The following is a 123,586-nucleotide window of genomic DNA, read 5'->3' as shown; positions in this document are numbered from 1 at the left end:
CATTTATATCATTATGCATGGCAAGGAGAAAATGGGTAGAGACAAGGGCAGTGGCGTAGGAAGGGGGGCAGAGGGGGCGGGCCACCCTGGGTGTCACTCTGGGAGGGTGAGAAGATGGCCCCTGCCTCCCCCCAGCTATAGAGTGGCCGAGGGTGCCTGCAGTCTGCATGGGTGCCACCCTTGCCTTGTATGTGAGCTTTAGATAGGGCCATGCATCTGTTAGAGCAGGGCTCCCCAACTTTTTGGGATGCGTCTGGAAATCTAACAGTATGTTTTGGGCACTACAAAATGCCCATTTCGCAGAAGGAAAAGTGGTGAGGCTCAGACTCCTCTCCTCCAAACAGGCATACGCCCCCAAACAAATAAAATGCAGAACATAAAGTAGAAGCAGGGAACCCCAACCCCCCCAAGCAGGCACCCTCAACCTAACAGCCCCACCAAGGGCCAATCTAGCTCAGTATTGCCTACACTGGCTGGCAGCAGCTCATAATTCACACTTGGAGGTGTCACAGATTGAACTTCAAACCTTCTGCATGCAAAGCAGATTTTCTGCCATGGAGCCACAGCCCTTCTACACAACTATTAAAAATTGTGGTAGCCATATTAGTCTTTGTGGTGGACTGTGCATGTGCGGCATCCCATACGGACTGCACCACCCTGGGTGCCAGAGAGGGTTCCTCCGCCACTGGACAAGGGTTGTTGTTGTTTTCTTTCTTTCTCACGACGCTAGAATTTATGGGCACCCATAAGTTGGATGATTCAGGACAGAGAAAGGAAAGGACTTCTCCATGCAGTTGCACAGTTAAACTGTGGAACTCACCGCCACAGGAGGCAGCGATGACCACCAACCTGGATGGCTTTAAAGGAGGACCGGTGAAATTTAGGGAGGAGAAGTCTATCAATGGCCAGGAAGGCTATGCTCTGCCTCCATAGTCAGAGGCAGGAATGCTTCTGAACGCCAGTGGCTGTGAATCGCAGGTGGGGACAGTGCTCTTGCACAGAGGTCCTGCTTGTGGGTTTCCTACAGGCCTCTGGTTGGCCACTGTGAGACCAGGATGCTGAGCTGGACGGGCCTTTGGTCTGATCCAGCAGGCTCTACTTACATCCTTATTTTTTCAAAGTTGGTAGTGAGCACTTGTCAGCTCTTTATTTGGACAGCTCAATCACGGTAAGCGAAGCGAAGGCAGCAGCGTCGAGAGACGTCTTGGCTCAGGGAAGTGACCCCGACGGCATCTGTCGCCAGGGCAGGGAGGACTTTGCAAAGCAACGGAGCATAAATATTTAGGAAGGTAAAAGCATTGCCATCCCTTTCGTCATGCCAACATGCGCCTTTGGGTTGGCGTCTCTGTTTTGTTTTCTATTCCTGGACTCAAAGCAGGGCTCCTCTTGGCTTGGATCGGGGCATGTGTTTTGCATGCAGAAGGTCCCAGGTTCAGTCCCCAAGAGCTCCAGTTAGAACTTGTCAGGCTAGTAGAGAGCTCAGTCTTTCAGAGAGATGCTTCTTGTCTGCGTGGGCAGAAGCAGCTCAAGGCTTGGCGAACTAACAGAGGATGGGGACTCCCATCCTCCCCAACCACCATTGGAGTCAGGGAAGATGGGAATTGCAGAATCAGAGAATTGTAGAGTTGGAAGGGACCCTGAGGGTCATCTAGTCCAACCCCCTGCAATGCAGGAATCTTTTGCCCAACATGGGGCTCAAACCCGTAACCCTGAGATTAAGAGTCTCATGCTCTACAGACTGAGCTATCCCAGGTATCCTTCCTATTCCAGCAATATCTGGAAGGAGCTGCGTACGCTGGCTATGCCTGGACTAATGGTCTGTTTTGCTGGCAGCTCTGCTGACTAGAGTGTCCCCTGAGGACAGTTGCAAGTCATGGGAGAGGTCAAGGCTTGCTTGCAAGTGGAAACTGTGGATGTTCAGTGTGCAGCAACATCGCAGGGAGCATGCTCAGTGGATTGCTCGACATAGATGGCAAAGCGCTTGCCTTGTATGTGAGTCATAAGTAAAATGGTATTAAAGTAGTACTAGTAAAGTAGTAGAAAAGTATTGTGGTAGTAGTAGTATAGGATGCCCCTATTTTCATCAGAGAAATGTTGTAGGGTATGCACTCCTGTCAGTGGTCTCAGTCATGCTTTGACAGGATGCAATTGGGGGGGGGGGACACTGCAAACAAGGGCAACACGGATAAGACTGGAGTGCTTTGCAGTGACATCACATGGATTCTCCATAAGGAATGACCAAGCAAATGATGTCCTAAACGACTAGCGTGGAATCAGACAAAGAAGAGGAGAGGAGGGAAAGGGGCGCTCTATCACACTTTGCTGCTCACGAATTCTGGCAGACACCCTCCTCCTTCTGACACGGCAGGCTAAACACTGGAAGATTTACTTGAGTGCGTGTGTGATCTAATTGCAGCCATAAAACCTCCTGGAATGAAAAAGAGGAAACTGGGACACTTAATCTTCTTCCCTGCAAGGAGAAGGGAGATTCACTCTCAGGGAAGGCAGCAGTGGAAAGCAGAAAACCCAGCTGCCGGTAGCAGAGCTGAGCCAAAATTTCTCAAAAGACATTTTTCCTGAGAATTGCTTCCTCCCACCTTCAACATTAATATTTACTAAATTTATACAACACCCTTCAGCCATAGATCACAGTTTACAACACAGAAACACAAAATGCATAAAATAATAATAATAATATTACCAATGCCCACCACAGTTTAAAAGGCTGTAGAATCTTTAAAAGCCTTGTTGAAGAGGAATGTTTTTGCTTGCTGGCTAAAGATGTGTACAGCTGAGTCTCCCTGGAGAGAACATTCCACAAATGCAAAAATGGGGGGCCACAGGATGAGCCTAGAGGGCCACAGAGGAAAGTGAGAAGTGAAGAAAATAATAATTGTTTAAAATCCTGATTGGCTGGCTATCCACTTGGTCAACCACAAGGGGTAAGGGGGAAGTCCACCAGGGCCTAGTGCTCCTTTTTGCCATGTGTGTTTTCTTAGAGCAGTCCTGGTTTCTTTCCAGCGGGAGAGGGCAATCGCTGAGGCTCCCATTTTGACCAGGTCAGGTAAGTGCAGTGGTGGGATAGCAATGGGTAGGGCTGGGCGAGCCGGAGCTGCCTGTTGCAGCCACCAGTTCTGTGCCTGTTGGCAGCCTGGGCCTGACTCTGCAAAGTGCACCTCAGTGCCTAGAGGATCAGGGCCTTCAGATGTTGCCAAGAGGCACAGGGCCTGTTGGCAGCATCGGCCCGGTTCTGCAAGGTATGGGGTGAAATCCGCCCCAGTGCCTAGCCGAGCGGGGTCATTTGGTGCTGCTGACTTGCATCTAGTAAATCACTAAGTGTCTACTACTCAGAAGAAAGCCACACTGATTTCAGTGGGCCCTACTCCCAGGTAAGGGTGTGGGGGGGCTATAGTGGTTTATCTAGGCAGCCAGGGCTTCTCTGGATGACAAGATCTTTTTGCACCAGGTCATTGAGGACCACTTGCTTTTTAAAAATTCTCCCATATATACAGAACTCCCTGAGGACTATTATCTGTAGGTTTGGACTGTATCTGTAGGTTTCCCCCTCTGGGTCAAATAACTTCGGTCTAATAAGTGTTGTTTCCTACATTGCAGGGGGTTGCACTCAAAAGATGACCTTTGGGGTCCCTTCCTGCTCCACGAGTCTATGTTGTTGTTTTTTTCTGCTTCAACAATATTTCATTATGTTGCCATAACTGTATTCTGTATAAATTTTAAAAATTATAAACACGTTCTATTTACATGCAAAACATTTAAATACAGTGGTACCTTGGGCTAAGAACTTAATTCGTACCGGAGGTCTGTTCTTAACCTGAAACTGTTCTTAACCTGAGATACCACTTTAGCTAATGGGGCCTCCTGCTGCTGCTGTGGCACCGCCACGCAATTTCTGCTCTCATCCTGAAGCAAAGTTTGTAACCTGAAGCACTATTTCTGGGTTAGCGGAGTCTGTAACCTGAAGCGTCTGTAACCTGAAGCATCTGTAACCCGAGGTACCACTGTAGCTACCTTTCTGCCGGTAGGATGTGGGGGCATGGACGTAGCCAAGAAAGCCAAGTTAGGGGGCAGGCTTTCATTAGGGGGGGTAGAACCTCCAATTTGTATTGATTTTTACTTATGGGGGGGCAGCTGCCCCCCTGCCCCCTCTTGGCTATGCCCATGGTGGCACCACAGGAAGGAATCAAGGTCGGAAGGGGCCCACAGTCGGAAAAAGGTTGGGAAACACTGGTCTTGGAATTTCAGTGACAGTTAGTGGCTCTCCAGAGTTTCAGGCAGAAGCCTTCCCAGTCCAGGTCAACTTGGAGGTTTTCTCCCACTGTGCCCTGGAACAGTGTTAGCTTTGGGGCTTCTTGCACTGAGTGATGGATTGCTTCTACCTGCCCATGGTGCAATGGGTATCTGCATACTCAGTCCTAGCTGGAGAAGCTAGGGATTGGAACTGCGACCTTCTGCATGCAAAGAGGTTGTTCTGCCATGGCGCTCTGGCCGTTTCCAAAGAGCTGCATGTCCATCTTTCCTCGCTGAGCCAATATTTTGCACTCGGCCCTCGATGTTGAACTCTGAAGTGAGGGGTGAATGAATTGGTTTCGTTTTTTCCCCAGTATTAAATTCAGTTCTGCTCATTCCCCCAGTGATTTGCATTTTTTTAAAAAAATGCTCATGAAAATTCATTGGCCTTGAATTTTTAATAATTAAGCACATTTTTGCATGCATTTCTGCCTAGATCAATGCATTTTTCTGTATGTTATCTTTCACTGATATGTGCATTTTATGCATACTTTCCCTTAGTTTTTTTGCACACATTGCTTCGCTGGAGAGCAGCATTGCAAAATTCGGAGAAACAAGATGTTTGAAGGATGGCTTTGAAACAGCCAATGCATTGTTTCAGAAAATGTGAATTAGGCTGGTTTGCCTCTTAATGCGAATGTAATTGAACTTCTCCCTACAACCCTACTTAGCGTTCTCATTAACCCCCCACTTTCTATCCAGGGCTTTCTAAAAGCCTAATGTCTGCCTTCTCTAGACCCTGTGAATGCCACCTCCCTTCAGACTGCATTCACCTTGAATTGGAAGTGACCTCCAGTGATCTGTGTAGTCTCAGCACCTCTCCCTCCCCCCCAAAAGCCACTCCTTTGCATTGGAGTGGAGCAAATGTTGTAGACCTTACTTTGGAAAGACCTGGGGGGGTCCTCATGTTGCTGGCAGCCTCGGTCACATGAACCACAGCTATCTTTAGAAGAGGGTATTTATATGACAGAGTTTGCAGCTTCTTAGCTACTCAGACAGATACAGGAAGATAGAAATCACACCCACCGTGACATATATGAAGAGCCCTCTGATCTCTGCAGAGCACTTGCCGACAATGGACTAGGCAGTGCAAGAGCTCCCGTGACGACACGGGCGTCCGCCTTGGCTGGGCCATGCAGCCCTCGCTGGATGAAAGGGTGCGGATCCAGGTGGAAGAGGAGTTTTTCTCGGTGGACAAGGCTCTCCTGGTGGAGAACAGCGAATACTTCCGGGCGCTCTTTCAATCTGGCATGAGAGAGAGCACCCAGAAGGAGATCCAGATCAGAGATCTGAGCGCCACAGGCTTCGCTGTCATGCTGAAGGTCCTGGAAGGGGAGCACCCGATCCTGAGCTGCGAGGAGAACCTCAGGGCAGTGGAATGTGCCTCATTCCTGCAGGTCAAGACCCTGGCCAAGTACTTGATGTCCTCCATCAATACAGACAATTGCATTCTGCTCTACCAGGCAGCTGCCATCTTTGGCCTCTTGGATCTCTTCCATTGTGCCGCACTGTACATACGAGACAGTTACTCGGACCTGGAGGAGTACCTCGACTGCCTCTCTCCAGACCTTCTGGATTATGTGGAGTCCATCATCCCCAGCACCTTTGTGGCAGTAGGGGCTCACACGCCCACCTTTGAGTTCTTGGAGGACCTGTCAAGAACTGTTTGCTACCTGGATGAGGAAGGTAACACCTGGAGGACACTTTCCTGCTTACCACTGACGGCCAGCACGTTCCTAGCCGGCATAGCCACCTTGGATAACAAGATTTACATTGTGGGCGGGGTCTATGGTTACAACAAAGACATTGTGAACCGGAGTTTTTGCTACGACCCGATGGCCAACGTCTGGAGCGAGTTCCCCGGGCCCCAGCAGCTGCGCTATGACTTCACGTTGACAGCCCAAGAGAACAGCCTCTACGCCATAGGTGGGGAGTTTGAGAAGGCTGCCCTGAAGTCGGTGGAGAAGTTTGACATCTCCACCAACACCTGGAGATTTGTTTCTGACCTCCCCCAGCCAACCACAGCGGTGCCCTGCGCCCAAGCGATGGGGCGCATCTTCGTCTGCTTGTGGAAGCCTCTCGACACCACCATGATCTACGAGTACAAGCCTCAGAAAGACGAGTGGCATCCCATCTCCACCCTCAACAGGCCTCAGAGCTACGGCCACTGCATGGTGGCTCACCGGGACAACCTCTACATTGTGCGGAATGGGCCTTTCGACGACTTCCTGCGCTGCATGATGGATTGCTTCAACCTGACCACGATGCAGTGGACATCTCTACCGGGGCAGTACGTGAACAGCAAAGGGGCCCTTTTCACGGCTGTCATCAAAGGGGACACAGTCTACACGGTCAACAAGATGCTCACTCTGATGTATACCATAGAGGGGAACACATGGAAATCCAAAAAGCAGAAAGCTGGTTTTCCAAGGGCTGGTTCTTTGCAAACCTTCCTCCTCAGGCTTCCAAAGAAAGACCACAGCATCGCAACTTAGAGAGCCGGTCTCTGCTACATGAATTTCTCAGGGACCCACGTTGCCTTCCTTCTATGCCAGACGTCCCGCAACGCCACCAAATTTAAATCCAAAGGTTGTGACATCACCCCAACTTTCAGTCGACACTCTCTGCACCTCCTGGGCCAGCAACATTTCAAGGCAGGAACCTCAGGGCTAGCTTGCACCAGAAGCAACTGTAATGCAGCTCTCTGCTCTTCCAACGGCAGCTGGGCTTGTGGTTTCGTGGGCCTTGAGCAATATGGTTTCTGCAGACTTATTTGTCATACCAAACTGGGCCAAGTAGAAAGGGGGCAGCAAGTGGCAACCAGCAAGCAGGAGGAGCCAGTCACTGGCAGGAAGCCAGCGGCACTAGGAGGAGATTTATGCACTGAGGGGGTCATGTTCATTTTGGCCCACGCCCAGCTGAGTGGCGGAATCTACCTCTCACAGAGCAAGCTGGCAGTACATCACACCATTCAAAGTTGGAATTAGCAATTTATTAGCACAAACCCGACTGAGTGTCAGGCCTAATAAGCAGAGCAGCTTATCTCCGGTAGGTCTTTACCCCATGAATCAGTTGCTGAGACTGAAAGTTCCCCGCCTCCCCAGAGCCATCTAAGTCGCTTTCTATCCAGGGCTTTCCCCAAGCAATCGGAGACGGCACCTGCGTGCAGCCAATCTCTCACTTGCCCTATTAATGCCTCTCCTGGTTTTCGGAGCTTGTTGCAGCAGGAAGGGAAGACACCCATGACACTTCACTAGCTTGACTTATCTCTGCCTCTTGGCCTCCCTCCTCCCACCCTCCTGCTTCATCTTCCGCCTTTGATTCTCTCTGCCACAGACTCTCCCAGCTCACTAAACCCTGTTACCTCTTCAGCTTCTGACACTTCCTCCTCCCAGGCTTCTCCCTCTTCTCCCTCTGACCACTCATCATTGTCCCACCAACACTCCCCAGTCTCTGAGCCTTCTTGCCTTGGTGTGTGTCTGTGTGTTTCCCCAGTTGGTTCCTCCATTCGTCTGCGCCAACCAGTCCATGGCACTACCATTGTTTTTGTCCATCTTGATGAGTCTCATAAGAAGTCAGGCCATTGCCTATGTGATTCAGCATTGTCTACACTGCTTGGGAGCCGCTCTCCAGGGTTCTAGAATGGAGGTTTTTCCAAGCCCTACCTGAAGATACCAGGGATTGAACCGAGGACCTCCTGCATGCAAAGCAGGTGGTTGACCACTGAGCTGTAGCCTCACCGTCCCCCCCGGACATAGGAAGCTGCCTTATACAGACCATTGGACCATCTACCTCAGTATTACTGGCACCTCTCCAGGGTTCCAGAATGCTCTTCAGTCTTTCCCAGCCCTGCCTGGAGATACTGCTGGAGAATGAAGCTGGGACTTCCTGCATGCAAAGCAGGTGCTCTGTCACGGAGCCACAGGCCTTCCCCTTCTCTTCTGCTGAAGGTGAAAAAGGATTAGGTGGTGCTCTCTAATTCTCAGAGTGAAAAGCTGCTGACATTAACAGGCACAGCTTTTAGAAGAAGGGTGTTTCAGGCATCCCAAACTGGAGCACTGGAAATGTAGACGTTAAAGGTCAGTAACTGAACTACATTTTGAGAATGTATTTTTTTTAATTGACCACAATCAGAGACAGTTAAACATGCTTAGGTCCCATTGGTACTTAAGACAAGACCCATCTCTGATAACTTTCAAGAATACAGAGCATTGTTTTGGTTTGACTTTTAACCTGAGATGGAAGCCATTGATCCCAATTGTCTTTCTTTTTCTTTGAAAGAGCTCTGGTTTTAAATTTGTTAATTGTTCAGATTTGCTTGGTGTTTTTATTTTGCATACCACTTTGAAGGCACTTTGTCAGGGCCCAAAGGCGGTTTCTAAACCTCTTTTTATAAAGAAATACAAAAATAGTTCAACCCCGAATGAAGTATTGCCCTGTGCAGAGTGTTGTGTTTTTTCCCAGGGTTATGCCAGTAATATATATACCCTGCGATGAAGTTGTGTTTCTAAGTTTTATATGCCCCACAATTCAGTCTGCAGCAGGCTTTAAGTGGTTAGGAAATTAATAGCTTCATAATAAAGCACAGACTGACTCAGATTCAGGGTTGAGCATACGGAGAAAACCTTTTCCGTTTCCATCCAAAAGTTTTGGACTCAATCCAGAGAGTGCCATTTTAACAAGCATCATTAATTATGCCCAGCCCCCAAAGACGCAGTTAAGCTCAGACCATCAAGCCTTTGCAAACATCTCCCTGCTGATATGCATCTCTTCAAATAAGAGGAGGAAGGATAGTTTGAGCTGAGCCACAGCTATGGAGCACCAGGCATTTTCCTTGATGGACTGTGATTGAAGCCAGACTTGCTGTAAAAAAGAAAAGAAAAAAAGCCCCACATGCAACTCATGACTGTTTTTGGTAACGGCTGCTGATCTGACTCCAGCTTGCCAGTGTTGTTCATGTTATGTTCTGTATGTTTATAGAAGCCTTCAGGCCCTTGACTAGGCTAACTTTAAGGTCATATTATTTATGCCACAAAAATGAACAGGCTTGATTGACAGCAGAAGTGGCTCACCAGGTGGGGCGGAGCCGCTAAGCTAGCCTGGCGGCAGGTGGGTTGCTCTTGCTGACGGTTAGGAAAAGCAGAAGGCAGCAGGGAGGGCAGGGAGGTACAAACTCAGTGGCTGGATAAACTCTGCTGGTGTGTTTCCACCCCACCAACCTTCCCACCGTCTCCCCTACTCTCTCGTCATAGCAACAGTGACCCACCAGCAGGGAGGCTAGTGGAGCAGCTCCACCCCACCCAACGAGCTGCTTCTGATCATCACTGTACGGTAGTGATTAGAGTGTTGGGCGAAGGCCTGGGGTACACCTGGGTTCAAATCCCCACTCAGCCACAACATCTCTCACCCTTACTTACCTCAGCGGGTTGTTTGTGAGGATACGATGCCAAGAGGAAGAACCATGTACACTGCCTTAAGCTCCTTGGAAGAAAGATGGGATAGAAATGTAGCAAACAAATGATTCCGTGTCTGCCTGGCCACCCTGGGAATTCGTAGTTCCGCAGCAGGGAGACAGAGGTGAACAGAGCATTCTCTACATTCTCATGGGAAACTGCTTTAGACTGCCCTTGTTTTAACTACTAAATACTGAAGGTGTGTCTCTACCCCCTTAGTTCAGCCCGGACACTGAGGTCCAGCTCCAAGGGACTTCTGGCAGTTCCCTCACTGCCAGAAGTAAAGTTACAGGGAATCAGGCACAGAGCCTTCTCGGTAGTGGCACCTGCCCTGTGGAATGCCCTCCCATCAGGGTGTCAAGGAGATAAACAACTGCTTGGCTTTCCGAAGACATCCCAAGGCAGCCTTGTACAGGGAAGGTTTTTTTATGTTTGATTATATTTTTATATGTGTTGGGGCAACCCAGTTAGATGGGTGGGGTACAAATAATAAAATTATTTCTTCTTCTTCTTCTTCTTCTTCTTCTTCTTCTTCTTCTTCTTCTTCTTCTTCTCCTCTTCCTCCTCCTCCTCCTCCTCCTCCTCCTCCTCCTCCTTCTCCTTCTCCTTCTCCTTCTCCTTCTCCTTCTCCTTCTCCTTCTGTGCTGCAGTATGAAAACCTGGCAAAAACTCTAGCTCTGAACCATAGATTGGTAGGTCGGAAGGCAGGGAGGCCAACAGTAGGTGGAGCCAGAGTCAATGAGAGGCAAGGCCAACTTATTCCCATCCTCTCTCCCTGCTGAGTTCTACAAGGGCAAAACTGGGGCAATGGAGGAAGCTGACAGGCAGGTGGGGTTGGCTGAGAACAGACTGCATAGTGGGGCAGGGCCCCCATTTGCCACAGAGGAGAAATCTCCGCTGCTCTGAACATTGTCAGCCTTGTAATACAGCTTGTAAGCAAGGGGACGGCAACATGTCAGGAAGGAGGTTGGTAAATATTAAGTATTGCCCTGGGCTTTCATCCATCTCTCCCTGAAATAAGAGCACAAACACACCAGCTGTTGGGAACGTGCCATTTTATTTGAGAGAAATGTGCTGTACCTATGAACCTCAAAGGATGTTTATTTTCTTCTGTTACATTCAGCTGAATATCATATTTGTTTCCCCTTTCTCCTTTAATAAGAGACACAAATACTTTTTTTATTATTTGGCCAAAAGACAAACAGGTATCACTTCGCTGTACCTCAAGGAAAGACAATTGGGCATTCACGGTGGCAGGAAAAAATAAAGAATTACTTGATTGGAAACAGTCTTGGTTTCTTATTTCAAATAAGGAGTTGACGCTCAGCCATAATAAGCTGAAGACTCTGAGCCCCGCAGTAAATTATGAAGTTGCATTCCCTACCCTGGAAATGCAGGTATTGTGGTTTGGGATGCGTGTGTGTGTTGGAGGATTGTACAGTGGGAAGCTCTCAGCTTCGCTCAGCCCACTTTTCAGAAAACTCTTATGTCTGTACAGTCTTTGATGGAGTCCATTAAAAATCCAGTGCATCGTTGAAATAAGTCAGGGCATTGGCCAGGAAATGGGAGCATGGGTATGCCCCAAAGACTTGTTTATTGAACATTTACCCTGATTTGCTGGCACAAAGCTTACACAGGCTACACTCGGCCTTTATTAAGCATTTGTTCTTACTTGTTTCCAGGTTGGTTTTGTGGCAATGAACATTCATCCTGAATCCATGCTGAATTGCTTACAGGGTATTTATGCACCTTCCCATTTATCATTCACCTATCTTGCACTTTTCAATGCATCTCTCTCTCCCGCAGCCCCATTTTCCTAACTGCAGTTTCTTTTCTTTCTTTTTAAGTGGGTTTGTTGTTCCGGGTTGACACATGAGAATCCATTTTCATTGCACAAATCTAAACCTCCCAAAGTGCACTGCAAAATATTGGCAATCTGGAGGCACTCTTAGGCTACAGAAACATCTTAAGTTGCGCTGTGGACCTGTTTGCAGACAGGTGCAGGTTATGCAGAAGAAGTTTGTGTTAAAATGTTGGTCTTTCACGAGCCTGAGCAGAGCGTGTGATGCAACTAGAAGTGATTCCCTTGCAGTGACTTATAGACACTCCGCCTCTTGACTAGCATTTGCTACCACAACATGGAGTGGGGTGGTCACTAACTTAAATGCCTTTTGAAAAGAGAGGCTTAGAAGAATTCAGAGGTGGCTATTAAAGATGACGGCATATAGAGCCTCACTGTCCAGAGGCAGTATACGTCACAGTACCAGCTGCCAGTAAAAAGCAATGGGTGAGCCCTGCTTGTGCACTTCCCAGAGGCAGGTGGCTTGATCCAATGGGATTTTGGCTGTTCCAGCTGGGTTCTGACATTCAAAGCTTGCTCTGAATCACATGCCGTGGGGCTGTGGCATGTTCTGCCCTTTCTCAGTATGGAAAAAGGCCCTCTTGCCGCTCACTGGGTCCTTGTCATGAGCTCCTCAAGCGCCTTGTCTCTGTGGTTCTCGCACAGCAAGAGGACTTCTTTGATGTCTGCTTGCTGGAAGCCCATGTCGTTGAACTGGACCAGGAGGTGAAGGAATTCCGCTGCCTGCAAAGAGAAGCAGAGTGAAAAGTCAGGGATCGGGGGTGGGGGTGGGAGGAAGGGACACACAGTGCACATCCCACAACTGAAGCAACTGAAGATAAACAGGCCTGGTGAAGGGGCTTCAATGTTCAGATGGATACTTGAACAAGGCAAGCAACCCCCCTTTGCCCCTGCAATTGAGGGGGCTGGGACCGTGCCATGTCAGCACACCCTGCGGTGTGTGACATCAGCATTCCGTGGGGCGTGCTTGCACACCCATTGTGGAATTTTGAGGGGGCTCTGCCTCCTTGAAAATGTGGGGGGGGGGCCTTGCCCCTCCAGACACCTCCTCCAGGTGTATATGCCTGCAGAGGTCCAGCCCCATACATTTTGGAACCTGAGGGGAACCAAAAAACAGCATATCCCCTTCTGTGGAAGAAGGGGTGAGTAGAGATCTACATCGGGGGAAATGTTGAGGGGATAAAGATCTACATTGGGAACAATGGGGTTTCTTCTTCTTCTTCTTGATTTCACTGTTTTACCTTTCTTAAACAGCTTTGAGGTTTTTTGGGGGGGGGTTGCTATCAAGCGGTGTAAAAAGAAATAAAATAGATTTTTGCTTATTTTTAGCTTATGCAGCCCCAAGCAGCTCAATGCCAGGGCTATGAGAGGAAAGTGCCAAGCCATTTATACCCCCTACTCAGTCTCTGCACGCAGCAGGAGACCCTGCGGCTGAAGTGCAAAAAAAAAGGGTGGGCGTTCTAACCTTTTCTGAGTTCTGGAACATCTCCATGGCTTCTTCGACCTGAGCCTCCTCGTAACCCTGCTTCAGAAGTTTGTCGCAGGCACTGAGGTAACTGAGGAACTGTTGAGGGAAGGCAAAGGGGAAGTTAGCTAGCTAGCACACCATTCGGAATCAGGGCTATTACTTATTGTATTTGTATCCCACCTAAGTTGCTCGAGGTGGCATACATAGTTCTCCCCCTCCTCATTTAATCCGCCCTGTGAGGTAGGTTAGGCTGAGAGGCAGCGACTGGCCCAAGGTCACCTAGTGAGTTGCATGGCCGAGTGGAGGATTTGAACTCTGACCTCCCAGGTCCTTGTCTGACACTCTAACCCAGGCTTCCTCAAACTCGGCCCTCCAGATGTTTTGAGACTACAATTCCCATCGTCCCTGACTATTGGTCCTGCTAGCTAGGGATCATGGGAGTTGTAGGCCAAAAACATCTTGAGGGCCAAGTTTGAGGAAGCTTGCTCTAAGCACTACACCACATGGTCTCTCTGTCTACCCACTCACCCTTCCTTGTAGATAGGGATGGGTGAACCTGTCAGTTTTGTTTTCTCTCTGTTTCTCATTTTCCCAGTCTTAAGTTCCGTTCCCTCCAAGGAAGGAGAGTACCACATTCCTATTCTCTCACTTTTTTAAAAACAAACCTCTGGCTTCTGCTATTCTCTCCCACTCACTACAACCCTGGTCACAATCGGTTGCATCCAATGCTAGCACTACTCGAGGTAGACCCACTGAAATTAATAAACAAGACCAGCTTAGGCCTATCAATTTCATTGGGTCTGCAATGAGTAGAAATGAGCTGCATGCAACCCTGTGTTCCCCCCGCTCCCTATCTTCTAAAATGGGTTATTAGTCTGATTCAGAAATAACTCTGGCAAGAAAAATAATGCAGCTGCCCATGTGTTAAGTTACGATTAACTAAAGATGGAAGATGAAAGTAATAATAACAACAACAATAATAATAATATACCGCCTTATACCCAGGGGCAGTGCTTTTTTTCTTAAAAAATATTTAGGGGGACTCTCATTTTGTCTGAGACTCAGGAAACACAGTGACAGGAAATGAAGCCGCCATCGGGGGTAGCAACAGATCTGATGATTCACCGTGCTAGAGAAGAAACTATTTTTTAAAAAAACAATGGTTAGTTTCTTCTGTTAGATTCACAAAATGTTTAGGGGTATGCACCCCCCCAGAAAATAAGCACTCAGGATGGTTCACAGAATAAAATCAAGATATAAAACCAAAAAATACATAATAAAAACAAAAATAACAAACGTACAAATGAAAGAAGAAACCTTTCCAAGATAGAAGAAACCTGGAGAAATCTACATCATCAACCTTGCAAGAATTCTCTCATCCTATCCTGAAATGCATGAAGACCACATTGAATCAGACCCTCTGATCTTTTCATTTCAAGGATCCCGTCCAGATGATCTAGATCCACTGATGGACATCAGGTAATGCCGTTCCTGACCCATTCAGATCTGGGGCAGCCTCAAACATCCTGCATGCTAGGAGGTTATGCAAGGATGGGGCCAGAGATCTGCCTGGGACATTCTGAGAAGGGCACTCCGACACTCCAAAGGGACGATCTATTTTTGGCTTCCCCTATTGTTCTTGGAGTGCTGACAGGACAATTCCCAGTGGCACCCCTCCTAAATGCCTCACATGCTATTCATTCCCAGTGCACAAACACACACAGGGGGGAATCAGCAATCCCTGGAAAAAAGGCTAACACCCAGCATTGGCTTGCAACAACCACAACACCCCCCCCCCCAATTCATCTGCAGGCAAACAGCATCTGTAGGCCTGAAGATGGCACAGATGGCTAGAGGACTGAGTGATAGGCATGAAAGGCTGGGATTCAAAATCCGTCCTTAGCCACAGACTCACTGAGAGGGCCTTGGCAACGCCACAGAGCTTCACTGTGGCAAAATGGAAAGAACCACACCTCTTTCTCAGGAGATTAGGTAAAGGTAAAGGTACCCCTGCCCGTACGGGCCAGTCGTGTCCAACTCTAGGGTTGTGCGCTCATCTCACTCTAGAGGCCGGGGGCCAGCACTGTCCAGAGACACTTCCGGGTCACGTGGCCAGCATGACAAGCTGCATCTGGCGAGCCAGCACCAGCGCAGCACACGGAAACGCCATTTACCTTCCCTCTATAAAGCGGTACCTATTTATCTACTTGCACTTAGGGGTGCTTTCGAACTGCTAGGTGGGCAGGAGCTGGGAGTTTCTCCTCACTGCAAGAAGCAAAGTTGCAGGGAAACAGGCAGAGGGCCTTCTCATTAGTGGCGCCCTCCCTGTGGAACATCTTCTCCTCGGATGCCAAGGAAATTAAGAACTACACAACTTTTAGAAGACATATGAAGGCAGCCCTGTATCAGGAAGTTTTTAATGCTTTATGTTTTTACTATGTTTTTATATATGCCGTGGATTATGCATTTCCTGTAGGAAGGCAATGTGTGGTTTCATGGCGTTTATGTACGAGGTGATGCCTTTTCTTTTGATAGGCTTTCCCAATCCCCTCACATTTAGTGCAATGGCTCTTAAGCTAGCCATTTTGCATGTCTATTTTATAAGATGATTCCCTTCCAACCCGTCTGTGTTGCCCTGTGTCCCTCCCCTTATATTGTCTATCCAACCTAGTGCGTTGTATTTCTGCTGACCTTAACACTCAAGTGAGTCTGTAGGGAAGAAGGTGGCATTTGGGGCCTAAGTCATGTCCATGAGCTGTGCTCCTGAGCTGTGGACTCATGATTTGCGCTCACTGCATTCACAAACAACGTGTTCCCTGGTGTTCAAGAGAAAGGAAGCAGCCTCCACTGACCTGACCCAAGCTTTGTCTCCCAGTCTTCTGCAGAGCAAGGATCGCCCGGCGGATCGGATAACCCAAAGCTAAAACGGGCTCAATGAGGTCGCGCTCCTCTTGGCTGAGCGCTGAGAGCAGGTCAGCTGTTGAGTCAGGGTGAGTTCTGTGGGAACCACAAAGCTGCTGCACTCCAGGAGGGGGTGGAAGGCAGGAATAAGGGCTCAGGGACTGGGGGGGGGGGGAGAGAATAAAAATAAACATAGATCATAATGCTGGTTCATTTACAGACTTCATTCTGAGAAATTCTGTACTCTTCAAGGCTTTAAAAAGGGTTTTTTTCCCTGCCCCCTGGAAGATGTACAGGGTTTGTGGGTGCTCAAAAACATGGCCTGGAGTCATTAAATTAAATTTAGTCAGACCACAGAAGATGCCCGGAAAATTCCCCTACTTGGAACAACCCCCCTTTTGGTTTTCTGACTTTAGACATCCTGTTTTAATCATCTGAAGTTTATTTCAAAATGTGAGTGACCCTTCCTTGGATGTGAACTATTATTATGTTTCCAGGGAGATGACAAAGGTTGATTTGACAACAATGGAGACTGGATATGTGTTTACATTCGAAAGCAAAAAATTAAACCTGCATCTGAAATGGATGTGCTCAGTGCTTTGTCGAGACACTTCTGCCCAGTTTTTAAACTGGAGTCAAAACACTGGTGAGGTTGTTTCATGCTGGGACCAGTTCAAAGATTGGTGTTTTTTTCCAACACTTCTCCAGACATGGTAGCCTGAGCGGTGCTGAAGTTGAGCAGCTCTACCACCAGGGCTGAGAAACCATTTTGGGCCTGAGGGAGCAGCCTTCTGAGGGCCACATATGAAAGGTGGGTGGTGCCAGAGGCAAAAGTGGGCAGAGCAATGGATGAGATTCTTACCTCTCTACAGTAGGCTGTATTCCAGCCACACAAAAGCCATAGTTTTCTACACCATCTCTCCATCTCCCAACCAAGTAAGTTGGAAAGTGCATCGCAGTTCAATGCAATGGTTCAGTTCTGTGAAGTTCCTCTACATCTGAGATGACTGATTCAGACCAGTTTAACTCTCAAAGCTATCTCCTGAAGGAATGTGAAAAGTCATGCCAATCCCAATTAAAACTGGGAACACCGAAAGAGAGGGGGGGGGAGAGGGAGAGCACATCCTATAGACAAGAGTGTAGTTCCCAGGGTCCCAAAGCCATGGCAGTTCTACTGATGGTTAATGCAGCTGGGAGTCCAAATTAAAACCCAGCATAAGAACTTAAGAAAAGTCCTACTGAATCAGGCCAAGGGCCCACCTAGTCCAGCATCCTGCTCTCACAGTGGCCACCCAGTTGCCTCTGGGAAACCAGAAACAGGATCCAGGTGCCACAGCAATTCTCCCCACTCGTGACTCACAGCAACAGGCATTCAGAGGCCTTACTTGCCATATGTCTGGGTTTCCCTGGACATTTTGCCGATTCAGCAAAAACCTGCCCAGACAGCCCAATTCCCGGATGTGTCTGGGAAAACCGGATGTATGACAGCCCTATCCTTTACAGCAGCTGGTCACTAAGCAGGGAGCCATTCTCAAGGGTTGCCTGCCACCACTGCTGCTTCCTTCTAAGAAGTATTTTCTGAGAAACAATCCCTTACGCGTAGGTTGAATTGGGCCAGGCACGCAAGGACAGCAAGGTCAATGGGGAAAGAAGGCGGGTGGCTGCTCACAGCCTGATCTTCTTTCCAAGAGGCAGTCGCTGAAAGACGTCAGCAAGGCTGGAGCCTCCTTGCAGCCTCGGGGCTTATCTCCTTTGATGGATTTAGGGACAGCTAGGTGACACGCTGAGAGAGAAGGACAACAGCTCAGCAGGAGAGACTCAACAGGTGTTCTGGTGAAGAAATGCACGTCCTCACTTAGGGTGTCAACCGGCCCCTTGCTAGTGACGTTAAGAACCAGGCAGCTGCATGAAAGACCACTGCCTTCTCTACAGTGCTCAGATTGGCAGAGGGGGCCCTCTTTGAAGTTCCACTGCCCCCAGAAGCTTGGGGGGGTGACCTGGAAGAGGGCATTGTCTATGGCAGGTCCTCACTTGGGGATCTCCCCCCCACCCCAAAGTGCAACTGGAACCTTCATTATACAGCTTCCAATGAATGCTGAAGACACTTCTTTTTATCCTGGCTTCTGACACTTGAGATGTATATTTTTAGGACCACCTTGAGGCCACTTGAGGAAGGTGCCATCCCCTCACCTCGCTGAAGCCTCCCTTATCTGGGGCTTTCAGCAGCACCCACAAATCAGCAACGTTGGTGGGTCCTGGTGATATCTTTCTAGATCTCGTAGAACTCTTGCAAGATCTCGTGGAGTGCAAAAGATCTGGCAAGGTCTCACCAGAAGAGGATACTGAGTCCATGCTTGCTTTGTGTTTTGGGCAGACAAGGTCTGGAGAATCTTTTTCATCCCAGGGGCCTTGTTCCATTCTAGGCAACCTTTTGAGGGCCACATGCATGTGGAGGCCGGGGCTAGAGGCAAAAATTAGCAGACCGACAAATGTAAACTTTACTTTTTGTACAATAGGTTGGCTTCTACACACCCTGTTGAGGTTCCTGCTCTAAACTTTTTTCAAATATGGACTCTGCCTCTAGCCCAAACATGCATTTTGGGACCTACCTTCAGTCAAGCTGCAACTCACCAGTGAGTCCTGACTCAAGGAAGCCATATCTGGGGGCTGGATCCTTTATGCATGACCATCATTTAATGACTGCAAACCTGAGTGGCAACTGGGTGTCAAGTAAACCACAACAGATAACAATTCCAGAGAGGCTTTCCTTAGGTTCTTGCACCACCTCGGAAGCAAAGCTTTGCAATGGGGTTACTCTGCTGCCAGGAAAATAAATATTCGTGCATTTTAGGCTTCACACTGGCCAATTTGCAAATATTTTCTTTTTCGTGTACATAATTTGATTGTCACAGAAAAGGGGAGCTGCCAGTGTCCTGTACAAGAGCTTCCCACTTTGCCATCACGTACTTGTGCCCAGAATTTGCCACCTGCAGCAAGACCTTTTTAGCCCAGCTGGGTAAGTAAGCCAGCTGATTTTCAACACGTTTCCATTTTACATTTTTTTAAACTCAAAAAGTCTAAAATCCTGGAATTAGGGATTGGAGAGAAATATGTTTTGGCTGATATTTAAACATGAATGTATCAAATTCATACTTCCTGTCAAAATCTGAGGACCAAAACACAGTCATCTACGAAAATTTGCATTTATCTGAATTTTGCAAAGTAGTTATCCAATCATCAGTGTTTACAAAAATACATATTTTGTGGGGAGGGGGATAAAAATGAACATGCTAGTGAAAAGGAAGGATAAAAAATATTACCAAAAAGTGCTTGCAAAAATGTGTATATCAGTCAAAACTGCAAACAAAAATGTGTTTTTTTTAAAGAGAAATTCACACTAAAATTATGATGAATTTTCAGGATGATTTTTCTTTAAAATTAGGATATTGCTACAGAAATGTGGATAACAGAATTTAGGGCTGGGAAAGTGAGAAATTGACAGAACTGAAATTATCTGATCCTTCTGTCCCTACCTGCAATTTTAAATTGTGAAATGGAGAGGGAGAGGGAAAAGAAGCAGAGAAAAGTGATTTCTTACTGCAGTTGTGGGCTTGTGCTTTTGGTTAGGAGGGACAAGCACCGCAACAGTCAGTGGCCTTGGATTGCAGCACGGCTGAGAAACTAAGAGAACCAAACTAACAGATCCTTCCATCCTTACCTGCAATTTTAAGAATGTAAAATGGAAAGGGGGGGGGAGAGAGAGAGAGAGAGAGAGAAGAATGATATCTTACTGCAACGGTGGGCTTGTGCTTTTGGATAGGAGGGACAAGCCCCGCTACAGTCAGTGGCCTTGGGCTACAGCAAGGAGTCGTCGGTGGCGTTGGGGCGAGAGTTCCCACCAGAGACACATCAGAGGTAGGTCCATATCTCAGGTTCCGGCTGCTCCGGGAGCGCTGATGGAGGGAGAAAGCTCTGGACGCCAAGGTGGGTTCCGCTGCCGTCTGGTTCCCCGGGAGCATGAAAGCTGTGAGCTTCTTCCTGGCTCCTTCAAACTCATGCTTCACGTTGTTAAATAAAAGCATAGATTGCCTCTGCTTGACTAGAGGAGGCTTTTGGCTGATGCTCCCCGAAGGGGTGGCCAACAGCACCGGGGAGGTCTTTGGTCTACATTGGGGAAGACTCAGGAAACGAGGCAAAGTGCCGGGAACACGCTTGGAGTCAGAGAAGGGCTTTTCTTCACCGTCGCTTTCGATAGAGGAAGACAAGGGAGACTCCTCACCTTCGGAGCACCCTTGCTCTTCCAAGCACCCATCCTTGCTCACCTTCTTAGCCAGCCTGCTCTTGTTCACAGTGCAGCTGAACTTCTCCGCCGCAGCACACAGGTTGGCACACCGTCGGATGGGTACCGCAGCCGTCAGTTTGCGGCCTGCTGCCTCTGGGAAGCTTTCTTTCGAGTCCAGCAGCAGCAGCCAGCAAGGAGGAGCCGTTGGGACGGCGCCAGTGGTCACTTCGTACCAGGGGGTGTCTTGCCGAGAGGCAGAGTCTACCCAATACAGCACCTTCTTCTCCAGCGAGAAATCGTGCTGTGGAAACAGAAGGAGGAGAGTCAGCATCTTCTTGGACGTGGGCTGTAGCTGGAGTAACCAAATGAGTGAAGTTTGTGAGGCAGGACTTGAGAGCTAAATCACAAACCAGATGAGGTCACCTGAACCCAACAGGACCACCCACTTCCAAGATCTGACTTTGCTAAGAACTTCAAAAAGAACTCTGCTGAGGCAAATCAAAGCCCTTCTAGTCCAGGGATGCAGAACTTGTGGCCCAGCAAATGTTCCTGGACTCCACCTCACATCACCCCAGTCATCATGGCCCAGTGGTCAAGGATGATGGGAGCTGTGGTCCAACAATATTTGAAAGGCCACCGGCTCCCCATCCCTGACCCAGTCCAACATTTTATTTTCAACAATGGCTAGCTGGAGGTTTAAGAGCCTTACAGGAAGGCCATGGAGGAACTATAGTCAAATGAAATTGTGAGCAGGGTCTAAATATTTTAATGTTTCAATATTTTAATGTTGTATTTTAATCTTGTTTTTAAGTTGTATTCATTCAACTTGTTTTTATTATTGCTTGTTAGCTGCCCTGAGCCCGGCCTTGGCTGGGGAGGGCGGGGTATAAATAAAAATTATTATTATTATTATTATTATTATTATTATTATTATTATTATTATATAACAGGCAAGGGAAGGAGAATACATAAATGATTGTAATCTAAGTTATAATACAATAGAAAATAAATGTAGATACTGTAAAGGAATACAACATGAACATTACAGGTGTAAGGGTGCGAAGTCAAAGTGCAAGACATTATTATACTGAAAGTGAATTGAGTAATGTCAAATTTTGTGTAAAAAAAACTAATAGAAATTCATATATATTAAAAAAGGAAGGCCAAGGAAGCAACATCTGTACTTTTTTCAGCACCTTCTAAGGAAAACATTTTTGTTTGGGCAACTATCCAGATACGTAGAATGTTGACATGTATTTTAATTTGTTTTTTAAGTTCATCCTTGATTTTAATTATTTTTTCAATGCTTTAGAGAATTATTTTTAGCTGTTTCTTACTGATTAGTTCATTGTTTTATTCTTTTTGTAAACTGCTCTGAGGTGTTTTGTTTTTTACAGTCAAGTGGCACATAAATTTTGTGAAATAAATAAATAAAACAAGAATGCGTGCAGCCTTAGGACGAAAGTTGTTTCTCAACATATTTGTGTGTTTCAAAATACAACTTGTGTGAAAGCAGACGCGTGTTGAGGTGGTTTCTTAGAACTGTTTCATCCTCTCCTCAAAACCCTGAATATAATAGCAGAAGATCCACTAAGACTACTCCCAAAAACACAAATCTTCCGGAGCACACTGATGCTCCCTACTGGCAGGTATAAACTGGACACAGGGCTTGAAAGGCGGCAGAGGAAGATTGCTTTAGCTTTTCAAACCCAAGTTTCCAGGCGACTAAAAGGTAATCTCCATACAATGTTTAAAAACCCCTGGCAATATTTGTAACCTAGGAGATATTGTAAACATTGCATTCTGGGTCTATGCTACAAAGACTGTTATGAAAATACACTTCAAAAAAGCCTGTGGAAAGTTAATTTGTCACGGATTTGATTTGCATATATTGCAAGGGAGCTGGAGAGATGCGCTTCACTGACACTCATTAGGCAATTTCTTTTTTTCCAGCTAGCTAATGTACTTCAAGGACTAATTCAGATGTAACACTGAACCATGACTTGGTCTTCTAAGAACAAACCTTTAATGGCATTGCCAGGGCCGGATTTAGGTTTGATGAGGCCCTAAGCTACTGAAGGTAATGGGGCCCTTTTTATGTCCAGCTGTCCTTTGTCAACAACAAATTGTCGCTGTTTTTTTGTGTTGAATATGTGCTATATAGTAATTTATGGATGTAATAAGTATCTAAAGCCATATGCCCATGTTGCCATGCAACCAGTCCATGCAGAATGTAGGCACCCTATATACAGAAATGAGCAAACCAGTGATATTTTAGGGAGCAGGTTAGCAGGCGGGGCCCATTACTTACATCATAGGATCCTACACAACACAAAACACTGTTGCTGTATGTAGGTTTTATTTTATTTCTTTTTCATCTATATTTTGGAAATGTACCTCCAGGTTTTTTTCCTTTATTTTTTTGGGGGGACCCCCAAGAAAGTGGGGCCCTAAGCTATAGCTTGTTTAGCTTATACGTAAATCCGGCACTGGGCATTGCTGTTCCTCCACTTTTGGAATTAGGGTGCCCTGCATACCAGCTGCTGGAAATCATAAGTGGAGAGGCATTGCTGTGAGAACAGAGTGCTGGACTCGATGGGTTCCTCTGGGCCTGATCCAGCAGCCAGCCTCTTCTTATAATGTTAAAGGGAGCCCATGGACACTCCTTCTTCCACCTCCTCCCCCCGCCTTGATTTGAGGCAGCCCATCATTTGTGGCTTTGTCCAAACTATGGCTTGTGTTTGCCCTGCAAATGACAAACTGGAAACCAGCCCCAAACTGTGAGTCCTAATCCTGGTTGGATTAGGGCAGGCGTAAGCCCCGTGTTCGCCAGGTTTGGGCAAAAAGGTGAATCACACTTTGTTTCAGAGCAGCAAAAATGAGGAAACAGTGATAAGAGAAGGAGGAATGTGCTGCTCAGAAGGTCTTTGAATGCTTATTATTGTGGTGTGATTCTGGCATTATATGAGCCTATAAAGCTGCCTTTTACCAGCTTGGACTATCAATCCATTGAGCTGTGTATTATGAACATTTTCTGGCAGCAACTCTCCAGGAGTCCTCAAAGAGAAGTCCCTCCCAGACATACCTGGAAATGCTGGGGATTGAACTGGAGTTCCCTGAACTATGGTGTCAGGTTAAAGGCTTTCAACATCAGCAAAATGTTCCTCCCAGGAATGTACATATATAAAGCCTGTGGAGCCTAGGCTCTAATTAATAAATTTCTAGACTTTAAGAATACTAAACTAGAAAATGGAAATGGCTAAAGATTCAGTAACATGAACGAATCAACTTTCCCCCAAAAAACAAAACATAAGAAATCCCCTGTAATATCCACGTTTGGAAGAGATTTATTTATTTACCATTGCACACATCAGGACCTCCGTGCAATCGGGAATCTCAAACTCAGGTGCTGATACAAAGTTTGCCTCTTCTGTGGAGTCGTCTGCAACGCTTACGGTCACTCTGAAAGGTACATCTTGCAGGCAATTCATGGCTCCCCTTGTTGCATTACACTCTAGTAAAAAATAAGAAGATTGATTGGACTTAGTTACTTCTTCTGCTTCAGCTCCTCCTCAGTGCCTGGGGCTGATCACAGAAGTGGGGAACCTCCAGCTTACAGACCTAAGCCCAACATGTGTCCATTTGGCTAGTGAGACCATTGCTTCCAAGCCACACATATAGGATGTCATGGCTTTGTGTGTCAGGTGTGAGGCAGGCAAAGACATGGCTCCAAAGAAAGAATCAGAAGCTTAAAATAAGCTCCCAATTGGTCCTTTGCAAGTGAGGCTTGCGGACACTGATTGGCACTGACAGTGAGCCCCAATGGAATCAGCCGCACTGGGGAGTCCTGCATCAGGAACATCCTCCTGCAGCCAATGAGAAACATTGGCTATGCAAGTACCAATGGTCAGCTGATCACAGGTGCTTACAAAGCCCTGTGCTTTTGATTTCAAACCATGGGGGCAAAGGAAAATAGGTCATTGTGACGTCAGGGGGTTGCCGAGTGTCTGAGCTGTTGCACTTCAGATTGCAGGTCACGTTTTACATGACGGAAGGCTCCTCCACAGCAAATAAAATAGAGATCCCTGCAATAAGAAAACTAGGATGTTGGGGGGGAAAGTGCAAGACTACCCTTTTACCTAACAGGCTACTTTTCAACATGGAAGGAACACATTTCAGTACAGAGCATTTCATTATGAGTGTTCATCCGCAGTTTGAAGCAGCATAGCCCTGCTGCAGGTGAGGTCAGTTTGTTCCTATTTAACTGACTTTCTTATTTATCTAAAATGTTATGTCCTTCCCTTTGCAAAAACAACTTAATTTAATAAATGGTGGTTTCTGCGAGTGGTCCCAAAAGGAAGTAGAGTGGGCAATATTCTTGCTTTTTTATATCAAAAGCCTTTATGGCAGAAGTTCGGAACTTCTTCCCATTGAGTGCTGTGTTATGTCAAATAAGATATACCAGTACTCTGTGGGGCAGGGCAGGGAGACACAGGCTGGAAGCAGGTGAGGCAAGAGCAGCCAGCCTCCTGTTCTCAAGATCCTCACCATCTCAACACACTTTAAAAGGACTGATGCCTTTTGAAAGCCAGATCTGCAGCTTCAAAAGCTCCTCCTTGCTCTCTGGGACACATTTTGAAAACTGCACTATGTCCACCTCTCACGAAGAACAGCTCAAGATTGAATAGCAGCATAAAATGCACAAAGTCTCCTGCTTGATAGGATTGGCTTTGCATAGGCAGCAGGAAGCTTGGATTTTGCAGAACTCCTCATCAGCCAGTGTCGGCAACTTTTGATCAATGACCTACAAAATTTAGAAGCCTGTGTACACCCAATAAACAATGTTATTTTACCCACTTTGTACCTTCCATTTCTTAACTGATCCTGGTGAAGATTTGTTAGCAATCCCCTTTGCCTCCTCCTAATTTCTATGTGCTCCTTCAAAAGAGTGAAGCTCCTCTATGGACTTTTTTTTTTTTAATGCCACTCAGCTATAAATTGGTGTTTCTAATCTCAACAGGATTTATTGCTGGGTGGCTAATGCAAAGTCTGTGTCTCCTGGTGCTGGAGTGGAGAAGCCAGATGGGCACTTCCTAGCTCTGCCATGCTGCACATGTCTTTTTGCTAATACATTCCACATGCAGCATATCTGGAAGCCAACCCAGGGCTCAGACCATCTGCTGAGATAATGCGAATGACGCTTTTCACATAAGCCACAACGTACACAAATGTCACAGAGGCAGGTGGGCGGGGGGAAGATGCAAGGAGTGAACGCGATCAATGGCGAGAATGATTTATCGTTCCGATTTCCTCTGCTGGCTCTGTGACTTATTCCTAGTTTTAGCTACATGTTTTATATCATTTAGGTAGCTTAATTATATTATTATTTACCATGAGCTGGCACTGGAGGTTATGGCTCTGGATCAGACAGTTGGGATGGTTAATTAGAAGAAATAATGGCAAATTAGAGACTTAGGCCACCCATTTTCTATGCTTTCATAAGATACACAAACAAGCTAGCAGTGCATCACTGCTCCTGTGCATTAAGAACAGCCATTGTAGCCGCAATTTCACCTGACCTCATCTGTCTTCATCCTGGATAAAGGAGCAGGTGGTCCTGGTCTAATCACAGGGCCCCAGTATAACATACTGTTATGGTTTGAGGGGGGGTCAGTCTGGGTAAGACCCTGAATTCCTTCCAAACTTCAAATCTTGTGTATGTGGGGTACATACGATAAGATGAAACCTGACAAACTAGTTCTTCTGGCTTTGGCTACCCAGTTAAGTTCCACTAGTTACACATCAAAAGAAGTTGCTATAAAGACAACCCAGTGGGGGTCTATCCCTACCCCACCTGGCTGGATGTCACCTCGTCCAAGGTGAACTATAAGCCAAGGGGAGGCTGCGTATGAGAGAGCTGTATGAGTTTCTTGGCTGATGCTGGAAGCTGGAGACACAAAGATACAGTGGTACCTCGGGTTACATACGCTTAAGGTTACATACGCTTCAGGTTACAGACTCCGCTAACCCAGAAATAGTACCTTGGGTTAAGAACTTTGCTTCAGGATGAGAACAGAAATCATGCTCCAGCGGCGCAGCAGCAGCAGGAGGCCCCATTAGCTAAAATGGTGCTTCAGGTTAAGAACAGTGTCAGGTTAAGAACAGAACTCTGGAACGAATTAAGTACTTAACCAGAGGTACCACTGTATGTCTGACTCTGTGCTGGACTTGGGGTTCCCCTGCAAAAGCTAATGGGGAAGCAAGGTCTGTTGGGGCATTCATATTGTGAACCACTCTATCCTGGGCTCAGGCTGTATATATCTGTAAATAAAGCCATATATCCTAAATACAAGAGTCCCTGGATAAGCACAGGAACCCTTGGAGTCTCTCACCGCTCAGGGACTGTAGTACGCAACAATACTATTCTGTTTCCAATTATTTCCACTGCCACCGAGTTGTTGATCTTAAGGGGAAAGACACTTTACAACTGTACCTGTAGCAATTCAAGGAACAAAGGCATATAGCCCAAACCAGGTTCCCAGATGCCTAGAGGCATGTCAAATCATATGACTGCAAGTGATTGAGGGAGAGAATATACTTGGGGTTGTGTCCAATGCTCTGCTCACACAACAGGATTTCCCCTTATCCTTCTCTCCTGATTAGAGGATCATAAGGGAGAAGAGGGGGGAGTTCCGTGGTGCAAGTGGAAGTTTGTTATGCAAGCAGAATGATAGTGCTGGATAAAACTCTTAGGCACAGTGCCCCTTTTAGAAACAAACAAGTGGCATTTCGCTTAATGCGGAAACTAGCAACCACCCTATAAGATACCTAGAGAGGCAGTGCTTTTTTTCTGGGGGGGGATACATACCCCTAAACATTTTGTGAATCTTTGTACTTTTGTCCATTTACTGTATATATTTTTCACGATTTGAACTATAAAATGGTGATTTTCTTGAGTCAAAATGAGAGTACCCCTAAATATTTTTTAAAGAAAAAAAGAACTGCCTAGAGGGTACTAGAATAGAGCAAGTTGGTATTAAACAAGTGGAAACTATTAGATAGGGACTCAACAAGGCATCCTCTTTTCTGTGCCAATTTAAATTAAGAACTAAACATTATGACAGCGTTATAAAAACACCACCATGATCTGGGGGTAGAGAGAGAGGACTAAGAAACTTGCAACTAGGGATCACTAGTTTACGTCAAAATCCACCAGGCAAGAGACGTTAACATGCACTCCAGCACTATCTAGCAAGACCGTAACAGATAACAAAATGGTAGAAAAATAGCAAAGAATTTATAGGGAGAATACTAGGCCACTGAAATTTATCAAGCAGGTGTAGCAAAAAGCTTTTCACCAAGTAAAACATATTGTATCTCATAGCGAGGTATGAGCAAGCAGTTGTGAAGAAACAAATCATACCTACAAGAAAGTAAGGCCATAGCTTTAGATAAATTCATTTTTCTACATCTTGAGGGATATCTTTCCATTTCGTACCATTCAGTGCCTGCATTTCCTTTGCAATTTTAAGCTTACCTTAAGAAGAAACCAACTAGCTGCTTGTGATTCAGGATAGAGGCACCTTGTCAGCTCTCTGTCCCATACTTGGAAACTTAAGTGCCTACAAAGGAGGTCAGGTGAATGCCTGGCTCCCTTTTCTAAAGCTACTGATTAGAGCAGCTTAAGGGGTTAGCTTGCATCATCAAGTCTTCCAAAAGAGTAAGAAGCCTAGCCACTCGTGTGAAAGCAGCGCCAATTTTTATGAATCGGTTTGAGGTCTTACTAGTCTCAAGATACTAATTCAATGGAGTTGCTTTAGAACACACATGCATGTTACTCTGTCTGGTAAATAAAATAAAAAATATGGCAGAGATAATGTTAATAAAAGGGCGAGTTTTTATCTTTAGCAAAATGGTATTTCCTAGTAGTTATTGCGCTGTGTTCAAGGTGCTGGAACTGGTGTAAAAAACCACTATTGCTTGGGACCAGGATACATGAAAGACCATCTCAATCCCTACATAGCCAACTAGTCAGTGTTCTGCAAGACAGGAGGTCCATTCTGCATGATGGTGGCACCTATCCTTTGGAATTCCCTACCACTGCATATCAAGACAGGCACCTTGTCTCTTGGCTTTTTGGCACTTGCTAAAGACGTGCTCTTTCAACAAGCCTTCTAAATTCTTTATCCTAGTTGGTATCTGTTCTGGATCTTAACTGATTTTAGGCATGTTCGTGTTTCAAACTTTTCTTTTTAAATTCCCTATATATGCAATTGTTGTAAGTGTGTGTGTGTGTGTATGAGAATGACATTATACTGCAAGTTGCTTTGCGAAGCAATTCCTAAATGAAAATAGCAATAGTAGTCAGTCTTCTTACACCAGCCACCGTTGCCTGACAGTATCAAACTCCAAAAGCTTGCATTGACCTTTTAAGTTGGGAAGAAAACCATTTATTTAAAAATGACAGCTAGAAAGAGTTTGAAATGTTCTTTATTTTTTTAAAGTACAAATAAAATTCAACTGAGTTTTTATTACTTTCTACTACAAATAATTACTGACAATGTTTCACATTGCATTAGGGTCTTCCCTCCCCTAATCACAGGCACTTATGCAACTTTGTTTTAAAGCACAAAAGAATAAGGAAAAATGTCCCTCAAATTTTATGTAACATTTTGGTAGATATTTTTGTAACAAGCTGCTAATTTTAGTATCGGAGGTCAAGTTACAATGAAATGTTTGGAAAAGGCTGTTTTCATTCCCCTGAACTAAAGATTCAATTGATACAGAATATGATAGCCTATCAACATATCATCAGCTATATTGTGTCCACAGCATATATATTTTTTTGTCAATGACAGTCCCACAATGTTCTGCAACCTTCAAGTAACAGGGGCCATGGAGAATATGTTACCATGCTAATGAAGTTTATTTTACAAGGTTTGTAAACATTAGATGTTCAGGTTTTTTGGTTCACATGCACAGGAATTGTTTATGCAACACCAAACCAATATTTGACATTCTATTTAACAAAAATACCCTAACCTGTATCGCATCTCTAGTGTTCTTACTTTAAGAGATGATAGAAAAAATGCTTTCCTGAGTATGTACATCTTATATGCACATTTTTTAAAAAATTAAGGTGCAAGTTGCACAAAAAAACAGCAATGATACTATTAATTCTCTCCACGTTGTTTCATCTTAGTGTTTTAGCTTTTAAAACCACTACACCAAACTTGCAAGGAGGCGATAATTGACCACATCTGTCAATTCACTTAAGTAACAGCACATAAGACCAAGATAAACACGGAGGCAATTTTTAAAATGAGAGTTCAAAAAAGAGCTGAAACTTGAGAACCAGGATATGGCTCTAAAGAGTTCAATGACAGTCTTTGATGTTGTTTCAGGATTATTACCTGATTTCCCATGAAATATCAGAACATTAAAAACACATGCAACAATATTTAGCAGCTGCATTAAGTTATATGGCCCTGGGATTGTATTTCGCCTCAGCAGGATGCAGTTAATGACACAGGTTCTCAAGTTAGGTTTTGTTGCTACACATGCCCATGACAAATTAATTTCTCTGCTATAGATGCCGTTGTCCAGAAATAATACATTTAAAAATTCTAAGGAAAAATGTCCTGCTTTTAAAGTTCGCAGGAGCAGATAATGTGCAATGCTGTTGTAATTAAATCCCTCCAAACAGTGTTTTAAAAAACAAGATCTGAAGCAAATCTCTGCCAGTGCAACTAAGCAGAGATTCACATTTCCGGAATACAACATTTTTGGGGGGCAGTATTTGTCTTCTGAATCAACTGTTGCATATTCATCTTATGTATTCTGTGCCCCAGCTTTACAAGAAAAAGATTCAGAGTTTTTCAAGTCCAAAGGAATTAATGAAGTACGCTTTATCACTTGTGTTGCTATTGTTTTAGACTCTGAACACATCATCCAACAGCTGTAGCCCAGATGTCACTAGACGGTTGACAGGGAATGACCCATCCTGGTGGTATAAAGTTTCCTTCAGGATGATCTGTAGGCACCAGGTATCGATCCCATTCATGCCTTAAACATAAAAAGTTAGTTATGCAGCATATTGAGTACTGTGTTCAATCCTCCTGAAATCTTAATTTCCCACCATTAATTTTACAACTTAAGTGTTGATGTGAGTTGGGGAGATGAGTGCAAAGCACTGTAGCCACCCAACGGATCCTTGTCAGTGGACAGCATTAGAGACATGTTTTGCACTGTCCGCTACTACAGTATCTCCAAGTACCTCATAGGGGTACACGGCATCCCATAACTTGTAGGGAAGTAAAGGCATGGCTCTTGGGAGACCCAGTAAAGCAGTCTCTTATTGGTAATCTTATTGGTAATGCTGCTATCTGGCTCCAGAGGGAAGTTTTAGCAGCAACAACAGTTTTGCTGACTGCAACTTGAACAGTAACTGCTACAACAAATATCCGATAGGAATTAATACTACACCACAACGTAAAAAAGCAGGTAAGTTTCAAGATTTGACAAAATTGTTACAGCTTTATTTTTACTACAACACTGCTTAAACTTACCTGATCTGGATAAGAGATGGCACAGAATACTCAGCCTGCAAATAATACTGTGTGAAGGGCTCCAAAAGGCGGGCAAGGGGAAATTCCTCTGTAAAACAGGATAATAATTAAGAAAAACAAGTGCCATGAAAAACTACCAGACACAGAAGCATATCCCAAGAATGTAAGCCATACATCATTTGCTACAGAGAATACTAAAACTGACTGTTATAATACCATTACATAAAATCCTAACTGAACATGTTGATAGAAACATAGGGATTGCATAAATATATTAAAAATAAGGAAGTAGCTCCCATCATTTTATTCTATGACTCTCTGCAATCAAATATTGCCTATTGAGATTAAGAAGGTGCCTTCAATATACTATTTTTGGTGCCTGCTAAAAACATTCTTGTTTAGACAAATCTACCCAGCTGCTTGAAGTAATTTTAATCTGTTTTAGTATTTTAACTTTTGTATGTTTTAAAATATGGTTGTGAATTTTTCTCGATTTTATCATTGTGGCTTTTTGTAAACCACTTTTGAGAATTTCTACAATCAAGAAGTGCATAAACTTTATGAAATAAAATTTATAATTAAGATTTAAACATAAACTATCTCTGGTGTGGGTTGATAGCTGGAGAATACGCCTGCATTGTAAAACAAGCACTTGGGACTTATCCAACATTTTCTGTCAGCTACTGTGAGCGGATGGGTGAGTTTTAATGTTATGCAACAGAGGAATCCAACACAAGTGTTTCACTAGCAGAAACACACTGTGCAACAGACTGCACAATTTGATAGCAAACTGCTTATGTATTCTCTTGCACAACAATGATCTGTTGGTGCAAAACATTACACCAGTAGGACAAGTACAGTGGTACCTCAGGTTACAGACACTTCAGGTTACAGACTCCGCTAACCCAGAAATAGTACTTTGGGTTAAGAAATTTGCTTCAGGATAAGAACAGAAATCGCACAGCGGCAGCAATGGGAGGCTCCATTAGCTAAAGTGGTGCTTCAGGTTAAGAACAGTTTCAGGTTAAGAACGGACCTCAGGAATGAATTAAGTTCTTAACCCGAGGTACCACTGTATAACCTTAACTTAGCACTACACTGAATACAACCCCTGAGCAACAATACGCTGAAGGTTACCTTGATCCCCAAACAGTTTTGAATCCATTTCCCGTTTCTGCTGCAGAAGTTTCTCCTTTTCCCGCTTCAGCTTCTTTTCCATTTCTCTTTTCCTCTCCTCTTCCTGTTCTCCTTCCAGCATAACCCGCAGAGCTCGTTCTTCAGCTTCATAGAGTTCAGTGCGTGTTTTTATCAATGCTCTTAAGCTCTGGACTTCATTCTCAAAGGCTTCATCTGCAGCTGGGGGTGGACAAACACCTGCAGCAAAAAACAGAACAGAAACCACAACCCACACCAGATTAATTACTTGACTTTTCCTCCACATTCTGATCCAGAACAGTGAAATGCATGTAAACAAGAGAATCAAAGCATCCCCATTGGTGAGTAATCTTGCTCTGAGGTGGCATCCTCACCCTATCTCACTTGCTTTTAACAGGGTGGTCAGTTGCTTGGGTGCGTATTATTTTTCTCTTCCTCCTCTCCCCAATTGCATGTTTTTTCACTGTTCAAGGACAGAGGAGGAACCAGGTGCGACAGCTTACTCCACTAAAATATGGTATTTAGGAATTTTACATTTTATTATATAGCCCCGAAGAAAAATGAACACTTAACACAACAACATGGAACATAAAAAACAAACCTGTAGAAGCACCTGTGTTTGAGTTAAAAAAAAACAGATAAGCAAATGCATATGTTGCACAGTAAAATACAAACTACGTTGAAGAGAAACTGGACACTTGTGTTTATTAACTGGTTTCTTCACTGCCACCTAAGTAGACCATCTGTGAATTCCACAAGTGGACATATTGATCTGGCACTTGTATGTCAGCTTCTTCATTGTCAATGAAGGAAATAGCCTTGGGTCTCTTGAAGTTCTCAAATAGCTTGCTAACTTTTCCATTATTGCCGTATTCTACAGCTCTTCATACCAGAGTTGAAGAATTAGTCCAGCTGCATCTTTTCAATGCTGGGTAATAACAAGGTGTGTTGACATTAGCATACAGCATAATAGGTCACTGGAAGAGGCATCCCTTATGTTGGGTATTTATAACAAATATTTGCAAAAAAACAAATGCTTCAGAAGTTCTAATGGTTTCAGTGCCTTACAGATGCTTTGAGTGCACTTCGTCTGGGGCAGGATGCTATGCTTTTAACCAAATATTTGTTTTAACAATACAAGTCTTCCAGGACCTAATTTATATATTGAACCGTATTTTATAAACAATACATAAGCAATACAAGCCCGACTGAAATGTTGGCGCCATTATACAAATAGCTTTCCAGCTATGTTTCAGCATATATGTAAGTAAGGAATATAAAAAGCACATGCAATTCTGAGTCATGTTTACCTTTCCTCGCTGCTGCTTCTTTTCTTAGTTTCCTAAGCTTTTCTAAGCCACGCAGGATTTCTGCCATACGCTTCGTGTCTGCTTGTTTTTTCCTTACTTCAGATAACACACTGTCTGCAGCAGCTTTAAGTTCTTGTTCCTATATGGGCAAAAATATGAATAAAGGAATTAAGAACACGTGTAAGAATGTAAGAGAACAATGGCAGACCTAGGTAGGTTCATCTAGTCCAACACCCTATGTTCACTGGCTAGCCAGATCCTTCAAAGCCCACAAATAGGGCAATAAGCAAAAGAGCCCCTCATCACTGTTTGTCTCAGCAACTCCTATGGGGTAAACACAGCTCATGGCAGACAGCTGTCAACAGATCCACCCTCCTTGAGTTTGCCTTCTCACTTACATTGACAGACCTATTAGTTAACACCTGGCATTAAAAAACAGATGCTAGGGCTCAATTTGCTGCAAGCTGGGGGCAGCACTCAAAGGTTTCTTTTCTAGAACAGGATACTGCCTATAAACTGAGATTGTCATGAAACTACTTATATCTACTAGACTCAAAAACAGTTACCAACGATGATTAGGCAACCTTCACAAGACACCTGCTTGCTATGCTTCAGGTTTTGTCCCCAAGTTTCAGGGTCCCACATGTCTTCTTGGGGTTTGTAGGGAAAGGATAAGAATCTCATTGTGAAAGCCCCCAAAAAGGGAGAAGCCTATTGTCTTCAGCACCCATCACTGTTACTGTTTGAATGAATGCAAAAACAAGTACACATTTGTGCACCAAGAATGCTATACAATATGTAAATAGTACTGACTGGCTCCAGTTTTCCCCTTGGATCCATTTTATTGTTCAGCAAGCTTCACTTCTTACCTACTAGACTCTACCCGGTGATTCACTAGGGGCTGCTCTTTGTTCCTGTCCTACAAACCTCCATCCCCTGATATAACCAGCACTAACCCTCAACTCCCAAGCTCCGCCCCTCTGTCTCAGGAGACCTGACAATCCTTACTCTGTGTGTGTGTCTCAACTACAAAGCACAACTGCTCATCAAAATGAACTGTAATCCACTTGTCACTGGAGTGCAGTCTTTGTTAAAAATACATTTGGAGCAAACATGTAGATCAGGGGTCTATAGCATGTAGCCCACCAGTACATTCTGTGCATCCCTTACAGGGTTCATAGTAATCCCAGGCACTTGCCAACCCCTGGCTTCCCTGAATCACTTGCTCCATGCTAAGCACAAACATGGAGTGAACCAGCAGTGAAGAGATGGTGCTGAAACTGTGCTTTGTGTTTATGCTGTTTGCCAACTGGGACTGGCGATTCCAGCTCACTGCCCAGTGTACAAAGAAGAGCCTGGGAGGGTTTGAGTGTGACACATGCACACTGGTGTAGAGAATAACAATATTTTCTCTAGAGAGTACAGATTCAGCAGGCAGCTTGTTTCACCCTTTAAACACCAGCTTAAAACTTTTGGGCTTATTCAGTCAGTGAAGAATATATCTTTCCAAAATAGCTGATTTGAAACTTTTTTTGATAACTTTTATTGAATGGTTTTATGTATAATTGCTGTTAACCATGCTGCTATTTTTAATTAGCAGCATATATTTTATAAATAAAATAATTATTTAGCATTATTAATGCGGCTAATAAAACGTGTTTAGTGTTCAAAACAATTCAGTTTACTATTCCCTGCAACAACCCAGTAACGTAGGGTCCTATCTCAACACTGTAGGTGGATGTGAACAGAGGTTTGCCTAAAGCAGAGATCCTGGCGCTGGACTACAACTCCCATCAGCCCCTGCCAGCACGGCCAACGCAGCCAATAAACCCCAAAGCACCGACTACCCTGCGGGGAATTCGTGGGCATCCCTTAAAGCGCAACCCACCCGGTGCCTCTCCTCGACTTCCAGGGCGCGCCTGGCCCGCCAGCTCTCGATCCGCGCCTCCCTCTCGGCTTCGCGGGCCGCCTCCTCCTCGCGAGCGGCCCGCGCCTCCTGCCTCCGCGCTTGGCGCCGCAGCCTCTTCTTGCGGCTCTTCTCCGCGTGGCGGCGCAGCTGGGCCAGGGGATCCTCCGCCGCTGCCTCGACCCGTAGGGGCCGCACCACCTCCCGCAGCTCCGCCAGCCGGGCCTCGGCCTCGGCCACCTCCTCGGCCTCGGCGTGGTCGTCCCGCAGCCGCCAGGCTCCGCACAGCGCTGTCACCTGCGCCACCAGCCGCAGCGCCTCCGCCGCCAAAGGGCCCGCCTGGCTGGGCTTCAAGCCGCGCGGCTTCGGGGGAGAGGCGGCGGCGGCGGTTCCTTCGGTGCGGCGGCAAGCCAAGAAACGGCTTAGCCATTGCTCGCTCTCGTCGCCGCCGTCGCCTCGCCTCAGGCCGCCGGCTGAGGCAGCAGCGTCAGGCCCGAGCGGGAGCCTTGGATTCTCCCCGGCCACGAACGGCAGCGCCTCGGGCCTCCATTGAGGCGAGGGCCGCTCCGGAGGCGGGAACCTTGGCTTCTCCCCGGCTATGTAAGGCGGCGCCTCGGGCCTCCATTGAGGCGAGGGCAGCTCCGGAGGTTTCTGCTGCTGCTGCTGCCACGGAGGAGGGGGCAGCGGCGGCCGGAATGGCGGCGGGTAAGCGGGGGTAGGAAGGCCTCGACCATCCGCCGAAAAAGGCGGGAACGGGGAAAGAGGAAACTGAGGGTGGTGAGGCGGCGGCGGCCCGCCAAAAACACCCTGCGGAGGAGCCCCCGTCGGCGGGAAGTAGTGGGGCTGAGGGGGCCTCGCGAAGGATGAGGGGAACGGCGGCGGCTGTTGCGACATCTCGGCCCCCTCACGCATCAAGAGGCCTAGTTAACTGAATGAGAAGCTGTCTCTCTCGCCCTCGGACACCGCTTCCGGTTTGAAGCGGAAGTGACGGCGAGAAGAGCAGCGCCCCCTGTAGTTTAGGAGGAATCCGACACCTGTCGGATACTGATTTTAGACTGCAGCTCCCATCAGCCGCACCGGGACCGGAATGTACTAGCACAGGGGTCTGCAACCTTTAAGACAAAAAGAGCCACTTGGACCCGTTTCCGAAGAAAAAAAAACTGGGAGCCGCAAAACTCGTCATTATAAAAATAATTTTTTTGTCACTTTTTAAATTATTTCTTTGTTTGACCCCTCAGAATTACTCCTCCTCATAGAAATAAACGTTAAATTAACAAGTTACCTTTTTTGTGTGTGTGTTCTTCACTCCCCTTCAAAACAGTTACCAGCGTACATGCCCCCTTTCAATGCAATGACCAGCGTACATGCCCCTTACAATGTAGCGGGCAGGAAGGTGACGTTGGGACGGTGCGTGACTAACGCACGCACCGCCCCCATGCGACTCACAGCCAGTACAGTGCCCGCCACAGTGGGGAGTGTCGGGGCGCACAATGCACCTCCTCCCCTCACTAGTATCTGCCCCAGAGCCGCGGCAAAGGTGTAAAAGAGCCACATGCGGCTCCGGAGCCGCGGGTTGCGGACCCCTGTACTAGCAGCCTTTTAGGTGCATGGCAAGTTATGCTGCTTTGCCCCCAAGCACCACACATACCCCGTCTCCTTAGTGCACTCCTTACCCCCCAAACCTTAAAGCATTTTACCTATGCTGTATTCCTAGCCTAGAATGGTATGCTCAGTTGCAATTCCTTCAATAATGGACAACCTAAAGCCCCTCATTTCTGTGAGATTTAACATTCTGTGAAACGCACAGGAGAAGCACTACTAGAAATCTGGGAGGAACAGGAAGTAATAATAATAATAATAATAATAATAATAATAATAATAGTAATTTATTATTTATAATAATTTCCCCAGCCACTCTCGGCAGTTTCCAACAGAACACTAAATTACAGTAATAGATATGGGACGCTGCAATTATTTTTAAACCACGGGACACCGAGTTTGCTTCTCTTGCTTCAAACCACATGGGTTTTAAGAAACCATTAATGTCTGTGAGCTCTTGGAGGCATTACACCAGTTTCTAGTCTCATTGCCTAGCAGCCTGCAACTTCAGAATTAAGAAGAATCTTTCATAACAAGCTTGGAAAGGCTTAAGAATCAAGCAGCCCAGTTGCTACACCCACCCAACGCACTTGGTGGCCAGTGTCAAGTTTTAAAAATATTCTATCAGTGTGTAAATGGAACCTAGTTCAGCAAAACTTTTATAAGCGCACCTCAACATGAAGGAAGGACATCAAGCTTTTAGGTACAGATTTTAATTTCAGAAATGAATCAAAAACATACACGTCCTTTTGTGTTTTTACAAATACTTTACTAAAGGATCAAGTTAACTTTTAAAACAAAGCAATCTCTGCTTTGCTAAAAGATTTAAAATAACAAGATGCAGACCGGCGTTTTAAGCTTATAACTTAAATAAGAATTTTGTGCAAACAGTGACTACTGATTACATGAAAAATATTATACAATTATATGCTACTTTCTTGTGCCTCTTAATGTTATAAGAAGGTAGGCTGGGAAAAATACCTGGCACCAAAAAACTGATGCATGATGGTTCCAGTACGTTCAATAAAAAGTACTATATTAAAATATTGGCATAGAATTTTCTATATTCTATGGTCTATTTCTTCCTGTAAACCTTTGTTCTGTCAAAAAAAGGTATAGCAAGTTCCTGGTTCATCTGTTCTCGTAATATCCATTTTTGTCTCCAAAACCTACATGTGATATTTAATCAAGGTAAGTAAAAATGAATGAACCCTTTGGTATTATATCCAATTATTTTTAACACATTACATTAAGTTTTTAGTAAAGTGGTGCAGTTTGCTCTAAAATAAGGTCAATCCACAACCTGTTTATTCTAGAGCAATCCCGCTGGTTTGACTAATATGGAGTTTTGGGACCAGAAAGTACTGTCCTAAATCTTTCATATCCAGTTTTTAAGGGCAGTTTTCATCATAAATGAAACAAGTACCTCTAGCACCCACTGCATTTAAAGCAGAAAAGATATTTAGTGCATACTGAATGGTCTTTCAAACAAAAGTAGATTCAAAATATTTGTGTGTTATGTTTCCCTGCTCAAATTGTGTAGTATAATTATTGTAAAATTCCTCAACTATTGGCAATACCTGCATTGCACTCTAGAACTGAAAAAGCTAGGGCTGAGCTGAAAGTTCTTCAGGAAATGCATTCAGTAGAAAAAAGGAGCATTTGAGGGGGGCTGATGTTTCCTCAAAATTTTTCTTTTTTTTGTACTGGTTCACAGTTTGAAAAATAACCTTCCCATTGATCCTAGTAACAATGACGTTGCCATGCAGCCAGATTGTTGTCGTATGATGGGGAAAAGCTATTTCAATGTATTAGCATTGTTTGACCACAGTGACTGTTGTCACACAGGCTTGTAGTTGATCAGATCTGGCTATGTCATTGCTACTAAGATGAAATCTAAATTGGAACAAAAAATGGCACCAGCTGCAGCTGACTGAAGTTGAGAAAAGAGGGTTGCAATGGTGCACTGCTGCCTTCATCAAACTGTTAGGATACAGTGCAGGTTTTTTGTGTGTGTGTATGTTTTGGAGGGGGTGCATTAACTCTTCAGTGCTCCCAGTGGTAATAAATGGCCAAAAAAGTGCTCCAAAGGAGAAAGGGATGAATTTTACAAGGGGAGTCCACCTTTTCAGCTCAGCACTAAAAAAGATAGCATTTTTTTTAACTGAACAAAATATAATATACATTTCATTTCTGAACATTATGTCACTGAAGTCCAAGTGTCCACCAAAAAAAAATAAATCAGTGTGATGTTACGCAAAATACTTGATCTAATTTCCATTAGCGCTGCCAACATTTTCTGAACATGTATCATATTCAGGAGAGATCCAATGTTATCAAATAGGCTAAAAAGCCGGATGTGGTCTTAAAAACAAAATCCCCATTAAGTGCATTTTCTGCAGAGCATTCTGACAGCATTTAATTGTTTGCAGCATCTGCTTGGCGAGCCCAGTTTTCTTCTTCTACTCCTGAATCGTATTCTTCTTCAGAAGCATCTTTAGCTGGAGCCCTGCAATTAAACACAAGTAGGATCAAATACAGTGGTACCTCTGGTTGCGAACGGGATCCGTTCCGGAGGCCCGTTCGCAACATGAAAAGCCCGCAACCTGAAGCGCCGTATCTGTGCAGGTGCACAGCATGATTTGGCGCTTGTGCACCTGCGTTAAGCGCGATGTAGCGCTGCTGTGCATGCGCAAGCAGCGAAACCTGAAAGTAACCCTTTCCGGTACTTCCGGGTTGCTGCGGGGAGCAACCTGAAAAAACGTAACATGAAGCAAATGTAACATGAGGTATGACTCTACTTCCATGTAATGTCTAGAACAGGGAGCCATTTCAGCCCAGTTGAACTTTTGATACTGATCCCCAGGACCACAATGCATCTTTACCTCCCAAATTATATTCTATATTAGGGACGTTGTAAACTGTCATGTACTGAATCAGATTGTTGGTTCACTGACTAGCAGCAAAGGAAAAAGGGAGTCTGCATGCAGAAACAATGGCTCTTTCTTCTGAATACAGTGGTACCTCGGGTTAAGTACTTAATTCGTTCCGGAGGTCTGTTCTTAACCTGAAACTGTTCTTAACCTGAAGCACCACTTTAGCTAATGGGGCCTCCTGCTGCGCCGCCGGAGCACGATTTCTGTTCTCACTCTGAAGCAAAGTTCTTAACCTGAAGCACTACTTCTGGGTTAGCGGAGTCTGTAACCTGAAGCGTATGTAACCCGAGGTACCACTGTACTTTTAGCAGAACAGCAGCAAATAAAGAACTATTAAAAGAAAAGTGCTACAAAGTATGTGGAATTGCTATTCAAGAAGAATCGATCTACTGGTCCCTTGGATCAAGGAGAGAATCATGAGTTCTGTGGACCGTTGCCTTGAAAGTCCATTAGAAAATGAAAAATGAAATGGCAACTTAAGTCTGCACTTCTTGTAATCTTTTTATCCTAGCAACGCACACCAGAAATAGACTCAAACTGAAGAAGGAGGCCTGACTGGGTGGTCACCTATGGTTACTTCCTACTCTAAATATAAAGTATGTCCACCACTGGAGCTAAAGTATGCTGCTCTTTGAAGGCTTATTGCTTTTTTTAAAAAAACACCCCACATTATTATTAAAATTAGTGCCCTTTCAAAAAGACAGCTTTCAGTAAGATTCCTGCTTCCAATTGGCCTAATGAAGCCTCTTTCAAATGCATAAATCTGGCCTTTGACTTGAAAATACAAAAATGTGAATGTTTATTAGCCATTTTGTTCAGCCAGTTTATGTTAAATGCTAAGCAGCCATCTACTGTAAAAGGTAGCTTAAAAATATAACTGGAATTTTAAAAAGTATCTAAAACTGTGAAAAAACGTAATTGCGAAAAGGTGTTTTTGTTTATTTTTGCATCAAACCCAATCTAGTGTTGGAAACCTGACATTACCTGACGTATCCTGGGTCCTTCTTTCCTTCCACAACATCTTTGTCAACCTCCACACATACAATGTCAGAATTGGGGACTTCAAACATGGGTTCCAGCAGTAACTTTTCCTAAAGGGTAGCAGGATAAGCATCAAGATTTTGCTCACACAATCCCTCTTCCAATGAACACCTAGCAATAGACACTTTGCTACAACCATTTCTCTGCCTGAAAGAGGCTTAGGCCAGTAGCCAACCAAGTTACTATAGTAAACCTATTGAAATTAATGGACAGTATAATGTTCATTCATGTCAACATCTCTACTTAGTAGCTGAGTAAGTTGAGAACTTAGTTGACAGACATTTGTCAGGAATCCTATCACAATGCTACTTGCCAAGGCTGCCATCAGCATAGCTACTTTCTTCTAACTCCACCTTAAAAACAAGGTGGAAGGGCTGTAGCTCAGTGGCAGAGCACATGGTTTGTATGCAGGTCTCATGCAGGTTCCCTAGCATCTTCAGGTAGGCATGAGAAAAGACAAGAGACCTGATGCCAGTCTGTATTAGCAATGCTGAGCTGGATGGACCAATGGTCTGACTTGGTGTTGAGCAGCTTCTTAAGAAATGGCCCTACCACAAGGCAAGGTAAAACAAGTGCTTCAAAGTGGTAGATTTTGAAATCAGCATGGGTGACGGAATAGAAGACAGACATAAATGACCTACGGGCAGGATCTACTGGTAATGTTCTGTGCAAAACCCACTCAAGAGCTGCACAGGACCGTAGAGCTGTTGTGCAACTCATTTAAATGATGCATGTGCGGGAAGCTGTCTAAGATGCAATTACGCTTCCAGATTCCACTCTAGCCATTCCAGGCCAGCCCTGCTTCAAAGCCACTTCTTATGCAACCTTCAGTTCTCTGCTTTGGGCCAAACATTAATTCCCTTGCCAATCTTGCTCTTCCTCCAAATCAATCTTTGTTTTTGCTTTTTCTGCCTCTTTGACTTGATTACACATTTATACCTTTCCCCCTTTAATTTAAAATAAGAAGTACTTAGTCAACAAAATAAAGATCCAGAATACAGTAAATGAGAAAAGCAACTTCTACCACGATGGGAATAGAATTAGCACCACCATTAATATACTTTTGATTTCACTACTGCATAGGAAGACTCCATTTATTTGCAAAAAGATTGCAAAAGATATGAACTTCCTCATAATGCCCATAGTCATTTTCCAAGAACATTTTTGTTCAATACTAATCTTATAATTTTGGCATTTAAGAACCCCAGCATTAGGTGAATACATACTGCTGTCATCATAATAAAGCAGCCGCTCTATAGCTTCAGACACCACTCCTTTTAATACTGTTAACAAATATTTTAGTTTCTAAACTCAGTCTTTCTTCCAGAACATGTAGAACTATCACATGGCATGGTCTCTTTACTGAATCACTTTAGATTGCTAGGAAGGCTTTGCAAGTTGGAAAGTCTTTAGGTAGCATGGGCTAGGCTAAAAATGTTCTCCCCAAGACAAAATTTCAAGCTGTAGGGAAGGTTGTTTTTGTTTTTAACAAGGGTAACTGAGCCACTAATGATCTAAAAATCTCTCTGTGATTCACCTCCCAGGGCAGACAGTGGGATTTCAATAAACACAACTAATGGTTATGTCCTAGATCATTGATACCAGTGAAGAGAAATCAGCCTTACCATTATAGATCGAAGACCTCTTGCGCCAGTCTTGCGGTCTAAGGCCAACCTGGCTATAGCCTTTAGGGCATCCTCAGTAACATTCAATTCACACTGGAAAATGCAAGACAAAAATTACACTCGGTAGTTCCCACCTCCCTCCCTATGAAAACTCTAATTGCATTTGGACAAGCATAAATTAAATTTGGAGTCATTTTTCCTTTTGTTTTTCAGCAGGTAATACAGTCATCATTTAATAGATCTGCATATTAATCACAATTTTTCTAAAAATCAATCTAATGTTTTAATGTGTCCAAGAGAGAGCCCTGCTCTTTTGGAAACAAAACTCTGGTAACAAGAAAGAGCCCTGAACAAGTCTCAAGTAGCAAGAGAAAATCCAAACCTTGTCCATGCTGAATAATGCCTGGTATTGGGGAATCACTGCATTCCGAGGCTCGGTAAGAATCCGTACAAGGGTTTTCTCATCAAGGCTGTGCAGGGGAACCACCACTGGCAAACGCCCCACAAACTCAGGGATCATGCCAAATTCAATAAGATCTCGTGCCTCCACGTGCCGAAGCAAGCGATCTTTTTCTTCCATATCCTGCTGAGTGCTGGAATCGCCACCTACATTAGCCAGATCTGCAGCTGCTGCAGCCCTTCGGCCCTTCCCCAGATTTGATGGAGTTCCAAAGCCAAGATACTGCAAAGACCAAAAAAAGAGAGAGAAATATAGATTGCATTTAAGAAGAAAGTCCCAATTACATTATGTATATTTATCTTGTATTTGACTAGACACATCACTATGTGGTGGAACACTTGACACCTTAGTTGGTCTCTTAAGGTGCTACTGGACAGTTTTTTATTTTTATTTATTTATTTCGACTTGAGCACCTTGAACAGCATTTGAAAAATGTGAAGCTGGCGGTACTATGCATGACTAAGCTGCTTCTGGCGAACCAGAGCAGTACATGGAAACGCCGTTTACCTTCCCGTCGGAGTGGTACCTATTTATCTACTTGCACTTTGACGTGCTTTCGAACTGCTAAGTTGGCAGGAGCAGGGACCAAGCAACGGGCGCTCACCCCGTCGCGGGGATTCGAACCGCCGACCTTCTGATTGGCAAGTCCTAGGCTCTGGTTTAACCCACAGCGCCACCAGCGTCCCTTTTACCTTGCATGATTAAACTGTACATTTTTAATTCCACGTCTCCTTACCTTTTCATTTTTCCTCCGGCTGATGATTCTGTCAAGACCATTAAAAGCACCAGAAGCCACAAAGAGGATGTTGGTTGTGTCAACCTGCACAGTTTCGCCACGTAATTTACGGGAGTTCTTCTCTGGAACATTCACAATTGTCCCTTCCAGTAACTTTAACAAGCCCTAATTAAAAGCAAGAGAGGGCTGAGCAATGTATTCACAATGACATGGCAACCTTGTGCTCAGGGGTGATCGAGTCAACAACCTGAGCCATTTGGATGTTTCCACAAGTCAGCCAGGGCTTTGAAAGAAGCGCCAGTCATATCAGCTGGAAAATCCCCAAAGCTGTCTGGAAACCCATTGGATCTATCAGCCTCTGAGGGTAGACCATCCTAATAAGTCCCCTGCTTCTACAGAGGGGAGAAGGCGGTGAGGAACTAAATCTCAACAGGAAGTGACCTGAGCATGGCAAGGGACTGATGTCAATACCTCCCACCCTCTTCCTGCCCAGCTGAGAAAACAATGTCCAAAGTGTGGTCTGCCAATGATATGTTGAGACAGCTCCATGCTTGTCATGGCAGCCATGAAGTCCTAAGCCACCCCAGAGCCAATTGCCTCAGCCTGGATGTCGAAATGCCCCCAAACCGGCAGGTGTTTGAATGCCTCAAGCAATGGGGTGGGAGTATGCCTTCAAACACTACCCCTGGAGCTTCCCCTTCAAACTCCTTGGTGAGGAGTGAGTGGGCATGGCTTCCTGATAGCCTGGCCAAATTGGAAGGCCTGGAGGGCCACATTTCGTCTGCAGATTGGAGGCTTTCCACTCTTGAAATAAAGCATGGCTTAATGTTACATGCAAACTAGGACAGTCTATCTAGAGCTTGATAGTTCCTGAAAGAGCAGCAGCAAAGCTCTCGATACTCACTTGCTGAACGCCTTCTCCTCCCACATCACGCAACTGATGAATGCCTGGCACGCTGCCAATCTTATCCACTTCATCCAAGAAAACAATTCCTGTAAATTAGAGGCAATTAATGTGAAGAGCATTTGGGTTGTGCAAGAAGGACAATCTGTACACAGTGAAGGCCATCTTTTTTAAAAATAGAACAATATGCCGTGGCAGTGTTATGAAATGCTGCCTATTGCATAAGAACAACAACCCAAACGTTAAAAGAACAAATTAAAAATGTATGTGAGGCTTTACTGGCACCTCCAGTGGGAAGAAGGGCCCAATTTTACCTTGCTGAGCTTTTTCTACATTGTAGTTTGCATCCTGCAGTAGTTTTGCAATAACAGACTCAATATCTTCTCCCACGTAGCCTGCTTGAGTCAAAGTGGTACAATCACAGATTGCAAAAGGGACGTCCAGGCATTTCGCCAGAGTCTGAGCCAGCAGGGTTTTACCTAGGTTAATATATATATGTTATTAACATTCACTTGACGGCTTATTTTATAAAATTTAATTATTTTCCAGCAGGAGTCAACTACCAGTGAGATTTGCTTTTGTACTAGCAGATCTAGAAATTCAGGTAACCTGGCATGCCAACCATTTTATGTCTACAAGGTTTATTATACAACTAGCAGGCACTTAAGGAATACCATTATTCTAATCCAATAAAGTCGTGCATATTTATTTCATTTTTGCAAAAATGACTACAATGCTACAACTTTTTATTTAAAAAACACACACACACATTTATAGTCCAAAGGAAGGCTTACAAGATTAAATAAAGAGACAATTTTCTTGCTAATATGTAGGGTACAATACCAAGTCCATTATTTACATTTTCCTTGAAATAAATAAAAGCAACTTATGATATTATCAGCACCTAGTTTACAATATGTTTATAACACTAGATGCGGTGGTATGTGTATTATTGAATTTAAAACTTTGCCTTTAAGCTATTACAGGCATGTTGCTATTTGGAGCAATCTCTGCAGCTTCTCTTGACTGCCATATTGGACAGATGGAATCTAAATGTTAATGAAATATTAGACTCAGAAAAACTGTCAGCGTGATCGCTACTTCTGTAAGATGTGAAGGACACTTCTTCAGGAAGAAACTGCCTTCTCTCTATTCTTCCCTAAAAAGGAACTCAGTCAACTTAAAGGGTAGCTAGTCTTTACATGGTTCCCATTAGAAGGATGCATGTGGCATCTCTAGCTCCTTCCTAGAATTTTGCTCAAAATTGATGTAATTTACATAACAATCTACCTAACAACCTGAACGTTATAGCAAGGTACAACACGCCCTTACAAACCTGATCCAGTTGGTCCAAGCAGCAAAATATTACTTTTTTCAAGCTTGATGTCATCATGAGTTGAATCTAACACTTCGCCCCCTCGCTTTTCCTGGGGCATCTGTTGGTTCACCTGCTGCTGCATTGACGCTCCCAAAGCATTGCCATGGGGGCTAATACCAGCAATCTGGAGAAGTTCTGAAATGTACAAGTCAAATTAACTGAGAATCAAATTGACTCAATCTAGATTTATTTGAGACAGCCTGCAGAACATGCACATATTTTTCTAGACAACTCCAAGTATTGTTCCATCTACCTGAAAATCAAGAGAGACCATAGCATCTGAAAACCAGATTGCAACACACATCATCATGGGAGGATTTAGATTCTAACAAATATTTTGGAATAAAGAGATCAGAAATATTCTAGTTGAAGTGGAAGTTTTTCATTTCCCATTTCCATACAAATTATTTTGTAGGCAAATTTTCTTCTGAAGGTAATCAGAAGTCCTTCAGATGCCACAGTAATGGGAAAAATGTTAAATGTTAAATGGATAATAGAGATCCATGATAGTGACTCTGCAAAAAGTTACCCAATAAAAATATTGCAGGCAAGAATTTCTTTAAATTCAGGCCCATCAAGAAAGGAAAGAATTTGACATTTAGACATACCTCACTAGATACTTCTTTAGTTTTGTAATTTAAATTAAGTGACTCTATGCTGGAACTGTACAATAATCTAAGTCCTAAACTTCACATCACAGCCATTGTTAGTATCAGATCCACAGGAAGTTTAAGTTTCACTCACATATCAAGTATTAAAATTATTTCTAAAAGTTCTGAGGAGGTTTTACCTGCCTTCAACAGGTAAAGCCAAATCATCCTCATTTTGAAGTAAAGCCAAATCATCCTCATTTTGAAGTAAAGCCAAATCATCCTCATTTTAAGACACTCCCTAAATCACAGAAGAGGAACCCATTGATCTCCAGATTCTGTTGGGACTCCAACTTCCATCAGCCACAGCCAATATGGCCAATCATCAGAGATGATAGGATTTGTAGTAATCCCACTACATCTGTAGGTTAACAGGTAACTCACTCCTGGTGGAAACACATAGGTATTGTTCTCACAGCCAACCTGTGTCTGGACTGTACTACTGCAGATTGCAGGTGAAGGCTCACATGTCTGGATCATACTACATCAAAAAAATAAATTCTGCACTCCTAGAAAGCAATCCACCAGTACCCTTCTCCCTGACATGGTAGTTTTCTGTATGTAGGTATCCTGACCCCATAATGTTGGAGCTTTCTATCACATGGGCTTCTCTCCCACAACCCAACCTGAAGTAATACAGCTATAGCACAATGCTGACCATTTCTACTAAGCAGCAAGTCCTGCAGAATTCAATCAGGCTTAGTCCTGGGTAAAACTGCAGCTCTAGACACAGGTTTTCTACCTCAGTGAGAACTAGGCCTGAGCGGCTATTTAGAAAACGAATGCAGTCTGGATTTGCTGTATTATTTTTACAGAGTCACAATTAAAATACTGCTCATGGTTCAATTCAGGCAAGGAGATATTGCAGAGGAGGACATGAGGAGAGCCCACTTACTTGTAAATCTGTACTCATCCTCCCGTCTTCTGATTTCTAATTCTAAGAGAGAGGATGAAAACAGTAATACGATACATATATTTATATATGTATAAATGAAAATAAAAGCATGACACTTTCTTCACCTCTTGCCCTCTTCTGAATACAGGTTTATGGAACAATTGATTTAATTTATATTGCAAGAAAACTCCTCCGCAAACATTCAGAATTTTAACAGCCTCCCTAATTTTTTATCTTAAAAAAAAAAAGGAATGGAAGTCAGTATTAAAATAGTTATGCTAAAGAGTTGATATTAGTATTTGTAATTTTAAAATGGAGTTGGGATTAAGAAAAGCAAAAGATACAAAAAATGAACACACAAAAAAACTCTACACTTGCAGTGCAAATCTTATACATATGTAATCAGAAGGTGTATTATAGAAAAAGAAAGAAAAAGAAACCTTGCTAAAATTTAACAGCATTAAATGGGTCAGACACTTCTCTTATGAGCCAGTTGGACGTTTGACTTTTTCTGGGAACAGCAGACATATTTGTCATTTTGAAACCTTGCTCAATTTCAGAAAAAGGAGCATCCATAAGAGATCACACTCTCCAGCTGCCATCTATCTCCAGGTGTAAATTTGTCTGCTCCAACATGATAAGAACCCTTAATATATTTTTAGCATTCAATTACTATTTCTGGGTAGCAAGCAATGCTGGTCCTTATCAGAGTAGACTCACTGAAACCAACAGACTTAATTTACTTAAGTTCATTCATTTAAATGAGTTTACCATATGACCATCGCCTGCTGTCATATGTAATTTTAAAAGTGAACTAGGGTCCACTCTGTGATGCTGGATTAAAGTGACTTTGCCCCCTAAGCACAGGAGAGTTAAATTAGTTTTTTTGTTCCATGCATACTACCCACCATTATATTCTGGACTGTCTTTCCATGTATCTGAAATAACATTACTTTTGTTCTACATCAGGGGTGATAGTCTATATGCAAATAAATCTAGTTGTCCATTAAGAATATTCTTGCCCCAATATTCCTTTAACGAAGGCAACTTATTCAAACCTATTACTTAAAAGGATTCTACCTTTTGATTCTCATGTGTTGAAAAAATTGAGGGAAGAATATAGTGTATGATAAGCACGTAAGTAAAAGTCAGCTTTCAAAAAGGTTCTAAGAAAGAAAAACTCTCTGTTAAACTGCAACAGTGCAAAAATTGAGGCAGAAACAATCAAATAATTTGGGTTGCCAATAATCTGTCTATCCTGTGGACAAATCACCAACACTGAAACGATAACAGAATGTGTACTGTTTAACTGCCACTTGGCACCAAGATCACACAAGGAGGAGACAGCATGACTGATGGTGCCAGACATATCTGCACATACAATGTAATATGAAAAACAAACCTCTTGGTGTTAAGGAAGTTTGCTTTTCAACTTCAGCTTGCTGCCTCAGGTTGGCAGGGATATTGTTGTAGATTCTCTTATAATGATTGTACACTGCGACCGAAAGCACCTTCTTGGCAAAACACTGGCCAACAACATACTTGTCGAGGTAGTTATAAATCTGGCCGAAAAAAGAGAAAAGAAACAGTCAACGGATCCCCTCAAGGCCAGAAGATGTTTAGTTAATAATACTGATCACTTTAAACTCACTTCCAGTGGGGTGATGGAAAATCCCACACTTAAATTCCCAATACAGTGGTACCTTGGGTTAATTACTTAATTCGTTCCGGAGGTCCGTTCTTAACCTGAAACTGTTCTTAACCTGAAGCACCACTTTAGCTAATGGGGCCTCCTGCTGCTGCCGCGCCACTGGAGCACGATTTCTGTTCTCATCCTGAAGCAAAGTTCTTAACCTGAGGTACTATTTATGGGTTAGCAGAGTCTGTAACCTGAAGCGTATGTAACCTGAAGCGTATATAATCCAAGGTACCACTGTATATATTTTGCAGGAAAATTTCTCCTTTGAAGGTAACCAAGGTCTTTGGTTTCCTCCCCAAATCCTGGGAGCACACAAACTAGGGATTTTTTATTTTATTTTTTAAAATAGTGGTGGTGGGCTTATATTGTTGAACTGCATCAAGAGCCCTGTTTTTCTTCCCAAACCCTTTAAGCAAATTTGAAGGGACAAATGAAGCTTATGGGTGATACCCAATGTAAGCCATACTTAAGAATAGTCTCCCTGAAGTCCGGTGACTTCATTAGGTCTAATACAGAGTACGACTAACCTTGGATATCACACCATGAAAGCAGAATAAAGCAGAATTTTGTTTGGCTTTGTGAAAAAACATGTCACAAAACTTCAAGGTAAGATAATCAAAGTCCAGTCAAAGAAAGAAGGCTCTACTTTTTTTGGTGGAGGTGGCGGCTTCTGTTGGAAGGCCAACTTCACAGCTTCGGCTGCAGATTCCGGTTCTTTAATGATGCTCTTCTTGGAATCCGCTTCTGACAACACGACGAAGAAGTGGTGGCATTTTTCACATTTCACAAAGCGGGTAGAAGCTGAAAAGGGCATAAACACAAACAAGGCAATAGTTATTTAGTAACAACTGATTTATCCAGCAGTTAAGAGTGGATTAACACAAGTAAAAACTTATGGGACAATTGGAATGCTTGAGAATGTGGGTGGAAGACTGGCCCATGGTTTGGCTGCTCCTTCTGGCTTAAAGCCTCCCCTCCCCACTCCATTTGCAGCAATTAGGAGCTTGAAAACAACCTACCGATGGAGCAAATGGGAGGCTGTTTTTAAGCAAAACCACTGCGCAGGGAGGCACTTGAGGGGATCACTGGATACCCCTCTCCCCCCTCTATGTGCTGCACCTCCCCTTCTAAAAATCTCTAGCCCACCTCATGGCTATTGAGCATGAAGATTACCTTCCAAGAAGCCCCACACCCAGCTGCAATCTTCATGAAAATCACCTGCTTCCCACTGGAAATTAGATTTTTCAAGTCTCATTACTGGGGAAGGGAGATAACAGTGACACACACACAGAGACAGACAGATGTGTGAGAGAGCGCAAATATGAAAATGTGCATGGTGTGCTTGCATATGTGAGTGTGCAAGGGTGTGTGCGGCCTAGTCCTACCTCTTGACAGATCTGACCCTACCTGCTTTTGCTTTGGGCCACAGCCATCATTGGCATGTGGCCCATGGAAGGTTGTTCATAAAGGAATGTGGCTCCAAGCTTGAAAAGATTCCTCACCCTGGTTTATAAATTCCTTTGTGTTTTTCAGTTTATCTTCCAAAGCATAGCACCAACGAGCCATTTCATGCACAACAAAAAACCCCTTCAATATTAAAAAATTTAACCAAGGTTCTATTTTAAACTCAAATCTTATAAGTGATTTCCAAACAACTGGCTCTGCCAGTGGGCCTGCGTTGCTCCACTTTTACCCTGCCCCACCCTGGTAAGAGGAAGTGCTACCGAGGCCAGCAAGCCACTATTATACATTGAAAAAATTACACAGTTCACTGTCTCAAAAGAATCAAAGAACATCACCTCAGTTTTCTGCATCCAAGGAACCTTTAGCTTGGAAAACACAATACAAGACATCAGGTTCTTATTCTATGTGTCTGAGGGGGCTTTTGTAAAGCACCGTCTGGATGGAAAACTGTTAAGCAAATACAATAAACTAAGCTCTAAACTTGGTCTCTTCATTAGTGGGTGCTGCACTCTCAACCCAAGAAGGAAAATCTCCCCACTCGCAACTGCTCAGTCATACTAACTGTGCAGTAAACACCGCGATCCTGTGTCCAGCATGTAGAATGGGGCCCAAACAGACTCCCAAGGCACTTATATACTGGAGGACGTTTTGGACAGGTGAAGTGTAACTAGAGCTAAGAGCCCAAGGCCTGAAATAGGAGGTCAGCAAATTCTTTCTACTTTCCAGGAAGAAATCTTACACCAGTCATTCCTGATGTAAAACTAACTTTGTGAAGCACTAGGGACATTCTCTGAGGACAAGAGGCTTATTATTCAGCAACACAGTTTCAAGTTGTGTTGTTTTCCCAACTGGTCTTTTCTTGACATTTTTAGTGACTTAATTACTAGGATTGTTTTAACTATGTTTCCCAAAACAGACAACACTCAAGCAGGACCTGAAGCTTCCAGTTTTGTTGGGATGCAAAGCGGTTTATATTTGATAAACATTTTTGTGTTCCAAAGTAAATGGGGAAGAGCAACAACTGCAAAGAGTTACTGGATTTTTCTTTCAAGAAGCAATGGTTACTTCCTCAAAAATGACACTTTGTTTAATGTTATGGGAGGGGTAAACATGGATATCTTATAGGAGAGGTTCCTGGACTGTGGGCTGCAAGCTTTAGTCAACATGTCTGGATTTGTAACTGAACATAGGATATAGCACATCCACCACATTAAACATTTGAACCGATCTAAATGTATTGTTATTGCTTCTTTTATCTCTTATATTTTACAATATATAGGAAATAAAAGAAGCAATCAATTTAAATCAATTTAAATCATACAATATTTAGCACAGTGCATTAAATTGCTACAGAAGGCAGAAAAATCATAAAGTGGTCTGTCTCCCAAGACCCTCAGCAATTTTCAGGAGGTCTGTGGGAAAAATTTGGGAACCAATATGTTAAGATCTGGTTCTAAGTAGCAACAGTTTAGCTGAAAGATGAGATAATTGATTCAGAGCAGGAAAAAAGGAGTACCTTAATACTGGGGGTCTGACCTTCAGAATAAGAAATGTAGAGCAAGTGAAGCGATATATTTGATTGCATCTGCAAATATGTGATCTCATATGTACAAATGCCACGTTTAAGTAGCTCTCTCTATATCACAAAGATAGGTACTGGAATTCCACAGGGTTGTAATATGATCAGGGGAAGCCAGTTCGGGCCAAGCTACACAAGATGTGGGCAACATTATTGGCTGCTCATGTGTCTGCCCTATTCACAAGCAAATTAATCACTGGTGTGCTGCCAAGCTTTCTGTGGCTGCTATGTGCATTGTTTTATCTGTTTTAATATTCTAATATATTGCTTATATGTATATTTTTAATGCTCTGTAAGTCATTTGGAGACGTTCAGGTAAGAAACAACTAACAAGTCAGGTAAAAAAATAAATAGAAGCGGGGCAAAGGGGTCTAATTTTGACAACCAAGTTTGCACAGAGCTGAATCTTTCCCTGCCTGCTTGCTTCCAGCTTTAATGTGCCTGGTTCCAATTCCAAAGTGACTTGGACTTTGGGGGGGGGGGAGCACCTGAAGCAGTGAGGTACAGTGAGGTAAGGCAGGAGGTGGTGCAGGGTTCAGCTTCTGTCATCTCTGTGCCTTTTGATGTAGAACACAGACACACCCACACTTTATACACAAATGAGAAGAATGCAAGAAGGGATATAGGCACCCCAGGCATGCCCAGTTTGTTTCCTGAATTATATTAATCCAATCAATCAATCAATCAATCAATCAATATCTGTGATAGAGTCACAGAGCACAGAATTGATGGGAGTTTCTATTTTCCCAGATACTAGACAGACAGGGACCTTGGGTCACTGCCCAAATCTCCTGTCCCTATATTTTCAACTACATAACTTTCCTCTGCTTCTTTCTTGAAGACCCATTATGAGCCTAACACGCTGCCAGAGCGCTAGAAACGGAGGGGGCACCTCTCCATGATCCTTTTCTTTCTGTGTAGGATAATCCTATTTGTGTGTCCAAGAGCACAAGTGCACAGCCATGCAAACAACAAGAGTTTTGTCATTAGGGTTGTATTTCCCATTTATGTATGCTATCACTCTGTGATCCAGAAAATAAGCACGTCCGTGTTCCACTGATGAGGAAGATTTCTCCACAGCAGAGAACAAAGCAGCATGAGGATGCAGCGGACACTGCGTTAATTAGATTGCAATTAGTCGGGCCCTGCTGAGAAGATTTGTGTTCCAAAAGTCCCAGCAGGGATAAAGCCATAAATGACGAAACAAACAAAACTGTCTACTAAAGCCAATGCCTCTCTCCTCTGTATATTCTACAGAGCTCTAGCAATGCACAACCTAAGCTCCACCCAGATTCCACCTGTGGTCCTCAAATGCCCTCAAGCCCAGGAAGAGCAGCATGACCGCCTCTGCGTCTAAGACCAGTCACATGAAAAATGCAGTTTCAGACCTTTGTACCTTTAAAGGCCTTTTGATAACTGAGATCACATAGTCCAGTACCACAGCAAACTTGTTTTTGACCTATTGAAACCCACACAATATTTGTTGACAATGTATTTATGCTTGCTGGACTCTAAGTCAATGAGATGATGCTATATATTTATATTTGCATAAACAAGGGGGGGAGGAGAAAATGTAGAGAAGGTAGAAGTCAAAGGAAAATGAAATGCAAAAAGAATTTTGAGTGAAGCAGAACTGAAAGCAGCAACAGCAGGCCCAATCAGGCCTTCCCACAGCAGTGACAGCCCTGTTGGTCCATCTCCTGCTGTATGATGTCACACACGTGTGCCGCCCCCCCACCCCCCCACGTTGGGTGGAACCTGGCACCTGTGTTTCTGTTAGCTGTGTGGCTCCACTATTTTGCATATATGAACTGTAGGGGTTGGTGGTGAAGTATACCTGATCCCCAGAATCAGGGCTATCTGCAGCTTTATAAAATCTAGAAGTCAAAAAGGAATTAGACACAACAATAACAACCATGTTCATTTTTGTCTGCAATGGCAGGATGGTAACAGTAATAATTTAGGGTAGAAGTTTAAATTGATTCTCTCTCTGCCCCCAACCTCAAGGCCCCTTTGCTGAGCAGTGAGAGGTTCAGCCAGCTAGCTTTTTGCACTACTTATCTTGCAATCCTGGGAGGTTTCCTTGCCTTGAGTAGCAGGAGGGAAGCGAGGTGGAGAGGATGGTGTAAAAGACTCTAGCAGCAGAAACATGCTATCAACAGAGAGCAAAATCATCCTAATGTGTCAAATGCCTGGGAGAAGACGTAAGTTGTTACCTGGCACCAAAAGGACGTTACTGATAGTACCAGATGGACTTCACTGCGGAACAGCATTCAACAAGCAGAAAGTCACAACTGAAAAGGCCCTTTCCTTTGTTGCAACCCTCTGAGCCTGCCTCAGATGGGGCTCCTGGATTAAGGTCTCAAGTGAAGAGAGATTTGTATTAGGAGAGATGCTCTGAAATATATTGTTTCATAGTGGAAACACTTGTGATTTGACATGCTTTCACATTATAAACAAACAAAATAAGGAATAGTTCTGTTGGGTGAAAATACTTCTTGGCTTTGGTATACTAATTAACATATGTAATGTGTGGTAACAAAACCGTAATTTCAGTTCAAGCCACAAGTGACTGAATTGCCAGAAAAAATTGTAATCCAGCTGGAAGGAGAACAAGACTTTCCACAGCTCCACATTCAAGGGAAGGTAAAAGGTAGACTACTGAATCACACTGAAAGATCTCAGATAAAATCTAGAGTGGAGGGAATCTTCCAATTAGATGGCTTTTTGTACTACAACCGCTAACTGTTCTTACTACTAGAACTTGTGCAGAGTCAAGAGACCATGAAAGCTCAGGCTTGTTCTGCTGCAACATTTGTCTCAACTGACACAGCGCTGGAATGACTTCTAAGGAGGCATGCACAGCTGAATAGATACTTCCACATCCTGTACTGGTTTGTAAAAATACTAAACTTCTTAATTTCCTGTTTCTATTCCCCAGCTCCAAACAATGGGCCTCGGTGCATACTTTTCTAGCCCTGAATATTAAATGTTATTTTAACTTCTCTACCCACTTGAGTTTTCAGGCAATATCACACAGGGAGGAGGCAGCAGAAAACAAGAAATCTGCTGACAGATCACGCTTGCAAAGTTCACATTTCAGTTCCAGATCCCTATTCCAAGGAAATGATAGGCAGACAGGCCTATCTAACAACAACAACAACAACATTGCTTTTGGATGCTATAAGCCAGCATAAAGTAGTGGATACTGTCTCACCATTCAGTCATAAACTTCAATATTCCTTAGAATGGCTTCGAAACAGCAGGCCAAATTAGCCCTTGTCCTGAGGGAAAGGGTTGCAGATCAGTGGTACAGCATCCAGGTTAAAACCTTGGCATCTCCAGGCAGCGCTGGGAGAGACTCACTGGAGAGATGCTTCCAATCAGTGCAGACAACACTAGATGGACAAAGGTCTGACTCTGTATAAAGGCAGCTCCCTGGGGGCCATTAGGAGGCTCTGACTAGTGCCTTTTCTTGTTTCTTCTGCTGTGATCATTGCTGCTTGTAACTAATATTAATTAATTAGCAAATTAAATATTTGTTATGTTTTTATATAGGTCTTAACATACTTTCCTAGTCACCTGGAAGCCTTTTAGTAAAAAAAATAAACAAACAGGCTACTAATATTCTAAACAAACTGAATAATTTTGGGTCACACACAGTCACTTACATACCAGTCAACTTCACTAGATTGTTGTGAAGTAAAATGGGATAGCCCCCGCTCCACCCCATTTACCGTTCTGAACTTCAGTCAGGAAAGACAAAAAAGACATGTGAGAAATTCAACTGTCACATGGAAACTTATCCCTTAAATCCTCCTAAAAGAAACTCGCTCCTCAAGTGAGCTTAAGGGTGTCAACACAAAAATAATCTTGTCTACTTCCAACCATCTTGACTACTAGGGGGAAGCCCATTTATATTTCTGATGCAACATTAGCTAGAAAAAAAGAAAATTCATTCTGACTCTGCTTTCTGGGCATGTTGAAAGCTGTTAGTTGCAAGAAAAAGGACTGCGTCAGTGTTTGCAGTGATAAGGTGCAACTCTCCTCTCTCAAAACCCTGGAATGCCTTTTATCACGCCCCACCCCTTCGGTGGAGGAAAACCTGTCTATCTATCAACTGCTGCAGACCCAAGATGATGCCAAGGAGGAAAACCCTGGGAAGCCATTAATCTTCTTGCAATTATGCCTAACAAAATCCTGCTTCTTACAACTCCACCTCACAAACATGGACCTGACACATGAGGAGAGGCACAGGCAGCAAGCAGCAGGTCCAACAGGATTCCTGTGAAGTTAGTAGGAAAGTAGGAACAGGTCAGGTGCCCAACTTAAGAGGTTTTTTGGATCCAGTGCTTTTTTTTCTTTAAAAGATGTTTAGGGGGTACTCTCATTTTGACTCAAGAAAATCACCATCTTATAATTCAAATTGGGAAAAATAATTACAGTAAATGGACATAAGTACAAAGATTCACAAAATGTTTAGGGGTATGTATCCCCCTGCATCCCCTCCGAAAAAAGCACTGCCTGGATTCCATTTTTTAACACACTGGGAACCAGAAAATGTAGAATCAGGTTGCTGGAGAATATGAGCAGCAATTATTATCATCATTATTATTTTAAGATGCATACTTTGCTGTTTGCTCACCATTAAGACTCTCTATTCAGAACTGAGGTGAACCAGCGGAACAGAAGAAACACAATACCAAGGGGCAAAGTTTATATTGGCCATACTGTACATGGCTATAAGATATTTATTCCAACTCCTGGGATGTCACCTTCAAGAATCAGCTCTTACACACAGTTAAACACACACACGTGCAACTTATCATTCAGAAGGAATAATTTAAAAATCCTAAGTTATAATTTTCACAAAAAATGCGAAAGTCAATCTACAGAGCCCCAAAAAGCCCTGCTACAACTTACACACAAAGGTCTCCACATGTGTGCATAAGTCACCACACTTTGGGCAACGCAGCTGGTTTCCGCCTTTGCCGGAGCCTCCAGAACTTGACTTCTTGCTGTTGCCTTCACTAACAGTTTTCTAATGGAAGTAAATAAAACAGGATTTGGACTGTTAGAGCCAGGCAACAGATTTACAAACTTGTTGCACTTCACATTATTCCTCCTCGCCCCTGCCTCCATCAGCATGTTCACCCACTAGAAACAAGGTCTCTGGTTTTACCTTATCCACCCACCCATCCCTGCCTGCCTGCCCGTTTCACTCCAAAATTTCCCTGCTGTTTTCTACACAAACATGGCATCCATGTTCACCCTGTGAAGGTGTTGTGTATTCTCATATATTTCTGAGAAGCTTCTTAGCTCACTAAAATATTAATCATTCATGTGAAGAGGTTTCTCATTAATATCGATGAAAAAAATATAGATAAAAAAACTAAAGGAGTCTGGAACAGCAATTTGTGCAACTATAAACAGTGCCAATTCTTGATTTAGGAGAGTAGGAGGGGCTCCATGCCAGTCTCATGGCTACCCTTCTGCTTGCCCCCTCCCCCTAGGCCCAATCCTGAAACTTCCCAGAGGGGAAGCGCAAGTCACTGCTCTGTCTCCTCATTCCTGTCACTACTTACATGAACAGAGAATGCAGGTCAACTTGAAGCGACAGCAAGGAGGAGTAGGAACAGGGCCAGGAGGCTCTGGGGGTAGGCAGTGGGGCCTCAGAAGGGTGCAAGCTTTGGCAGGTGCCTGACAATAATGATCCCTGATGTAAGGTTTGTGTTTCAAAGCTAAAGAAATCTCTCTCTCTCTCTCTCTCTCAAAAAGGCCCTCCACAATTTAAACATGTTTTGTCAGGAAAGAAACAAAACACATACCCCAAAGTATTGAATTTAAAGAGGAAGCAATTTTTATGATTTTATAACTAAGCTTCCTTGGCTCAACTCAGACATCATGTCAAACTATATATCATAGTCTAGAATCCAAATCAGGATTTGAGCGTTCACATGCACAAGCAACTTGGATTCATTCATAAGGCTATCTGTAGTGCAGCAGGGTCTTTATCCATGGTCTGGAGTTTTATGTCATCACTACACAGTCATTCCCAATTTAGTGTTATCCAGTTGCTATACAATATATTCACTTAAATAGCAAAAGCATGGATTCAAATTGTGGCCAGAAATCATGCTGAATAATTTCTTTTCAAGTTTTTAGGAAGCTTCTAAATTTTGGTTTATTAAAAAGAGAAAAACCTAAGTACTGTGAACACTTTTTTGGGAAGAACAAGGTCTACGGAAAATGCTTGCATACCTTACTCCCATCTCCTGAGCCATCTTTGCTTGCACCATCCTTTGAAGCAAAATATGCCGGTGTTTCAGAGAAAGTTCTCAAGGGAATACTTCTTAGTGACCGTGCTTCAAAAGTCCCAATTATTCCTAAAACAGGAAGGCAAGAACGGCCACATGTAATACCTGCAAAAGAAACAAATTCTTTTGTTTTGCAAAACAAACTCAGCCCACATTGTAGACAATCTACCATCAATCCAGCTAAAGTCACTTATTAGGAACTTTGCTCCAATGAAGTCACTGCATCTCATTTCCACCAAAGGTTGTGACCAAAGTCCCACAAAGGACTCTTTCACCTTCCACAGCTATCAAAGAGCAAGTGTTCACCATATGGAGTGTGTCCTCATTCAATGTGCAAATTGTTTTAGGATCAGAGTGATTGCTGAGGTAGTGGGACTGGAGCAGATGTGTTGCCATATTGATAAGACCTGCTGCAGGCTCACCTATTGGTTGGAGAATAACGTTGTCATGGTGCTCCTAAATCAGATGTAAGGACATCAGTGAGACACTCCAATATGGATATGTATGCAGTTGGGTCATTATGCAGAAGATTCGCAAAGAATAGAGATTCACTGCCTTTGACTATGAACAGAAAACTAGCAGCCCCAGTCAGTATGACAAATGGCCTAGGCAGGCATGTCCAAAGTCCGTTTCGGGGGCTTAATCTGGCCCGTCAGTTAGTTTAATCCTGTGGCAGTTCTAAAAAAAGGTTGACAATTTTGGTCAGCCCTCATGCATGCTCACTTTATCAAAACTGGACCTCTTTGAAAAAAGTTTGGACACCCTTGGATGGGAGCTAGAGTCCAACATCTGGAGGGCCACTGATTAATCAGTGACAGTAAAGTTTAGTCAGTAGGCTGAAAGTTAAGAGGTGATTAATGAAAAATAAAACCTTTTCTATTAACAATGTATGGTAACCTTTCTTTGAGAGATTCTAAGTTTACCCATTTTTCCAAATCTGAAAGAAATCATCAACATATGTACTGCACAGAATGAGTTGATTCATAGCAACTTAAAACAGTCTTCCCATGTGTTAGACAGCCCTCTTGTATAAACATAACATGTTGCTCAGACATTTATATGTCCTACCTTTTTAAATGTTAAAAATCAAACCAAGGAATCTTACAAAAAATAAAAAACCACAACAAAATTAAACAAACTCTTAGTACAGTCAACTTGCATGTGGGTTATGTTTCAGGGATAGTCTGTAAAAACACGTATAATCAAGCCACCCCCTTGGAACCGCCCCAAGCAAGCAATCTTACCTTCTAGAGCCTGTGTACCAAACAGGTATTTCACCCCAAACAAGGCAGAGCACTTTTAAGCTCTCCACCTTGCTTACTGGGCTCTGTTGTGAGAACCTCCCAGAGCCCAGTAAGCAAGGTGGAGAGCTTAAAAGCTCTTTCCAAACCAGGAAAACACAGTGCAGAAAGAGCTTGTAAGCTCTTTGCCTTCCGTAAGTTTAATTTGTGTGATTTCAGCTGGTTGGCCTTCAACAGCACAGATAAATGCTTAACAAAAAATAAACTGCAGGGGGAAAGCAGCCTCACAAAAGGTGTATAAGCAACAAAGGCTAACAGTGCAATCCAAAGTACCGTACATCTACTCAGAAGCAAGTGCCACTGTATTAAGTGGCACTTAAACACGGGTAACTCTGCATGGAATTGTAGGTGTAAGGCTGCAAATACTAAATATACTTTGAAACCAATGGGAATGATGTCTGTATAAATACAGCCAGAATTCTCCTTTAATTCATTTAAGGAGTTGAAAGCACTTCACAGAGGTTACCTTCAGTACTCTTAACAACTCCTCTGCTACGCAGATCAGTATTATCACCCCTCTTATTTCAATTTACAAAGGGGGATGGGGGGGATGAAGCATTTGTTGCTACTTTTTTAAAGGAAATATATTGTTGGACCCCACCTTTGGATGGTGTTTATTTTCCCTGCCTGAAAAGATACATAGACACTTTACAGGGTTACAACATATACCGAAGGCCAGCAATTAGGTAATAAATAAACTATGGACCCAGCCTAAAAGCCTCCTAGAGAATTTGTGGCAAATTTCAACCAAAATTTGAGCTTTTAATTTATTCCAGAATTTATAAACTACATTCAGGGAATACCTGAGCAGGGTATATGGAGCATAAAACAGAATAAAAATGTAAACAAGAAATAAAAATGGCAGGATGAAAATAAACAGATTTGGGAAGGCCTGGGAGAAATGTTTTCAACAAACACCAAAAACAAAATGTTGGAGCTTGCTTCGCTTCTAATGCAAGAGAATTCTAGAGAACTAATGATACACCCCAACCCTTGCAAGGAAAGGCTCTCCTATTGTTTTTTATAAAGTTGCTTTGAATCTATTTTATGGTTATATTTATTTTCTCACAACCAGTTTTGGTCTTATTTCGTACACTGACTCAACGTATAATTAATGAATTATGTTTTTTAAAAACAGCTAATACACAATTTATATAGATTTAATCAACATTCTGGCACACTAGGCTTCAGTTCCATGAAAGCTTATGCCATAACAAATGTGTTAAAACTGCAAATCCGAACATCACTTTTCCTAGGATAAAGCCCCACTAAACTCAGAAGGACATACTTGTTGAGCAAAGATACATGGTTAGGATAGCACTGAAGGTGTCACACAATACAATCCTTGGATTGTACCCAACATTAAGTTATACCCAGAGTAGACCCACTGAGGTCAGCGGACCGGAATTAATCGTGTCCATTAACGTCAACGGGCCTACTTATGAGTGGGATTTGGATACAAACCTTGTTGTTTTGCTGCAAGACATTATTAGGACAGGTTACCCCTCTAAAAGCTGACAGATAATAATTAAATTGCATCCATCTGGAAGCCTGATGGGATATAATAAACAAACCCTACTCCTCTGGAAACTGCTGGATACTAACAAATTAAACCTGACGCAGAAGCTGACTAAAAAAAATAACCGTAAATAAATGGTGTGGGGAATATTTTCGGGGGTGGGCAGGCCTAGCTTGTAAAGGGCGGGGCCAGGGCCTACCTGAGGGAACGGGAGGGGGCCGGCTCTAGGCCGCGACCAGGGTGAGCTGGGTTGGGGTGGGGGGAGAAGGGGAAAGGGCTGCCCCACCCCCGTTACCTCTGCGCGCGGACGGCAGCGAGGAGCTGAGGAGCCGCGCGGCCGCTGCGCAGGTGTTACAGGCGGCCATATCCGTGGCCCCGCTCCTCCTCCTCCTTCCAGCCGGGAGAGAGCTCCTGGCGTAAACAGCTCGGCCTTCTCCACGACCCCACCGACAGCCTCCTTCTCGACGACCTGTGTGGCGTCACAGGCCCCTGAGGAACTGCGGCTCCCGGCATTCGCGGCGCCCGACCCCGGGGCGCTGGGGGCGGAAGGGAGCGCGCGGTGCTTCCTGGGACTAGTAGTCCAGAGAGCGGGGAGGCGGATACATAGGCGGGAAGTGCGGCGGGGAGAGAGCTAGTGCATGATGGGAGTTGAAGTGCGCGGGGCGCCGTAGCCTTCGACTGGGCAGTGTATCAATGGCAGAGTAGAGCGGAGTTTTCCCCAATCTCATATAAAGAGTGCTCCGCCCCCCAAAAAATGTTTAGGGGTACTCTTATTTTGACTCAAGAAAATCACCATTTTATAGTTCAAATCGGGGAAAATAAATACAGCAAATTGACAAAAGCACAAAGATTCACAAAAAGTTTAGGGTATGCGTACCCCTGCGTACCCCCAGAAAAAAGCACTGCATATAAAACATCATTAACCAACAGTAGTCAGGTTCAATCTGATCTGGACAGTGTACATCCATGGCTGCATTAGCCCATCCAATGAATAAAACACAAGCAACAAATAATTTATAAACTAAACATTTGTGTAGGGATTGCTCCTTAGTTTTTCCTCTCCTGAAGATATCTTGCAAGGCAAAGCTCCACTAATGTGGGGAAAGAAGAGAAGGAGGGGTCAGTTGATAGGCCCTCTGTTGGTTTTGCAATGTACTTTCCTGCTCTTAATACAGGCACCAATTTCAACTGATGTGTGATTGCCGACACACGGGTCCTTCTGGACCTGGAAGAAGACAAAACGGGCAGAACAGAGTGGGGCGGAGCAGAATGGGGGCCGCGAAATGGTCACCATCTGTAGTGAGAAAAACAGCCTGGTTTAAACTGGGTGTATCCAGATGTTTTGGGTTGCAGCTCCTTTTAACACCAACCATTGCCCTTCTAACAGTTTCACGTAGTGTGGGATTATTGTTGTAAGTAGCATTCAGTTCCTTTTGTAAAAAAGAGCAACTAATAGATTTAATTAATGATGATGATGATACCAATGGTTAGTGTCCGAGTAGGACCTGGGAGAACAGATTTCAAATCCTCACTTGGCCATGGAACCCACTGGGTGACGTTGGGCCAGTTACTGCCTCTCAGCCCAACTTCACAGAGTTGTTGTCAAGATTAATTGAGGAGTGGGAAAACCATGTCTGTCACCTTGAGCGCCTTAAAGAAAAAAGGTGGGCTATAAATGCAATAAATAAATACATAATTATAGGCATACCAATTTAGGCACAGCAGTTGCTGCAGCACCAGGACCTTATGGATCCTGACAAGGATAAGGAGGCTTGTGTAAGCATCTCTTTTCCAGACTGGAGCTTGTATCTCATTATAATAGAGTTAACAGAGTTATAACAGAGGGACCAAATACATAGAGCATGGGTGGGCCAACTAAGGCCCAGGGGCCGGATCAGGCCCAAACGCCTTCTAAATCTGGCCCGCAGACAGTCCAGGAATCAGCGTGTTTTTACATGAGTAGAATGTGTCCTTTTATTTAAAATGCATCTCTGGGTTATTTGTGGGGCATAGGAATTTGTTCATCCCCCCCCCCCAAAAAAATAGTCCGGCCCCCCACAAGGTCTGAGGGACAGTGGACTGGCCCCCTGCTGAAAAAGTTTGCTGACCCCTAACATAGAGTAATGATTAACACGAGGATGAATTTTATTTATTTGTGTCAACTGGGATGATTCATAGGAAGAGTAGAAATTAAATTTCTCAGAGAGCATATGTTAATCTTCACCTCTGGGTGGCAGGCACCATCCAGTTTTTAGGTTAGGTGAAGCTGGAATATTTCAATTACAACTTCCCTTGTCTACAGTGAACTTCACACAGTCCATTTTGTAACAACAATATCCCCACAAAAATCAACAGGCCAGTTCTGTAAAAGTGCCACCCTGGAATAAGTAATTTAAAGGATTGCAGCCATAGTTATAAAACTAGGGCCCATAACAGAGTATATAAATACTCTTCAAGTATTCCAGAAGGTTATTCATATTAATCTGTTATAGCAAAAACAATAGAAAGTATTGTAGCACTTTAAAGTGGTTTTCTGCACAGATGTTTTGGATTATAACTTCCAAAACCCCCAGCCACCATGACCAATGGTTAGGGATTATCATCTAAAAGATCTGGAAGGCACCAGGTTGGGGAAGGTTGCCTTAAAGACTTTAGCATTTTATTATGACATAAACTTTCATTGACCACAAGGCGCTTCATCAAATGTAGAAAGCATAATCCTAAATTGGCAAGCATGTATACACATGGAAAGCAAATACAAGTGCAGTACAGGTGTCAATAGTTAGATAATCACACATTATGACCGCAGTCTAAAACTCACATAAAGCCCTGGATTGTGGAATATATTATCTATGCTGCATTAATGTACTGAACTCTCTTATAGTTTTGGACTACGGCTAGCAAGAGCCATGTTCAAACTCCCACTCAGCTTCACTATCTCCCCCAGCCTAACCGGCCTCACAGGGTTTTTGCGAGGAAAAAATGATTCAAGCATAACTGAGCCATAACGCCTACTGGGAGCCCCTGGGCCATATACTATAATCTTACCCCAACATACCTCACAGGACTGTTGTGCAGATTTTAAAATAAAGGGGTGGGTGTGCGAATACCCTGGAGAAAAGTCAGGATATAAATGCAATAAAACAAACAAACAAACAAACAAATAAATAAATAACATATATTCGGCATTTTAAATTGGAGTGAGGGTGGAGGTGAGAGAATACCCTGTGGGCCTGTTGCTGGACTCCAGTTCCCATCGTTTCTGCCTTAGTGGTTGGGGCTCATGGGAGTTGTAGTTCCTTCTGCCACAACGCCAGACGTTTGCGCCCTCCCCCGCCCCGTGTGCGCTTGCGCGTAAGGTGATTTCCCACGTTCCACTCATTTCTTCAAATCACGTGACAGGAGCCCTTCCGCCTCGGTAGCTATGGAGCCTGTCGAGCTCAGGTTCCTTCCATCGGGACCTTGCCCCTTTTAGGGGGTGTGTGTGACGTCGAGTGATTGGCGTGCGCCGTTGGCCCGCGCCCCGCCCGCTTGGGCGGCGGGGGCGGGAGAGCAGCGGGGTTGGCTGCTTGAGGGCGCCGCGGGACGAGGAAGAGGCGACGGCGGCGGAGGGGGTTGGGAAGATACCACTGACGTGAGAAGACGAGGGGGGGAATACGATATTCGGCTACCCCCCCACTCCACCCTGTGGAAGATCCGGTAAGAAATGGAGGGGAGCAAAGGCTCGGGACCTCAGTGAGGTCGATGGGGTACAGTGAGGAGGTGCGTGTATTGCTGTTGTTACCTCGTCCTGTAGATGAGGGAAGTAAGTTTCCAAGGGTTATGGCGAATAAGGGGCTGTTAATTAACTAACTGCTGTTGAGAGTGCGCGTGGTGGAAGCGGTTAAGAGCGCGCAGGAACCACGACGGGTCCAGAAATCCCTCACCGAGCCACGAAACTCGCCGCCTCATTCTGGACTACCTCGCAGGGTTGTTGTGAGCGTGCAGGCGAAGGGAGGTGGGAGAGGGAAGTTCTCTTGAGGGAAGGGGGTGTGCACATTTGCCCAAACAGTGAGTCTCAAGTGTTCTGTGGTGGGTAGCTTGTTGCAGATAGTTGATGTGGAAATGATAATATTTATATTTTTCAGGAAGGGGAGGTTGGGAAAAGGGCTAAGCTGTGGAGGGGGGAGGTCCTTTGCAAAAAGGCCGTAGTGGGAAATGGGGGGATGCATTTAACTTTGCAATGTGCCTTGTAATGCCTTGTAAACATGGTTGCTTTACACTCATAAAGTTTATGATTTTTTTACCTAGCACTTTGTTGTTGGTGTGCAGATGTAATTTATTGTGCTTTCTTTAATCAGGTGACAGCTCTTAACTCTTAACATGTATTTGGAGTGCCTGTGCACTCTTTATACCAGCAGGTATCCATAATGTTTATAACAGGATAATGTAAGGAAAAACACAGGCCTCTGCCCCGAGCAGCATACAGTCTAGGACTTTGAAAGAAAGGGAAGGCAGTGGATAGAGAGAAGGGGAGGAAAAGTGAAGAATATTGAGGAGACCTATTATTGCTGCTCTGGCTTACTTCCAGTATGGGTTGAGGACTGTGTGTTCAATCCAAACCACACCTGCTCTGATGTAAATACCGTATTTTTCGCTCTATAAGACACACCAGACCACAAGACGCACCTAGTTTTTGGAGGAGGAAAACAAGGAAAAAAATATTCTGAATCTCAGAAGCCAGAACAGCAAGAGGGATCACTGTGCAGTGAAAGTAGCAATTCCTCTTGCTGTTCTGGCTTCTGTGATAGCTGCACAGCCTGCATTCGCTCCATAAGACGCATACACATTTCCCCTTACTTTTTAGGAGGGGAAAAGTGAGTCTTATAGAGCAAAAAATACGGTACATTTGAATTCATTGGGGCCCACTCTCGGACAAGCGGGGTTAGCATTGCAACCCAATGGATTAAGCCAAAGACTTGGTGGGAAAGCTATAATTGTATGTTTATGCAGAAAAGTAGGAGGTAAATGTTGTTTTGCCTTATACATTTATGGAAAGCAAAATCATATAACCAAGAAAACAAAAACTGGTTTTCAGTGGGAGAGTGAAAGCGCCATTGAATTCTGCAAGATTTGATCCTGTGTTGCATAAATTTCTGCTTTAAAATTCATCCAAACATTACTTGCACACCAAGCTCCCTGCACACACACAACAGTGCTACGTGTATATATGGTAAAGCACACGTGCCGTGGCAGGTTTCTGGAAGAGGCCTTCTCTTTTATATGTGTGAGAATGCCTCTCCAAAGATTGTGCTGTTTTTTTGAAGTTTGATTTATTTTTAAGTGCTCTTACTCGAAATAAACTTAAAAGTTGAAATCTGCTGCCTGGACAATCTAGGGGTGTCTTTGTTATTGTTTTTTAGTTGTTGTTTTTCCACAAAAGCTACTTAGAGCAACTTACAGAAACGAACATCAAAAACAATCTTTTTAGAGCAAACCTGAGCCAGGCAGCAGCAGTTAAAGTAGCTACTGCATCAGAAGCCCTGCTGGCTTGTGCTGGCCAAGGCGGGAGAAAAGTGTTCCTCCCTTCCCCCCCCCCCCCCCCCCGGTCAAAGTTTGACCTAAAAGTATTGGTCCCCTCAGAGGATCTGTGGGGCTTTGCGTCCAAAGCTGCCAACACCCCATTTCAGGTCTTTCTGTAGGCTGCTGCCGATGGTATGGTACTTTCCTGCCTGCATCAGGGGCTGCACCAGCAGTACAGCCACTCCCACTCCACCAGCTGTGGTTGACAGAGGATCACCTTCGCTATGTCCTACCCCCTCTGGCATCAATGATCAGGGTGTTAGGACTGTGGTGTAAGGCTGCAAACCTAAATGCACCAGAGACAGTTCCACCGAACTCGGTGAGATTTACTTCTGAGTAAATATGCGTAGGATTGTACTGTGATCAAATGAATATTTGAAGCCCAGTAAGAATGAAAAGGGGACGCGGGTGGCGCTGTGGGTAAAACCTCAGTGCCTAGGACTTGCTGATCGCATGGTCGGCAGTTCGAATCCCCGCGGTGGGGTGCGCTCCCGTCGTTCGGTCCCAGCGCCTGCCAACATAGCAGTTCGAAAGCACCCCCGGGTGCAAGTAGATAAATAGGGCCCGCTTACCAGCGAGAAGGTAAACGGCGTTCCGTGTGCTGCGCTGGCTCGCCAGATGCAGTTTGTCACGCTGTCCACATGACCCGGATGTGTCTGCGGACAGCGCTGGCTCCCGCCTATAGAGTGAGTTGAGCGCACAACCCTAGAGTCTGTCAAGACTGGCCCGTACGGGCAGGGGTACCTTTACCTTTACCTTTAAGAATGAAAAGTAAGAAGGGACGCGGGTGGCGCTGTGGGTTAAACCACAGAGCCTAGGACTTGCCGATCAGAAGGTCGGCGGCTCGAATCCCCGTGACGGGGTGAGCTCCCGTTGCTCGGTCCCTGCTCCTGCCAACCTAGCAGTTCGAAAGCACGTCAAACTGCAAGTAGATGAATAGGTACCGCTCCGGCGGGAAGGTAAACGGCGTTTCCGTGTGCTGCTCTGGTTCGCCAGAAGTGGCTTTGTTATTCTGGCCGCATGACCCGGAAGCTATCTGCGGACAAACGTCGGCTCCCTCGGCCAATAAAGCGAGATGAGCGCTGCAACCCCAGTCATGACTGGACCTAATGGTCAGGGGTCCCTTTACCTTTACCTAAGAATGAAAAGAGCTCACAGAGCCCAGTGATGGGAGTTCAGGGCCCAAGAAGAAGTGAGCCAGGTGTAATACCAAGGACTTTTACAAAACAAACTCTGGACTTCCAAATGAAATGAATTGGTTTATTACATTTACGCTGTGCTTTTCAAAATTGGTGCATGATGGAAATCTATCTCATAACTTCAGTGTTATACAAAATATGTATATACCCAATACATACATGACATATTCTAGGGCCTTTCTTGGGATGAATCGGAAGGAAATATTCCCTCTGTGCTGGAGGCAGGATGCCTCTGAATGCCAGCTGCTGAAACTCACAAGTGAGGAGAGTGCTGTAGTGATGGTGGTGAAATTTTGGTTCTTTATTCCTGGATTCCAACGTAGCTGTTGAGTTTGTTCAGGGCGATGTGATGATGCTGGAGAAGGCTATGATGGGTGGGAAACCTTTCTCAGGTCCTGCATTCCTTTCTGGGTAACTTTTGGGGTGGGGGGAAGCATGCCAGTTGTGGGGCAGAACAAAAGATAAAAAGTAGGTACAGCAATACATGTAAATTTTACGTTTGCACTTTCTAAACATACACCCCCAGCCCCATTCATCTTCTGTCAAGGCAAGCAATGGGCATTACCTTTGTTAATAGATACCTTCCAGCCAGGCAGAAACACGTGGGGTGTGAAGCAGGGTCAATGAGGGGTATGACATGGGGAGACTTCCAAGAACCAAATGGAGAGGTCTGGAGGGCAGCATTTGGCCACGAGCCTGGGTTATGGGGTGGAAGTGGGAGGTTATTGCCATGTACCCACGGAGTTGTCTAGCTGCACCCAATGCTGTAAATCTCTGTGTTAGAGTCTGTTCCATGCATCCCCCAGCAACAAATCAATATTTTGGTGCTATATTTGTTCAAAGCCATGTACAAAGTCTGGTGTCTTTGCACACTATAGAGCACGTTAATGTTCTGAAGCATCTAAAATCTAATATTGGAAATCTTTCTGGTTTCTACCTTTGACTTGAGAGTATGGAATGCACGAGTAAACGAATAAAAATCCTTTGGGTCTATCCTATGATCTGGATTACAAGTCTATGCAGAGGGTTGCAGTACTTGGAGCTTAATTAGTTGTTGATGGAAGTTGGAAATAATCCCTTTAAAACTTGGGTCAGAAACCATTCTTGAGTTGTAAAGATGAAGAGCTGTACAGTATAAGTTATAACCAGGAAGAATAGCTGACTGTGCTTCACTCCATACTTAAGTGATCAACAGAAGATTTATGGCTAAAACAGAGGAATAAAACAGCAGCACATCCTTTTAATTGTACTGCATGCATGAAATGTTTTTCCACATAAGTATTTTCCAGTTTAGGTTTGGTACATCTGGCTTTTATAGAAAGAGATGTTTTGAATTTTACTGCTGGTTTTAATTGAGATGTTATCTAACTTCCTAAATGGTAAGGAGCAGGTGGTTTTGAGGGCTTGGTTTTGTGAATTGTCTGACATAATATTGTCTGCACCTGTAGAAGTCTCAAGGCCCCGGGTAGCACTGAATGTTGGTGAGTTAGTTCAAGGCATATTGGTAGAGAAGAATTAAAAGTGGAGGAACTATTTGCTACGTTGTGTTCCAAGATGTCATCGGTAGTATTAAATCATAGGTGACAAAAAGAGAAACTGGGGGGTGGTTGTAGCTACAAAGTAAGGCAGTGTTCACAGCATACATTTAAAGCACATGGTTTCCCCCGAAGTCCCACGGAGCTACGATTCCCAACACCCTTAACAAACTACAGTTCCCAAAGTTCTTTGGGGGAAGCCGTGTGCTTTAAATGTATGGTGTGTATGCTGCCAACTTCTAACCACTGTGCAGATTCATTTTTATTGTGCCCTTAGATTGGGTAAGCAGATGCTTCCTCTTAGGCATTTTCTTGGGCCCTAGGTTTTGCCCAGGGCATATTACATGGCTGTAATACAGATATGTTCAAGGTCAGTCGTATTCATGCCTGGAAAACTTTGACCAACCAAAGAGGCTGTGCAAGTCAACACAGCCTGTGAACAGTATTTTGCAATGTTTTGCTGAATTCACATTCTGGATTTGACGGTCGAATGTTTGCAGAATTTGGAGAGTTTGGAAAGGGGAGTGTGAGGAGGAAGTGACCTAGAGGCTGTGAGAGAGGTGCTTGGAAGCACCATCTTCTGAAACCCTGGAGAGTTTTGCAATACTGCCTGTGCATTTTTAAGCACACTTTCATAATACAAAATGCTAGTTGTGTCCTGGGAGGAGTGCTTGAGTTTGATTCTTAGGAATGTGGAATTGTGCAAGGTGCACAACTCTATTTACAATGTATAGCCAAAATACCGATTTCATGCCAAAACAAACAAGATGAATTTTAACAGGGAGAAATGTAAAGTATTGCACTTGGGCAAAAAAAATGACAGGCACAAATACAAGATGGGTGACACCTGGCTTGAGAGCAGTACATGTGAAAAGGATCTAGGAGTCTTGGTTGACCACAAACTTGACATGAGCCAACAGTGTGACGCGGCAGCTAAAAAAGCCAATGCAATTCTGGGCTGCATCAATAGGAGTATAGCATCTAGATCAAGGGAAGTAATAGTGCCACTGTATTCTGCTCTGGTCAGACCTCACCTGGAGTACTGTGTCCAGTTCTGGGCACCACAGTTCAAGAAGGACACTGACAAACTGGAATGTGTCCAGAGGAGGGCAACCAAAATGGTCAAAGGCCTAGAAACGATACCTTATGAGGAACGGCTAAGGGAGCTGGGCATGTTTAGCCTGGAGAAGAGAAGGTTAAGGTGTGATATGATAGTCATGTTCAAATATATAAAAGGATGTCACATAGAGGAGGGAGAAAGGTTGTTTTCTGCTGCTCCAGAGAAGAAGAAGAAGAAGAAGAGTTTGGATTTGATATCCCGCCTTTCACTCCCTTTCAGGAGTCTCAGAGCGGCTAACATTCTCCTTTCCCTTCCTCCCCCACAACAAACACTCTGTGAGGTGAGTGGGGCTGAGAGACTGTGACTGGCCCAAGGTCACCCAGCAGCTGCATGTGGAGGAGCGGACACGGAGCAATGGATCCAAACTACAAGAAAGAAGATTCCACCTAAACATTAGGAAGAACTTCCTGACAGTAAGAGCTGTTCGACAGTGGAATTTGCTGCCAAGGAATGTGGTGGAATCTCCTTCTTTGGAGGTCTTTAAGCAGAGGCTTGACAACCATATGTCAGGAGTGCTCTGATGGTGTTTCCTGCTTGGCAGGGGGTTGGACTTGATGGCCCTTGTGGTCTCTTCCAACTCTTATGATTCTATGATTCTATGTTAAGGTTTCTGCTGTGCCATTTTGCTTGTTAACACTCTGAAAGGCTTTGACCCATAATCCTCACCAAAATGTGCTTCATTTCCCATACTGTTTGGCCTACATGGAGCTACAACAGTGGTTCATCTTCTGTTATGCACAGTTGGTCCTTCAGCAGCAGTTGTATTTTATTTTTAGGAAGAGGCAGTTGGTCTCTCAGCTCCCTTGTGCCATCTAACTAGAAAACATGTATTAAATTGCTTCTAATTTGAACTTCCTTATGTTTTCCAGCCTTTCCAGTTCCAGAATTTTTCTTGGTGGTTTCCAGTTGTGCACAAGTAAATAAGTAAATCTAAGGGAAGAATAATAAATTGATGGGGCCTGAAAGCAGGTTTACCCTGAAGAAATTCCCTCAAGTATATAAGTGATCCTACATTTTATTTACTTTGTCTGAAACATTTCCCCTGTTGTGTTTTCAGGTTTTTCTTTACCTTGGGTTCGTTACCACCATGGGAGAGATTAAAATCTCTCCTGACTATAACTGGTTCAGAAGTACAGTTCCTCTAAAAAAGGTAGGTCCAGTTTTTAATTCTTGCTGCCCTGGGCCTGTGCTCATTTGGGAGGAAGGATGGAATATATGATTGATTGATTGATTTTCCCTCTGATCCCAAGGACATGTATATGAGGGATCTTCTGGTGCTGTTTACTTGATCCTTAATTGCAAACTCAGGGGCATAATTAGCAGGACCCTAGAACTCAAAATGTATATCAGGTCCATAGACACCTATGTTCTGTATGTCCATATTACATGTGTGGAATTTTCTGCAATGTTTGCGTATAATTCGTAGTATGTGGGCAAGCCCATAAATCCTGACCTTGCTGGGTTGACTTGCCATACAGAAAATTATTGTTGCCTTCTGGGGATTAAGAGCAGCAATTCCAGGATCGAAGCATCAACAAAATTGCATTTTTCCTTATTCCAGAAGAATCATACCATACAGAGGTAAAGAGGTCTAAGAAATATGTGTGTGTGTGTTTGTGTGTGTGTGTGTGTGTGTGTGTGTATAGCCCCCCCCCTTAGAAACCAAAGATGGAGAAATTTGGTTTGTTTTGTATTTTTTTACTGTGAATCTACCCAGTTTGCCCTTCCTTTGAAATCCACATTTTGCCATACAAGTTCTCCAATCAAAAAAAAAAATGTACAGTTGCATGGATTAGACTAGAGGGAAGTGTGTAAAAATACAGATATTAACAAAAAAAATTGCATACAATGCATATTGTTTGTAGCAATAGGTCTGTTGTGCATAACTTCATATAAAAAAGTGTTTGCCAAGGACAAATGTACATTAAATTGCTGAAAAAAATTACTGAGGATTAAAAAAATATATAAGATGGCAAACTGAAGCGGAAACGTGGCAAGCTGAATTTAAGGTTAGAAAAATAAGAAATAGAGAGGTACCAAAATTTACAGATTGGTTCAGCCCTACTAGAAACTTATGTTCCATCCTTCTTGCAACCCAAACCAAGCTGTCTAAACTCTTTCCCTCCCACTTCATGTGGCTCTCTGGAGATCATGGTCCCATATCGTGCCTGCAAAGGCCTTATAGTGGTACCGCAGAACTAACAGCTGTACAGACTTCCACACCACAAACAAGAAGCAAGTTAGAATCATAAAATATTAGAGCTGGAAGGGACCCAACGGTCATCTAGTCCAACCCCCTGCAATGCAGGAATCTCTGCTAAAGCATCCATGACAGATAGCCATCCAACCTCTGTTTAAAAACCTCCAAGGAAGGAGAGTCCACCACCTCTCATGGGAGTCTGTTCCACTGCTGAACAGCTCTTGCTGTCAGAAAGTTTTTCCGAATGTTTAGTCGTAATCTCCTTTCTTGCAACTTGAAGCCATTGATTCGAATCCTACCCTTTAGAGCAGGAGAAAATAATCATGCTTGCTCCCTCCTCCATGTGACAGCCCTTCAGATATTTGAAGATGGCTATCATATCTCTTCTTAGTCTCCTCTTTTCATACCTAGTTCCTTCAAGTGCTCCTCATAAGACTTAGTTTCCAGACCCTTGATCATCTTGGTTGCCCTCCTCTGCACACATTCCAGCTTGCCAACATCCTTCTTAAATTGTGGTGCCCAGAATTGGACACAGTATTCCAGGTGTGGTCTGACCAAGGCAGAATAGAATGGTGTTATTACTTCCCTTGATCTGGACACAATACTTCTGTTGATGCAGCCTAGAATAGCATTACCTTTTTTTCCCTTTTCCTTTTTCTGTTGCATCACACTGTTGACTCATGTTAAGCTTTTGGCCCACCAAGACCCAAATATCCTTTTCACATGCATTGCTCGTAAGACAGATGTCCCCCATTCTATATTTGTTCATCTAATTCTTCCTGCGTAAGTGCAGAACCTTACATTTGTCCCTACTGAAATTCATTTTGTTAAGCTTGCACCCAGTTCTCAATCTGTGAAGGTCATTTTGAATTCTGATTCTGTCTTCTGTGACATTAGCTACCCCTCCCAGTTTGGTGTCATCTGCAAATTTGATGAGCATCCCCTCAATTCCTTCATCCAAGCCATTTATAAAGATGTTGAACATCAACGGGCCCAGGACAGAATCCTGTGGCACCCCACTTGCCACTTTTTTCCAGGATGACTAGGAACCATTAATGAGTACTCTGTGTTTGGTCAGTCAACCAGCTACAAATCCACCAACTGTTACCTCGTTCAACCCACATATTATCAGCTTCCTTGCAAGAATGTCATGGGGAACTTACTGAAATCAAGATACACTACATCCACAGCATTTCCCTGATCCACCAAATTTGTTATTCCATCTAAGAAAGAGATCAGATTGGTCTGGCATGACTTATTTTTGAGAAACCCATGCTAGATCTTAGTAATCACAGCATCCTTTTCTAAATGCTCACAGACCGACTGTTAAATTCCCTGTTCTGGACCTTCCCTGGTATTGATGTCAAGCTCACCGGTCAGTAGTTACCTGGGTCTTCCTTTCCCCCCTTTTTGAAGATGGGGACAATATTTTCCCACCTTCACTCTGTAGGGTCCTCATCTACTCTCCAAGAATTCTCAAAGATAATAGACAAAGGCTCTGATATTACATCCGCAAGGTCCTTTAGTACCCTTGGGTGCAGCTCATCAGGCCCCGGAGATTTGAATTCATTTAAAGTAGCTAGGTGTTCCCTTACTGCCTCTTTCCCTATCTTGGGTTGCAGCTCCCTCCTTACATCATTTATTCTGTTATCACCAGGTTGGGCATCACTTTCCTTTTGGGTGAAGACAGAGGCAAAGTAGGTGTTGAGTAGTTCCACCTTTCTCTGTTGCCCAACAGCATTTCTCCATCTTCCCACGCAGAGGACCTACCACTTGCTTGTTCTTCCTCTTACTTCGGACATAGCCGAAGAAACCTTTTAATATTATTCTTAACCTCTCTTGCAAGCCTGAGCTCATTCTGTTGGACCGCAACCCAACGGTTGTAAATGGTGCATATTGCAGACCTACGGGAATTTTCTATGAAGCAATAGCCGTTGGTGTCTGAGGCCAATGTCTCCCTTGAGTAATGCTGTCTTTCTACAAAGCATAGCAGCCACAGAGAGGGAAGGTAGTGTGATGAGATGTGTGTGAGCATGCCTTCCCTGTGGAGAACTCTGCCCTGCGCCCACAGGAGGAGAGAGAATAAAAACGTCACAGCTGCTTCTGCTCATCACCTCAGACTGGAATTAATTTGAATGCCCTGCCCTCCCTGGCTGCAGAAAATAAAACTACAACAAGATGGAGTATTTGTTCTGTTACGAAATACCTGGCATCTTCCTTAACATGCTTCTCATCAACCTGAATCGCAGCTGTGTTGGGTTGAATAAACAACAGACGACGTGGTGGGATATCATCCGGGAGGCATCTCGTAGCAGGAGGCTAGGAGTCTCCCTTTTATTGTATATTGGGCTCAATTGCCCCATCTATGGTGGCTGCTGATTGGATGCAGCCAGCAGCGTGAACAACGTGGGTACAACGTTCAGGCATTGCACATGTTACATACATAGAACATACGCATCAGAGAGAGAGAGCACAGAACATAACAAGCAGAGATAACTACCTAAGATAGATAGGGGTGTCTTACGCAGGGATTATACAGAGTGCACTTAACATTCTACTAGTCTGTGGTAATAAACATGGGAAGTTTATAGTTAGATTAGGGGGTCATGACATCAGCTAAGCTTAGGGATCTTTCCGTGCCAGGGACGGGCACGGAAGGCACAGAGTGAGGCACTTTTCACTTACGCAGTGTCTCTGAGATATACCAGGGAACAGGCAGACACAGACCAGCAAAGGGTGGGGGGGAAAGAATCCCGTTTTAGGCATACACACAGGGATCCAGAAAACCCACTCTACACAGCTGTGCAAATAATTATTGCTTAGCTGAATAATCACAGTAAGACTCCTTGAAAGCATGGAACCAACATTATTGTGATACTTAGAATCATAGAATTGTAGAGTTGGAAGGGACCTCAAGGGTCATCTAGTCCAACCCCCTGCAATGCAGGCAGGAATCTTTTGCCCAGCATGGGCTCAAATCCACGACCTTGAGATTAAGAGACTCCTGCTCTACCAACTGTGCTATTCCAGAGAGAGGTTTATTTTTCAAATCTGGGTGATGTGCTCATTGTGGTGAATTGTAGGAATCTGTGTCATATGACTCACTGGTATCAATGAGCAAATCTGTCACTCAGTTTTTCTTAGTTTCTCATTTTTACATTCTTAAGTTCAGTTTTCCACATTTCTGTATCAGTTGATGATTTTTTTTTAAGTCCTCCTGAAAATTCATCAGCATTTGAGTGTGATTTCCTGTTAATAAACACTTTTTTGCAAAGCCACTTTCCCTCATATTATGAACTTTTTGTTATTTTCGCTAATGCGGGTAGCGCTGTGGTCTAAACCACTGAGCCTCTTGGTCTTGCCAGTCAGAAGGTAGGTGGTTCAAATCAGCACAATGGGGTGAGCTCCCGTTCTTCTGTCCCAGTTCCTGCCTCCCTAGCAGTTTGAAAGCATGCCAGTGCAAGTAGATACATAGGTACCTCTGTGGTGGGAAGATACATGGTGTTTCCGTGTGTGCTGGTTTCTGTCACAGTGTCGCGCCAGAAACGGTTTAGTCATGCTGGCCACATGACCCAGAAAGCTGTCTGTGGACAAACAGCAGCTCCCTTGGCCTGAAAGCGAGATGAGCGCCGCAACCCCATAGTCACCTTTGGACTTAGCCGTCCAGGGTTCCTTTACCTTTACCTTTTCACCTATGAATTTATATGCATATTTTACCCTAGATATGCACTTTTGCACACGTTACTTGGCTGGAGAACTGCATCGCAGAATTTGGAGAAATGGGGATTTCAGAGGATGATGGTTCCGTTTTGTTTTGCATCCTATTTTGAAAAGTGTAGCGGCCCTCTAGGATATCAGTCAGAGGTCTTTCCACACCTTACCTGAAGATGCCAAAGATTGAACATGGGAGCCTTTGCATCAGAAAACATGTTCAGCCACTGGGTTACGGCATGTCCAGAAAACAGTTAGCATCATGTGATGTGGTGAACTCTATCATCTCAGCAGTGAGCATGCATTCAGAGAATCTTTTGGCTGTCTGGAATGTGCAGGCTGAAATCTCATGGGTGGTTTGTGGTTAGAAAAGAATGAATCAGGGCTAATATTGTATGCTGAGTAGACCTGCATTCAAGCACTTCTGTTCAGTGGGGTGCACCTCTACAGGAAATTCTCTCTAATACAAAAAAAAAAGTGAAAAGTGAAAAAGAGACTGGACAGGAACTTTGTTGGTATTGGATTTTTGGCATGCAGCCCTGTTTAGGATTATCTCTGAGTCTTTTTTGTTTTAGGTGAACAGTGCAAGATTTACTAGCAACATGTGATCTTTCACATGCTTCCTCAAGTACAGCTTTTACTGCAGACCAGAGACATCTAGCCAACCAGCTCTTAAGGTTTTGCCAGCTGCTTTCCTTTCAGATGTTAATAGAGGCGTTGTGTGGTGGTGGAGGAGGAGGAACAGCTGAATTTGTGCTATTGTTTCCAGCTAGAGAAGTTCAACTAACTTGACAATGATTGAATAAACTGGACATTTTTATACACAGAAGATTTTGATGTAATCTGCAATCAGATAAATTAATGTGGGTTTTGTAATTGACTTAAACATAGGGTGAGGGTTTCCCTTATTCATGTTAAGGAATACTGTATTGAGAGTAAACATGTAGGGCAGGGGTAGGCAACCGAAGGCCCAGGGGCCAGATGCAGCTCAATCGCCTTCTCAATCCAGCCCGTGGACAGTCTGGGAATCAGCGTGTTTTTACATGAGTAGAATGTGTCCTTCCATTTAAATGCATCTCAGGGGTATTTGTGGGGCATAGGAATTCGTTTATTATTATTATTATTATTATTATTATTATTATTTCAAAATATAGTCTGGCCCACCACATGGTCTGAGAGACGGTGGACCGGACCACTGCTGAGAAAGGTTGCTGACCCCTGACATAGGGCAAGATCCAATGAAATTCCATCTGGACACAACAAGGTTTGCCTTCCATTCCCCTTTATCTGTTTTGGAGGATCACTGAACCCTCCAGAACAGATCTTTGGAGCATGGAGGGGACTGTAAGGAACACCACAATTGGATTTCACCCATATATATTTTTATCCTCTTGGAAGTGAAGAGATTGTTAGAAAAACCTGGAGCTTATTGCACTAAACATTCCGGGATAAAGCAGGCACAGAATGTGCTTCAGTAAATCTTAAGGAGTAAAGTTAAAGCACTTCTAATATCATGGTTGTTTTATAATTGTGACCCATCTTCAGAGCAATGTTCATATTAAAGCCAAAGCAATTTTTTTTTTAAAATTGCTTTGGGCTATACACTCAGAGGCAAGTTCTATTCAACTTAATGGGATTTACTTATAAGTTGACATGCAATGAATTGTGCTCATCTTTTCATTTGGGATGGCTCTCCAAATGTTTCTGGATTATGGTTCCCATCATCTTTGACCATTGGCCAGGCTAACTGGGGTTGATGGGAGGTGGAATTCAACATCTGGAAGGCCACAGAGCAGCCATTCCCATTTTAATGAATGTATGTCCAGGTTGGTCAAAGTGGTGCCCTATAGACATTCTTGGTCTTCCAATCCCATCAGTCATAGCATGGCCAGTGGCCAGGGATTAAGGAAAATGTAGTTTGATAACATCTGGAGGGCACCACATTGGCAACCCATGGTGTAGGTGTTTTACATGCATCCATTAACCAATTATTTTCTTATCTGAGTGACTCCTTCATATTCAGAGTGGTTTTGGATCCGAAATGGCTGCTGCGAGAGTCTTGTTTCCTTGCTCAACCTGCAGTGTCTAAAAAAGGAAGCCAGCTGCATGTTTCTTTTCTCTGAAGCTTGAAGAGCAAAACCACTCTCTTTCCATCCCCCAATATTTTTTCAGTCTCATGATTTGGTGATGACGCGTTGGGAGAGCAGAGAAAGTCTGACTTCTGAATATTTTAGATTTGCTTACGTCTTTTCTAACTTGGATCTGTTCCAAAGCAGAATGTCCTGATGCTCACATGATTGAGTTCCATGCCTGCTCTCCTGCGTTGGCGTATGACATGCGTATTGAGTACATTAACTTTGCTTTGGCCTGTGAACATTTTGGGGTGGGGGAAGGCAGATTTGGATCCACAACAGTATTGTCTGGAGGAGTCTAAACAGTCAGAGAGAAGGGAGGGAAATCATTTTTTTATAAAGCTCTTTTTGAAGCCCAGTCTGGAGTGGGCATGGCAAAGCCATTAATTATTTCATCTCTTTGCATGACCGGATCTTGCAAAGGATTGTGCATGTTACATGTGGATAATACCTTGCAGTGGCAGGTTGTGTGGCTTACACAGAATCAAAGCAAAGCAGCCAAATGGCTGGTTTCATGGAGCTGGTTGAAAAGCAACTGGTTATATTTCACAGTTGCACTTCTTCCTCCAGATATGTTTCAGTAGGCTGTGTAAACCTAAGACGCGACAAGCTTAGACTACTTTGCAAGCAGCCCGTTTTTAAATGTAAAGCAGAGAAGAGATTCCGGGAATCAGAGTAGCAGAAAAATTTAGACTCTGGAGTTAATTGTCTTATTCCGTCTGTCTGTCTGTCTGTCTGTCTGTCTCTCCTCCCACCCCCCTTTTAGATGCTACTCTGCATTAATTTTGCTTAAGATTGTGTTAAGCCAGTATTTGGGGAGCTCATTCTGCTCATTTGGTGCCATGGTTATCTGCCCCCCAAATCCTGCCCCGATGATACCACCACCCAGAATTCAGTGATGGCTGCGCTGAAGGAATACAAACTATTATGTGCATTAGAAGAAGCCATTTTTACCTTCTCTGCATTTATTTTACAGATTATAGTAGATGACGATGACAGTAAAGTTTGGTCGCTCTATGATGCAGGACCCCGTAATATTCGGTGCCCCCTTATATTTCTCCCACCTGTCAGTGGAACGGCTGATGTTTTCTTCCAGCAGATTTTAGCCTTGTCTGGATGGGGTTACAGAGTCATTGCTGTAAGTCCTGAAATTCTCAGCATTTGAGCAAATGTTAAATCTGTCTTTTTATGTATGTTCTCAAAACAGTATGAAATGTACTAGATTTCAGCTACAGCCGTCCAAGCCTGTCCTTTGGAATTTTGGTCATGCAGCTTTTTCATGTGCCTACATTACTTGAGTGCATATTTTGTCCCTATAGCCTGCTCTGAAATTTGATACTAAGGGTTTTCAGATCGCATTTAACCTTGGTGGTTTTATTTAATGAGAGAACATTCCTCCAAGGCAGGATATCTCTGGGTCAACACCATCTAATCCCTTTTGGTAATTCAGATTAGAATTCCAGCCTTATAGTACAGAGAGCGTACTATAGCTTAAAGCGTACTGAGGCTTAAAACTTAGGATATACAACTCTTGGGAGGTGCATATCTCTTCCCTGTAGTGATAGAAGATTGATCAGGGGCTCCCTCCCACTTCTCTCCCATGTACTAATTTTATGTATGTCATCAAAGCTCTTGGAACTCCCATCCACTGGAAAATAGTGAATCTCAGGTGACATCTGGAGAGTCTAGGTTGGTTTAGCTTCTGGATTCCAGGGCTTCTTACACTCCCTGGACTGTTATAAAAAGCTTCAAGCCCTAATGATGATCACAAAGCGGAATAAACTTCCCCAACCTAGTGTCCTCTAAATAGACAGTGGCTTCCAACAGCCCCAGCTATACTGGCTGAGGCTGATGGGAATTGTAGTCCAAAGCATCTGGAAGGCACCAGCTTGAGAACATGAGTACACTTCTTGAAAATGTAGACTATGGCTGACTTTTTCTGTAACTACATCTAATGAAATTGTTTTGAAACGTAGATGGGGGTGCAAACTTGTGCATTCCGCCCCCCCCTATTAGTGCTGCCTTTCAGAGGCCAGTGGGTACAACTTTAAGAGGCTAGGGGCTAGTGCAGTGGTTCCCAACTTTTTTTGGCCATGCCCCACCTAAGCATCTCTAAAATCCTGGTGCCCCCCACATGACATATAGTTCTTATTATTCAGAAAGTGAACTCCTATTCATGTGGAGGAAGACTAAAAGACCATTAACTGTTAATAACTCATTCTTGAATTGCCCCCCTTAAACATCAAATTGCCCATGGGGCTAGTGGGTAAAACTAAAAATGAAAAATTAATCATTGCATGTTGAAAATCCAGACTTGGATGGCAGAGAATAATGTGGAGAATAATGGGTTTTCAGTCGAGCTTGCTTTATCACAAGGGTACGGAACTTTTGGCCCTCCAGATCTTGTTGGATGGCAACTGCCATAATGCCTTACTGTTGACTGCTCTAGTTGAGACTGATGGGAACCCAACAACATCTGAAGGGCTGCAGGTTGCTTCATAGCATGCTTTGATCTCGTACAAGGTGGGCTTCTCCCCATATACGATGCAGGTGTCTGTCTAAGTTGCTAGCTGGTTCTTAAATTATGCTTACTGGTGAAGAGGGTTAAAATGCATGTTTTTACATCTTTGTCTTTGTTCATGTCACCATTGTTAACCTACCTTTCTAATCTTAGTTGCAGTATCCAGTTTACTGGGAAATTTTTGAGTTCTGCGATGGATTCAGAAAACTATTAGACCATCTACAGCTGGATAAAGTTAGTGCCCTGAGATTGACAAATAGCCTGTGCTTACAATAGAAATGTTAGGTAAAAAGCCTAGAGTTTATTCAGAATAACCTTAATTGCTCCAACAAAGGAGAGCCCTCTCCTGTTATTTTCCAGCCCCATTGATTGATTTTTTTGTTGCTTTTTTCCAGGACCTTTTCTAAGTAAACAGCATATTCTGGGTAGGACTTGGCTGTTCTTAAATTGTAATAAATCTTCCAAAATATATTTTCTCTAAAATGGTTTATAATAGCTGTTGAATGGAAGCTTGCATAAGCTGTGTGTGAAAGAGTATAAGTTATTTTTGAATTTATATACCCCCCCCCCGCCCATCTTTCGTTGAAAAGGCCCCGGGTGATTTATAGAAAAATGGAAATACGTTTCTGTCTGGTAGACCTTACTTTATTTCTGCGAGGACCATTGTCTATGAATGTAATTGATAAACTTTGGGAAATCCCAAATGGGGAGGATAATCTTATAACAACTTTCTCTACAAAATACCATGAGAGCGATTATAGCAGGGCCTGGGAAACTGGTTGCGATGCCCCCAGATCTCTCTAGCCAGCCCTGGCACCCTCCCCAAGCCACACACTTCACTGGTCTTGCTTCACCCCTTGAGTGTTTTACTTGGCAAGAATACTTCACTGAACTGTAATAGTGCCTCTTGCTTGCCTAGATGGAGGATAGAGAGGGGTGTGTGAGTGTAAAGAAACCAGGCTACTATACTGTTCTGGTTGCCCAGAAGGGAATGCAACCCTTGGGATGAAAAAGGTTCCTCACCCCTGTGGTTTGGCGTAGTGCAAGGGCATCCAGCCTGCTGGTGCCCTCCAGATGTTGTTGGACTCCAACCTTTTACCAACTCCAGCCAGCATGGCCTGTGGTTGAGGATGATAGGAGTTGTAGTCCAACAACATCTGGAGAGCACCACATTGGCTACTCCTGGCATAGTCCTTAAGAGCAAAGTATGAACGAGAAATCACCTGGTTTAAAATGCATCTCTGTCATTGACTCTCACCAGGTAGTCTTCGGCAAGCCAGTCTCTCTCCACTTTCCACCTGCAATACAATCATAATACTGGCCTAGCTTTCAAGTGCTTTTGAATGCAAAATGTCATACAAAATGCCTTAATAAAAACAGTTAGCCAAAGGATGTTGCTGTTATTTATTGCGGTATTTTTTACTTTTAAAATTAGGTCCACGTCTTTGGTGCTTCCTTGGGGGGCTTCCTTGCTCAGAAATTTGCTGAATACACTCACAAGTCTCCCAGAGTCCAGTCTCTGATTCTGTGCAACGCTTTCAGCGACACCTCCATTTTCAACCAGACATGGACGGCAAACAGGTGAGAGATGTATGTCGGCAAAACATATAGGTTTTGGGTTGTGCTTTACATGGGCGTAAGGGCCACTTCCTGCCTACTGTTTGTGAACTTTGGGTTAGGTAGAGTTATGGCAAATACAGCTTGGCCTTTGCAAAGCAGTTTTTTTTTCTTAGAATTAGCTTTTGGAGCCCATAAATGTTATTTTTTATATATATATATATATATATATATATATATATATATATCTCCCTTCTGTTGTTGTATTAATGCAAGCAGTCACAAGTACATGCTTTAATGCCGAGGGAGTTCAGTATGTCTTGTGTTTAACGTTTGCACGGTTTGTACAAAATGTTTCTCATGACAATCCAGTGCTCCTGGAGGTAGGAGAAAGCGACAAAAATTTTGACCTTTCTATAATTCTCTTTTCAGCTTTTGGCTAATGCCTGCCTTCATGCTGAAGAAAATTGTCCTTGGGAATTTTGCATCTGGTCCTGTAGATACCGAAATGGCCGATGGCATTGATTTCATGGTTGATAGGGTGAGGATTCCCAGTTGTATGACTTGACTTTAAGATTTGCATGCTGAAATCCCATCTAATATTGGTTATTTCCTTCATCCTTTCTTCCTTCAGTGCCATGTCTTTTGCACATGAAACTTTAGGCATGGTTTGTCCTTTTTAAACTTATTCTTGCTTATGACTGTTCTGGGAGCCTCTTTGGCTGTGAAGAGTGGGGCAAATGTGCTTCAAACTCCCAGATGTTGTGATAAGCTTGGTTATTTCTTTACTGCCCTGCCTTGAAACAAATTCACAACCTTTTAAATTAAATTATTTTTCCTGAAAGCTGGAAAGCCTGGGTCAGAGTGAGCTCGCTTCAAGACTTACCCTCAACTGCCAAAATTCCTACGTGGAACCTCATAAAATCAGAGACATTCCTGTGACTATCATGGATGTAAGTTACCTCTTACTTAGGGTGTGGGATTGGGAGAGGAACACTTATTGAGCATCATTCTAGGAAGATGCAAGGTCCAGTTTTGGAAACAGAGAGAACATCCGCGAGAGCATGCCTATTTTTAAAACATAGCTGTGTCCCTATAGGACTACTTTCTCCAGTTATAAGAGGTGGGATAATAGTACTACTTATCAAACAACAGATGCGGTCAGGGCAGATTCATTTCATAATCTGTAGCAATTTATAGTGGGCTGTTTGCAGAGCTTTTCAGAGTAAACAAACATCTTGGAAGTGGTTGTGCCTTCAACACAGCGATGGCTCAGCACAACTCCTTCTCTGGCATCAAACGTTGTAACACATTAAAAGTGAATACAGAAGGAGAGTTTAAATAAGGTGTAGGAAGTGTAGGGCTTGAGGTCAGTTGGCATTACCTATTTTTCTTCCACTAAAAGCTGTGTGCGGATTTGCAGTTGACCTTTTTCAGCTGCAACTTTTTCATCTGGGACTCATGACCCTGAAATTAAGAGTCTCATGCTCTACTGGCTGAGCTATCAAGGAGCCTTTGACAGTCAGCAGCAGATTGAGTTGCACAGCTGAACTTCCAAAGCACAAGTGGCTAACCTGTGCCCCCACAAACGTTGCTGAACTCCAATGGCTAGTGGCAAGGGATGATGGGAGCTGTAGTTCACTGACAATGTAGAGGGCCCCCCCTGTTCTAAACAGAAAAAAATTATCTCTGTTAGAATGCATGGGATCTACAGGCAGTTCTTAGCATGGAATGCTTGTTTTTTTAGGTGTTTGACCAGAGTGCTCTTTCCACCGAAGCAAAAGAAGAGATGTATAAGCTGTACCCCAATGCTAGGAGAGCCCACCTCAAGACAGGGGGAAATTTCCCATATCTTTGCAGGAGTGCCGAAGTAAACCTCTACGTCCAAGTAAGTCTGTAGCTTTAAATTTCTCAGCTGTTGTTTGGAAACCACAGAGTTCTGCCTGCATTGCCAAAGGGGTTTATGCAAGCATTGTGGTGTTAACATTGCTGACGGATTATCAGAGGATGAGTAAAGCTGGGGGGGGGGGGCAGGGAGGACCTTATTACAAATCCCCTTCCAATGGAGGCAGACATGTTGCATGAAGGAGAGAAAAGGAAGGAAGGTCAAGAGGTTTCTATTATTGGGCTGCAGGAATGATGCTATGGGTTTTAATAAAATATCCCCCCCTCCGGCCGCCGCCAAACACAGGGTAATAGAAGATTTGTGGCACTGCCAAATGTTCCTCCCATGGAGTCATTTGGAGTTTGGGTGTTATATGGACATGCCTGGCATTGTTCAAATATGCTGCTCCATACAGCTGACTCCATTCGGCTTGTGCTGCCTCTGGGAGTGGTTCCTGCCTCTTCCTAGAAGACTGCAAACCCTTCAGATGGTGTGAAACTTGTGGAGCTTGCACCAGCAGTGGTTGTGTTTTTTGTTTTTGTAATGTGGAACAAGCACTGTTACAGGCGCCATACAATATTTGTTCTGCATTTGTTAAGAACTAGATCTTTGGAACTCCTGGCCTATTGACACCAGGCAGGCACCTTCACTGGGCTCTTTTCAGTGCCTACTGAAAACATTCCTGTTAAGACAAACCACCTCAGATATGTAGAATGCCATTCAGTTCATCACTGATTCTACTTTTAAAATGTTTTAAAACTTTTTATTCTTTTTGTAAACTGGTTGTTGCTTTTTATAGTTTCTATGAAACAAATAATCACAGAGTGCTGCGACTTACAGGAAAGGGTGAATATGTGCCACTTTGCCTATTTTTCCTATCCTGTAGATCCACCTACTTCAATTCCACGGTACTAGATATGCCGCAATTGACCCTTCCATGGTCAGCGCAGAAGAACTTGAAGTCCAGAAAGCCAATCTCCAGGCCAGCAGTGAGCAAGAGCAGCAGCAGCAGCAGCAACAGCAGCAGTCATAGTCCTTGGGACTCGCAGAATCTCTTCATCCAGAGGGTCTTACCCTTTTCTTCTTCTTTTGGAAGTCTTCCCATCCAATTGCATCTTTTTCAGTTTGCCTTGATTCCTTAGTACTTAACCGGTTAGAACTGTGTCCTTTAAAATAGCTTGGACTGATTTCATTAAATGAAATGCAACTACGGACACTCGGTCACTTCACTGTTTAAATGAGCTGAATTCAGATTATAAAAAAAGAGTTAAGGGTATCACTTTGGATGACTTGTTTTAGAAACAACAGTCTGAGATGAACTTTTGCTACCAAAGCCTTCACGATTGTGTTCTTAAAGAGGATGATCTTATATATCCATGCAGAGAGGGGGATGTATGTATCATGAGTGAATTATGTATGTCTGCAAGTTCACTTACAATTCATAGGATATTTAGTTTAAAAAACTCTGTTGAAGTGCCAATATTGCTATTATTATTTTTCTTTTTATATGGTTGCCAGTTAATGCTTTAATTTGAGATTATAACGCATTTGTTTTTTATTGTCTTGCTTTCTAATTTTTTTTGAATAAAAATTCAGTTTGGGAAAAAAGGCTCCTCTGCCATCAACAGGAGTGTGCATGGTAACTGTGCTGCCCACACAGCTACAAACATATATTTGGTACTGTGTTAGAATTTTAAATATAAGACTATCAGGCTTCATTTAACTGAGTGTTCTGCGGGTGTTTTCAACTACAACTCCCATCAGTCTTAGCCATTATGTGCTGGGGCTGATGGGAGTCACATGGAGGGCACCAGCTTCACAAAGTCTGATCTGTACCATAAATACACTTCAAATAGCCCAACGTCTCAATTTAGTGGTTACCTCAGGATCTGATGAGATACGATGATTCTGCTTAATTTAAAAAAGAGGGGGCGGGGAATGGTTAAGGGAAAAAATAAGTTTATTTGAAAACCAGATGTTATGCTTGCACTTTTTTAAAAATACAAAACTTCATGACAAGTTTAAGAAAAGTATACTGTTGGTAAATACAAAGAGGTGACCATCCTATCTGTGCTGACTGGAATGAACCCCGGGCCTTGGTTGGCCCTGCCTGTATAGAATCACTGTATAGAATCTGAAGCTGATAGTTCCTCCTTTCAGTGAACTTGTAGCTGTTGATACGCTGAGGAGGAGCGTTTGGCTATCCAGCTTTCTTTCCATATGCATAGCTCAAAGGCAAAAGTTAGGGAACCTGTGGCCTTCCTGATTTTGTTGGACTTCAACTCCTATCAGCCACCATGGCCCAATGGGTCAAGGACATGGGAGTTGGAGCCCATCAACTTCTGGGGGGTCTACAAAGTTCCACCTCTGCTCTAAGGTGTACAAAAATAAGAGGTTAAGCATGGATTACCAAAGTATTGGCTTTGGTTCTTAGTATGCAATTCTAAATCAAGTCGACCCTAGTATATTTCACATGGACTGAGTCAAGCTACTCCTTCTGGGGGGGGGGGACATGGTGCAAAAAGCATGAGGTAGCTGCCCACTGTTTATTAGGCACTGAAGTCTCATGCTCCATCCAAGTTCATATGAAATCTGCTTCATGAAGAACATAAAATAAATGGTGGATTTGTCTTCTGCTGTAACACTCAAAGGGCATCCTTGTGCTTAAGAAGCATGCAGCTGGGGCATCTGTTTGCAGGTGCAGCATCTATCTGCACCATGCTTTCAGACACACAAATACTCCATAAGAGTTAAAGGAAAAGATGTGTTTTCTTCAGTAGGAGGACCCTTGCTAGAGCATCTGTCTTGCCTGCAGAAGGTCTCAGGTTCAATCTCCAGGGTGGAGGAGAGGAGAGACCCCTGTTGAAACCCTGGATAGCTCATAACTTTGCCACACACACACAAAATCTTTGCACCTTTTGTGTCTAGATTTTCACTTTTTGAAATAGGGCAACCCTAGTGTCACACTTGGGCCTCCAGCCGGTTTTCACTTCTGGCCCTGCCTGCTGCTGGCAAAAGGGTCCCTGGAGGTTGTCCAGGAGGGAATATAGTCCTCAGACTGGAAAAAGATCAGCTAACCTAGGCCACAATCCAACCCAAAGTAAGCATGCATCTAACTGTATCTCTTGGAGTCCGTGGAACTAACAAACACTTAACTCTGGCCCAATGGTGTGCTTGGCTGTTTTCCACAGAGAGAGGTCCGAGGGTGGGTGGGGCTTCTTCATAAAATGCTTGTTTTTATAAAAAAATTATGCCTTCAAGGGAGAAATGTAAACAGCTTACACTGAGAAATAAACGTGGCTCGCTAGCACCAGACTGGCACAAGAGCAGAATTCTAGGCGTCTCTCTCCGTGCAGTCTCCAATGGTGGAACTTGATGCCATCATTCTTTGCTGAACAGTAATTTATATTGATGGGCCGCGGGTGGCGCTGTGGGTTAAACCACAGAGCCTAAGACTTGCCAGTTAGAAGGTTGGCGGTTCGAATCCCCGCAACGGGGTGAGCTCCCATTGCTCGGTCCCTGTTCCTACCAACCTAGCAGTTCGAAAGCATGTCAAAGTGCAAATAGATAAATAGGTACCGCTCCAGCGGGAAGGTAAATGGCGTTTCCGTGCGCTGCTCTGGTTCACCAGAAGTGGCTTAGTCATGCTGGCCACATGACCCGGAAGCTGTACGCCCGCTCCCTCGGCCAATAAAGCGAGATGAGCACCGCAACCCCAGAGTTGGCCACGACTAGATCTAATGGTCAGGGGTCCCTTTACCTTTAACTGAATTTATATTGATTTAACAAGGTTTACTCAAGCAGGGCTGGCCCAGCCATGAAGACAGTTGCCTCTGATGGCCTAACTGAGATTGAAGAGCATGCTGTTCACCATTGCTGCCTCCTGCGTGGGTGTGTCTCTGCCTCCATGGTTGCCACAAACCCACCTCCTCTATCACAGGCAGGGTACAGCTGCGGAGAGGGATTGGGTGTGGCATGGCCATGGTGACACAGCAGGCGCAGTGGCAGTGGGGAGTTTTCCTGAAGCAGCAAAACGTCCTGGGCCATCCCGGAACTTGAGATTGTAACCATAGTCTTAGATCTGGAAAATATGGTGTATATTTCACTTCCTGTTCTCCCATGTTTTGAGAATCGTGCCTTCTCTTTACTATAAAGAATGCATTGCTGTGAGCAGAGCCTGTTGATGTACCAAGTTGCATTGTTACCTGATCTTGAGTGGATAGTGGATACGGTTGCCATTTGCTATGGCAAGAAGCCCTTGGAAAGAGAGTTTATGGATACCTTCCGACCAACAGTTCAGAATTGTCCATTTTGCTTGCTGTGGCTCCAGCGTGAAACTTCTGAAGCAGCAAAAACAGGAGGTTTTCTGTGCTCTTACTGGTATCACATCGCGGTGCACTTCCTTGGTGAGGTGGAGTCTGCATTCGCCTGTTTCCTGATGCTTTCTGTTTGAAAACAAAATGCAGATCTTACGTCCTTCTCATTTCTTGATAGCCATCTATGCTAAACTAGGCTTGAACAAGAAGTCTGAATTCTTTCCGAGAGGTTTTGAGTGATAGCCTTTATTTATTTCTTGCATACATAACAATACTCTTCCTCCAAGGAATTCAAGGTGGCATACATGGTTCTCCATCCCCCCCACCGCCATTTTATTCTCACAACAACCCTATGAGGTCAGTTATGCCGAGAGGCAGAGACTGGCCCAAGGTTGCCAGTCGGGATTTGAACCCGGATCGCACACGTCCTAGTGCAACACACTAAAAAGTACAACACATTTCCTGAACAATAAGGAACGAGGCTTAAGCATGCCTACTTTTTACAGGATAAAATTCAGCTGACACTGATAAAGATGTGTTGGATAGCCCAGCTAATTTCCTGCAAAACCAGGTGACCCTTACCTGCCAAGTCTCTTCTTCCGATGCCCACCAGGCCTTCATACAGTCCTTTGACTGGGTTTTCCCCTGCCATAATCACGCTATGGAGCCAAATGAGTAACATCCTATGACCATGTTCTCTGTAGCTTTTGCTGCCTAGAAAGAAGAATGGGGGATAGCAGGTGCACACACATATACAAAGACCCTTAAATGCTTCATAGTATCTTACGGCATAAGTGTGAAGAGTGGTCAGCTGTGGACTTGTCTTGGAACAGTCACAACCAGATTCTTTGTTATAGGAAAAATGCCTACAATTTGGGACATGGCTCACCACCTTGGGAGAATACTACCTACCACAGCTGTCACTATCTCCGTGTCCTCCAGCTGTTTTGGATTACAGTGCTATCAGGCTGCGGCTGATGAGAGATCATAGAATCATAGAATCATAGAGTTGGAAGAGACCACAAGGGCCATCAAGTCCAACCCCCTGCCAAGCAGGAAACACCATCAGAGCACTCCTGACATATGGTTGTCAAGCCTCTGCTTAAAGACCTCCAAAGAAGGAGACTCCACCACACTCCTTGGCAGCAAATTCCACTGTCGAACAGGTCTTACTGTCAGGAAGTTCTTCCTAATGTTTAGGTGGAATCTTCTTTCTTGTAGTTTGGATCCATTGCTCCGTGTCCGCTTCTCTGGAGCAGCAGAGATGATCACCCAAAACAGCTGGAGGACAGGGCCTCATTTACACCACACATTTAAAGCAGTATGATAGCACTGTTTAGTCATGGCTTCCCCCAAAGGATCCTGGGAAGTGTAGTGTGTCAAAGGGTGCTGAGAGTTGTGAGGACCCCTATTCCCACCACAGAGGTACAATTCCCAGAGTGGTTTAACAATCACCTCAGGGAACTCTGGGAAGTGTAGTTTGGTGAGGGGACTAAGGGTCTCCTAACAACGCTCAGCTCTCTTAACAAATGGCAGCTCCCAGGATTATTTTGGGGCAGCCATGACTGTTGAAGTTACCATAGTGCTTTAAGTATATATTGTGTAAATGTGGCCAAGGTTGGCAAAGGCAGATCCTGGAGAGCAGTTGTCTGAGAAGGCACAAACCTCCAAGCACCTCCTCCTTACTTCACAAATTTGCTTCTAATATCAGGCTATTGATTCTGTCTTTAAAAGTGTTCCCCAAACATTTTGATTGGTGAGGGGCAAAATTTTACTGTTTACACACTCAGGCACTGGGATTAAGCTGACCTCAAAGCACCACTCTCTGTGCTTTCTGCCTGAGTTGTAGCCCTCCATTGGCAGCTGGCTAGTCCACAGCAGTGACTCATGCAGAGAGGCAGCAGGGAGCCTCTCAGAAAACCCTCCTACATGCCTTCTGTGTGAGTGATCGGGGATGGGCTGTTAACTGCTTTGCACACAGAAGGTTCCTGGTTCAATCTCCAGGTAGGTAGGAGCTGGGAAACACTCTTCCTAAAAGTGCACAGGAAGGTGCTTAGTCTAAGCAACCGACCTACCTGCCCACTGGTGCTCAATGGCTCTGATATGAGCCTCGGTGAATTTCCAGTAATGTGCCAGCTTCTTCCACTCGTTGGGTTTGAGGTATTTGGTCGCAAGCCTCCACATGACGGAGCGGATGTGCTGCGTCTCCATCCGGTGGTCCTGCTTGAAGGTTAAGTGCTTGGCTACCCAGGAGTCGGAGTCGCTGTTCAGATTATCCTACAAAAAAGTGGCAAGAGCTGATCACTACTAACTTGAATTCCCCCCCCCCCAAATTTAATTTCCTCTACTACTGACAAATGTTTTCTCCAAGCTATCTATAATGGCTCTAAGGGGGGTACAGAGTGAAGGAGGTGCCTGCCTGCTGAGTTTGCTTGCTGATCAGAAAGCCACCGGTTCGAATCCCCGTGACAGGGTGAGCTCCCGTTGCTCAGTCCCTGCTCCTGCCAACCTAGCAGTTCGAAAGCACACCAGTGCAAGTAGATAAATAGGCACCGCTGTGGCAGGAAGGTATACGGTGTTTCCGTGTGTTCTGGTTTCATTCACAGTGTTCCATTGTGTCAGAAGTGGTTTAGTCCTGCTGGCCACATGACCTGGAAAGCTGTCTTGAATAAATGCTGGCTCCCTATGCCTGAAAGCGAGATGACCGCCGCAACCACATAGTCGCTTTTGACTGGGCTTAACCATCCAGGGGTCCTTTACCTTTACCTTTTACCTGGCGCTTCTAACCATTGATGGGCAACTTCAAGGCCCCTTTTCCTTTTCTCCTGTCTTAGGGTTCTTTATCTTCACATTTGGACCGAACAGCCATTCAAATGGAAGACACCTTTAAACATAAGGCTGCCTCTGACAGATCTTCAAAAAGAGGACCATCCTCTGTAAAGCAAGGACACATGGCCACCTCATCACATGCTTCGCCCTTGCCAAGAGCACACTCTTCTTCGTCATCTTTACTCCAGCCAAACTGACCTCAACTTTCATTCACAGCACCTGCACTGCTTATCAACATTCTGTTGCTGACACCTTTCCCTTCAGCAGCAGTATCTGTGAACATTCCATACCCACAAGCCCATAGATAGAGATAGAGATACGCACACACACACACACACACACACACACTCGTACCTTGGATCCCGAACGCCTTGGTACTTGGACATTTTGGCTCCCAAACACTGCAAATCTGGATGTGAGTGTTCTGGTTTGCAAATATTCATTGGAACCCGAACTTCCAACAGGGCTTCTGCGACTTCCAATTGGTTGCAGGAGCTTCCTGCAGCCAATCAGGAGCCGCGCTTTGGTTTCCGAAGGTTTTGGAAGTTGAACGGACTTCCGGAATGAATTTTGTTCGACTTTCGAGGTACCACTGTATACATGAATGTTTGGATATTCCATAATGCCCACCTACCTTTTCCCATTTGTAAAACCTATCTGCTTTGATGATCATGTCAGCCAGGTTGATGTGGTTGCCACGGGCAGCAATATCTAGGGATGTTTTACCTTGCTGAAATCAAAGGTAAGAGCAGGAGAAGGAAAGATTATTTTATTATTCTTTAGCAAAACTTATACACAGCTTGATGGTAATAAAACCACTAAGTGCTTTACAATCAATATTATGATTATCGATAAACAGCTTAAAAACAAGTAATTAAAAACATGTAAAAGATCATTAAAATGAGACAAGTTGAAAACACATCAGCCAACTATGTGTCTGGATAGGCTTTCCAAATCTCACAGCAAAAATCGCACAACAGCATTAATGCATTTATCACTTTTTTAAATGAACAAACAGTATTCAGCTCATAAAATTATATGCCACTTGATTGTAAGGAAGAAAGCTCCAAGTGGTTTGACTTCTGTCATTTTCCACTGATGAAAGATGCATAATATGATTTTGTAATATTTCTCCAGAAATTTAACATATCGTACGTGTATGTGTGTATGTATATGTGTGTGTGTGTGTGTGTGTGTGTGTATAGCAACCTGCAAGGAATTGCTTCAGGGAAGGATGTAGAGTGGGTTTTGTGCCTTTTTGTGCCCAGGGACGGGCACAGAAGGCACAAAGTGAGGCACTTTTCACTTACGCAGTGTCTCTGAGATATACAAGGGAAACAGACAGACACAGACCATATCAAGGGGGGGGAAAGCATCCCGTTTCAGGCATACACAGGGATCCAGAAAACCCACTCTACATCAGGAAATGTGTTTTTGTCCAAATTTTGAACACAGGACCAGGCAAATTTCATAAGCTCCCTGCAGCAAGTGAAAAAAGGAATCCAAGTGGAAGGAGGAGAGAGAGAAATGTTCTGTCGTTTGGGGCTCATTCACCCATGCACAATCGTATGACAAATGCCTAATGTGCTCGGTCCATTGCCGGGTCATGATAGTTCTACCTTTGCAACATTGCAAAAAATGTTGCTCTGCTTTGCGGCTCCTCTGCAAGACTCTGGCAAAAACCACGGTGGGAGATTCAGGAGAGACAACAAATGAAAACATACCAACCATCCAAATAACACAGCACTCAGCTAAACTACAGAATTCTCCACCACAAAGACATAGTGGTGGCTGCCAACATGGATGGCTTTAAAAACAGGTGAGGTGGATACCTCAAGCATAAGGCTATCAATGCCTACAAATCAGCATGGCATACCACTGAATTCCAATTCCTGGGAATCACATGGGTTCTTTTCTTTATTAAAACTTCTTTTGAGTGTCATCTGCCTTCAGTTTCTTCTGAAGTCCAAAATAGTATTAATGTTTCCGTTCAAATATCTGTATGCTGATTGCTTGCATTCTATTCCAACCATGACTGGGAAGGTGCTACTTGTCTGCGATGGAATTATTACCTTGTCCGTTAGTTTTAAGTTCACCCCAGCGATAAGAATCATCTCAGCAATGTCTTGTCTCCCATGCTCTGCAGCAATATGCAGTGGGCTCTGCTGCCTCTGGGTAAAAACAGAAAATAAGGAGCTAGTATTAATGAGGGCCTATTACTCTATGGTGGAGCACTGATAACATTTGGGACATGTAGATCGTGTATCAATAGCATGAAACCATACAGTTTATTTATTAAAAATAAAAGTCTTACATTATCAGGGATATCCAGGTCACATTCAGCATCAATTAGGAGTTTAACGATGGCTGGGTGATTCTGTAGCACCGCAATGTGCATAGCTGATGCATTTTGCTGTAAAATGAAGCACACTGATAGTTTTGTGCACAGTTGAAGTGGGGGGAAGCCTGCCTTCTAAGGTACATCCTCTGAGCTAGAAGGTCTGCCTCTTAACATGACAGGATTATTCAATGGAACAGGAACAGAACTCTGCAGGTGTGCAAAGGCACCCATTCTGCTCTGACACTGGAAACAGGTTTTAGGGCTAAAAGCCTGAAGGCAGAGAGGCCATCAATAACCCTTTAACACAGGGTTTCCCAAACTTGGGTCTCCTGCTGATTTTGGACTACAACTCCCATTATCCCTAGCTAGCAGGACCAGTGGCCAGGGGTGATGGGAACTGTAGTCCAAAAACAGCTGGAGAGTCAAGTTTGGGAAACCTTGCTTTAACATCTTGTTTTTGCTGCAACTGACTGACATAACTATTCCCTCAGAAACTGTAGCAATGGAAAGCAGCATGATATGAAGCTGCCTTATATGGAGACACAGTATTTGTCCTTCTTTCTTACTTCTGTGTCTCCTTCTGGCAGCAGCATTTCCAAGTTCTCAAGAGGATGCCTTCCTACCTCTTAGGAACATAACAAAGCTGCCTTATACCGAGTCAGACAATTGTTCCATCTAGCTCGGCATTCTCCACGTTGATGGGCAGCAGCTCTCCAGAGTTTCAGAGCTGCTTGGAGATGCTGGGGATTGAACCAGGGACCTGCATGCAAGGCAGCTGAGCTACAGTTCACTGGAAATGTCAGGAACTGACCCTCAGACCTTTTGTTTTTTTTAATCATTTTTATTGATTTTCCAATGAAAAACATCCAATTAATATATCCAATCATAATACTCCAATTAAAATAAAAAAACCCAAATTATAGTCCAAATTATAATTATTAATTTTTTGGAGCTCCCCACAGTCTGGATCTCTGAAGCATATCTCCACATCTCAGTCCTGCCTCTCCTCATTGTTTCCATATTTTCCACATCTCGATTTTGATGCTTTATAATTCTCTGTCCCTGGGTCCACGATTCTCAGTCATGTCAAACGTCATATACTTTCATCTGTCGAGTACAGCTTTATTAGTATATATTTTTCCAACTGCCTTTTTGACCCTCGGACCTTTTGCATGTAAAGCCAAACATGGAGCTATAAGTCGTCCCGATTCAGTAAGAGCCAGGTGATATAGCACAGCACATTAATATCCCCCCGTTTCTTCTGCCATAAAAATGTGGTGAATATTGGGTCTCCCATCCAGCCACTTGACCAGACCTGAGATAAGCTTAGCTTCTGCTAAACAGGTGCACTTTACATCCTCCACTGTTGGAGGAAGGATGCCTTGTTCCCAGTAGCTGGAAGTTGTAAGTGGGAAGAGCATTTGTTCTGCTTGTGAGCCTCCCAGAAGTATCTTGTTGACCATGGGGAGAACAAGAAGCTGGACTACAGGGGCATCAGGATCCAGCTGCCAGGTTCTTATTATGTTCTTACGTATTAAGAGCCCTCTGGTGGTGCAAAGGCCAAGAAGTTCTTGTGGGGTGGAATATCACATACGTGATTTGGACCAGATCAACCTTCCCCAATCTGGTGCACTCCAAATGCTTTGGACTACAACTCCCAGCAGCCACCAGCTGGCATGTTGACTGGGGCTGATCAAAAACATCTGGAGGGGGCAGCAAGCTGGGGAAGGGTGTCCTAAACCAGCTTTCACTGTTGCTGACTGAAGGTTTCTGGGAGTTGTAGTCCAACAACATTTGGAGGGAGCCAGTTGGCAAAAGCTATCCTAGACAACAATGGCTTGCCTGCTGAGCTTCTTAGCCTTCTTAACTTACAGCACCACTCCTACAAAGAGAGTCCAATGATGGACTCCACAGACCCAATGGACTCTCATTCCTCCTTTCTTTGCTCAGAGGCACAAAGATGCTGTAGGTGGTACCCGACCAAATGAGCTACTTACGTAATTCAGTGCATCTGTGTGAATTCCTGCATCAATAAGGATCCTGGCCATGATCTCATAGCCATTTTGTGCAGCATAATGAAGGCAGGTCATCTTTTTCTGAGAGAAAGAAAACACTATTCAGACAATACAAGAGATTGTCCATGTGGCCCAAGTTTGCCTTAACTCAATCCCAATTATTTTATTGTTTATCACCTGCCCTCAATAATCCTCAGCATCCTTCAGGGGAGCTGAGATGGGTATCACCTTCCAGTGAGAGCCACTGACCTGAGTTTGGATGTTGACATCACAGCCGGCTTCCAGGAGCAGCTTCATGCAGCCATGATGACCATTTTCAGCAGCCAAGTGCAGGGCACTCAACCCTTCCTGGGAAGGGAGAAGAAGAGGAGAACCCTGATTGCACTTCTAATTATTTATTATTTCATAAAATGTACATACCATTTGATAGCGCAAAACAAAACCAAACCACAAAGTGGTTTACAAAAATAATTAAACAATGAAATGATCAGTTAAAAAAATAGTTAAAAACAACTATTTTAAACTTTCAAAAATAATTAAAACCAACAATAAGCTAAAAACCAGATTGAGACACATCTACATTCTGCATGTCTAAAAACAAAAATGTTTTTAGCAGGTACCAAAAAGAGTACTCTCCTTAGCGATCTTGCCATTCAGCTTTTTGAGCTGGGCCAAGAGGGGGCAATATATTTCCTCCAGAAACTGGTGCCACTCAATGACTGAACTCAACCTTCTCCTTCTCCGCTGTCCTCCCCACTTCCACAAATACCTTCATGCATCTTATACCCTCCAACACCCCGCAGAGGAAAACCCTGACATTTGTCTTTCAGGGCCGTGCACCCACGTGAATCATGTGACTTGCGAGAGAGAGCACGGCCTCCCCCAAACGTGAGTTTTTCAGGGCTGAGAGCGAGCAAGTGAGCAACTTCCCAACTCCCCTCCCCACTGACCATCACAGCACACATGGCAGGAGCAGAGGCAGAAGGAAAAGAGCCTTGGCACCTACCCATACCATATTTTTCCTCCTCTGTTGGGGTCCACATGCTGCTGCTGACGGTTCTGCTCCTGTAGTTGGCTGCTCCCTGCCAGAGTGGCATACCTGAGCTGTGGTGCTCATGGGCAAGAGGAGCACCTGGGGCAGCTGCTCTGTGCATCTTTCAGGGCTGCACTTTCACTGGAGCCAGGTGAATCTCGCGAGAGCACGCCCTCCCCCCCAATGCACATCTTTCGGGGCCACACACTTTCGAAAGCCAAAACCAGACATCTCATGATCCAATCAGAAGCTGGAGTGGCTTCTGTAATTTCAGGATGCCTTGCTTAAATCAGGACAGTTGACGGGTATGGCATCTTCATGGTGTATTCTTCCTACTGAGTGAACTATGTTCCTCAAAGGGTGGTTAGAGTGTCAGATGAGGACCCGCAAAGCCATCAGTGGTACCCATGTTAGTTGGATCCACTGAAATCACAGGAATTTGTGTGTTGTATTTCAGTTGGTCTATCTACTCTGAGCACACCTAGTTCAATAGCCCACTCAGGGACAACGACCAATGGGTGGCCTTAGGCCAGTCACTATCTCCCAGCCTAACCTACCTCACAGGGTTGTTGTGAGGGTGAAATGGGGAGGACAACTATGTACCTTGAGTGCTGTAGGGATGATCGTGGAGTGGGGAGTGGGGTCCGAAGGGAGCACACACACCCCTCACAGACAAAGCCACGGCTGTCTGAACATTGTTGCCTCTTTTGCGGTCTCAGTAGTCTGCAGTGCCTTGTCTGTAACCTTTGTCTCCGAGACCTTTTGTCTCCATCGTCATACACTGTGCAAGGGGAAAATGACGCGGTGGAAACAGGTGCCAATATAACTTTGTACCACCCCACTATCTCGGGACTGGAAGATGTGTAAAGGTCACAGCCCAAAATGTATCTGCCTGGTTTGCATATTTGTCTCAATAAAAGGAGGCTCCACCGGGCTGGCCGGCAGCTCGCTTTCAGCTCACCTGTGCGCAGCTCACCTGCATCATCAACTCCTGCCTCATGTACATCACCTTGAGCACCTTGAAGGAAAAGGAGGAGATAAACGTAATAAACTAACAAAGGTCTTCTACTCACCGTATTCTTCTCATCAAGGTTCATTCCTACATCTATAAGCTTCTGCAGCACCTCTGCATGGCCATTCTTGGCAGCTAGATGAAGCGCTGTGTTCTTATCCTGCAAATCAAGGTGACATCCAATAGAAATATGTGTGGGTGATAGCCTCTCAAAGTACCAATAATTTAAGGGCCAGTCTAGATGGAGAGGGAAATAAGCAAAGCCCCAAAGGGTGAGGAAGACCCACAGACAACAGCAACTGGACTGAACGGGGTGCTGATTCCTGTTCCTTTCCATACCTTGTCTTTGATTCTACAGGCACAACCTAAGCGAATCAGGAAGTCCACCACCTCCAGTTGCCCGTTCTCAGCAGCCAGATGAAATGCCGTCCTGTCCATCTTTAAGGAGAGAAAGGATGAGAGTCATTGTGGTATAGTGGTTATGGTGTTAGACTAGGACCTGGGAGACCAGGGTTCTAATCCACACTTGGCTATGAAGCTCACAGAGTGACTTTGAGCCAGTCACCACCTAATAACTATTTGCATATTTGAAAAACAAGAACTATTTACAAAAAAAAGCCAGTGCCTTAGACTGTTCCGAAAAATTCCCACCTTGTCTTTCTTATCCAGCTGCACATCCTCGAGGTCTTCCATGATGAACTCAATGACCCTGATATGACCTCTTTGGGCTGCGCAATGCAACAAGTTGCGACCATTCTGGGAGGGAGGAAAAAGGGAAAAGGATTCAGTTCCTGAGATGTGGGCCTAACACACCAACTGTTTTGAACTACAGTGGTACCTCAGGTTAAGTACTTAATTCGTTCGGGAGGTCCTTTCTTAACCTGAAACTATTCTTAACCTGAAGCACCACTTTAGCTAATGGGGCCTCCCGCTGCTGCCGTGCTGCCGGAGCACGATTTCTGTTCTCATCCTGAAGCAAAGTTCTTAACCTGAAGCACTATTTCTGGGTTAGCATAGTCTGTAACCTGAAGCGTATGTAACCTGAAGCGTATGTAATCCGAGGTACTACTGTATAGCTCCTGTCAGTCCAATTAAACCTAATTGCAAATTCAATGTATCCCTATTGTGTTTTATGACTTCCTTGATATTGTATGTGGGCTAGAACTGGTCTGTGACCAAAATAATAAAATTCAATTTCCTTCTATTGCTCTGGCCCCAGCCACCACTGGGTGGGTCCACCACCCAAAGCTTGCCCACAAAGAAAAGCAGCCCTTGGGCTTCCAAAGAGTTTCTCACTCCTGATCTAGTATCCCTGAGCAATATATTTTTAAGAGAGGAAGTATGACGAACTTATTGAAGACGGGAATTCCAGGAATGGAGGCGGATGAGGACAAAGCAGTCAACTCTTCCTCCTTGGAGTTGCATGAACTTTCCCCTGAACTTTACAACCACCACAGCCTCGTTGAGTGCCAAAAATATCCTCCATGCTTATCTTTTACAGCCATCATTTAATGCTTTACTCCTCCTAAGTTATTTATTATAAAAATATACAGGCTTGCCCTTCTGGCTATATATGGTTTACACAGTTCCAAACTTATCCCGCTGAGCAAACACCACCTGCCCACACAGGACGACTGGGTGCTCCTGACTAAGAGCCCCCAGCTGCTCTGAGGCTACTTTCGCAGCCACTTCCGCATGCTTTGGGAGACATGCATCTCTGAGTGGTTCAGGCCAAAGGAATTGCATGCATCCAATAAAGGTCATCAGGTTTAAGACTGGTCATTGCAAACATCTGCATTAGGCTGGCAGGCAGTGGGGGCAGGAAGGAGAGAGGAACTTGTGGAGTAAATGATGCACCAGGCAATTTTCATCCCCCAGTTTCCAGTGCATTTTACCATTACTTTCCTCAGCACAGACAGTCCAAGGCTTTCTTGGGAAGCGTGTTTGCTATGCAAGAGCCCCAATCCACTGTAAGTATACATCCCAAGGGAAGATCTACACCACACATTTAAAGCACACTCAACACACATTTAGAGCATGTGACTTCCCCCAAGGAATCATGGGAATTGTTGCTTAAGGTTGCTGGGAACCATAGCTCTGTCAGGGTGAAACTACCGTTCCCATGATTCTTTGAGAGACATCATGTGCTTTAACTGTACCATTTGGATCTTCCTTTAAATTTGCCAGTCACGGTGCAACCTGAATTTGCTGGTGTTCAAACGAATTCCGCCTGCAAATTAGTGAGGGCAGTATTCAACTGAGTTTTACTTGGAGCAGGTCCATTAATTTCCATGGGTCTACCCTCAGAATTGATGCTTTTGAATTATGGTGCTGGAGGAGACTCTTGAGAGTCCCATGGACTGCAAGAAGATCAAACCTATCCATTCTTAAGGAAATCAGCCCTGAGTGCTCACTGGAAGGACAGATCCTGAAGCTGAGACTCATGAGGCCACCTCATGAGAAGAGAAGACTCCCTGGAAAAGACCCTGATCTTGGGAAAGATGGAGGGCACAAGGAGAAGGGGACAACAGAGGAATAGATGGTTGGATAGTGTTCACCAACATGAGTTTGATCAAACTGTGGGAGGCAGTGGAAGACAGGAGTGCCTAGCGTGCTCTGGTCCACGGGGTCACGAAGAGTCGGACACGACTAAACGACTAAACAACAACCCTCAGTAAGACTGAGTTGACTACCACTCTGACTGCCTGGAAACACCCTAAATTGCTTATTCAGATATCAAACTTTTTAAAATTTATAGACTCTCCAATCAACCCACACACGCAGTCAAAAGGCAGTCAAAAGGAATCTCTTTCTGTGTCATACAAAGCTGTTAATACCAGGGAGCCAAGGAATGATGCCATACCTTGTTTTGGCAGTTGATTTTGGCACCAGCAGTGACAAGGATCTGAAGGACACGGAGGTGGCCAAACCAGGCGGACAAGAGAAGGGCGTTCATCCCAAACTGGGTAGCCAGAGAGAGACAGAAGAAAGGTCATCTTGGGTCTGGAATAAAATGGCAGTTAGTCCTTGCTCAATTTGCCTAGGAGAAAGTTGTGTGTTCTAGGAATGTAGGAAGCTGCCTTACACTGAGACAGACCTTTCAGTCCATCTAACTCAGTATTGTCTACACTGACTGGCAGTAGCTCGCAGGGTTTCAGACCCGGATTATTTCCTGGTCCTACCTGGAGATGGGATATGGGTGGCGCTGTGGGTTAAACCACAGAGCCTAGGGCTTGCTGATCAGAAGGTTGGCGGTTCAAATCCCCACAGCGGGGTGAGCTCCCGTTGCTTACACCCTGCTCCTGCCAACCTAGCAGTTCGAAAGCACATCAAAGTGCAAGTAGATAAATAGGTACCACTCCTGCAGGAAGGTAAACAGTGTTTCCGTGAGCTGCTCTGGTTCGCCAGAAGCGGCTTAGTCATGCTGGCCACATGATCCGGAAGCTGAACACCAGCTCCCTCAGCCAATAAAGCAAGATGAGCACAGCAACCCCAGAGTTGTCCGCGACTGGACCTAATGGTCAGGGGTCCCTTTACCTTTACCTGGAGATGCTGGGGATTGACCCTAGGACCTGGTTGTATTTTTCTAAAAATATATCCTGGTTTAGCATATGCCTATAATAAACTGCTGCCAAAGTGATGTCACATCACATTTTAGCATTTGTGACTCGCTGCCTTGTACTTTGTATGTGGCACTTCTAAAAATACTGGTTAAGTCTATGGCAGTGAACGTCTACCATCATTGTATGCAGAAGAGCCAGTTGCCCTACTGGTGCTACTGGGAGTTGTTGCCCAAAACAGTTTGAAGGGCACCAGTTTCAGGAAGGCTATCCCTGAGCCTCCATCATTCACCTCTGCCTTTTGAAAAGAACCTTTATTATTTTTTTATGACACATTCATTTTTCACTTCCCTGTGTTTTACCACCTGTATTGGTGGCTAAACATTCTAAACAAATAAACCAAGCAAGCTTCTTGGAGGAGGTTCTCATTCAAAGCAACCAAGGAGCTGGGTTTTAAGAGGCCAGCCGCATTTCGCACAGATGCAAGAGCTGAGATCCTCCTCAAGCTTACGTTGTCCTCGTCATTCACAGAGGCATCGTGGTCTAGGAGAAGACGGACGGCCTGTTCGTGACCAGCTCCTGCAGCCCAGTGGAGAGCGGTCCTGTCTATCTGGAAAGGAAGGACAAGGTTAAGTAGGGGGAAGAAAAGGATGCAGAAGAAAAGGGTGGGTGCTGGGCAAACTGCTGTCAGTGCCCCCCCCCCCAGCCACGCCTTCCCTCTGCAACTAAATATTCATTTATTTTACATTCTATCCAATCTTTCTTCCAAGGAACTCAAGGTGGTGTGGATGTGCTCCATCACCTAACTTCTCTGCAAAGAAATCAGGATGAACACTCAATAAACCTAGAAGCACCCAGTGCCAGAATTACGTATAAGGTAAACAAGCTATAGCTTAGGGCCCCACACTTTGGGGGGGGGCCCTAAAAATTTAAAGAGAAAATGCAACAACTGGATGTACATTTCCAAAATATAAGTTAAAAAACAAATAAAATAAAACCTACATATAGCAATAGTGTTTTGTGATGTGTATGGACCTATAAGGTCCATAAATTACCATATAGCATATATTCAACACAAAAAACAGCGACAATTTGTTGTTGACAAAGGACAGCTGGATATATAAAGGGCCCCATTACCTTCAGTAGCTTAGGGCCTCATCAAACCTAAATCCAGCCTCAGAAGCACTCATAGTTTCTGGGTGTCCTTTTTTCCTCCACCCTCCTAAAGCCTTTTTCTTTTGTGCCACCTCTTTCGCACTGCAAGTCTCGCAAGCTGCTCTGGGAGCTTTTGTGGCTGAAGAGTGGGATAGAAATGCTCAGTATGATAATTAAAAAATATATTTGGGGCTAATTTGGCTTTGGGGCTAGCTTAGAGCATATAGAGGGTGGGACGCAGGTGCCGCTGTGGGTTAAAGCACAGAGCCTAGTACTTGCCGATCAGAAGGTCGGCGGTTCGAATCCCCACGACGGGGTGAGCTCCCGTTGCTCGCTCCCTGCTCCTGCCAACCTAGCAGTTCGAAAGCACATCAAAGTGCAAGTAGATAAATAGGTACCGCTCCAGCGGGAAGGTAAACGGCGTTTCCGTGCACTGCTCTGGTTCGCCAGAAGCGGCTTAGTCATGCTGGCCGCATGACCTAGAAGCTGTACGCCGGCTCCCTTGGCTAATAAAGCGAGATGAGCGCTGCAACCCCAGAGTCGGCCATGACTGGACCTAATGGTCAGGGGTCCCTTTACCTTTACTGCATATAGAACACTGGAGGGAGAGTTTGGCGACAGAAAAGGTGTCCCTTTCCCTCCCAACCCCATTTCAGCTTCGCTGTTCAAGGAGATTGGAGAAAGTCTCACAACAGAGTTCTGGGATCTACAGTGGTACCTCGGGTTAAGAACTTAATTCGTTCTGGAGGTCCATTCTTAACCTGAAATTGTTCTTAACCTGTTCTTAGCTAATAGAGCCTCCCACTGCCGCTGCACCACCGGAACACAATTTCTGTTCTCATCCTGAAGCAAAGTTCTTAACCCGAGGTACTATTTCTGGGTTAGCGGTGTCTGTAACCTGAAGCGTCTGTAACCTGAGGTACCACTGTACTTGGTTTGGTTTTGTTCTCCTGCAACACAAAACGTCCCTGTGTTCCAACCGTGAAGGGTCTAGATAAGACGTGGCAAACCTGTGTGTCATCAAGATGTTCCCGGATAGCGTCAGTGAGCATGGCCAAGGGCAAGGGATGATGGGAGATGTAGTTCAGCAACATCCAGAGGGACACAGGTTCATCACCTCAATTCAGATTTCTGGGGAAGAGCCCGCAACATTATCTGGACGCCAACCCCTGTAAACACCTACATTATTCTTGGCCTTGACATCCACCCCTCTCTTGATCAACTCGTTCATCCGTGCTGTGTTGTTCCGCTTTGCAGCATCGTGAAACTCTTTCTCTGAAAGAAGCACTTGGGAAGAAAAACAGGGCACAGTGGTGTTAATGATGGTTACAGTGCAGGTTGTAAGATGGAAAAACACAGAAATTAAATCCTAGAGGGAGTTGGGTACATATTGTTGACTGCAAGGAGGTGCCTGCTGAACAGATGGAACAGATGGTCCACCACAGTTGGCTTGGACCTCAGTCAGTCTCAGACAGTGGATCATTCTGTTATGGGCCCATGCTAGGAAGCCATCGGAAGCAGAATTGCCTGCCTCCAGCAAAGCCTCCTTGGATAGAGCAAAGTCAGATCAGGGACTTGCACAAAGACCCAACGGGCATCCTCCAGGGCAGCAGACAGCAACACAGGGCAGAATGTTTTTCACCCTAATATGATGGTTGAGCACAATAAAAGCCAAATTGGAATGGAGACAGTGCCAGAATGTAGGAAACATAGGAGGGTTGCCTCAGGCATAACCAGATCATTGGTCCACCTAGCTCAGAATGATCAACATCGACTAGTTCAGAGGCAGCGAGTCCCTCTCAGCGCTATCTACAGATGCTGAGGCACCCCTCAAAAAACATATATTTATTTTTAAGACTCTAAGCCATTTAATATTGAAATATACAAGCTTTGAACAGGAATATATAAAAATACAACTAAGTATGATCCGAGGGCTTTAGAAGGAAATGCCCATCAGCAAGGTGAAAAAGAGATATTTATTTACACAGCATGACTAGTGCTTATAAGTTATAATAAACTAGAGGTAGTATAAACCACAGCTTTCATAATACACACACACACAGACAGACACACACACACACACTGACAGGGCAGGGGTGGATTTACACAGCACACAGTTTTCTAGAACCTTATGCCCTTGACTTCTTGTGCTTTCAACAGCCGTGAGACAAGTATAAAGTCAACTGAAGGGAACTGTAAAAAGCAGATGGGGGGAGGGGAAGGGTGGCAGAGGGAGAACTATTGTTAAATTCACAGTCATGCTTCAGGAAGAAGCAGATTTAAAGCAGTTATTAACGAAAGGAATTTGGTAAGACGTACCTATAAAACTATATAAAGATTCTCTTTTGGGATAAACAAATAGGTTGGTGCTTTATTAAGAATTATAATGAGCGGGACACCTTTTGGATAATCCACTCTTCATATTATATACAGTGATACCCTGGTCCTCAGATGCCTTGGTACTCAAACAACTTGGAACCCAAACACTGCAAACCCGGAAGTAAGCTTTTTTCAGATGCCTTAATGTGCTCCGTTTTCAGTGCTACGCTTCCTATTTGATGGCCACACTTCCATTTTGAGTGTTACGCTGAGGTCTGTCTGTTTTTGCTATTTATTTTGTGTTTTTGTGGCTCTTTTTTTGTTTGTTTTTGTGACTGTGTGGAACCCAGTTCAGTTACTGATTGATTGATTGATTGTGTGAATGCAGTACATTGTTTATTGCTTTCATTTTATGGATCAGTGGTCTCGTTAGATAGTAAAATTCATGTTTAGGGATTGTTTTTAAAAGTCTGGAACGGACTAATCCATTTTGCATCACTTTCCATGGGAAAGCGCACCTTGGTTTTGGAACGGACTTCCAGAACGGATTAAGTTTGAGAAGTTAATGGGGACAAATTCCTGGGGAATAAGGCAGTCCATAGCTACTCACCACAATGGCTATTCAGTGGTACCTTGGGTTAAGAACTTAATTCGTTCTGGAGGTCCGTTCTTAACCTGAAACTGTTCTTAACCTGAAGCACCACTTTAGCTAATGGTGCCTCTCGCTGCCGCCAGAGCACAATTTCTGTTCTCATCCTGAAGCAAAGTTCTTAACCCGAGGAACTATATCTGGGTTAGCAGAGTCTGTAACCTGAAGCGTCTGTAAGTTGAAGCATCTGTAACCCGAGGTACCACTGTGTTCTTACTTGCACAGTATGCATCTGTATTCCTGTTGCTGGGAATCACAAGCAGAGAGGCCTCTGTTGCACTCAGTTCTTGCATGTGGGCTTCCTATTGGGGCATCTGTGAGGCCACTGTGAGAACAGAATAGGGGACTGGCCATCTGTCACAGATGCTTTAGCTGAGATTCCTGTATTGAAAGGAGTTGCGCCAGATACTGTTCTATGACTCAATGGGCCATTGACCTGAGCCAGCAGGGCTCTCCTGTTGTTAAAGACTATACCTGCTGCAGATGTCATGTATCAAGGGTGGATCTTGTACATAAACTTAGATGGCTTTAGAATGAGGCTAGACAAATTCATATAACAATAAAGCTAAACATACATACTTGTGCAGCAATGAAACTGCTAGCACATTTGCAAAGCTAAGCAGGGTCCCAATATGGTTTCAGATTGGATGGGAGACCATGTGCTGAGATTGCTGCATCAAAAGCGGGGGAAGGGTTAGACTTGTTGATCTCTCGGGGTCCTTTCTAACTCTACAGGTCTTTCAATGGATATATGCTATCTCCAGTGTCAGAGACGATGCACCTCTTAATACTTAATGGGGACGCGGCTGTCACTCAAGTCCTGCTTTTGGGCTTCACATGGAAGCACCTGGTCAGTCACGGTGAGAACAGGAGGCTAGACCAAATGGGCCATTGTCTTGATCCAAACTATTGGTCTTACAAATATATATATATTTATTCCAATTTTTGGAACCAGTAAAGTATATTCCAAATTTTAAAAGAGGTCTGACACCCATGTTATACTTTGTATAAGTTGTATGGAATAAATATAAACATAAATCATATATATACACACACACATACTATATATATATGTGTGTGTGTGTGTGTGTGTGTGTATATATATATATATATATATATATATATAGTATGTGTGTGTATATATATATAAAATAATAATAATAATATAAGTACATAAATATAAATAAATAAATAGTTAGGTTTCCTAACATCTCTTGGCACCCTTAAGAAGCAACAGCTCGCATAAATATTTGGGGGAAGCTATAGCTGTGGGTTTAACCACAGAGCCTAGGACTTGCCGATCAGAAGGTCAGCAGTTCGAAGCCTCACGATGGGGTGAGCTCCCATTGCTTGGTCCCTGCTCCTGCCAACCTAGTAGTTCGAAACCACGTCAAAGTGCAAGTAGATAAATAGGTACCATTCTGGCGGGAAGGTAAACGGCATTTCTGTGCACTGCTCTGGTTCGCCAGAAGCGGCTTAGTCCTGCTGGCCACATGACCCAGAAGCTGTACGCCAGCTTCCTTGGCCAATAAAGCGAGATGAGCACCGCAACCCCAGAGTCAGGCACGACTAGACCTAATGGTCAGGGGTCCCTTTACCTTTATAGCTGTTTAAAGTGGTATCACAGTGCTTTTAAATGGAAGCGGCCACAGACACCCAATTAATTAGCTAACCAACACCAGGGTATCTTGTGCAATAATCACCCACAACTGTTTTTTGAACAGGCCGCCAGAGTAGCCACTGCAGTAACATTCAGATGTTGTTGGGCATCAGCTCACATCACTCCTTGAGAGCAAAGACAAAGTTCAGGGATGATGGGAAATGTAGTCCAACACCAGCTTGTTATTGAAATAGCTATTTTCTCTCTGTGTGTGCACGTCCATGGGTGTCTAATCAGGATTGGGACCTCAGCATGCAGATAGATAGGGCTTTTTTAACTCTCTGTGGTCCTGATGAAAATTAACCCCCTGCACACTTGCGATTTACTCTGGAAGGGAAGCTTCCGTTCACGTCGCTGGGCAGCTGTGTAGCTCTTGGGGCGGAAGAGGGTGGGTGGCATCGGGGTGTAAGGTTTCAACTCTCCCCACCCCACCTGCACCGTGCTCCAGATCCTGGAGCTCCTGCTCCAAAACTCAAAAGGTGCAGTTACACGTGTACGCCAGGGGGACCAGCAGGCGCGCGCCCACTTCGTGCATCGGCTGCCCCCAATGCAGGCGACTAAATCCTCACTCAAAGAACCACCCCACAAAAGCCCCAACTCTCAGATATGGAGTCTTAGAGAGAAAGCACAAATGGCTGGAATGCAAGCGCCCCGGCTCAACGGGCTCGAGGACCGGGCTAGCGGGCGAATTCCTGCCCATTTGGGTTAGATCATCCCCGAGGAGCGCGCCGAGGAAGCTTTCAGCAGAGGCCGGGAAGAACTCTTCTCCTTCCCCGCCGAAGCCTGCTGCTCCCCGCTCCCCCTTTCCGACGGAACAATCCTCCCTCCCTCCCCCCACACCTCGAAGCCCTAGTTATCCAGTGTCACTCCCCCCCCCCATTCCCAACCCTAACCCCTTTCACTTCGCCTCTCTCCCTTCCGATTGCAACCCCGATTGCGCGCTCCTCGGGGCGGGAACTTAAACCTCCGACCGCACTGGCTCTGCCAGCACCGGCCACATTATACAGAGCGACGCCCCACGCGCGAGGAAGTCGGTGGGAAGTCCAAGAGGAGCCCTCGGTTCTTCCTCCACTTTTGCCTCGGACCCCCCCCATCCCCACCCCGCTTCGTCTCTCCCCCCTCCACAGCCCGCACCCCTTTCACTTACGGGTGTCATCCTCGGAAGCCAAGTCGTCCTCTGTTATGTACTGAGTTGAATAGGATCGAAACTGCAGCGGTCTGATTGGTCCTAGAACAATAGGATCCAAATCACAGCAGTCTGATTGGTCCTAGAACAATAGGATTCAGAATGCATCAGTCTGATTGGTCCTAGAACAATGCAGCAGTCTGATTGGTTGGCAGGAACCACCCAATCATGCTCCAGATATAAGTGAATCCACAACCTGATTGGCTTACAGTAGAATTCCAGAATTAGCCAATCATGTGCAGCCCATTGTGTAAATAATGTATATAAGCAGATACCTTGAGGGGACATTCATTCATTCCTCCTCACCACTATGAGCTGAATAAAGAGCATGAAATCACTTTGCGACTCTGAGAATATTTCACTGGCGACGAGGATGGGATCCCGCTGAGCTGACTGCCACACACCGCACCGCAGCACCGCCACCTGCCGCACCGCTGCCTCGCACCGTGTATCTAGGCTTCAGCTCCGGGACACAAGGAACTCAGAATGGCAACCAACAGCAGCTTCTCGCCGTTCAACCCAGCATCTGGAGACTGGGAAGCGTACGCCTCTCGTTTCACCTTCCTCCTAGAAGCCAAAGGGGTCACCGATGAAGAAGACGCCAAGAAGAGGGCAATATTCTTCAGCGTCTGCGGAGAGGAGACGTTTGAAATCGCCCGGGCTCTCCTTGCGCCTGAAGACGTCGCTACAGTTCCATACAAAACAATAATGGAACAGCTGAAGGGGCACTTTTCGCCACAGCCCTCAGTGGTGGCTCGTCGAAATGCCTTCTACGCAAAGCGGCAAGCCCCTGGGGAAACCATAACTGGGTTTGTGACCTCTCTCCGCCAAGCCGCCCGGTTCTGCAACTTCTCAGAGCTGGAGAACATGCTTCGTGACCGCCTCGTCGGTGGCCTGAGGGATGAGAAGCTGCAACGACGCCTCTACGCTAAGAAGAACCTAACGTTCCAGGTCGCTCTGGAGGAGGCCCTGGCAACGGAAGCTGCTGAGAAGTCGACGCAAGAGGCACGGCCGAGCCAGCCGTCCCAACCGAGGGTCCACCATGAAGACCTCACCGACGACTCAGGATCCAACAGGGAGGAGGTGCACCGAGTACAGCAGCGCACTCAAGCAGCCCACATACCACAGCTGCCTCGACGAGAAGGAGGGAACTGCGCAAGCTGTGGAGAAAGTCACGAGAGGAGGACCTGCCGTTTCCGCAACGCAGAGTGCAGGCAGTGCAGAAAATCGGGACACATCGCCCGGGTGTGTCGGGCTCGGCCCACCCGACGCCAGGCATCAGATGACCAATCCAAGAGCCCCAGGTCCCGGGGCCCAACACACCAAGGCAACTCAACGGAGCTCACGGACTTCCAGGTATACCAGTTGCCCCACCCCAACGTAGAGAAAATTTATGTAGAGGTACAGATAGAGGGGGCCCCATGCCGCATGGAGCTTGACACGGGTTCAAATCTATCCATAATCTCGGCAAGGACCTTAAGGAAACTGTGTCCTACTGGGGGTCCCAAACTCAGGCCGGCCCCATTCACCCTCCGGGACTTCCAGAAACGTAAGGTCCCCACAATGGGGGTGGGGACCTTCAGGGTGCAATACCGAGGGCGGACGCGGCAACTGGACTTGCTTGTGGTCAAGGGCCCCTACATTAGCTTACTGGGATTGGCATGGTTTGGACCACTGGGGCTAGCCGTCACCGGGGTGAACAACACGAGCTTACAAGTGGACGTGGACGCCATATGCAAGGAATTTCCGGGGGTTTTTGATGGGAAATTGGGACAGTATACGGGCCCCCCCATTGCTCTACAGCTTGACCCCGCAGTACGACCAGTCAGGCTCAAGGCCCGCCGGGTCCCGTTCGCCCTGAAACCCCGTATAGACGAGGAATTGGACCGGCTCGTGGAGCAAGGAGTGCTGGAGCCGGTGCCTAATGCCCCCTGGGAAACCCCAATCGTCACACCCGTCAAGCCTAATGGTTCGGTCCGCATCTGCGCAGACTACAAATGTACCATAAACAAGGCCCTCACGGCCCATGCATACCCAGTGCCAGTGGTCAGCCATGTCCTTGCCACCCTGGCTGGGTCGAAAATTTTTGGCAAGCTGGACTTGGCCCAAGCATATCAACAGCTACCAGTAGATGAGGCCACAGCAGAGGCACAGACGATTGTGACGCACAGAGGAGCGTTCAGGGTAAAGCGGCTGCAATTCGGCGTCAGCGTGGCACCAGGCATATTCCAGAACCTAATGGACTCTCTCCTTAAAGGAATTCCTGGCGTCACCCCCTTCTTCGATGATGTGTTGATTGCCGGGCCCACACCAGAGGAGTTTGAGGACCGCCTCCGCACCGTTCTGCACCGTTTCCAGACGGCGGGTCTCAAGGTGAAGCGGGAAAAATGTCTACTAGGAGTGCCTCAGGTGGACTTTCTGGGATTTATGGTGGACGCAGAAGGGGTCCACCCGACTGGGGACAAGGTACGGGCCATTTGTGATGCCCCAGCGCCCAAGAACAAGACTGAACTTCAGGCCTTCTTGGGACTATTGAACTTTTACCATTCCTTCCTTCCCCACAAAGCGGCGGTAGCAGAGCCCCTACACAGACTTCTGGACAAGCGGGCCCCTTGGGTGTGGGGCCAGCGCCAGGAGGCTGCATTCCAGGCAGTCAAGGACTTGCTTGTCTCAAACTCGGTCTTGGCACACTTCGACGAGAGGCTGCCGGTGGTGCTAGCATGCGACGCCTCACCCTATGGCATTGGCGCTGTCCTGGGACACCAACTCCCGGATGGAAGAGAGGTACCAGTAGCATACTTTTCCCAGACACTCAGCGCAACCGAACGGAACTACTCACAAATAGACAAGGAGGGGCTGGCAATTGTGAAGGGAGTAAAAAAATTCCATGATTTCTTGTACGGGCGGCCCTTCACCGTGGTGACTGACCACAAGCCGTTGCTTGGCTTGTTTGCCCCCGAAAAGCAGACCCCCCAAGTGCTGTCTCCTCGCGTCCTCAGGTGGTCAATTTTCCTTGCCAGCTACCAGTATGCACTGATTCACCGACCTGGGAAGGCGATGGGCCATGCGGACGCCCTCAGCAGGCTACCACTATCGGAAACGGGCCCCGACCCAGCACCTGCACAAGAGGTTATGAGCCTGGAGCTGCTTCCCGACCGCCCCATTCAGGCACAAGAAGTTGCACACCATTCCAAGAAAGACAGGGTCATCTCCCGGGTCCTGGACTGGGTGTGGAGGGGATGGCCCAGCAACAGCCCTGGGCCAGAATTCGCTGGCTACACAACCCGCAAACATGAACTGTCGGCCCACAAGGGGTGCCTGTTATGGGGAAGCAGGGTCGTTGTTCCCCAGCCCCTCCGCAAAAGGGTCCTCACAGCCCTACACGAGACACACCCAGGGGTAGTAAGAATGAAGGCCCTGGCCAGGAGTTATGTGTGGTGGCCGGGGATCGATGGAGAGATAGAGGCCTGGGTCAAACACTGCCAGGCCTGCCAAGAATCCCGCCCAGATCCCCCAAGGGCCCCAGTCCAGTCCTGGGAGTCCTCCCGAGCACCATGGTCACGCCTGCATGTGGACTTTGCTGGCCCCTTTCAAGGGAAAACATTCTTCATAGTGGTGGACTCCTACACCAAATGGCTGGAAGTTGCACTGGTACCGTCTACTTCTACATCCGCAGCCATCCGGATACTACGCAGGCTGTTTGCAACCCACGGGCTCCCTGACACTCTCGTCTCAGACAACGGGACTGCATTCACGTCAGGAGAATTCCAAACCTTCACAGCGCAGAACGCCATCCGCCACATCCGTTCGGCGCCATTCCACCCTGCCACCAATGGCCAAGCAGAACGCATGGTGCGGACCACCAAGGACACCCTTCGCCGCATGACGCAAGGGGATTGGGAGTACCGCCTTGCCACATTCCTCCTAGCACAGCACAGCACCCCCAGCTCAACGACTGGCCGGAGCCCCGCTGAACTACTAATGGGTCGGCGCCTTGCAATCAGATTGGACCGCCTTCACCCCGATAGAGCTCAGGATGAGGTAGTGGTGGGGGAAGGCAGGAACCCCCGGACCTTCGAGGCCCAGGACCCAGTGTACGCAAAGAATTTTGGGGCAGGCCCAGCATGGGTACCTGCCACAGTCACCAGGGTCACTGGCCCCGTGTCATACGAGGTGCTAACGGATGGGGGGCAATGCTGGCGCCGCCACTGCGACCAGATACGGCGACGATTCCCAGGAGAAAACCAGGAGGAGGAAAGGTCAGAGGAGTCCCAAGGGAACAGAGCGGCAGTGAGGCCCATAGAGCAGGAGGGGCCAGCAGGAGAGGCAGAATCAGTAAATACAGAGAGGACCCGCGAGGCCGAAAGGACACCGGAACCAGAACCACGACTGAGCGAGCCGGTTGCGCCAGACCAAACAGGCCCATCACAACCAGCATCCTTGGAACACGAGCCAGAACCTGAACCCCGGACCAGGGAACACCACAGGCCGCAACGCACACGTAGGCCGCCGGCGTACCTCGAGGACTATGAATGTGACCTCCCGGGCAGGACTGGAACTTAGAGGGGAGGGGTGTTATGTACTGAGTTGAATAGGATCGAAACTGCAGCGGTCTGATTGGTCCTAGAACAATAGGATCCAAATCACAGCAGTCTGATTGGTCCTAGAACAATAGGATTCAGAATGCATCAGTCTGATTGGTCCTAGAACAATGCAGCAGTCTGATTGGTTGGCAGGAACCACCCAATCATGCTCCAGATATAAGTGAATCCACAACCTGATTGGCTTACAGTAGAATTCCAGAATTAGCCAATCATGTGCAGCCCATTGTGTAAATAATGTATATAAGCAGATACCTTGAGGGGACATTCATTCATTCCTCCTCACCACTATGAGCTGAATAAAGAGCATGAAATCACTTTGCGACTCTGAGAATATTTCATCCTCCATGGCCCCTGCAAGCTCCTCACGGCCAGAGCATCCCCGCTGTAGCCCGGCCTCCGCTTTCGGAGGCAGGAGAAGCCTGCCTGCCTCTCCTTTGGCTGAACGCAGCAGCAGCAGCAGCAGCAGGCGCCAGGATTTGAACGCGCATCCCTTAAGCCCTGGGCATAGGGCGCGCTCTCCGCCCCGCGGCCCAGCTGTGCAGGCTGCGGCGGATAAGATGGTGTCAAATTACTCCATCCGTGGCGGCATCTCCTTCTTCTGCTCCGGCTCCTGCTGCTGCTGCTTTTTCCCTTCTTCTCCTCCTAGCGGGGCTTGTGGGAAATGTGCTTAAAATAGCCTATGAGCCATTGCACAGAAAGGGAGCCCAGCTCCCCTTGGACTTGTCATGGGCGAAGCTGCATTCACACGTGCGCCCTGTCTCCCACTCCACGTCGGTGTCTAGATGGGTGCAGGCTGGGCCCAGCCTCTGGAGAGAGAGGAATTGGCACGTGTGTGTCTAAATATTGAGCAAAGGGGATGCATGAAGAGGTGTGTCTGCCTTCAACTGTCTGGAGAGGTTTCGATTCATCTGTTAATATTGACCTTTCTGTACCTGCCCCGCTCTTGACACGGAAGGTGACACAGGGAGGTTTACACAGAAGGAAAAAGCAATCACTATTAAAATGCACACATACACACAATGCAAAAGACTTCTTAAAAAAGCAGCACAAAATAATCTGGAGGATTGACCCCCTTGCAGAACTACAATTCCCAGCACCCTTAATAAACTACAGTTCCCAGGATTCTTTGAGGCCATGTGCTTTAAATAGGTGTTTGAGCACCCCCATTTTGCGCTTTTCATGTCTTGGATTTATTTATTAAATTTATATCTCACATGCCTTCGCATACATACACACTAACCTTTTCACACTTTTCTAATCATAGCTAACATGCAATCACACAGATGATTTATGGAATATACTTTACATTCTCCATGTTGCAAAACAGATGCAAAAATCAATTCATCTACACATCAGACAGACACCATTTCTGTTGTCTTCTCAGCACCTGTCGAATAACTCCCTTTTCATCAAGATTTCTAAATGGAGATCTTTACATCAGTCTGTATCTGTACTGGATTTGAAAATGGCTTTTTAATATATGGACTTGTTTTTCACTGTATTTATTGTTGATGTTTTTACAGCAAAATCACTTCTAGATATTTTTATGGGAAGTGATTCATAAGTGGACAAACAAACAAATAAAATATCCATTTCATAATTTATAGTAATCAAGATGTCTTCAGCTCTATGTGTCTTAAATTCTATTTGTTTATGTGATTTAATTTAGGGGATCTATATCTTACTCCACAGCGGGCTGCCTCCCGGAGTGCCTAACATGACATTTTAATTAGAGATAATTAAATGCAAAAAAGAGATTCATATCAAAACAGCATAAATCCGTAGCTGCAGAAGAAACTTCTAGCCAAATAAATGATACAAACCCAGCAATATTATTCTAGATGTACTTATTAAGAGCTTTCTAGGTAACATAACCATTAAATCAGAATCAAGGAATAGGTACTAGCTTCTAGACTTCTTGTCGCCCAGCTTTATCTAGCTGGACAACAATTGCCATCTGTCCTGATTTTTCTAGACTACTGACTATGCATGCACAAGCATTATTTCATCTTTAAAATTTCTTATTTCATGTATAGGAGCTTGAGGTGGCAACTCTCTGTGGTCCTGATGATATGTGTTTCAGTCCACGTACCACTTTGGAAAATATGAATTGGGTAGGTTTGCCACACCCCTAATATTGTGGTCTAAACCACTGAGCCTCTTGGGCTTGCTGATCAGAAGGTCGGTGGTTTGAATCCCTGCAACAGAGTGAGCTCCTGTTGCTCTGTCCCAGCTCCTGCCAACCTAGCAGTTCGAAAGCACACCAGTGCAAGTAGATAAATAGGTACCTGCTGTGGCAAGAAGGTAATTGGCATTTCCGGGTGTTCTGGTTTCCATCACAGTGTTCTGTTGCACCAGAAGCGGTTTAGTCCTGCTGGCCACATGACCCGGAAAGCTGCCTGTGGACAAACGTCAGCTCCCTCGGCCTGAAAGCGAGAGGAGTGCCTCAACCCCATAGTTGCCTTTGACTGGACTTAACCATCCAGGGGTCCTTTACCTTTCACCTTTTTTATTGCCACATGTACTGGCTCCACTTGAGACCTTCACATATTCCATGCAAAGGTCTAAAGTTCTTCTGATCCCATCTGGCTGAAGCCTCACCACAATTGGGAACAGTGGTAAGACACTCAACATGCAAAGGTCTGAAGTGGGAGTGTGTAGGGACAGTAGGACAGACCTGGTGAACATGCACCCTTCCTAGTTGAAGCTCCATATGTTCACACATGCTTGACCAAGGCTTTTCTCTGTGGATGCTTATGTAGAGAGTTTGAATTTTATATCCCGCCTTTCACTCACTTTAAGGAGTCTCAAAGCGGCTAACATTCTCCTTTCCTATCCCCCCACAACAAACACCCTGTGAGGTGAGTGGGGCTGAGAGACTTCAGAGAAGTGTGACTGGCCCAAGGTCACCCAGCAGCTGTATGTGGAGGAGCGGGGAATCGAACCCAGTTCACCAGATTACGAGACTACCGCTCTTAACCACTACACCACACCTCTGCTTGTTTCATTCACCAGTCCCCATCAACCACTCTTGCCAAAGCCACCCCCCTTATTCATTTTATTCATGCCATTAAAACTGTATACACTACTTGACTGTAAAAAAACAAACAAAAAACCAACATCAAAAGCTGCTTACAAAGAGAGGTCATAAAACTGCCCCTTGCTTGTCTCTGTCTTTGGTTTCCCCCTCCTCACGCTCCAAAGCTGCTGCGATGTGAGAGCCCAGTCTGTCATCATGCCATAGTTTGCAGTGTCCCCTGTCAGTGGCCAATCCAACTGCTGCGTGACGACACCCTTTCAAGTTTATTGTATGTAAAATATGGCACCATGAGTTCACAAGAGAGGGAGGCGTCAGCAAGCTTGTGGGAACCTATAGGTTTGCAAAAATAAATAAATAGAAGAAATCTTTTGCGAGTGGACCTAAGTAGGGGGACCACTATTAAAATAGTCTAACAATGACTGAGCATGTTCAGAAGGAATGGGATGTCGCTGACTAATAGAGTCAGGGAGGAGGCAACAGAGTGTCCTGGAAAGTAAAAACCAGCTGGAACCTTGAAATTGAGTCCTCCACAAACTGCAATATTTTGTGGTATGTAATGTATCTGCTTATCTTCTCCTTTGTTCATGCCTGCAGTTGTATCCATCTGTTTCCCACCAGGTGGCAGGAAAGCCTGCAATATAGATGCTTCGAGATAGGAAGACTGACGGGCTTTATTACCTCTTGCAAGCAGATTTCAGGACCCTGGGATGCCATTGCGTGGTTCCCAAACTTCTGCTGTGCCTAAGATGGCCTGGTTACATATTTGTATGAGGATGAGATGTAGTGATTGCGTGAACTGTACCATTTCAAAGTACTCATGGCAGATGCCCCACTTCAAACAAAACCATTTATTATACAATTAGTACACTTATATACCATCTTTTTGCCAAACCATTCAAGGTGGCTCCTTCATCTTGGCAGGCCATTTTGACAGGTGGGCAGGACCTCCTACAAGGCAATCACCTGATGTCACAAGTAATGTCAGGGGACCCAAACTAAAAACACACACAAGCAACCCCTTTTGTGAGTGAAGCTTGAACTGCAGAGGAAGATCCTCTGCATTGCCAGTTTCAATTTAACCTATGATGCAAAGGGATATTTGCGATTACGGCAAGTCCTGCTTTGGACAGGCATTCATTTTTGTGAAGATGAATGTTGGAAGGTTCAGGAAAGATGAAAAGGAAGGATTTCTTTACAAAGTGCATAGTTAAATAATGGAATTCACTCCTGCAAGCTGTAGGCCACATTCACAGCATACATTTAAAAGCACAGTGATACCATGTTAAACAGCCATGGCTTTTCCCCAAAGATCCCTGGGAAGCGTAGTTTGGCAAAGGAGTTGAGAGTTGTTAGGAGACTCCTGTTCCCCCCTAACAGAGCAATTCCCAGAGTTCCCTGTGACGAAGCAATGATGGCCAAACCATTCTGGGATCTGTAGCTCAGTGAGGGGAACAGATAGACAACTCTCAGCACCATTAGCAAACTACAGCTCCCAGAATTCTTTGGGAGAAGCCATGGCTGTCTAAAGTGGTATCACAGTGCTTTAAATGCGGTCCCAGCGCCACAAGCCTTGGACTATATGCAAGGAAGAAGGCAGGCAAGTGGGGGCTGGCTCAGGGCAGACTGAGGCCCATTTGCCCTTATGACCTTCGTCACCTGTACCTGCAAGAACCATAAAGCTGCACTATGACCCTGTGTCAGGCATGGGCACAGAGCAGAGCCTTCTTAAATCTACCACCTATGCACCAGGTATTTCAAACACCATCATTGGCAAAAGCCTAAACCCAAACCTGTTTCTTCCTGTCTTTCTTTGTTTTGTTATTTCTCCCTCTTGGGGGGGAGGGAGGGGGGTGCTGTTGTTGTTGTGTTGCTGCTGCTGCTCAGGATGTAGCTCCACTGAGTTCTCCTCCCCACCCCTGGACGCCCTTCTCTCTTGTGCCTTTCCTGCTGCTGCAAGTACATTTCCTTGGAGAAAGTCTATGGCAGACATCTGCACTGCAGCTATTCTGCTGATGATGACAGACTTTCTGGACTGGTCTCTCGACAAGCAAAGGAAATGGGAGGAAGGCAATCAGACTAATTGCTCCCCAAACTATGACTTATTAAATTAATTCTAGGCCAGTGTTGGCAGACTGTGCATTAGGCAAGGTGAAGCCATTTGCTTCGGGCAGCAGATCTGACCCTCTCCCCATCCCCAGAGCACTGCTGCCAGTCCCACCAGCAGCCAACACATCCCTGTTGCCCTTGCCTTTGCATCGCAGCAGCAGCATGGATGCAGCCGCAGGTGAGGTTACAATTGAGGTGATGGGGCTGGCTGAGGTGATGGGCACCATGATGGTGGGGGAGGAAAGGGGTGGGGACCCTGAGCTGGGAGCGGGGCATCATTGTGGGGGTGAAGGGTGGCATTGGCCATTTTGCCTACAGTGGCAAAATGTATTGGGCTGCCCCTGACTATTGGGGGAAAGATGGAAGAAGTCGGTGTAATTGGTTGATTCAAATCTGCACACCTTTAAGATCCAAATTAACACATGCTGATCATTGGCAATGTGACCATCTGGAATACAGAGCTATGACGCCAAGTCTTTTCACAGCTTTCCCCCTCTTTCCCTCTCCTTTACTCCGCCGCATCCTCCCCCAGCAGAAGTCATGAGTTTTAAATTTATGTTATGTTTATTGTCTTACCTAATTCATGCAACGACATCAGACTCCATGGCCACATTCGTGCCTTACATCTAAAGCACTATGATACCAAATGGCTTCTCCCAAAGAATTCTGGGAGCTGTAGTATCTTCAGGGTGCTAAAGCTCTAATTCCCAGAGTTCCCTGTGAAGAGAGATTGATTGTTAAAGCACTCTGGAAATTGTAGCTCTGTGTAGGGAATAAGGGGTCTCCTAACAACTCCCAGCACCCTTTACTAATTCCAGAACTCTTTGGGGTGAATGTGGCACATGACTCTTCACACTGCAAGCATAAGGTCCCAATTTATTTTTCATCAGTAGGAACCTAGGAAGCTGCTTTATACAGAGTCAGACCATTGGCTCACCTAGCTCAGTTACTGCCATCTACATCGACTAGTCGCCCCTGCTCTACATGCAAAAGGTCTCAGGTGAACCAATGGTTGACACAGCTTCCTTTCTTCTTGTAGAAATGTCTGGCTGATGCCAAAAGATGCCTGATGTCAACAGCCTCTCATGCGAAGGTACCGGCTCCTTACAGCTTCCAGGCTGCGAGGCAGGAATTGCACCATATTTAATGCATCACACGGCAGCAGCACGCTGCGATGTAAATGAGGACTCCAGCAGGGTCATGAAATATGCATTGTTTGTGTGTTTTCTGATTCGTGCTTTCACTCTAATTGACTCCCTTTCCAGCTGACGTACTGCAAATGCTGGTATGTCTCACTCGGCTGCAGCTGAATGCTGAACGCTGATCTTTTTTGCCTTTCTTTTCTCTAGTCACACTTTCAAAGTCATGCTAAAATATCCGACAGGAATTCCCCCCACCTCTGATTATTTGTCCTCTCCTGAACAAGACTGAACACGACAATCATAATACTAGAAAGTACTACTGCTAGAACTCAGGGGCATCCAGTGTCGGAAGGTTCATGGCAGATGAAAAGGAAGGACTTCTTTACATATGCAAAGTTCAACTATGGATTTAATGTTCACAAGAGGTAGGTCACATAGAGAGCTTATGGTGCCACTTTAAACAGTCATGGCTGCCCCCAAAGAATTCTGGGAGCTGTAGTTTGTTAAGGGCACTGAGAGTTGCTGGGAGGCCCCTATTCCTCCCCCATAGACTTACAATTTCCAGAGCTCCCCAGATAGAGTGATGTTAACCTACTCTGAAAATTGTAGCTCTGGAAAGACAAGAAGCCTCCTATCAATTATCAGCACCCTTAACAAATGGCAGTTCTTGAAATTCCTTAGGGGAAGCCATGGCTGTTTAAGGTGAGGCCATTGTGCTTTAGATGTATGGTGGGAATGTGGCCATGGTGATGGTCATCAGTTTGGATGGCTTTAACAGAGAAATAAATAGATTCATGGAGGATATGGCTATGAATACCTACTAGCCATGGTCTCTCTGTTCTACCTCCTCTGTCAGAGGCAGTATGCCTTTGAAATACCAGTTGCTGGGGATCTCAAGTGAGGAGAGGTTCCACTTGCTGGTTTCCTACAGGTCTCTGGCTGGCCACTGTGAGAACAGGATGCTGGACTAGAGGGGCCTTTGGCCTGATCCAGCTGGGCTCTTCCAATGCATACCAGGATGCAGATTCCACCCCTCTTCTGTCCCCCAAGCACTGTCCTATTTTGTGCTGAGCAGCAGATGCTCAAAGGATAGTTCCTTGTGAGAGAATCTGCTCCTATCCAGCATCGAGAGAGTTGGAAAAGAAATCCATGCCAGTGGCGAAGCGTGGAAGGGGGCACAGGGTCAGTGCAAAATTGCTAGGGGAGCAAAATTTCAACACCCGGTGCTGCCCCAATACAGCAGCACACTTCCGTCGCTAGGCTCTGTTGAATACATCTTCTCCATGCGAACCAGGAAGTGATCTCTCCAGACAATGGAATGACTCTTCTTTTCTTAACTCGGCCACTGCGATCTCCTGGCTGATGTGGACACTGTTAGGCAGTTGAATGTGCATGCATACTCCATCCATTTCCCTCCTGCGCACTCCCTCCACGTGGCCCTTGGCACTGGCAACCCATGCTACGCCACTGATCCATGCTATGGGAAATCCTCAAGCAGGAACTGAGCACAGGACCACTCTCCCCTCCTGCGGGTTCCAGCAACCGGTATTCAGAAGAAGAAGAAGAGCTTGGATTTGATATCCCGCTTTATCACTACCCGAAGGAGTCTCAAAGCAGCTTACATTCTCCTTTCCCTTCCTCCCCCACAACAAACACTCTGTGATCTGAGTGGGGCTGAGAGACTTCAGAGAAGGTCACCCAGCAGCTGCATGTGGAGGAGTGGGGAAGCGAACCCGGTTCCCCAGATTACGAGACTACCGCTCTTAACCACTACGCCACACTGGCTCCATTACTGCTTCCAGCTGTGGAGGCAGAGCACCCACTGCCCCCCAGATGCTGTTGGATTCCAACTCCCATCCCTGACTTTTGGCCGGGCTGGCTGAGGTTGATGGGAATTGAACTCCAATAGCTTTTGGAACAGCCCAGTGGTGCTGTTCTAGACTGACCATCCTCTGACTCATCCAACCTCCCAGCACACACACAGCATGGTGGATCAGGACCTTGGATTGTGCCTTAATAAATCTGGACTGATTATTAAATCAGCATTTTATGCAAATCTATTTCCCTTCTTTTTTTGGTGATGGTTTTTTTGTTTTGTTTCCCTCATTAGGCACCAGGTGTGGCCTCACTGCTGTTGCTCTCCCCTCCCAGCCTTTTGTGCTGAAATGCAGGTGGAGGGGAAGGACTTGGATGCACAGCTTTGCAGCATCATCTGGAGAGAATGCGTAAGTAAGGAAGCATTAGGGCTCATTTGAAATTGCAGGCAGAGAAAGGGGAATAGAAAACCAACCCCAATCTATTCTCTTCTTATCCTAAGGCGACTGTCAGCTGAGTGGCATTATAATGGGGCACAGAGACCGCCGTGGGGACAAGCTCAGAGCCATTTAGCTAGTGTCAGGGAAATACTAATTGTGGGCACCGTCACCTCGCTGCTCTGTGATTCACTCTGCATGCAGCAAATCTCACTCGCCCCAACAGCTATGATCCAAAGCATCATAGCTTGAGGAAATTTGGAGACTTGGAGAAAGGTGAACTGAGCAGTCCTTGGTGGGCCAGCCAGCGCTTAGGACAAGAGGATCATAGGATGCTGTTCTATAGTGAGTCAGACCCATTTGTCCATCTATTTTAGTATTTACACTACTCTTGGCTGTGAGCCCTGGAAGACCTGCTCCCTGCCTTGCAGGCCTTTTCCTACCCTGACTGACTCCGGCTACAAAAGTTGACGCTGCTGAACAGACTCTTGGGCTGGGGTGTTGTTGCTGTTGGCTTTTTGTATCTTTACTTTTAAATCTTGTGATTTTTATGTGGAAATTGTTCGGTTTGGTTGTACATTTTTTGATTTTTTTATTGTTTAGGAGTACTTTTGTAATGTTGCAGTTATGGATATTTTTTCTTGTTGTAATCTGCCTTGTGCATGGTTTGAACTGTGGAAAGGTGACATACAAATGTACATTATGCATGTATGTATGGACTCTGACTAGCAGTGGCTCATTGGGATTTCAGGCAGGGTTCTCTTCCAGCCTACCTGGAGATCTCATTGGGGATTGGACCTGGGACCTCCTGCATGCAAAGAAGACGCTCTGGCTCTGGAGCTACGATGCTCCCCCTAAAAATAAACAAGATTCCAGTTTTCATTGTTCTGAATAAAAGACTGATTTAAATAGTGTTTTTTGTGATGGTACCCACTGGTAAGGAATGGCATCACCCCCCCCTTATTTTTGCTCCCCGTGGCATTTTGTACTGGCAACCATGACACTTTTATGAAGTTATAAGTACTGCTACCTTCTACCCCCTAAAAAAAGAGCACATAATAGAAACATATTTGCAAAATAACTTCCCCAAATATAATGCATTTTTGCGTGTTCTTTTCATAACGATATGGTTTTTTATGCATCCTGTACCCCAGTACATGCATTTTTGTGTAGATTACTTGGCTGGGGAATAGCCCAAATTTTTTTTAAAGAAAAAAATTGGAAGTGTGAATTTTGAAAGGCAGATGTGTTTCAGTTTGCATATTGTTTTGGAAAGTGTGAAATCTTGGTGAAAAGCAGGACTTTTTTTCCAGCAAGAACTCTCCAGCACCTCTCAGTTGGGTGCCATTGCCATTCTAAGAGAACGAGGGAGGTGTTCATGGTGAGTTCTGGCACCTCTTTTTCTAGAAAAATGGCACTGGTGAAAAGTAAATACATTTTCTTCCCTTGAGCTTCTAGTTAATGCATGTGTTACTTTAAACCACAAGTGGGCACTGTTTGTCTAGTGAGCTAGTCACCCCCTGTTTGTAGCCTTAACTCAACCCCTAAAAGCTGAGCTATTTTGTGTTATTCTCCCCTAATATGCTGAGAGAAGATGTCTGTTATTTCTTTCATCTATATCTATTCATCC

General features: G+C 44.9%; 6 protein-coding genes and 1 long non-coding RNA gene across 20 annotated transcripts; 2 read left to right on the top strand and 5 right to left on the bottom strand.

Moving 5' to 3' along the window:
• Positions 1 to 4,903: 4,903 nt before the first annotated feature.
• KBTBD13 (kelch repeat and BTB domain containing 13) lies at positions 4,904 to 19,856 on the top strand. 4 transcript variants are annotated; one of them, XR_014504583.1, is made up of 2 exons: positions 4,904 to 8,387; positions 19,812 to 19,856. XR_014504583.1 is itself a non-coding variant. In XM_083412158.1 (1 exon), the coding sequence occupies exon 1, from the start codon at positions 5,442 to 5,444 to the stop codon at positions 6,801 to 6,803; it is 1,362 nt and encodes a 453-aa protein (XP_083268284.1). In that variant the 5' UTR covers positions 4,904 to 5,441; the 3' UTR covers positions 6,804 to 8,507. The 4 variants fall into 4 exon arrangements, 1 of the variants encoding a protein (XP_083268284.1); XR_014504584.1 differs by lacking the exon at positions 19,812 to 19,856 and adding an exon at positions 12,952 to 13,026; XR_014504585.1 differs by lacking the exon at positions 19,812 to 19,856 and adding an exon at positions 9,986 to 10,333.
• Positions 10,802 to 23,764, bottom strand: UBAP1L (ubiquitin associated protein 1 like; the record flags this gene model as incomplete). The annotated part of the gene is made up of 5 exons (XM_083412155.1): positions 10,802 to 12,345; positions 13,088 to 13,186; positions 15,943 to 16,152; positions 19,783 to 20,574; positions 23,633 to 23,764. The coding sequence occupies 5 exons, from the start codon at positions 23,762 to 23,764 to the stop codon at positions 12,211 to 12,213; spliced, it is 1,368 nt and encodes a 455-aa protein (XP_083268281.1). The 3' UTR covers positions 10,802 to 12,210.
• Positions 23,765 to 28,747: 4,983 nt separating this feature from the next.
• On the bottom strand, positions 28,748 to 40,838 carry PDCD7 (programmed cell death 7). Its single transcript, XM_083412137.1, has 7 exons — positions 40,042 to 40,838; positions 36,802 to 39,819; positions 35,195 to 36,304; positions 33,307 to 33,445; positions 31,979 to 32,215; positions 30,842 to 30,929; positions 28,748 to 30,338 (listed from the first exon to the last, which is right to left on the bottom strand). The coding sequence occupies exons 3-7, from the start codon at positions 36,122 to 36,124 to the stop codon at positions 30,221 to 30,223; spliced, it is 1,512 nt and encodes a 503-aa protein (XP_083268263.1). The 5' UTR covers positions 36,125 to 36,304; positions 36,802 to 39,819; positions 40,042 to 40,838; the 3' UTR covers positions 28,748 to 30,220.
• CLPX (caseinolytic mitochondrial matrix peptidase chaperone subunit X) lies at positions 37,509 to 61,892 on the bottom strand. Of its 4 annotated transcripts, none has more exons than XM_083412018.1 (14): positions 61,611 to 61,892; positions 58,440 to 58,600; positions 57,102 to 57,219; positions 49,782 to 49,936; positions 48,839 to 48,998; positions 47,437 to 47,478; positions 45,850 to 46,026; positions 44,828 to 44,992; positions 44,514 to 44,602; positions 43,610 to 43,774; positions 42,796 to 43,095; positions 42,414 to 42,506; positions 40,732 to 40,838; positions 37,509 to 39,320 (listed from the first exon to the last, which is right to left on the bottom strand). In XM_083412018.1, the coding sequence occupies exons 1-14, from the start codon at positions 61,678 to 61,680 to the stop codon at positions 39,230 to 39,232; spliced, it is 1,893 nt and encodes a 630-aa protein (XP_083268144.1). In that variant the 5' UTR covers positions 61,681 to 61,892; the 3' UTR covers positions 37,509 to 39,229. The 4 variants fall into 4 exon arrangements, with proteins under 4 accessions (XP_083268144.1, XP_083268145.1, XP_083268146.1 ...); XM_083412019.1 differs by having other exon boundaries at positions 58,440 to 58,564; positions 61,611 to 61,824; XM_083412020.1 differs by lacking the exon at positions 47,437 to 47,478.
• A 2,775-nt stretch (positions 61,893 to 64,667) lies between these two features.
• SPG21 (SPG21 abhydrolase domain containing, maspardin) lies at positions 64,668 to 86,345 on the top strand. 5 transcript variants are annotated; one of them, XM_083412270.1, is made up of 9 exons: positions 64,668 to 65,014; positions 71,789 to 71,881; positions 79,751 to 79,912; positions 81,449 to 81,529; positions 82,731 to 82,876; positions 83,285 to 83,393; positions 83,698 to 83,805; positions 84,600 to 84,740; positions 85,624 to 86,345. In XM_083412270.1, exons 2-9 carry the CDS (start codon positions 71,819 to 71,821, stop codon positions 85,768 to 85,770), a joined length of 957 nt encoding a protein of 318 aa, XP_083268396.1. In that variant the 5' UTR covers positions 64,668 to 65,014; positions 71,789 to 71,818; the 3' UTR covers positions 85,771 to 86,345. The 5 variants fall into 5 exon arrangements, with proteins under 5 accessions (XP_083268396.1, XP_083268393.1, XP_083268394.1 ...); XM_083412267.1 differs by having other exon boundaries at positions 64,776 to 65,077; XM_083412268.1 differs by having other exon boundaries at positions 64,999 to 65,120.
• LOC310663912 lies at positions 72,970 to 75,179 on the bottom strand. The gene is made up of 2 exons (XR_014504667.1): positions 74,248 to 75,179; positions 72,970 to 73,727 (listed from the first exon to the last, which is right to left on the bottom strand). It is a non-coding gene; the product is annotated as an uncharacterized lncRNA (long non-coding RNA).
• Positions 86,346 to 86,679: 334 nt separating the features above from the next.
• ANKDD1A (ankyrin repeat and death domain containing 1A) lies at positions 86,680 to 114,053 on the bottom strand. 4 transcript variants are annotated; one of them, XM_083412095.1, is made up of 16 exons: positions 113,760 to 114,053; positions 108,774 to 108,804; positions 104,182 to 104,285; positions 102,355 to 102,453; positions 101,147 to 101,245; positions 98,935 to 99,039; positions 98,623 to 98,721; positions 98,345 to 98,443; positions 96,488 to 96,586; positions 96,221 to 96,319; positions 94,197 to 94,295; positions 93,955 to 94,053; positions 92,517 to 92,612; positions 91,129 to 91,330; positions 89,636 to 89,767; positions 86,680 to 89,182 (listed from the first exon to the last, which is right to left on the bottom strand). In XM_083412095.1, the coding sequence occupies exons 1-16, from the start codon at positions 113,760 to 113,762 to the stop codon at positions 89,121 to 89,123; spliced, it is 1,527 nt and encodes a 508-aa protein (XP_083268221.1). In that variant the 5' UTR covers positions 113,763 to 114,053; the 3' UTR covers positions 86,680 to 89,120. The 4 variants fall into 4 exon arrangements, with proteins under 4 accessions (XP_083268221.1, XP_083268220.1, XP_083268223.1 ...); XM_083412094.1 differs by lacking the exons at positions 108,774 to 108,804; positions 113,760 to 114,053 and adding an exon at positions 106,184 to 106,347; XM_083412097.1 differs by lacking the exons at positions 108,774 to 108,804; positions 113,760 to 114,053 and having other exon boundaries at positions 101,147 to 101,286; positions 102,355 to 102,449.
• Between the last annotated feature and the right edge of the window lie 9,533 nt (positions 114,054 to 123,586).

The sequence above is a fragment of the Podarcis tiliguerta genome, assembly GCF_965153285.1.
Source record: "Podarcis tiliguerta genome assembly, chromosome: 14".
Classification (NCBI taxonomy): Eukaryota; Metazoa; Chordata; class Lepidosauria; order Squamata; family Lacertidae; genus Podarcis; species Podarcis tiliguerta.
Note: the sequence above shows the minus strand (reverse complement) of the source record. Positions and strands in the feature narration are given on the sequence as shown.

What these genes read in the sequence shown, in the direction of transcription:
- SPG21 (XM_083412267.1), top strand. An exon ending in GTACAGTTCCTCTAAAAAAG is followed by an intron (nt 71,882 to 79,750) that starts GTAGGTCCAGTT and finishes TTTATTTTACAG; the next exon opens with ATTATAGTAGATGACGATGA. An exon ending in TTGATTTCATGGTTGATAGG is followed by an intron (nt 83,394 to 83,697) that starts GTGAGGATTCCC and finishes TTTTCCTGAAAG; the next exon opens with CTGGAAAGCCTGGGTCAGAG.
- PDCD7 (XM_083412137.1), bottom strand. Translation starts at nt 36,124, where the DNA reads ATGCGTGAGGGGGCCGAGATGTCGCAACAGCCGCCGCCGTTCCCCTCA. An exon ending in AAAACTGTTTGGGGATCAAG is followed by an intron (nt 30,930 to 31,978) that starts GTAACCTTCAGC and finishes CCTGTTTTACAG; the next exon opens with AGGAATTTCCCCTTGCCCGC. An exon ending in CCATCTCTTATCCAGATCAG is followed by an intron (nt 30,339 to 30,841) that starts GTAAGTTTAAGC and finishes TTTATGTTTAAG; the next exon opens with GCATGAATGGGATCGATACC.
- CLPX (XM_083412018.1), bottom strand. Translation starts at nt 61,680, where the DNA reads ATGGCCGCCTGTAACACCTGCGCAGCGGCCGCGCGGCTCCTCAGCTCC. An exon ending in CGCCACCTCCACCAAAAAAA is followed by an intron (nt 48,999 to 49,781) that starts GTAGAGCCTTCT and finishes TTTTTCGGCCAG; the next exon opens with ATTTATAACTACCTCGACAA. An exon ending in GCCGGAGGAAAAATGAAAAG is followed by an intron (nt 43,096 to 43,609) that starts GTAAGGAGACGT and finishes TGGTCTTTGCAG; the next exon opens with TATCTTGGCTTTGGAACTCC.
- KBTBD13 (XM_083412158.1), top strand. Translation starts at nt 5,442, where the DNA reads ATGCAGCCCTCGCTGGATGAAAGGGTGCGGATCCAGGTGGAAGAGGAG.
- ANKDD1A (XM_083412094.1), bottom strand. Translation starts at nt 106,259, where the DNA reads ATGCAAGAACTGAGTGCAACAGAGGCCTCTCTGCTTGTGATTCCCAGC. An exon ending in ATGTCAAGGCCAAGAATAAT is followed by an intron (nt 102,454 to 104,181) that starts GTAGGTGTTTAC and finishes CTTCCTTTCCAG; the next exon opens with ATAGACAGGACCGCTCTCCA. An exon ending in CCTGTAGAATCAAAGACAAG is followed by an intron (nt 98,444 to 98,622) that starts GTATGGAAAGGA and finishes CTTGATTTGCAG; the next exon opens with GATAAGAACACAGCGCTTCA.